General features: G+C 41.2%; 3 protein-coding genes across 3 annotated transcripts; 2 read left to right on the top strand and 1 right to left on the bottom strand.

The window, feature by feature from the left end:
* Window positions 1-49,228: 49,228 nt before the first annotated feature.
* On the top strand, window positions 49,229-66,060 carry LOC138193458 (EMILIN-3). The gene is made up of 6 exons (XM_069141531.1): window positions 49,229-49,895; window positions 61,214-61,336; window positions 62,315-62,637; window positions 62,817-63,163; window positions 63,284-63,634; window positions 64,207-66,060. The coding sequence occupies exons 1-6, from the start codon at window positions 49,711-49,713 to the stop codon at window positions 65,350-65,352; spliced, it is 2,475 nt and encodes an 824-aa protein (XP_068997632.1). The 5' UTR covers window positions 49,229-49,710; the 3' UTR covers window positions 65,353-66,060.
* A 4,521-nt stretch (window positions 66,061-70,581) lies between these two features.
* On the bottom strand, window positions 70,582-102,605 carry b4galt5 (UDP-Gal:betaGlcNAc beta 1,4- galactosyltransferase, polypeptide 5). The gene is made up of 9 exons (XM_069140700.1): window positions 102,000-102,605; window positions 79,081-79,200; window positions 78,781-78,894; window positions 78,272-78,399; window positions 76,514-76,630; window positions 76,221-76,408; window positions 76,011-76,133; window positions 75,400-75,501; window positions 70,582-74,790 (listed from the first exon to the last, which is right to left on the bottom strand). The coding sequence occupies exons 1-9, from the start codon at window positions 102,103-102,105 to the stop codon at window positions 74,643-74,645; spliced, it is 1,146 nt and encodes a 381-aa protein (XP_068996801.1). The 5' UTR covers window positions 102,106-102,605; the 3' UTR covers window positions 70,582-74,642.
* A 1,007-nt stretch (window positions 102,606-103,612) lies between these two features.
* slc9a8 (solute carrier family 9 member 8) lies at window positions 103,613-127,063 on the top strand. The gene is made up of 16 exons (XM_069140804.1): window positions 103,613-103,947; window positions 104,362-104,543; window positions 106,703-106,783; window positions 107,884-107,942; window positions 114,812-114,895; window positions 115,628-115,729; window positions 115,938-115,972; window positions 116,960-117,103; window positions 120,016-120,157; window positions 120,243-120,348; window positions 120,457-120,573; window positions 120,660-120,742; window positions 120,847-120,958; window positions 122,475-122,695; window positions 123,522-123,668; window positions 124,557-127,063. Exons 1-16 carry the CDS (start codon window positions 103,706-103,708, stop codon window positions 124,668-124,670), a joined length of 1,971 nt encoding a protein of 656 aa, XP_068996905.1. The 5' UTR covers window positions 103,613-103,705; the 3' UTR covers window positions 124,671-127,063.
* Window positions 127,064-131,327: the final 4,264 nt, after the last annotated feature.

The raw sequence follows: 131,327 nt of genomic DNA, 5'->3' as shown, positions 1-131,327 counted from the left end.
ATCAACCAAGTGCCATAAGTTAATTTATAAGGCGTACGCAATATCTGTCAGCAGAATTTATCTCCTGCTCCTCCACTAGATGGTGTTCATCAGCTTTTTTTTTTTTTTTAAAGGCGTACAACCTCAATTATGTTCCCTAAAGTCTTCTTTGGGGCTCTTCAGCTGTCCATTCACACAATGAAAAGCTGCTGTTTCTGGTGCTGGGAAGCGCTCGGTTCGGGCTTGGCAGTTGGTTCTGGCTCAACGTTTTCAGAGTGAAAGACATCTCAAAACTTTCTCTGATCTGAACTTAAGAAAATTTGTGAGGAAAATAAGGAAGTGTGGGGTGCACCAACCGCAACTGGCTAACATTACGTGCAATTTGTTATCAGTGTACGAGTGTGCGTGTCCCTCCTTTGACCATGGTGGATGGGACAGGCCTCGTGTTTTCCTGTTGGTTCACTCTTTAATTTCGCTGCTACCCCTTTTGAACCATTTCCCCCTCCAGCTGGACGTCTCTGCTTTGACTGCTCCGCCCCCTTAAACCAATCTATGAGCATAAATCTGCTGTGAAAAGGACAAAAGCTGTTGAATGCAGTTATGTGAATCAATAGAGTCTGGGCTGTTGATGGGGATCCAATTGCCTATACAAAAATTCCATTCTCTTCCCAGAAGACAGATGGTATTGTGAAATTGATGGTAATGCTAGGCTTTATGATGAAAACTCCCCTTTTGAAAATGTATGCACAACTTAAAAGAAGATCTACTCAGCATTTGTGGTCCACTGTGAGGCCACTGGGGCCCTGCGCTGGTTGTTATTTTCCTTTAGAATGCAATTAGACGGAGAAAACGGCTTGGAACACATGGTGGAAACATATCAGCACAACATGGAAGGAAATGCACGGCAGTGGTTTGTAGATTCACTTTCCTCTCTGTACGTTGTCAACGAAGACGGTCACATAAACGACTCTGCTGGGATGTCCTTGGCATTCCGGCCCCTCCATTAGTGCTGGAATTACAGTGTAGAGAAAGTCAGCGTACAACTCATTAAGTGTCCGGCTTTTCTGTGCCGCACGCACCCCTTCGCCCTCAGTGAACGCTCTCCTGCCATGTTCCTGGTACGGCGACCATTTTCCTTCCAATCTCCCTCATTTGCTTTGTTTGGTGCGGCCACCCCGGGGAGTGGAGCACTCCGGGAAACAGGCCGGGTTGACTGTGCAGAACCTCAAAGCCGAGCAGGCCCTGTCAGTCATGGTGGAGCTTTCTCTCCATTAGATGTGAGCTGGCCATTTCCACGGGGCTCTCAGTGCTGCTCACCCTGCCAGTGTAAACACAGGCCCCTCTGTTTCTTTCTCGGTCACTCAGCCGCTCTCCACCCCTCATCACAGCACCCAGGAGGATGGAGGCCGGCGTGTGTGAGCGCGCGTGCATGTGTGCGACTTCTTGGCCGAGCAACGACTGCTTTTGATGGTAAATATTGACTGAACAAATCAGGTGTTTGATCATGTGTGTTAGTGATTACTCGATGGTTTCTGATCACCCGAGCATTTGCAGTGAATGAGTAAATTAGATACATTTCACTGTCCACAATGGCGGAGAATAACTGCAGGGTTATTAGCACTCACAGATTCAGCGCCATTTAGCGGCTGTTTTTGCATCACCCCACGCCTCTACGTTTCTTGAAATAGTGGATTCTCACAGTTTTAAAACCCTTTTTCTAACCCTAACCCTACAGATTAATTGTCGCCATTTCTATTCCTTCTCTCTGTCTTGCACTCGCTCAAGTGAAGTCTGTTTCTTTCCACGCCTACTTTGATGTATAGCTAGATGTGTAGATTGAATAAATAGCTTGTCAAAAAGTTGGCTTTTGGTAATTGTTTGTAGCCTCAGATTACATAAGGAAAGACGTTTGTCCAGAAGTGGTAAGAGTGTTTACTTTGTAACCTTTTTCTCTCTTCTGTTTTCTGTTTCAAACCTTTGGCAGTGTGGTTTTGTTGACAGTTTGTACCATTGCTCTTACAGATGAAACAATGAAAACAATTCCAGATGAAGGTTGGAAGAGTTGCTCTCATAAACTAAATATGACGTCAGAAAAAGTTTGTAGTTGTGCATCTGTTGTGTTGATTTGTTTCCGACTGGTTTCCAGCTGCTACTTTTTCCTCACCTTAGTGTCTTGGACTTTGGTGTATGTTGATGAGCAGGCTGTGATTCCTCTGTAATCTCTCTCTGCTGCAGTACCAACGCGGTGTCACATGTCTGACTCGCATGACCCAAATGTGAGTAAGGCACGTGTACATTTTCCCAGGATGCGTATACGAGTGTGCGTTGTGGGCGCGCGCACATTTCGAGCTCGGGTGCCCAGACATATGGACGGGGCGGGTGGAGGGGTGCTAAAAGCAGGGATGAACGAGGTTTAAAATCCCTCCTGGAAATTTCATACACATCAGGGGAGAGAGAGAGAGGGAGAGAGTTTGTTTGTGTGTGTGTGTGTGTGTGTGTGTGTGTGTGTGTGTGTGTGTGTGTGTGTGTGTGAACAATATGTTCTGTTATAGTGATCAGCTGAAGTGATTAAAGGCAGGAGCTAAAAACAAGGCAGTAGCCCTTTGAGGTCTAGTAGTCAGCACGCATGTGTGTCTCTTTCTGATCGTGTACAACGTACGGACACAACAGCTGGCCAATAAATTTCCCAGGCTAAGTAACTAAATTTGTCGAGGTGAAACAAGTACAGGCTGTGATTAGCACGTGCAGACATCGCAGCACAACAGAGGCACAGATCACCTCCACTGTCATGTCTCAATGTTGTCACAGGGCTCATAAAAGTGTCCGCGCCTGTACTGTATATCATCCTTGAGAGCTTAACTAAACATCGGACGGTCATTCAGAATCATGCTCGGCTTAGGCAACCCACAGTAAAGCCCTTTCTTGGTCCCTATTCCCCATTCACAGTCCATCAGATATCTTTCATTCTCCCCCACCTGCTCATCAGATGACTGATCTCTGACTTCCATTTTTAGTGAGGCGGTGTTGTCTTTGGCTGTGGCGGCGAGAGCATGAACTTTCGCAGACGTCGTCGCAGCAGAAAGGATCTGAATACCCCGGCACCCCACACACAACCTCTCTCTATTGCTCACTCTCTCTTCCGAACCCATATTTTTCTTGAACAGTTGTGTGTCTGTGCGTGAGCGGGTTCTGAGGTGGAAGCAGACCCCTCCTGGTAGTCCCACACCCAGGGGAAAACCCGCTGAATGGCTGCAGAGAGGAGAGGAAGGGCAGGAGGGAAACCCTGAGCAGACCGGGCCTTTCAGATTGCGCTCTGAAGAGGATGAAAAAAATTCATCCCTCACTGTTTTCCACTGGGTATTAAAATCAGTCCTGTTTTCTTCTGTCCTTTTTCTGCTCTGTATCAATTTTCTGTACTTTGTCTTTGCCTTGTTTCTCCTCACCCTCTGCCGCTTGCACTAACACCCTCCACCTTGTGAATAATTCAGACATGTCTCATGTATTATTCAGACTTTTCTCTCTCACACACACTGCTTTTGTCTGTTTTGATTTTATTCCCTCTTAATGTTGAAATATTAAAAAATTCCCCCTTGTCAGTGTCCTCTGTAAAACTCCCCCCCCCCCCCCCCCCCCCCCCCCTCACCCCTACCAACCTTGTCCGTTGCACATCGGGTCTGAGATATGACATCAGCTGGGGTAGTATTTCCACCATAAAAGATTTAGCAAACAGTAGGTTTTTTTTAATAGCTTTTGATCCAAATTGAAAGCAAGCGATGCAGGGGATGCAAAGGTGCGCAGGGGTTTCTGTTCTGTTTAAATTACAGCTAAATGTCGGGCTGCTGTAGCTCAGGCAGCAGAGCAAGACGGCTATTTTAAGTTTGGTCGTTTGATCTCCAGCTGCTCCTGTCAACATGTTGAAGTGTCTTTGAGCGAGGCGCTAATTGTCTCTGATGTGGGTGTGTCAAGAAAATGCTGTTGGCTTTGGAAAAAAATGAATGTAATGTCATGCTCAGTGACTTTGGATTCCATCTAGGTGTTAAATTTGGCTTCACTGTGCAGTAACGGTAAAGCGATGACTGCTTTGTCTGAACTGGCATGTGCTGGTTATTTGTTTCTCATGAGGATTAATTAATTAGCAAGACACAAAGAGTGCCCAGTACAGTTGTGTTTAGTGCTTCTTTGTTAATCATGCTCTGGCTCATTCTTAAAGGATTTTTTATTTGTGTCACATGGAGGTTTTTAAAAGTTGCAGAAAAATCCCCACCTCCCGTTTTATTCCCGCATCTCTTTAATGCGACAGTAAATCTCCCTCATCCTGTCTCCTTTTTGTGCTTTTTTCCCATCTCACTCTTTCCTACCGTATTCCATTTCCTCCATCCCTCTGCTTCTCCCCGTCTCGGCTCAAGTTGAGTTATGGGACCATCATCCAGAGCAGCAGAGCAGGGACAATCCGGTGTGATCTGCTGTCAGTGGTTTCTAGCTTGTTGTTCCATGTCTGCTTTGTGTGCTCTGAATTCTCAACTCCTCAAACTCATAATTATTAGCAGACACAAAAGAAACATCACTTCTCTTCAGGATGTTTATTAAGTAAATAACTCTTTGTATAATTGCCATTCTCTTTAGATGATTTCCATCTGGCCTGCCAGCTCTAACTCTTCTTCAGTGTTATTGGCCAGAATCCTAGACCCATCTCAGCTGATTGTCCCTAATCTAAGCTCTCGCTGTCTCCAGTCCCATCCTGCTGCTGTCACCACTGCTATTAAGTCTATCTAATTGAACACGCTTCTGTCAGTGTGTGGGAGTGCATGCGTGTGTGCATTCGTGTTGTGGCCAGGCTCACTGGAGCCAGGTGGCCACGTGTTTGACTCACAGGAGGCCATTTTTCTTTTCGATGTTAAATCACAGGCAATAAACACAGCCATGTGATGCAAACTCTGCAAGATTTCATACAACCCCAACGACTTGGCAACTGATTCATGGGAAGACATTAGATATAACCAGGAATGGGACATTTGGCTGATAAGTTTAAATATTTGGCAGATATGTCTAAAGTGGTTTGAGTTTATTCCAAGATGTGAACTGCAAAGAGATAATGACTGTGAATCTGAGATACAGTGTGTGGCCTAGTGGCGAAACACTGATAAATTGTAGATTAGAATTCAACGGGTCTCTGATGAGTAGGCTGGGTCTTGAAGCTGAAATGGGAGAGGTTTGAAGAGTCTGAGGTCACAGAGTGCATTAACACAAACAAAACTGAAATACAACTGCAAGTATTAAATCATCTAGATTAAAAAGAAAAGAATTTCTGACTTCAGCAACAATCCAGCAACATGTTAGGTGTGGTATGATTGTGATATGTCAGCTTAGGATAATTAAGGGGCTTAGGTTACTCAACCCAAACACAAACAACTTGCAGGAGCTGCTCATCTGGCTCATCTGCTCATCTGGTTAAAAACTACAGAGCATTTTTTTTTCCACCAACACTTCAGAAAACATCTCCTTTTCTCTGCAGCAAACCCAGAAGGAGTATCACTCACATGTTTCCACAAACACTCTTTTTTCTGTGCTGCCCCTCCCTCCTCTCCTTGTGTCACTATCTTCCTGCTGTGTGGCCTTGTCTGGTGCTGCTGGTGATGTTTACCTCTCCGACCTGGGCCGTCTGGCTAGTAAACACATATTGGCAAGGGTCCTGGTCTGGACCGGCTCCATGTGGCTGCTCTGGGCCTTTTCCATGTCCACATTACCACAGTCCCACAGCTGGCTAATGAAAGTCAGGCCCTGACTGCCCACAGGATGTCTTCTCAAAGACTATTGAAGTGCCCTTACAGGGTTAGAGCACTACTACTGTGGACATGCTGGTGATTTTTTTTAAATCACAGTGTAAACATTTAAGGCTGGATTGGAACACAGGGACATCAGAAAGTGATTTTTCTCATAATATCAAAATATTTTCTTACAGTATAATAGTGAATCCATTTGTTAACATGCTGTATTTATGCAAAAACATCAGTATGGAATTATGTCTTACTCCACTTCAACCTCAGTCCTGTTCTTTGGGTGAAATTGAACTGCAATGCAACTGAAGCATTGGAGCCCACAGAATATATTATATTACATTAAAAATGTGTACGTATGTCTGTGTTGAGGGATTTTATATATGTGTTTGTGTGTGTGTGTGTGTGTGTGTGTGTGTGTGTGTGTGTGTGTGTGTGTGTGTGTGTGTGTGTGTGTGTGTGTTTGGGACACACTCACACTCACAGATACACACACCAAAACCATTTCCTCTGTTTTGCCAGGTGGGGTGTCAGAACCTGACGGGAGTATCCACCTCTCTGTTTGGACTCAGGGGGTCTTGTTCTTGTAGTTTCTTGAGGGAGGATGTCCAGTTCAAAGTCAACATTTGATCTGAGAGCTCACTCAGTCACATATGCAGCTGGCTCCACAGAAAAGACGGCCATGGCCATATGTTGAGTTTATAAACAGGGATGCAGAGTGAAGATCTACTTTATGGCTAATGATATTCTACTCCCACAGCTTCCAGTCTGAATCCCTTCCTGCACCCCCAACACCAGGGCCGCCGGGATTCATGGGTAGACAAACAAAGGCCGGTGTTCAGACAGAAACGCATGCAGTGATCTGGTCACATCTAATGGTCAGAGGGGAAAGGAAGTTTTTTTTTTTTCATACATACCTGGACTTTACTGTTACAAGTCTCAAGTTGACAAGACTAAATAACTAGTGTCATGTTTTTAATCAAAATAAGAATCGGACAGAATAAGACATTATTCTGCTTTAATTAAAAGGGAAATTACATTTCACATCATGCAGTTTAGAGGGGGAGAGTGCAACCCAGATTACTTTCTGTGGGTAAAATTAACATATGTCCCCCATGTGCCTCAGATCTTTTCTTTGTTGATAAAGGCTATTTTTCAGACAGTTTTTTCTGCTTGGGTGTTTCTGTATGCAGGTATTTGTTTCTTTGTCTTGTTTAATTTGAAAGGCAGTGTTTCACTCTCCTTTTCTTTTGGCAGTGCTGTCAGTCACATAAAAGCCATGGAATTATTGGCAAATCGGTGGCCGTCACACCCAACCAATTTGAAGTGCAGCTTTTCACACAATCATTTCACACGCCCGAGAGAGACCTCAGGTTCATAGGAGCACATTGTGAAAGAGTGTTTGTTGGAGTTTTAATGTTGAGAAGAAAGGATCGCAACTTTTTATGAGTCAAGGGGTTTGGTGACTGTGTACTGTGAAGATATCCATCAAACATTGACATGCCATACAAAGCCACAAAACTCCTTTTCCTTTGGGGATGCACTGCTGACGCCTATATGCTTTAGGGGGATTCAGGGATAATCTAACAGAATTCCTGACTGGTCCAATTAGGAATTGTTTCCATCGTAGCCATGCATCAGTTCCAGCAGTAGGGCTGCCTTGCTAAGTGGATACAATCTGCCTTAATTTAGATATCTGGGTCACCAAAGCACAAATTCTTGCCTTAATAACCAATAGCCTGAGAAAACACAAGGCAGTCTGTAGATCGGCACGTTGGGGGTTCTTAATCCAAACCACACAAATGTACTTACATGTGCATGCATGCACTCCCGCTCGCTTTCTCACATAAATACGCACACACACACACACACACACACACACACACACACACACACACACACACACACACACACACACACACACACACACACACACACACACACCCCTCTACACTCCTACACGTGTTTGACTGGCACATGTTCTGTGATTGCTGTGGCAGATATCCTTCATATCCTGTCCACCAAAGAGTGGAGATTTGTTTGTCTTTGAGATTCCTGCATGAGTGGCTAGATCCATACTGTCAACGCTCTGGGAAGCTTTTTTTCATAAAAACAAAATCATCTTCAGGGCAGGCGAAGTGACCCTTCCTTAAAACCAAATCAAACACTGCTGTCATTACAAACATCTGTGTCAGAGGTGAACAGAACTCGGAGCAAAGAACGATATTTTATGACTAAATGCGTGCATATTATCAAAAATACTTTGACACCTACCAGGCTTCTCCTAAGAAGGAAAATAAAGTTCATTAGTACGAATGCCTCTAGTTAAAAACCTTCAGAGTCCAATAGGCATGATGGTATTTTGCATGATTAGTGAGTTTGGTAGATAAGGGGCTTTGGGTCATAGGGTCAGAGTTGGGGTCAAGGAACAAGGTCATGGGGATCATAAGAGTTTCCACATTCACACTGCAAGAGTTTGATCAATTGTACCTAATCAAAAACTACTATATACTGATTTGTGGTAAACCACGACCATTGGACTACTGCCCTCCACCAGTATTGGAAATGGCAATACCATTAAAAATACATTCTTGATCTGGTAACTTAACAGCTAATTAAAGATTGCAATAATGAAGTCCCCTGTTTACCTTATGTGTTGGTAAAGACTGTATAGAACCAAGAATGTACTATAATTGATTAGACTACAGAATATTTCTTCCTTTTTGGTGTGATTGTTTGTGATTTTCTTTCTGTTTTATTAGTAATTGTTTGTTTCATGATCTTTTTTTTGGCTGAAATTAACCATTTAATACATGCTAAGAGCTTACATCATTAAACCTGCTGATTGCAGAGAAAGTAAAATGTTCAATCATGGCTTGTTACTATGCACACAGCGGTCAGACTTTCCTCAACATTTATTACTATAGAAAGCTAGTAAACCTTTGATTAAGTTTCTCAGGGTCTGCCTGCATAGAGGTAGTAGGGGCACATCATGAAGAGGGAGACAATTATGGCCCCCCCCATGATCCATTTCAAATCCACACAATAGGCCTTCATTGGTAAATGCAATACATTTACAATATGTATTACCTCCAGCATTACACTGAAACCAGATTTGGTCCTCTTGCAGTCCAGATAGGAATTCCTGTCTTTATTAAAATGTGAGATTTGTTTGGCTAGTACTGTGTCATATTAAGGATTACACCGCCAGACAAAAGAGTCTGTTTAAACCTCCCTGGGCCTATACTGTAGCTGGTCTTTAAACCAACATGCTCCAGCCCACTAGCTTAGCCCACACATTTCATTATTGATTTATTGATACTGATCCACCAATCAAGCATAATTACATTCCAAACTGTATTGTGGCAACTGCCCCTCTACACATCATCAAAGCCAACTGTGAGACTTGTGGGCTCCCCTGAAAGTAATGTATGCACATGCGTGCTTAAGATATTTCAAGGCCATGGTGAAGTCCTAGACAGTAGTGTATGTAGAGTAGAGGCACTGGCAGCAGCTGCTGTGTGTTTGGTATGTGCTCTATCCATTACAATTGTATGTATAACCTTTGGCATGTCATTAAAACATTTTTTAGGGGTGACAACAGGAGATCCACAAGAGATATGATGGTGGTAATCACTATTTGAGAAATTTGTGTTGTTCTGTGACTTTGGTGGTCTTTTAACAACTTAATTCAGATCTAAACTAACACCAAAGCCACACAATTACACAAACAATTTAACTATCCGATTGAGGCAGCAGTAGATTAGCAACTCCTGTGTTCTGAGGGGTACAAGAACTGTTTGTGTCATGCGCGTCTGGTTTCTTGGAAAAGAGTCATAAGAAGGCACAGTTCCCGATTGGAAAGGGCTGTCTGAAAGCAAGGTCATGTTGTGAAAATATTCTAGATTAGTTTACACTTAAACAGATATTGAGTGGCCCTTTTGTTTGGTCACTAAAACATGTTTTATTTCTGACCCCAATGACAGCTGTACATAACTTAACTTCTGTGCCGTTACAGCTGGCTGCTTCTTCAAATTGGGGATATGCCGACCCTCTACTGCAGTAATACACTGAGTACGATTAATTACCTCATATGAGCCCACCTCAAATAATCCAAACTTTATTTTTTGCCCTGTGAAAAAACAGAGCACAGCCAGAGTACTCACGTGTGCCTCATTAGATTATCAGCCAATCTGGTTTATTTAGCCTGGCCTTTCTTCTCCTCAGTTGCCAGTTTATTTTGTTGTTCCTAATGATGACTTCGAAGACTTTTTTTTTTTCCCTGTTCCTGTTTCTTTGCCCTTTTGCTGGCACCTTGGATTTTCATGTGTTCCTTACCTTCAGTTTTCAAGAAAAAGTTGCCTTTTTTGTTTGACCTCCTGCGTCATGCGTTTGGGTCCTCCTCATTTAGCTGTTACCACATTGTGTGCAGCTTGGGGGTTCTGGCTTGCACATATGCATATTGTATCAAATAGTTTTGAATGCTACCCTAATTTTTATTGCAGGGAAACTTGAATATCCTACTGCCTCAAAGGCGAAGAGCCTCAAAATACACAGACACGTACAAACACACACACACACGTACAAACACACACACACACACACACACACACACACACACACACACACACACACACACACACACACACACATACACACACACACACACACACACACACACACACAATAGCATTTGATTGGACGTCCAGCTTTCAGAACTCTGTGCTACTCCTCTGTTCTGACCCTGTGCCAGAGGCTGTGAAATGAGATTATTATGTGTGAAATGATAAGCCCTCTCACTTCTTCCTATGATCCAGACAGGATAAATCGGGGTTAAAGACAGACGATAGACGGTGCTGAGAGATAGCTGCAGGCTAATGCTGCACCGCAGGGGGTTACAAAGCTGGGATAAATTCTTCCACATCATTACATACAACTTTCTTTGTATCCTGTAGCTTGAGGGGGAAAAAAGGTTTATACAGTCAGAGATAGAGATGATGGAGGTTTAACCATCTCCTCCAACTTGGGCTCCTTTCATAAATGATCCCAGGTTGAACAAACATCCATCTGGGTGTGAAGTGCAGTCCTCACCTCCTAACCTGCGATTCCTCTTGCTTGCAGCCCGCAACAGCATTTGTCTGGCTCTACTGCGGTGGCATTCCCTGCATACCTGTGCTCTCAACTGACAGGAGCACATGCACAGGTCACAGGGCCACAACGGGGAGCGGATGTATGTGTATTAGCTCAAATCTCCAATGACAACCCAATTTTCCCATTATTGCAGATTAATCTCTCCCAGGCTGTGAAGGTATAGGACATATGGATAAGGCTGCAGAGTGAGTGGAAGGTGATTGGGTGAGGCAGAGTGGGGGTGAAGGTGGGTATTTGAGTGAGAAGTTTCAACCCTAGTTGACTGTGACCTCTGACTTCCTGATGTGAACTTGAGGCGAGCTCAGTAGGGACCGACCTCCTCTGATGGAGTAATTAGCGTGAACAATAACGCACAATTGGTTACAGTTGGATTAACTTGAACTCATCTAATAAGGCATGCAATGCATCAAGTGGCTCACTGAAGCGCTCAGTTTGGGGAATGATACACATTCTTTGATGTTTTAATGAAAGACATCTCTATTCCCAGTTCACTGGCTGTCTGATGGCCATATGCACTATAGCTAATGATAGTGGTATGAGGTTTCTGGAGGAGAAGAGCAGCAATAAATGACCAGAATAATGCAAGAAGACTTCACAATATATTTTGAATTTCTCAGCCCTATAGTCTGGACTTTCTTTTAATTTTGGTCCTTTTTCTGTTGTTTCAAAGTTTCTGCCTTCTTTTAAACACACATTGGGTTTACACAATCTTATCCATCTGCAGGTACTTAATTTCTTTTTTGTTCTTTGAGGTCAATTCCTCCTTCAGATGATGCAATACAATCAATGATGCCCATCGTAGGCTTACAATGTATTTCATTGTAATAGCCTTTAGATGTCTTGATAAGTGTTTTCATGTCCAAAGTCCCCAAAGGAAAACACATTCTTAAACAGATTCGCATGTCACGAAACACAGACCCTGCGGGAGAGTTTGGTATCTCATTATATTTGAGTAGTTCATTTGCTATATTAAACTTTCTATCGGCGTAATGTATTCTATTTATTCAGTTTAATTGATAAAGGCTTGGAGAACAGTTGCATTCTGTAAAAATATCTATTTGTCGTTTAAAACAAATTCAGCAAAATCTTCGAAAAGTCAACCTCTTAATTTTAAGGTCCATGTGCAAAGTTTGGACAGCACTGTTAACTTTTAAGAAATTATCAGGTGTTTTTTCCTTTGCAATGACAATTACCGCTTTGCATTTTTTCTTATTGACCACAGCATAGTCTGAACATCCAGATGCAGTAATGACAAGTATTAGTGTGGTGAACAAAAATTAGGGTTTCAAGCACATGCAGGTTTAGAAGCAGGTTCTGAATCAACAACTATAGTAAACACACTCATCTGCGTTGGGTGTCTACACCTGGTTGATGAAGTTTGTACACGTAATTATCTTGTTGTAAAGCACTTTGAGCTGCATTTCTTGTATGAAAGGTGCTATACAAATACAGTTTATTATTATTATTGTAAAGCACACCTCACCAAATTGGTTCGTCAAAGGGAATCTGGGGTTAAAGAGATCAGAGTTTGACTATACAAAAACATAGGTTAGTGTTTCATAGCAAAAGCGCAAGTGACCATTTCAAAATACTTTTTGCCACCTAGTTGAATCAGCTTATGCATGTTTTGATTTAGTTTATGATTCACTACAAATCTCTACTAATTGCTAACTCCTGCTGTTGGCTATGGGAAGGTGTTTGCCCTCAGTACACATGTTGACACCACCCGCTGCCTTTCACCTGCTAGGGGGCAGCTTCAACAGGAGAGTACAGCACGCAAGGATGTTGATGTAATCTGCCACAGACCCTGTTCCCTTCGCCCCCTCTGGCACCCTGCTAGTGCAGTAAACAGTTGCATTTGGTTGTGGCCAAAACAAAAGCAGTACCGCCCTGAACTGAACCCAAGTCTCTGCAGTGGTGAGGTAGTGCTTGTTTCCCATGGCTCAACAGGCGCCCCAGTATCTCTGCTATTTGATATAAAAGGGCTGACTGCAAGACCGCGAGTGAAAAAATTTAACTTAACTATTCATTCAACTTTTTCAAGAAACCGCCTGAAATCCCAACAAAGACTTCTGGATCCTCTCCATCCATATAGAAAGCTGTATAATTTATTTGTTCTCTGCTGTGTACCATCATGCCATTCCAGGGCACTGCGGTCTATTCTGGACTACGAATAAGGAGATGATCACATTGACTATACACTGACAGTCTCTTCCACAATGCCTCCAGTGGCAATTTGGTCTGTTTACTGCCTGAAGTGAGGATTGATTGCAGCTCTCTCAGTGTTTACTGTAGTGAAGCTGGTTCCAACAATATTAACAGAACCAAGTGGACTCCAGACTTCAGCAAACCAGACTCTGGTGAGCTCTCAGTTTGTTGCTGTCTTCAGCTCTTGACCAGCATCCAACAGGCTGAGCCGTCCTTTCCTCCAGTCGCAAGTCTCTTCTTCAGTCCCCCTCCGCAGGCAAAACGAATGCCTGAACGGAATGCACTTGATTCATTTCAAATGTTTTGTATTTCCATCTTTGTATCTCCATATTCTCTCTCCCTGTATTGTATTAGCATGTAAAGCAGTAGATGCTGCAAGCTTTTTAACAGGATTTCAGATGTCCTGAATAGTTTTAATTTAATTAACCATTGCAGCCAAGAAATGCTCAACAAAGGAAATGTGACATTCAAAAGAAGAGAAAGCATCCCTGTTAAATGTGCAGAAGTTTAATTCCTTGCAGTGGTGGAATGTCAAGGGGCAAAGCATGCCAATGTGGTCTGTGCAGGCTGGTTCCTGAGGAAATGACGAACCAGACGCTCTGGCTTTCTTTCTGAGTGGATCAGGAGCATGTATCACCACGAACATATGCCGGTTTTGTTCTTGTATATGAGCATACGGGTTAAAAAGTAAATGAGAATGGGATTGAAACCCTTCATTTGTAAAGTGAGACCGTGATCTTACAGAAATGCAGAACGTACTTATCTTTATAACTCCGACCTAGTGGAAAAAACATACAATAATTGAATGTACAATTACAGCTTGCTCTGTACAATTATAGGGTCAGGTCATGTGGTACGATGCAAAGGCAAGTCAATGTCGAAAAGTTTCAACTCACAGCAGAAATAATCGACCTGGGATTTATAGTCTACTCCGCCAGTACTATTTAATTAGAACAGGGGTGTCAGGGGAGGACTAGCCTCTATTACCTCTGATTGGTGAGGCTAAAATTATTTCCATTCCTCCATCAATTAAGTTCAGTGGTAGAGGACCCATCTGTTTGTGGTTACAGTGCCTGGCTCTCAAATATATTCTATCCTTTGCTATTCTTTTATTTTAATACTGAATGAGTGTTTTTTTTATGATCAGAAATCTTTGCTTTGGGTTATATAAAAAAAAAGCTTCAGTAAAGTAAGCATAGTATGAGTGAGCATGTGTGCTCACAACTAAAAGCTGACCCCTATTCTTTTGCAGTTTGAAGGGAAATGAATCCAACAGCACAGCATGATATTTCATCAGTGATTATTTTGTTTACCATGCTTGACTTCCATACAGTGTATTCAACAGTGTGGGTTTGGACAGTGGACAGTCAAACTCTCTTGTAAATCAAGTTTATGACAGCAGGATTGTTTTAATGAGACCATCCCTGGCTGTGAATAGAGGTTATGGTTTTATTGTGGGAAAGAAAAATGTTGGTAGAGCTGTTTTAATTTGAGTATGCATGGGTAATAAAACAGACAAAAAGAAACTTATTCTGCAAATTGTAAATTTGAACTGAAACCATGTCTTAACAGTGAAAACAAGATGGAAACAAATTATCCATCTTTGCCCCTGCCATTTCTCGCTCATTGTTGTGGGTGTGTCACCACTCACAAGCCAGTAAGCAGCTTGCTCCTTAGCAAACATTTTCTAAATATGCAACCTAAGATTCTCCAACAATTTCACTTTGTGACATGACTTATTTTCGACAGAGGCCACAAACAAACGATACAACCTAAGACCAAAACACCAAACCCATTCTTGTTTTTTGTTGTCAGTTTTTCAGCAAATTAATCACAAGTCACTGTCCTCATGAAGTTTCATCTCCTCCCTTGTTTCACATCACGGGTCAGTCCTGGGAAGTCTCCAGTGTGAAATCCCACAATGCCTTGCAATTCATTTGTGTACCATAGAAAATAAATTGGGACAAACTCTTGCATTGGGCTGTGCTCAGTGGGACCTCACTGTAATCAATGACCTTCTGAGAGGACATTTCCCATACTAGTCGTTGAGTGACAACTGAAAACCACTTTAAACCGTGATTTAACCCATCTGTTCTTTTACATTGAACATTTTGGAAATCCCAGTATCCTGTATGTATTCTGCCTGAGGGGTGTAAACTGTTAACCGAGCTTGCTTGCATTTCCACTAAATCCTTCTGAACATTACGTTTTCAGCATGTTACTTTAAATTCTGCTGAGTTATGGGCACAGATCCTACACACTCATTGTTGTAGGCTATTATTCCCTTGTAATGGAAAGCTGTTGGTCTAGTTAGCATTCGCAGTCGGTCCTTTAAATGAGCACAGTGTCGAGCTCATGTTAACAAGTAGGTCTGTAACTTTAGCACAACTACACATCACACTCTCTCTCACACCATACATTACTGTTCACTGAATTGCAGCAACACATAGAGTAGCATAGTGCTAACATCACCAGTAGGGCCTGACAAAAGGTAACAACAGAGCACAGAAACCTGGTTAGTTGCCTGTTAGGCTGTTGTGATTTAAGTGACATCAACTATTTTCATTGCCTTCACACAGATTCTGCACCAGGTAATCACACATGGCTCTTTGTCCCGTTTCACGTGTCCCGGAAGCCACATCAAGTCAGCTCGAAAGCTCCTGTATCTCACCGTCTGGAGAGAAACAGGGTTGAATGAGTGCATGAGCACGCTGACTCACTGGATCAAACATGTTTGGAATTCCTGGCTGTTCTCCAGAAGAGATGGCTTTCATTTTTATGATCACAATCACACCACATATTGTCTTGTGTCATCAACTTGGCCCACAAAGAGGGATACTTTAAATTGGAAGTAGTTTGTGGTGCACTCGCGTATCGAAGGAGGATTTCAACAATGCAACTTGATCTCAGTTTGTGTCATCACATGTTGAAGATTTCTTTGTATGTTTTTTATTTGCAAAGAAATAAAGAACAGTCAGTTTAAGCCTGATTTCAGCATCTCTAAACCCACACAACACAAAGCAACACATTACATGTGGCAGTTTGGTGCTCACACATGCATCTACTCAGCAGATATCACACATTAATATGTTAACAATTTGAACACACACGCATCCTTTTTTTTTTTTTTTTTAATTTGTGGTTCCTCCATGTGGCAATCACAGCGAGTGAGAGTGAAAGAGGGATCGTGCAGAGCTGCCGTGATGAGCTTGGCCAGTAGCTTGTGTAAGGAGGAGTTGTATGGTCCTACAGAAGTGACCAAAGAGACTTTCAGTGATTTTCATTTCTAATTTGGCTTTTCATGTGGCTTCAGAGTTTATGTAACAGCCTGGCCAGCAGCTGCTGTTACATCTGCATCAACAGGACAGCGATGTCCTTGGAGTTGCAAGCACAGCTGAAGTCACTCTGATCAGCACATGTTAAGGCATTACAGAGGCTAAATGGCGCTTGACTGTTTTGTAGGACCCTTTGGACTCATCACTTAAAGGTGGGATTTGTTTGAATAGGGTTCCATCTTCATTAGATAGGCCCAGAGGTTGAAAAAGCTAAGATGATGGGTTGGCGTCTGGCTGATGATGCATTGGATGCAGCACACTTAGTCAAATTTCTGGGAATCCTTGGCATGGACCGTGAGTTAAGTTAATAAGTAATATGGGGAATAATATGGAAAGCCATGATAGCATCTGGCTTTTGTTTGACCAGCAGGCCACAGAGGCAGCCTGTCTCCAAGACCTCAAGTATCTCAGTTTATCTGTAATGTTAGCCTCTCTGTTGCCCTCATAAACAGCCAGTTGTGTCAACAGAGTTTTTATGTTTGGCTATCACCAGCAATGTGTCACTCAGACTGGCGCAAGCCAAACTTCTTGATTTCACGAATCAAAATGAAATGGAGTAAACCTAAAGTTTAACTAAAATACAAGTGTACAGTGCTGGAATTAAATGTATCAGCGGGGAGTTTATGTTCATTTCTTGACACGTCCTGTTCCACATTATAAATTATTTTTATGTTTTTTGCATAAGACAAGGTAAAACTGGAAAAACCGACTCGCGGTTGTATGACTCCAACCACCAGTCAAGTTGGAGTTCACATCCATATCTGTCCAACATACTGTATGTAGTGAAGACTTTGAAGGAATTTGGCCAATAATGTTGATACTGATAGAACAAAAAGTTGTTGCCATGACATACGGTGCTTCAAACATGCACATTGCAGCAAAGACAATACAATATTGTAATGTTGACCTTTGACCTTTTGGATATAAAATTGCCTCATTTCATAATATAATACTATTAGACATTTGAGTAAAATTTTGTCTTAATTGGAGCATGAATTCTTGAATTATGGCCTCAAACATGTTTTGGCAATGTTACAGTGCCCCTGAGCTTTGACCTTTGACCACCAGAATCAAATTAGTGAATTCTTGAGTCCAATTGAACATTTGTGCCAGACATAATGAAACTCCTTCATGGTTTTCCTGATATATCGTGTTCATGACAACCTGAAAACATCATGAAAAAAACATTACAATTCAGCAGAGTAGACCCATAATCTCTGATTCTGAACTACGTCAGCTCCAAGAGATCATTATGTTTATTCAAATCGTGCAAAACTACAAATATGCTTTCATCTTTCACTGTTTTTGATGTTTAATTTTAATTGACAATCTAGCAGTTTTTTTTAGGATGTAATCCACGAGTCTATCTTTGTGGATCATCTCTGATAGCATGTCAAAGAACATAATTCTATCACTAATCTTTTCATTACAAATAATTTGACCATTGTGGTCATCTCACACAATGATGAAATGGGGCTCAAGCAGGACAAAAGCCCTCAGCAACTATTGCATTTTGTTGCCATTATATCTGAATCTATGTCACTGTTGCCCTGAAACACAACAAAACACTGAAAAACAGCCTCACCTTAATACAGAGACAAATGACCAGTTTTAATGTAACCCCGCCAATGCGCTCTCACTCTCCTTTGTGACACCAGATTTACAGTGTGTGTGCACTCTGTAAGACCTCTATTATTTGTAACTATGACTCTGCAGCCTTTCCATCTAGTCGCACATACTGCCTTCCTCTATCTTGCACACACATGCTGAAGCATTTCCCAATCGCACGGAGATCTTAGGAATACCTGCCTGGATAATTAGACATTCTTCTTGGCGAGAGGCCACGTAGTAGTAGGAGCACTAGTTCATTATTTTGTCATTTCGGTGACCCCACCTTAATGGATCGGCTTAACCTCAGACCTCTGAAAGATATGGCAGTGAGCTGTGCAGACCCAGGAGGTCACTGTTACACCATAGCAACTGCAGGTGCTCCGGAGAACACAACAGAGGAGTGGCACTCAGTCGTACTGCAAGGCAACAAAGATGTTGCAATAGATGGACAGTTAAAAAAATTATGACGGAGAAAAAAGGTGAAAAAAAAAGTGGAGATGAAAGCTGCAAAATAAAGGTTAATAGAAGAATCTCAGAGGAAAGTCAAAATTGAAAAGTAGCAGCACTGAAGGTGAGGAAGGACACAAAGGATAGAAGACTCTTGGATGAAGTGAGTCAGAGTAAGAAAGACGTAGTGCACATACAGCAGTTGCTAAACTAACAGTCAACAGTCAGGTCAGAGGTCAAACTGGCGATGGGACAATGGTGGTCTAAAACACAGAGGGGGGTCTCTGATGTCTTAAAAGGTCAACTCTATTTGTGAGGGAATCCGACTTGTCAATTTGCACCAGTGAATAATTAGAAAAAATGCCTTTACATGTATACGGTTGCATCGATGAAGAAAGAAGTCTCTGGCAGGTGAAAAAAAAAAAACAGGTCACGGGTTGTTTGTGAGTCAGTGAGCTGTGTAACAGTGAGTCTAACAGCAGCTCTGCAGGACAGCTCTCCACCTGTGACTTTGATATTAGAGAATTGCTGAACTGCACGGCCTTAAAATATAGTCCTCTGACCTTGGAGACACAAAGGGGAAGATATTATATGTAGAAAAACACTGAAGTGGAGATATTTCCTGGAAGGAAGGTAAACCAATTTGGAATTCTTGAATTCCAGGTTTCCCAGGCTCATCACAGCAGCACGGACGCTGCAGGAATCAGATTGGCTCAAAGAGACAGGATGGTGCAAAGTTGGCTTCCTGAGAGGATGTGCATCCATGTAAATGAGGGGAATGTGATTATTTTCTAGAAAGTCCAGCAACTGAGCCATTTTGTCCCCCTGCACAGTTTATATGTACGGTATAACCTGCATTATACTGCAGTTATTGTGTATGTTTTAATGTCTTTAAAATGACAATATATTAGTAGAAAAAGCATCTAAGGTTCGGGCATCTTTTTGGATGGTTTCCATGGCAGTCCTGAAACCTCAGCATCCCGAACAGTGAAATGATTCAAATAATGAGTGTCGTGCAAAGTTACTGGTGAATGTAAGGAGTGCTCATATCACACGTGTACAGAGCAACTCCACATAGTAAAAAAAAAGTATTTACAAATACAGATTCACATATTCACATTTACTGGAGAACACAGAATTTAGGGGACACTATTGTTGAACAAAAGGAATGACAAAAGTCAAATAAAACACAAAGAACTTTTGTTGTGCTGGCAGGAAATAATTTGAGTGTAATTTCAGTTATATGTGCTCTGTGGTAAATGGCTTTAGGCATTGTTTCTGTCCCCTCTTAAATCCAAATGAGTATTTGATCTTTGTCTGTCAAGTCACTCAGGCCTTCTCTGTGGAACTGACATTGAGTTAAGACATCTTGTTGTTATGACACTTACACATAAAAAGAAAACAACATCAGAAAGACTAAACACACAAAACCACGGCTTCAGCTTTGTCATTGTCACAAGTGATTAATATAAGCTTCTAGTGGGTTGTTTGCACTGTGAAAACAATGAGTCACTGCACTGGACAGAATCTTGCCTGAATTAATTTTGATTATTTGGAATCATACTACAACAGAAACTGCAGTTTGAGGATGATATAATATATCAATGTACTGTGATTGAGGGAAAACTGGAAGATGCTTTAAAGCACAAAGCAGCCTGGAAACCATGCAGAGTTACAGACCAACACACAAAAAAACAAAGACAACTGTTTCCAAGTTTTTCTGGGATCAAAGCTTATTCTGATTGTGAGTCTGTGCTCTCACTTACCTCATGCTACTAACAAATCATCCTCCCCTAAAACACGTCCGTAAAGGTCATCTGTGCAAGCCACAGACTGTATATAAAAGTGGATGTAGCTTCAGGGTCTGAAAAATGCAGAAGTGCCTTAAGCTGCAATATCACAGAGTGCCGCTAGAGGTTGGCTCCAAAAATCCTCCAGCTCCAGAGACTCCCATTCAACTAGTGTCATCAAATTCTAAGTCAGTACATTTTTTCACAAGTTATTTTGATTTTGATAACTAAAATCGCTCATTATTAGGTTTCTGGGGGAGGGGGGACACTCTGTTGCTGGCACTCTCCAATGGTCATCTGTCGTTTTAATCAACTTCGCTATTCTGTCGCTTAGGTAGAAATATTTGTTCTATAGAGGGCGCTGAAAACCCTCATGTATTGTTTTGGGTCTCTGGAAGTGGACCTATTTTGTTTTTTTGGTGTGAGGACATATTAATCTAATCCTAAATGAGGAAGAACAACTTTTTTGTTAAAGATCTGGTCGTACTGTTGAAACATACAGTAGCCTAGTCCCTGTAGGTACTTGCCTGCAGAGCAAATAGTGAATCTGTATATATTCTGTTGCCTGATTTTAGCCCATGTTACCAATTGCTCAGGGCACTTATCAAGCATATGGAAGCAGTGTGTGAATAAAAGGCTTTTGGTGTGTTGGCCAGACATGAGAGAAAAAATACAATGGGAGGGATGAAATCCGAAACACTAATCTTGCTGTAAATTCCGAGTGTGGATCATGGTTGTGAAAGGTCACACAGTTGAGCATGGACACCTTTATGTGGAATTGCTGTCAGATTTCTCACATGGCTCTTGTGTTGGGCACCAGCAAGGATTCTTACAGATGAGATTTGTGAGAACATACTCCATTTCAAATAAACAGCAAAAAAGGCGTATCACATGCCATAAATCTAGGTTCAACTCTCTGTGCGTGTATGCATGTGTGGTTGTGGCAGAGGAGGGGTTGTGAGTTTAAATGTATGTGTGCGTACTCAAGAATCATTGTATTTTGCTCCATTATCCATGGGTGGATCCTGATTTATGGCAGTGATGATGAATATTGTTATCTTAAAAACACTGAAAGCCAACACCACTGACATTGACTGCCCACAACTCAAACCCATAAGGATGAGTACTGTCCACATAAAGCCACATGGAGCCTCACTCTTCTTTTTGTGCTGTGCTGTTCACAGTGGGACATGCTTGCAAGGAATTTCTTATAGGTGCCAAAACAAAATGATATTGTCTGCAAATAGAAAAACCACTAATCAAATTACTGCCACAGTGGACTTTGACATTTGGTGTCAGTCTGTCATCTCAGCCATAGCAGGTGCCAGGAGCCATGAAACAGGTGTGTTTAGGGTTTCACAGCAAAAACACAGCCAGAGGGGAGAGATAAAAAAAAAAAAAAAAAAAAGACTTGTCAGGTGATTTTCTGACACATTTCTACGCTCATTTCACCTCCCATCTGAAAAGGCAGCTCATAAAAAGGGTACAGACATGTCCAAATACCACCATCATCACCGTAGGCTCCAGGTGTCAGGCCACGTTAGTATCAACGACCCCCACCAAACACATCTGTCCTCCCGCATTAGGCTCCAACTTTAACCCAGAGCTTCCCAGGCCCAGGATAGGCTACACCTGGTTTAACCAGTCCATAAATGTTTGTGTAAAGAATGAGGGGAGAACTGCTGAAAAGTGTGATTGGACTGATTCATTTGTCAACGTTTGATTCCACGGTCTAGTATCCTTGAGCTACTGACTGAAGGGATTATAGTGTTGAGTGACTGTTCTTTAGTTCTCTTTACCCTGAGGAGCCTATGTCTATGTTGAAACCAGTGATTGAATTGGAGACCAGCAGTAGAAACTGCAGGATCTCTTTCTTATTACCATAGAAGAAGTCACACACTCACAGAGCTTAGCTGGTATAGCTAAGTAGCTCACATGCCTACTTTGGTCATTTTAAAAACCCGCTCGATCTTGACGCACATTTCAAATAGTTTACAAAAGGTTTATGAGGATTACAGCAGACGAGGAAACCCAACATCATTGTAATCCATCAAAAAGCATATTTTTCCCACAATCGCACTTTAGGGTATAAATCAAGGGTCTCCAACCAGCGACCTAACCGGTAGCTTGCGCGCTACTGGTTGAGTGTGTGTGAGTTGAAATTGTTATTGTTCCCCTAAAATAAGCTTATTTAGCTGGTTTGGTGGAGCTCAGCTATGTGTCCGAGAGCTACTCTCGTAGCTTGAAGAAAAAGGATTGGAGACCCCTGGTATACATAAATTTGCCATGAGGATGAAATAATTCTGGTTGACTCTTTCATTTTGCACTAATTTTGCTTTTCCAATTTCTCTACAAACAATATACAAACAACCTACTACAATAGGACACTGCAAGCGTCCAACAAAAAAAGATATAGTGTTGGACAAATCCTTTTTTAAGACTGACCAAAAAAAGGGAAATTAACTGAAGCTCATATCTGCATTATCCCTCACAAACGTGTGGTGTACATAAACCTTAACCACACAAGTAACCCTACAATAGATCAATTTCTCAACACTTTCATCACCACCTCTCCTCCTAACCTTGTCATCATTTCTGTATGGGACAGTGGATGAGTTTCGGTCACATCTCATACACACAGAAAAGATCTACTGGTCTCCTGGGCTCTGATAGGTTCCAGCTGCCCCTTCTCTGCTCTCTCACGAGTCCAATGCATCCCAGATGTCTCACGCTGACTGGCTGGACAGACTCACAGCTGGCTAGGAGCACAGCACCAGAGAGAGAAAAAAAAATAGAGAAAGAGGAATAAAAGAAAGAATTGAGAGTACCTGCCAAACCTGGATAGTTCTGTTGGTCTGTCACACTTTATGGTTTATGTTTCATCTCAGTAAAAATGAAACACAAAACATAAAATGGCAGATAAGAAGCAGTCCTTGACATATACTTTTTCTGCCAACCATTTTTTTTTAATGAACAAAGAATATAGTGCACACATTGTATTTATAGAACAATGGTGTATTTTGAGATAACAATTTGTCATGGATATCACACAGACAGGCCCACGTGGGTACACGTCAACAGCGAAAACACAAACACACTTTTGTTTCTTCTCCTGTCCATCAAAAATGCTTTCCTTTATCTTTAATTAACTACGTATTGCCTTTGTGTTTACTATTGGCTCTGCCCATACAGAAAGTGAAGGTATCACTATCGTTGTCCTTGGGAAAACATTTCATTAGTGGTCTCCAGAAAGCAGAGCGGAGATGGACCCAAGAGACGAGAGACTGCCTGCATCCACAGTCCCTTCACACCAACACTCCCTCTTTAACCGAGATCTGCCTCTCCTCTGTGTCACATAAACCGTGTGCATATGCACACACACACACACACATACACACACACACACACACACACACACACACACACACACACACACACACACACACACACACACACGCGCGCGCGCGCGCTCACACACACACACACACATGCAGGTGGGCAGGCTTTCAGTCAGCCTCCATCCAAGTGCTTTTGTCTGGAACAATCTATTAAATTGTGGAACACACCTTTAAATTGGTCTTTTGGGAATGATTCCTAATGCACGTTTCATTAAATGCTTTGACATGGTTTTATTTAATTTATTACAGCAGTCATAAGAAAGTGTTTCTCTGACAACTTTTTCCATTAGTGGAGGCAGTTGTGTGCATGTGTGTGTGTGTGTGTGTGTGTGTGTGTGCGTTCATGCGTGTGTGTAGGAGAAGGTACATCAAGTCAAAATTAATTAATATAATTTTCCTTGTAAATAGCTGCTCACAGATGTGCAAGAAGCCATGAGAACAAAATACAGGTTTCCCCCTTTTTGCTTCAATCTTTTCCTGTTTGTAGTCTAAAAAAATTGAATATTAGATAGAACTGAGATTTGATGAGTAGTAAAACTTTGATCCAGTGTAGGTAAGGAAACCTGCAAACCTAAAGAGAGCACTTCCTCATAGTTATCCACACTACAGGTTTAAGGGTTCCCCTGTGGTTTTCTCATCACCACCGTTTTACAACACTGCATACTTCACTCACTAAATCATGTGTTAGGCTTCAATGAGATAGTTGTATTCTGTATGAGTTGTACCATGTCGTTCCACCCTGGGACCTTTTCTGGTCTTTTAACAGAAGACACTCGACGTCAGAGGCCCTGTCAAACCAGATGGCCCTTATATTACTTATCCAAAATCAGCTTCAGGGACAGACATGGTAACATATGGAAGCTGCTAATGACCTGTTGACATAAATGAAACAAGTATTATTATTTCATATCTAAAACAGATTTGTTTATGGGAACCATTTGGCATCTTTTAGACTGAAGTTTCCAAGAATCTGAACTCTTAGTTTGTTTTTAAATAATAAGAAAAGTTGAAGCATTTCTAACATCAAAGGAAACTCATAACTTCTCATATGATCAGTTGAAGAGGTTTATCTTATATCAACACCTGTGTACTTTAAGAGGCAGATGGAAGAAGCGTTGACTGACAGACCTCTCTCCTGAACAGCAGTCAAACCTTTAAAACATTAACCACACATTTGAGACATGCAGATGACAGCTGGACCTCCCAGACACGAATATCCTGCATGTTTACGTTGCACACTGTTAGTTTTTATACGTACTTAACCCAAGTGTTCTAAGCAAGCCAACAGCTTGTAATTCCCTGTGAGAGTTGTGTCCCTGCATTCTGCCAGCAACTGTTTGTGGGCATTTCAGTCGCTGTTTTCTATTGTCTTTAACCCTTATTCACTAATGTTTGCACTAAAAACAAAAGTTTGATATTACAGTGGGATTGTTTGGATTGATAGATAATTTGAAGAGCTATGCTGGGTAATTTCCTTGTCAGTTTAGCCGCAAACCTACAGTCCTATTTTTGGTCAGTAGTTTTACTCCATTGAGTTTTGGATGCTGTTTGTGTGCCTGCATAATATTTGCTTGAAGACGTGTATATCATGTTTGCTTGTTCTAGCTGTGACAGAAATATCCACTTCCACCTCGTATGAGGCTGGGACCAAGCGACAACCAACAGTTATCTCACCCATTGGTTTGTGAACAGCTGTTAAGCCTTGAGTTCAGATATTGCCATCGTCACCATCTTACTATTTTGGAGCAATTTGAAGCCAGGGAATCTGACTCGATCTAACTGGGAACCTGAGGACACAACACCACGCCCATCTATAGTGGAAACCTGACTGCATCACAAGCCTGTCAATCAAACAGACACGCCCCCCAAACACACCTATTTTTCTAATTAATGATGGGATTATCTTGGGAGTCTAAGGAGCCGAAGGCTTTTTGTAGCCAACCCTTTGTGGCACTCAGTGGTATTGCAGCTTAAGGCACTTTGCCCTCATTTTCAGACCTGGAAGCAACGTCCACTTTTATATACGGTCAATAGCTGGGATGTCCACCTTGCTCAGTTATTAGTGTCGTTGCCTTGACAATGCACATACATTAATTTTTTTTTTTGGGAGGAGGGGGAGGGGCAGAGCTTTTGAAGCAGTACTGAAGGAAGGAATGCATTTTCTGGATTGTTGAGTGCAAATATTAACAATCTTTCTCCAGAATGAATAAATTGTTCAGCCATCGATATGTTTAGTTATCCATTTTTTGACCCGTTGTTTACTCATAGCAAATAATTACTGAAGAGTCATTTTTGTGTTGACTAACAGGTATTGATTTAGTCAGAAGAGAAATAACTTTTCAACAAGCTTGAAATCCTTAAAGTACACAATGATCTATGCCGATATATCCTATAAAGATAGAAATACTTGAGTTTCCTTATCATTTGAGGCAAGAGGAAACACACAGCAAGGAGAAGGGAGGTGGGATTCAGAGGAATGTTTTGTGATGTAAAGATTCCTGAGATCACATGTAGCTGTAAGCAGCGGTTGCATGTGTGAAAGAGCTCTTTGTCTGCAGCCCAGGTTCTTGGGTTCAGCTAATCAAATGGATTAGAGACGGCTTTGAAAGTCCGCCCATTGGAACTGGCCATCCGCACAAAAACAAACACGCTGTAGTGGCTGTAGCCGTCCACTTTCACGTCTGTTTGTGTTTGTGCATGTGTGGGTGCATACGTGCGTCTGCATACCAGTGCACTGGACTGTATGACTCTTTGTTTTCTGCTTCTTGTGTGTGGGCTATAAATGGGCACATGTCTAATCTTATGAGAGCAAATAAAGCAAAAGCATCCTTCGAATGTAGCAGCTGCATGACCACTTGTCACGAGAAAGAAGACAGCACAAGCTGCTAATTACAGTGCAATGTTGTTTTTCTGACCTGACACACCACTTCAATATGTTGTCTGTTTCAGTTTCTGGCGTTTTAATAGGACCCAGATTCCATTATTGCGAGTCCCTTCTGATGCTTTCAAGTGCATCTGTTTGCATTGGGACATCAGACCTAATCATTGGGTATGATGCACAGCTAAATGACGTAGAATTATATGGTTTGGAGACAGCTTCTGCTTCAATTTATATCTGACCAAAAAAAAAAAAAAAAAAACATATTGCTGCAGAGAGCCTGTTTAGCTGCTCCACCCATCCTGTATCCTTTTCATTATCTTAAATGTCAACTGTAAGTCCAGCATGTAGGCACCTGTTGTTAAAGGAAAAAAAAAACATCCTCTGCTTTATTTTAATCTGTCAAACAAAGACGAAGATGATTTATCGTACCAACATGTTCTTTATTTCACAACCTGCTTTCACGCTCCAGCAACTTCTCTCCTTTACCAAAATGGAGCCAGATTAGTTGTCTCTCTTAGAAGACAAAGTGCCATCCACTGCTGAATGTTACAATGTGGTTTCAAGTCACTAATGACCGACCCACACACCTGTGTCTCCAGGTAAAAGGTTACAGAGGTGACATCTAGCAAGCTCCAACAATCATTGATCAATTGGCTCTGCCCTCATGGTGATTGGTTACATGCTCAGGTGTTTCTGATCTGTGATTAGTGGTTGGCCCTGCCTCATCTATTTAAGGGAGGTTGACGGGGAAAGACTCATTGTTCTTCCAGACAAAGCAGCTTGCTGACTGTTTGCTTTTGTTTCTGTTGTGGATTTTTTTTATTTACTTTTTGGTGAGGATGGAGGCCTGTTCACTCTGTTTTTCAGTTTTTTTTTTTAATTCAGTTTAGTTTCTCTGTCTTGTTTAGTTTATGGGGGGAAGCTCTTGGTCCGACAGCCCATTGTGTGGCTGGCCCAGACTCCCACCATCCTTTTTGTTGTTTTTGGCAAGCCTCTAGACTCATAATTTTGGTTAAGTTTTTGATATTGTTTCCGAATAAAATTACTTTTGCCTTACTGGTTCTCCAGTAGGGCCTCCCCTTTACATGTTGGTGGTCACAAGGGTTAGCCAAATGTGGCTGCAGTGGAAACACAAAATGACACACCATCATTCAACCATGACTTGAAATCAACAGCTACATCTGTCTAATCCAATGCCCGCACATGGGAGGGAGTTTGGACATTACAGTTACCTCTTTTAGCTTGCATTCGTGGCTGCAAAGTGTTTTCACTACATAAAGTATTAGTTTCATGTATTATTATTTTTGGAAAAGGTCTGGACTATTTAAAAGACTGCATTCATCCTAATCCCAAGAGAATGAAGTTTCCGCCTGACAATATTATTTGGTTTGAAATTATGTGGCAAAACCTCCCCATCTCCCACTTTCTGCTCCTTGTGACAACATTTATTTCAAAAACACATTTCTGTGATTGATGTATTGATCCTCTTGGAGCCACTGTGCAGCCTGAAATCATCAGAGGGGCTCCTAGCTGTTCCAACCACTCTCTTAGTTGGGCACAGACCTGTAGTTTCTTGTAAATCACTTCTTAAAATGCATTTCATCAGTTTTAAACAGTATTTCTGGGTTTGGGCCAAGGTGCTGTAGTGCTGTGTGTGTGTTTCTTGTTTTTCTTCTCCTCCCCTATGATCCTGCAAGTACCGCCCCCCCTGTAGCAGGTGGAGTGCACCGGTTTTCACTTTAATCATCAGTACAAAGACCAAGAGCAGAGTTGCAGCCTGAGTTTCTAAGCTCTATGTGTGTATTGTTGTTAGCTTGAGTACCCATATACTATATATTTAGTCTTACCTTCTTTTTGGAGGGAGGGTGTTTGTTAGATCAGCTTCTTTTTTTTACAGAGATGCTCTGTTTCTATTTTTAGTCGATATAAGTATCCTACCTTTTTTCTGTTTAATGACAGCATTATTTTCAGATGGACCGCCAGTAAATTAAAGAGCAGTGTCTTTAGCTAACAAAACCGAAATAACTCATGGGAAAAATGTATTGACATAGAGTTTTATGAGACTAGTTGAAGAGGAGTTTATGGAGCCGGAGGCTTTTTGGAGCTAACATCTAGCGGCACTATGTGGTATTGCAGTTTAAGGCGTTTCCTAATCTGGCTCATTTTTCAGACCTGGAAGCTACGTCCACTTTTATATACGGTCTATGCTTGTTACAAAGCTCGAATCTGTACATTTTAGCTGTTCATGTTTGTCTCTCAAGTGGACTGTTAGCATTTGTCTTGAATTTGTGGCTCATCCAAATCTGAGTCAGTTTGATACATGTAGGGACAAAAATGACTTGTTTTAGATTGCAGAGTATTATGGTGCTCCTATCTTGAGGACACTTGCTGAAAGAAGACTGAAAGTGGTTCCTTTTTAACTGCCTTTGCTAGTAGTATTTGGGTCTCTATTTTGTCATTTGGTTTTCTGTGTATTTTATTTGAATTTAACTCCGTTTAGAAAAGTAGACATACTTATATAAATGTAACATCAACCATTGTTTGAACAAGATTTCTGTTGCTTTCAGAATGTGTTTCTTTGGAAAAGCTGCAACAAAAGCCACCCAAAATCTGGGAGGATCACTGAAGCGCTCTGTGAACCAAAAGGTCAGAGCATGATTGAAGGGCTGTGTCTTATCAGTAAGGATACAGACTTGTTACACTTCTCCTGATCCACAGGCTTCATTACTTAGCTCCCCCAAACTGGGAAACACTAGGAGTTTCCACTTGATCTACCCCACGTGCATGTGTGTGCTTTTGTATTTTCCTTCCACTGTGTTGAGGAGTTTCCACTGAGTGTTTGCTTAAGCGAAGAAAAAGGTCAAAGTGTGCAGGACTCAACTTACCCCCATGTTTCAGTTGTGGAATCGCAGATGTTTTTGTCTCTTTGCTGCTCGCATTAAACTCTGTTGTGCTGTTGCATGCTGGACACACACAAGTGTGCAAGCATACAAGCACGTGGACATGTAATTGCCTGGAAGTGATCAAATTGGGAGGCCCCATGAGACACTGAGAGTGAGGAAAACAAGCTTTTTCTTCCAAGAGATGGACTGATACAGAACCACACCATCAAGTTCTCAGTGGAAATCAAACAAAAACAAATCACACAGAAACAAATCAGCCCACTGGGAGGAGACATGTTGGGCTATATTTACTAACACAGAACTCGCATGGATACAGGTTTGATTAAAATGAAGATAGATGCATCGAAGTGAGCATGTATTTAGCTGTGTGATTTAATAATAATAAGCTAAAAGTGATATATTCCCTCCACTTGTCATCACCACCAATAACTGCAAAATGCCCTGTCTTTACATTTGAGGGTTTTTATTTCATGAGTAAGTGACTACTGTGTCTGTGTCTAATCAACCACAATGTTGATGCTCTGAGCTTTGCGCAATGGGATGAATTATGGTTGATTGTAACAGGTTTTTCTTTTTTTGTTTATTTCCAGTATATGATGTAAGATTATTGCCATAATGAAACCCAGCAGGCACCACCAGAAACAGCTTTCACATACGTGTTCTCACTTTCACTTTCTCTCCCTCTCTCCCTATTATTGCATTAGGAAATGTAAACGCGTCGCGCTGCCTTTCTCCATGGTATTTTTTGTGTTTACTTGTATGTATCTCTGGTCTACAGATGTGAATATTTGATGTGGAAAATTTTTCTTCACAGCTTTCTGATGTGTCAGAAGGCAGAAGCGAAGTCAGAACAAACCAGATCCAAACCGGATGCAAAACTATTGCCTTGTTCTTGTGTCCTTGTTTGACCACAGTGACCTTTCTGGAAAGCATGTAAATCCTCTAGAAGGATGCTGAAATGCTTTATGATTGTTTCAAGTCTTGTCTTAAGGAGTGGACAGGACTTTAAATATGATAAGAGGAAGAAAATGAATAAATATGTCATCTAAAGTCCTCTAATTTGGAAAATGGATCTCTCTCCGTCCAGATGTTTTGTAATGAAGAACTAGAATAAATTTAAGATATGACATCTGCCTGCTGGTTCGGCTCTGTCCTCTCTGAGGCAGTAATGATATCTGATCACTTAAGCTCCTGTTCTTGGCTTATATGGACCCTTTAGTCTTAACAGAGACAATCCTCCCAATTATTCAAACAGATACACATTGTGGAGGAACTCTTAAGTTTACAGAGCACTGTCACACAAGTTGTGAACAAATAAGCAGGAGAAATATGTGACACAGCCAGACGGCTCAAATTAGATATGTAAAACCTGACAAACACACACCAGCGTGCTTGAACACGACCAACAAGTGCCAAAGGCTTCAGTTACCACTGGCTTTGTCCTTGGTCACTGCTATCAAAGATGTCACTAATCCAGTGAATGTTCTGATCTATGGCTCTTATGCTCCTAATTCAACCAATTATACCAGTAAATCTGTTCCCTGTCCCCCTGGCTTGTGTCCCTGCGGTCCCAGTGGCTCCCAGGGCCTTGCTGCGTCCAGCTGGCATGGCTGAGGGAACTGGGACAGCTGGGATCTTTGACCACCCGGATTACAGTGACCCAGTCATCATCATCATCATCATCATCATCATCATCAGCCCATCAAGACAAGGACTTTTCCACTTCAAACACCATGAAAATCTCTCCAATTTCCCAGCCATCACTCCAATTGTTGTTTCATACTTGGACGTAAAACAGAGCTTTTCTCAAATCCTTTACTTTCTATAACTACTTCCTCCAGTAAGTAAGTGAGTGGTTTGGCTATATCACTGATTTGACTGTTAAACCTCATACCTGGCTATTGAGAGTTGAGAGAAGTGTCCTTCTTGGGACCCAGAATGACAATGTTTAGACTGAGAGCAGGTTTTGGCATGCGGACTATGTATCCTCTGTGGATGCGGTTCCCTCATCAGCCAGTGTGATCACAGTGCGGCTGTGGATCAGAGAGTCAAAAACAGGAAAAGGCTTTCAGCAGTAACACGTCAAGTCCAAATCTGTAAAGCATTGGGAAAGAAAAAAAAAAAGAAAGTGTTGTCCATTGACCAGGATAACTTCCAAAAGTTTGATCTGGGATGTAGCACTCTCCCAGTTAACCATTTGTGTGTGAGTTGTGTTGGTATAAAAGTGTTGAATCAGACTGTAGAAATGGAAATCTGTCAAAATATTTACAGCATTTCAAACATAGGTCTCTGTTACATGAATGTCGGGATTTTGCAATTAAAGCTAAAATATCTGTGATCTAATGCATAAGAATTAGTTGAGAAATAATAATATGAAGGATGAAGAGAGTTCTTCGTTCTCATTCAGACTGCGACAGGAATACATTTTGAATGTTTTACAGAGTAAAACCTAAATCAATGACCGTCTTTTTACCCTGCATGTCGATGGTGAAAAAAAAAAAATCAATAAATAAAAACATATTTATAGATTGCTGCAAAGTAAATTTTTTTCAACTTAATGCTGCTAATGATATAATATATAATGATATAATAACACTAAGCTTATAGTGCAAGTTAAACAAGGAAGACGTGTTGTTTGTTGTATTTAGTAATTTAATTCAAAGCTCCAGTTCTTATTATCCAATGATTTCACTGGGGTTTGGCAGTGGGCTCTCCAATAATTCAGTCATCATCATCATAGCTGAAGAATATTTAAACCAACTTACCTTTTTTTTTTTTTTTTTTTTTTTTTTTATCTCTGTTGCCACAGCTCTCTGCTGCTTTGCAGCTTCATGTACACATAGACCCACTACATTAATGCTAAAGTCTTATCTATAAGGCCAACAGACCACATCATCAGCAAACAGCAGAGAAGCGATTGCGAAACCCTCAAACCTGACGTTCTCCTCCCCCCCAGCTGTGCCTAGATATCCGGTCCGTGAAGATCACAAACAGGATCGGTGACAAAGAACAGCCCTGGTGGAGGCCAAAACCCACCGTAAACGTGTGACTTGTTGCCGAGAATACGAACACAGTTCCTACTACAGTTGTATAGAGATCGGATGGCCCGTTGCAATGGCCCCGGCACCCCATACTCCAACAGCACCCTCCACAAAAACTCCAGAGGGACACGGTCATGGGCCTTCTTCAGGTCCACAAAGCACATTTAGACTGGATGGGCAAAGTCCCAAGATCCCTCCAGTAGTCTTGCCAGGGTAAAGAGCTGGTCCACTGTTCCACCACCGGGACGGAATCCGCACTGTTCCTCTTTAATCTGAGGTTTGACAATCGGTCGGAGCCTCCTTTCCAGCACCCTGGCAAAAGCTTTACCCACCCACCCCACCCAGTCTTCAGACTCTGCTGCCTCTCCAGGGGGCATGCTGGTCAGATTTAGGAGTTCCTCAATGTGTTCTTTCCACCGCCTGACCGAGCCAGGAGTCAGAAGCCAGAATATAAACGCGTCCGTAAGTAAACAACAAAAATTTATCTAAGCACCTATCTTGCTTAGCCTAATAGCAATAGCTCATAATGTGTGATGCTCATGATTAGTTACCATCCTTACCATTCAGTCTGTCACACGTGTGGTGGTACAATGTGTGCAATGTTTTTTTGAAATTTTATTTTAAATAAGAGTTTATACTTAAATATTTAATGCTATTAAGAATTTTTGAATGTTTGTGAAGTGACATCCCTTGTATACATACATTCATGAGGTTTGCATAATTCCCCTGATTCGTCATTATGATCACACATAGGCAGAGGTTACAGATGAATCAACCTCGGGCCCCTGTTTGGCGTTGCTAGGGGCCTCCCTGTGCAGACTAACAGACTCCTGTCATTGTTGTGTGCTGCCATGTGAGAAAGCCTAACAGCCAGGGTCTGAATGTTGACCCTCCCTGCTACTGGTAAACACCAGCCAAATGCCAAACAAACAAACAAAAGCACAACCAGCAAAGAACGTCCGCGCTATCCCTATGATGAGCCTCTTTTACTCCATCTCTCCTTCTTTCTCCTTCCCTCCATCTCCTCGTGTCCCCTGGAAAGCCTCAGCGGCTAGTGTGCTAATTTAACATCGGAACATGAAGTGAGAGGCCAGTACCAGCAGCAGCCCAGAGTTCATTCAGATGTCTGATGGAAATCCAGCTCAGCTTTGTTTACATATTCATTCAGGATCATTTGGCTCAGAACCATTTGATTTCTTGTCCATGTTGGGTTTCGCTCACCCTTTCCCCTTCATTTATTGTATTTCGGAAAGCTTTGGGAGTGATTTGGAGTTGAGCTCATGCCGCTACTCTTTGCCCATTTATACCCTCTCAGGACTCCCATGCACACACTTACACAATGTACAGGAGCATAATTTAATACAGTCACACAGTGATGAATGTGTGGGTCCACAAGGGCCAGCGCAGCTGCTGTGGTGGTTAATAGTCCATGGCTTCGCCTTGTATCCTTGCTCTCTCTTTCATTCTCTTACATACACAACATTTAATTCAGTGCCAGTGTAGCTATGCCAAACTCTGGTTATGAGGTAGTCTATGGCAGGACTCCATTAGCGTTGGCCCAAACGTGGCCACTTTGTTCCAGCCTTGACCAGCAGCACTGGTTCACAAACCTCTGGATCTGTGTGCAGACTAATGCCTGGTAGATTTGCACTGATTGACTGGAGTAACCACACTCTCTCTACATTCCACAGTCCCCCTGTAACCGAGACTAATCCTCTAAGCCCTAATAGATATTATCACTTTACTCTGAAAACCACACACCATTTAATTAAACCCGACTGCTCTGATCCTGCAGCCAAGTAGCAGTGTGTTGAGCAGTGCCAGTCAGTTTGTAAGGACGACTCTACAGGTGTTAACCGACTAATTCTTCATTATCAATGATGATTTAATAACATTGCAGGATTTTCTGGGTCTCTCTGGTTCTCATTTTCTCTGCCTGTTGTTGTCCATTCAGAACTTTTTACTGGCTCTTGTCTTTTCTCCTCCCAGTGTTTGCCTTCGTACGGATACGCCTGCTGTTTTAGAGTTCTGCTTTTCATTGGCTTTGTGAGACCAACTGTAAATTCCTGAGTGTGTTGTGTCTCACTGTGGACTCCATCCAGTTTTTCCTTCGCTCCACCGAACTCTGTCTTCCCCCCAACTTCACTGACTGGCAAGCACTTGCCCTGGCACACCTCTCACACTTTCTGTTTGGCTTGTGAAAACTTGGGTTTCTAATTATGAGGTGATAATCATTTAATACAGCTGATGAAGGACGTACTGGGAGCAGGGGAATGATGCACGACACACTTGCTGTTCATTTCCTTCAGAAGGTGTGAGGCTTAATGAACTAAGAGAGACTCAATTTGTTTAACAGACACAATGTAGAGAAAACAGAAGAGACGTTTTGAGTCATAAATATGTTACTTCCAATAACAAGATAAAAGATTTGCCACGAGTAAGTGAATCCTGCAGAAGAAGACGAGAGAAACGTTACATGTGTTTCTTATGATCATTGTTTTGTTGGACTGGTATTAGCCTCTCATAGGTGTCAGACCCTGAGCGCAGGAGAGAGAATGAGTGAGTTAGCAACCTTTTCTGCAAGTTTAAGTTTTTCTCTGCATGAGTTTGTGGCCCGCGTGCTTCAGCACGTGAGCAGAGGAGTTGGAGAGGAACGGAGCCAGACATGGTGACTGAGAAAACGGAATAATATAGTGAGGTAGAGTGTGTGTGTGTGTTTGCGATATGCTAGCCGAAGGAGGCTCTTTAGACATCTGTTAATGATTTTGCAGATGTGTGTTGGGGACAGAGAGGGGCGAGTTTCACTATAACAACAGAAGCTGCATTGTGCTTTGTTTCGTTAAGGTGCATTACACTCTCTTTTGTGACCCAGGAGCTCAAAGTGTGCTCTCAGTACTTACTCAATGGTTACCCTCATTCACAGTGAAATGTCAGTTCACTGTCAGCCTGCAAGGTAGCTGGCATGTGTGCAAAAAGTGCTTCGTGAACACACAATTCCACAGGGACTCACACAGCAAAAAGTAATCCTTCATATAGTGGTAATGCCAGTAATGCCTCAGGTATATCCTGTAACCCTTTGAACTTGCTGCCACAGCTTCTGTCTAATAGAAATAAGTCAATGGTTGAGGCTGAAGTCTCTTAACAAGAGGATATGACATTTGAACTGCATTTTGAAAATCTGCAGCAGACGTGGGACATATTTGACTTGTAAAAAGGTTTGACCTAAAGCTGATGGATCTGAGTCGAAGCCATGCATCTCAGGCTGGGTTTTACAATGAAATGGATCCCTGAGAGGAACATGTTGTAAAGGGCATTCTGTTATCAATGAATTGAAATCAGCCTCGCTCTTTACCATCAGATCCAGAGAGGAGGAGAAAGGGGAAAGCGTGAATGAAAGAGGTATAGAAAGTGAGGGGTGGGAGGTGAAAGAATGTCATAGACAGGGATGGTGGTGGGAGGGGATGAGAGGCTTTGCAGAGCAATGGGACTGAGTGGTTGACGGGTTGAAGGGTTTGGGCCTGATAGCTTGATGTGCATCACTGATCCCTCTCCGCTCTCAGCCCATACATACTCGTCCCCCTATTCTAACTCTGGCATTCAGAAGCACTTTCCCACTGGGAAGGTCAAAGCCCCATTAGGAGAGCATTTTGTTGCTATTTTGTGTTTGTTGTGGGGAGAGTTTATTGAAAGGTCAGCCTGGTAATAGAAAGAGTTTCGCCTCTGCAGCCCCTCTCTACACCAATTTAGACCCCACTAGTTCACAAATGGGTTGTCCCTGCTCCCACACACTCAGGCTTCAAAACCTGTCCAGACAGAAACAGTTTGTGTCCATATGAAACAAATAATTTACCAGAATCTATTACATTGCAACTTTTTTTTTCAATAACAATACTTATAATACTACAAAACAAAAATATTGAATGCTTCAAATAAAGTAAAGTACCCTTGGCTGAATATTTCAGTCTAAGTGTGTTTATCACGTGTGCTGGCATGTGCGTACATATGTGCTGATTTTATGCTTATGTTTATTGGCACAGGTGCATGCTGCAGTGTAGTCCTTGACTTTGAAGATGCCAGATCAGGAAGTCAGGAGAAATAGAAAGGGTTCTGATGAAAGAGAAGTTGTGGAGCAGTGAATGTTTTGCTTTCACCAGCTGGAATCTACAAGGACTTTTAGTATCTGTGGTCTCACTTATTCTAACACACTTATTTAAACGCTAGCGTATGACTCGGTCTGACTTGTGTCCTGTACTGTCTACAGTCATTAGTGTGTTTTACTAGATTTTCTGTTGGGACAGTAGCTCTGCTGACCCCGACACTGTGAAACTGCCTATTTGCGGTTAAATTCTGACGGGTAACAGATGCAGCAATTGGGTTCAGGTTGACGAAGAGCTGTAGAGTTTGTTTTTTTTGTTTTTTTGGTTGAGGGCGAGAATCTCCTGACATCTTGAAAAGTCCCGTCAGAATGTGCAGCAAGTTGGTAATTAAAATCACATAACAGTCTGAGAGATCCAGTTTTCCTTCCTGTATGTCAGTATTTATAACACACAGACTGTGTTAAAAATTTTGATATTGGAGCTCGAAACCTCTCAGGTAGGTCTGTTGCACCATGGTGACTGGCACCAGGAAGTGATTGGGCGTGACGCAGGAAGCTACTATTTTAGTTTTTGGTTTGTGCTCAATGGTGCTGTTTGAGTGGACAGAAATAAATCAAGCTCCAAAGACTACAGACAGGAAACGCTGCACAATGACACCATAAATTAACCATTTTTATCAACCAATGTCTGATATTGGATTGCACACTCATGCATGCACCACTTGAATTTATAATTGTGTGTGTCTGCCTGTAATTACACCATGTCTCATTGTTTGTTTGAGGGTGCAGATTTAAGGATAACCTCCCCAGATTATGAGAGCTAAGGACTTTGATTGCAATCATGATGTCATTTCCGAGAGCCTTTACTCTGTTTTTTTTTAGTCATTTTTCTGCTTTCTCTCGTGCCCCACTGGAGTCTCGGGATGGAGGTTTCTTTGTGGTGAAGTTTAACATAGCAATGGCTGCTGGCACCAGCCAGTGTGGCCTCTGCTGGGCTTCCTGGTTTTCTTTTATACCTAATTGCTCACCACATATGTGACAAATGACGCCAGATGCCACAATGGAGAGAAATCCAGCTCTCTCAGATTTATGAGCTCCAGAGAAACAGTTGGCCTTATTTATAGAAGGCTTTTTACTAGACCTGGCCCCGGGGAGCAGAGAGTGCCTGGACCAAGTGCCAATATAGACCATGGCACGTGTGATCCATTAAGTATACGGGGATAATTCAGTCAGGTATGTGGAGTGGCAGGTTGTGCTGTGCGACGGTATTTGTGTGTGTTAATAGAGAGGAGAAGAGGAACAAATGTGTATATTTAAAAATCAGAACAACTAAAAATATGTAATGGTTACAATTAAATTATAGATTATTGCAGTAATTTTAATTGATCAGACAATTGAGTACTCGTATAGCTATCATGATCAGTCGGTGTGATGTGAATCACACCGCTGTGCAGATGCGGAGAGTATAATTTGGGGTTTTCTGGTATTGCTTAATGGGGCATTGAAATGGAACCAAATCACTTTTACAAGACCATCTCGTAAAAAAAAAAAAAAAAAGATATCGTACTTACCCCTTGTGGTGTTTATGCTTGCAGACAGTTTAAAAAAAAAGTGTTTTGAGATAACCGCCTCTGAGGTTCCTACCCTGCTATTAGTTACAATTCTGCTTTTCCTAATGAGTCTAAATGTCTGACTCACAAAGCCCTATTGCATCACTCAACATAGATACACAAATAGAAGTGTCAGTGTCATATGTTCCCAAATTATCTATCTGAAAAGTGTCTAGTAGTTGGATTGTTAGAGTCAACAAGTGGACAGCTTTCCATGTTTCTTTTATCCTTTCATTGGTGCTTCATAGTTTACTGTAAATGTCCTCCAAATATACCCTATTAGTGTCCAAAAAAAGAAGGCACCACATAATCCCTGGCTGAACACACAACAAAATATTTCTGATTGTAACATAGAGGCTGGTGAGGACCCTCAGCTCAGTGCAGTATTCAAACTGATTGGCGGTGTGTTTGATGCTGCTCCTCTGACTCCTCCGCCCTGTCTCAGCTCCCTTAGGTATGCATGCAGGCCAGGGGTTCTTGGCAGCTTCAGACTGCAGCCCAGATGAGCCCTTCTTTACTTCATGTCTGCTGTGCTCAGCTCACAGGAAATTAGGGAAGAAAAAAAGCAAGGCTTAAACTGAAGAATACAATTTGACCGTGTCAGAGTTTCACCATATTTCAGTTCAGTTGACTGCGTTCTCTAGTTTAACTTGAATAACAGATAGGTGATGAAGTGTTGTCATTGTTGCACTCATTTTCTACTTACCTGATGAGGATTGTACTAAACTCGACTTATGGCACAGAAAATAAACACAATAAGCCTTTCATTTCTCTTCTGAATACTAAGAAAGTAATTTATGAAACTCATAAATGTTATTGAAAGCAGGCTGCTGTATTCTCTGTTGAGCAATGCTCGCAAATGTTTGTATGTGTGTGTTCTGCAAGTGCAGTGTGGGTGGTGATGGTCAAAATAGACAAACTGTTTACAAACCATGCCAATTCCACAAGGGTGATAGAAGCCTTCATCACGGTCCTAGATCACAGCACGGTAAATCGTCTCTCTTGGCCTGCAGCTCTTGCCAAATGCTCTTCTTTTCTTCTTTCCTTTTCTCTGTCAGTGGGGTTTATAAATCATAAACTCAACACACAGAGAAGCAGGACTGATGAGCTCTATGAACAAGTATCCATTTTGCTCCCTAAGCGCCTACACGTGGAAGTTACAAATTTACTGTCCTGAAAGATACAGAAAAGATCACTGATGCAAGCTTTTCATCCTGAGAGCCTTAAGTAGTGTGGTGAAAATAATGCGTCTATTTCTAAGTGAACATTTGTACCAGATTTCAAGACATTGTCCCTCTAGGCATTCCCCAAATATCATGACCTTGACCTTTGACATCCAAATCTAATCTGTTTACCATTGAGTCCAAGTGAATGTATTTGCCACAGTTGAAGAGATTCCCTTTAGGTGATACTGAGATATCGCGATCACAGTGGGAAATGGATATGAGCTCACCTTGACCTTTACCTTCAGAAAAATACAATTTTTAACAGTTCATCTTTGAGTCCAAGTGAATGCTTCTTCCATATTTGAAGAAATTCCCTGAAGGCATTCCTGAGATAATGTGTCCATAAGAAAGGAATGGGCTGATAGAATGGATGTAAGGTCACAGTGACCTTGTCCTTTGACCTGCAATCACCAAAATCCATTCAGTACATCCATAAATCCAAGTTGAAAGTTTGTGCCAAATTTGATGACGGTCCCTCAAAGTACTCCTGAGATATTGGGTTCACAAGACTGAAAAAGCAGTAAGGTCATAGTGGCCTTGACCTTTGACCACTAAAATATAATGCGTTCATTGCTGAGGCATAGTGTACATTTGTGACAAATTTAAAGAAATTCCCTCCAGGCATTCCTGAAATATTGTGCTGTTGATCATTGGTCAATGTGAGGTGACAACGACCTTAACCTCTGACCACCAAAATGTCGTTTGAACCAGGCTATGGCTGTTGATGGCCCGGAGGCATAAATTAAATAACCATGGATTGTCATGAAGTTTTATACAGACTTTCATGTCTGTATTTAGTGTTAACAATGGATGGAGATCATTAGATTACAATATTTTTTAACCATGCATCGTACATTGTGCTCGCATTATATGCCTTTCAATTTACAAAAGTGGATTTGGACACGACCTAAATGCAGTTTAGTTGTGTGATTTAGACTGTACGTGCAGATCATCCAAATACTGCAATTGGTCATCTTAACTTTAGTTTTTCTGTGCTTTTTTTCCGTGTGTATGTTTTAACTTTAACCGCATGAGGCTCATTGTGCTCTTTTTTTGCAATAAATGTGCTATAAATTCTGATGTAACCTTACTAAATACTGTTACTCTGCACTGAGGGACCGTTTGCCATCGACCCATTTATTATGGTTGGAAGTAAGTGGTTGGTTGTTGGAGTTTTTCTCATGTGAATGACACTCCAAAGGGCTTTTTCAGTTTATGCCTTTTTACACAGACGGGCCAGGAGAAACCAGCTGGCACCAGTCAGGGATACTGTGAAAAAGCTAAAGCTTATTGTGACTGCTGGTGCATGGTCTCATTGTAAAGGGTATTTTTTGGACTGTGTCTGAGTGTTTGAGAGGGTGGTGACACCGGTACCGATCACAGTTAACACACTACAGAATCAGCTTAGGAAGGGAGCCAAGCTGCGCCTGGAGAACTACACTGGTCGGCCTAAAGCATTAAATTCCTTCATTATGGTGGAGTGATGAAGGAGGAAGGGGTGGGGAGTCAGCAGGTATCTGCAGACAGGAACAGAGAGATTACAGTGTGTAAACTGTGTGTTGTTGGGGGTCGGAGGAGAGGGAAGGGTTGAATAATGAGGCCCGACAGGATTTTCAGACAGATGAGTGATATTCAAGGATATGGGCACGGAAAGGCAATGATGGCTTTAGTATTGTGAGTTTATGACCCTTTTAAGCGTTGACCTCACGTGAACTATTAATAACCCCCCAGTGTGTGTGGGAAAAACACACACCAACTTACAGAATGAGGACGCACACAAGCACATACCTTCACACACACACTACACAACGCTGTAAGAGTGATTGGCCCACTTCTGTTGTTTTTACCACAAGCCGCAGGAAAGAGTACAAACACACAAACACAAAGCTGCTATTGTGTGCTCCAGCCTGCACCACAGACAAGAAACGGATAACAGGAGCAGTTATCAGGAGAAAGCAACTAAAGCCTATTCATTTGATTGGATTATTTTGTTTGTGTGATAATCCAATCTAAAGTGATATGACGGACTTGTATCAGGACTTCTCATACCCTACTATTAACATAAAACTAATTATGGACAACACTACTTCCACCCAATCACCCACTTAAAACACAGCAAAAATCCTAAACCCGTTGACCCTGAGTGAGCCAAATACTGTGGAGCCCTGTTTCAAGTCTCTCCAAATAACAATAATCCTTCTTCATCATGTGTGTCTGTTTTGCTGTTGGAAAGATTTCAGATGGAGTGAAAAAAAAGGTAAAGACCACGTCTTGCACAAATGGAGACAGTTATGCCTGTTCACATACCCTGCAGTACCCCGGGGTACAGTCTCTCTGTGAAAACACACAACCTGTACAGTACATATCAGCCTGAGCCGCGGATACCGCCCGACTGAGATCCAATAATATTTAACCTCACAACATACTCACACTCAATGATTTGCTTTTGTTGTAACAGCGAGCACTCTTTAACATTTTTGTTGTTTAAAGCAAATGAATAAAATCATCGCAAATTTGTATTTTGCTGAAACTGTATGCAAGACAAATTTTGAAGGATGTTGGTACAGAGCCAATTAAAATTGATAAGGAAGGCAAAAAAAAAAAACCTTCATGTTCACAGCACACACATATGTCTTTTTAGACCACATAAAGAGTGAATGACAGTAACAGTCTTTATCTCATTGTGGAGTGTGATAAAAAAAAAAAAAGGAACAAACCCAGTTCTTTTGTCTTTTTCCTTTATCTATAGAAAAGTTTGAACAGGTGGAAGCTGACATCACAAATGTACTCCACCCTCACATTATTACTGTTGCTGCGTAAACAAAGATTTAACATAGGATCTGTGTTCAAAAAACCCTATGTTGAGTCAACACATTAATGACTGTGACTTGACTATAAAGTTTCTGTCACTCATCTGGATTTATCGTCATTGTAGGGTTGGTCAAATAAGAGCCTCATACAGCCGCTTACAGGGCATGCCTTGTGCTGCAATAATGTGGACTGTTTTCCTTCTGCCAACGTTGGCGAGGCTTAAATGATGTGTGTATGTGTAGGACCATGTGTGCCTGTTTATGTCTCCCCTCTGCGTGCACATACACGTGTCTGGGTTTGTGCTCGCCGGTGTGTGTGTGTGTGTGTGTGTGTGTGTGTGTGTGTGTGTGTGCCCATCACTCAGGCTTCAGCTGGCCAAACCTGGAGGGTTGCGTCACATGCAGAGAAAACTCCTGGCCAGTAAACTAGTCTTTAATTGCTTTGCAACTGAGAACACATTGCCGAGGAAACAAGGGGCTCATTGTGACTGCGTGTTCATCTCAACACACCTCATATTTTGTGCAGACCACTGACCCCCACCAGCATTTACAATAAAAAACAAAACCAGCAATTAAAGTACTGAGTGTGTGCATGCACGCTCACATGCATGCACTTTTAACATGTGTGTCTGCACTCCTATATGCTGATGTATTCCAACAGTAGGTCAAGACGCAGTACGTTATAGCATTTAAACACCAGGGATTAATGTGAAGTCAGTTTGCTTACTGGAGGATGTACAACACTGAGCTTCTGTGTTTCACTCTGAAAGCTGTGCATGATGTAGTATTAAAAATGAGTGATATTGAAGTGTATGTCTGTATATGTGTGTGTGTGTTTCACGATAGATCTGCACTGGGTGGCGGTGGTGGTCTTGCTATGATGTAAACCAGATGTGGACTGGATGCATACTATCGTACCCACTGGAGGGAGATTGAACCGTGTGTATATGTGTGTGTGTGTGTGTGTGTGTGTGTGTGTACGTTGGTGCATGCAGAGCGCCAGCATTGATTACAAATCCAATGTAATTTTGCATTGCACCAACCACATTTGGCAGCTAACTGGAATGAGCTCATGCTTCATACGAATGACCCATAAATCACATAGACTTCATGCAGCCACTGCTGTCACAGATCTCAGCAGTTGGAGAATACTGGTATTGTTGCAGTAATTTAAAAGCTGTGTTAGATAAACTAAATGTCAATACTTGGTGATTCTGTTTAACCTGTAAACATATAGGTCTACATGTACTGTATTATGTTTCTGTGGATGTAGAGATTAAGATGAAGGGATGATCACAAGATTTATTTTAAAACCAATTTTCTCAGAGAGGCCACCTGAGAAATGGCTCTTTAATCCTCTACAAGAACACACCAAGTAAATATCCTCTGTTGGACTGGACACTGTCCATTCCCCTTCGGGCACCCACTGAAGAAAACAGAATTAATATGTGTGAATTCAAAATCGACTGAAATGCTAAAACTGGACTATATACACCGGATATAGAGCAGTTAATTATTAACTAATATCTGTTGGAGCGAACACTCTCTTCTTTGTCGTCTTTTGCATTGTTGATAATCACTATATGACCATCAGTGCATGGAAATTGGCTTCAGGTCACACAAACAGAACTTGTTTCTGTAATGCTTCACTGCAGATGGAGAATGTGAAGAAAACAATCTCTACCTGAATGTGTGACAACGATATTGGTGAGCACAATTTTACAGTGTAATATTTATTTGTATGGGCTGAGTGCAACAGTCACGTTTACATTGTGAATTGGACTCTAGAGTCAATATTTGCATTGAGACGATAGCAAACCCCCAACATCATTATGGGTAAGTAAATATTCCCATGACCAATTTATTCTGTAAGCATAAATATTAGCATTCATATCTCACCAGTTCAGAAACAAGCAGTGTGAAAGTGTGACAATAGATCATGAGGCACCTGTCAAACAAAATCCAAAAGAAAAATGACCTCATCTACCACCAGGGACAGACTGGGAATATAAAATGTCCTGGACCTCAGGCTCAGTATCCAACCAAATGTTCCTGAGTTATGGCGCTGAATAATGGCTAGAAAAGTGTTTTTACAGAACATTTTAACATCACATTGATTCTGACCTTTGACTTTTTTGGATTTTAAATGTCATCACCTAATCATGTTATCCTACCAGACATTTCTGGGAAATTTTGTCATAATTACTGAATTTGTGAAATCATGATGACCATTGACCATCAAAACCCAGTTAGTTTGTTGTTGAGTCAAAATGAATTATCGTGCCAAGTTTGAAGAAACTAATCAAGATGTTCCTGTGATGTCACCCACAAAATAATGGGACAAATGTAAGGTCACAGTGACCTTGACCTTTCACATTTGACCTAATCAATTCATCCTGAGGACCAAGTAAACATTTGTGCCAAATTTGACAAAAGTCTCTCTTGGTGTTCCAGACATATTGTTTTCACAAGCATGGAAGAGACAGACAGACAGACAGACAGACAGACCGACATATGATTGGATGACCCGTGATTATTGTCAGACTGGAGTTTTCATCTTGTCACAGACCTGCAATGAAAACGCATCTTTTTAACTCTAATTAGGATCTTTGCCAAACTGTCTTAATTCACTTGTTGTTGTTTTTGTGTTGTTGTCTTGCAAGGTTCATTTTAACAGTGGTGTAAGAACTGTTGATTAACAAGAAGCACCGGCCTTAATTTCAGTCCATTAATATATTGTACTCTACCCAGTGTCACAATCTAAAAATTAAGTTCAAACAAAGAGCGACAGACAGCAGCAGACAATGACTGTCTTTCTCATCTCATTGGGATGAAACCTCCAGGAAGTGTATTGGTCATCTCCAGCTCACACTGACCTTCTGTCTCAGCAGCAACAGTTGTCACATTCTCACAGACAAGATGCTGCTGCCACCACAGTCTCAATGAGGTGCCACTCTGTTTCAAACACACAAAGCCTCCCTCTGTGCCCCATTCACCCCTGTCTCTCTATATTTGAAGACCTGGACTGAGAGTAAACACTGGTGCATACCTGACATGGCGTGACAACGACAATAAAAAATTGCTGTGGGACTTTCTGGATGCAAAGGGAAGAGGAAAACGTGACTATTGTCCGTTCATGTGTACACTCTGAAATGCCATTCCCTTCCTACACCTACATCTTTATGACTTCATATCCTCCTGGTCCTATTGTGGGAAAAGAAGCTGTTTCCATCACAGGAAGGCCCTTTGACCCCTGTGAAAACATTGAGTTTGTCCCCCTTATTTGAGGGCTTTCAATGGTTCAGTCCTCATTGGCTGCTTTTTGGCATTTTCGAAGAAATACACACAAACTGGCAACTCTTGAAAATGCTGTTTGTTGTTTTAAACCCAAAATACACTTTCATCCTGTATCTAAGTCTTTGTAATGGGTATCACTAAAATAGAATACATTCTGGTCTCTCTTTTTAAAATCCTCTTTAAACCAGTGACAAGATCAAATAATTTTTTTTTGTAAGTCTCGCAGTAAATTTGCCACAACATATAGGAAGCCATCAGCCATCATACAGTAAGAGGCTGATTGACAAAATGGAATAAGTTTTCGCAGCCTTTCAAGTGAAACTAACATTTCCTTGTTTTTTTTTCATGTGATAGTGAACTTCTTGTAGAGAACATTTCTCATACACTCCATGTGAACTCTTACCATACCCAAGATAATTCCGAATATTTCCTCTCTTTAGTTAGAAAAACCACTTGTGGCTCTTTAATGCCTGTGGAGTATTTAATTTATCACCGTCCATCTTGAACTGTGGTAGATGGAGGTCTGATTTTATTGCTGGTGTCACATGTTAACGAGCACATTTTATGGTGAAAATGATGGAGGGTCACACCACCTAGGAATTAATACACTAAGTGGCTTGATAGCAAGTACATTTCTGGTAGTAGAAGTAGTTTTGTTTTGGGTGGTTCAAAATGAAATACAATGACCAATACACTTAGAACTGAATTGCTCTCTCTCTGGAAGAAGTTCTAACACTTTGACCCATTGGTTTGGTTTTGTGTATGCATGTGCAAGCTTGGGAATAGGGAAATAAATGACTGCCACTCCCCTGGCGTTCATGTCTTCAGGAAGATTGGGTTGCTTCCCAGGTTACTACTGTAAGAAAGGATCAAGTGTCCTCACTACTAAGAAGCTGATGTCACTGAAATGGAATCCATCCATTTTCTGTACCTCTTCCTCACCATGTCTGTCCCGCTGTGTCTAAATCTAATAAAAGTGTGTCCTGTAAAAATCTTGGAGAAGACTGATAGCAAATGATGGGGATGGTTCATGGAGGGGTTAGGGAAATGAAGCTAATTGAGTGGTGTCCTGTTTCACTAAAGTGGATTCATTAACTTAGTCTCTCATCAGTGCAGGACTGTACACAGAGACTCTAAATGCTGATGGCTCCTTTCTGAAACTCTGGGCCAAAGGAAAAAGTGGACACATGCTGTATGTCACTTGGAACATACATTATCCTGAGTCCAAACCGTATAAAGATGAGGAAATAGCGCAGGACAATATCACTGTCATTGACTTGTATTCACTATAAAGTCCACAGTATTCTATTAGCCGGTGCTGATGAGGCTACAGACTTTTAAAAAGTTGGAGGAATTTCCTCTCAGATTTCCATACAGTGTATGGAATCAGTCAAGTGGAGCGGCTAAGAATACTTATCTAAAACTGCTCACAGATGTAGCGCAGAACACATATATCCAGGGTTGGCAGAATGACCATTTATACTGCATAATAAACAAAGAAATTAAGAAAAGACTCATAAGACTTACAGTCAACAGAAACTGTTTTGGTTCAGTAAGTACTCATTCAAGCAGAAAATTCTGTTTTTGGCTCCTACAAAGTACACTGCAATTATTCAATTAATTCTAAGTTAGAATTTTTAATTTGACATTTATTGGTTGGATTGTTTGTTTGCTAACAAACTAACTAACATAAGTCAGATTCACAGATATTACTCATATTTCCCTGACATCTGGACAATGGGCTCGGACAGACATCTGTTTAAGATTGTGCCAGTCATTTCTGTGAAAAATTGTATTTCAGCACCGAGCTGTCTGCCAGAGCGGACAGAGATTTAGAACGGTTTCCTTTTCACCGTCTCCCTGCTTTCCTGAGGTGACAGTTTCTGAAGGGATGAGATGAATCTTCAGCAGGAGCCAAAACACTTCAGCTTCACAGGCTGTCGATCTTTGAATCTGTGCAGCACAAACTGACAAAAGAAAACTGCAAGAGTCTGCCTGATTCCACACTATGTTGTACATACCATGGAATAAGATGAAAGGACATAAAGAACCATAACTCAAAGATGCTTTTTAAGGGTTTTGTTCCTCCACGTATCAACTGGAGCTCACATTGCTCGACAGATCCACCCTCTTTAAGGCTGTTCTAATCCTCTTGGGTCTGGAATATATTTAGGAACTCTTCCACTTATGTGATGTGTCTCTTTGCATGCCATGAAGCTGTGTGTTTTCCTTTCACATTGACCTGCAAATGAAGAGTAAATAAAGCAGGGTAAATGGTGTGTAGTCTGCACACAGGTGAGAAGGACACCGCAGACCAACCATCCAAACAAAGAGGCCAATTGAGACACTGGTCTCTTCCGCCAAGTCTTTCTTCTCAGTGTATTTTTGAAAATGAGTTGCACATTCTTATACGTTTGCTCCACATCTAGTCAACGTCCTCTTACCAATAATTTGAGATAAAATTGTGATCTTCTAGCAAATATTTTGGCAGTAAATTATAAAAAAAAAATGTAGAATTCTCTGGAACTCTGTACTGTGTTATGTTAATTGTCTTTGTCCCTTGTGGAACATAAAACGACAATCATCTCTGTAGCTCATTGCCTATTTTTGGCAAGCCTCCTCACGTTAGGTTTATCTTGTCTGTCACAGCTCTGTGCTAGGTTTGGTCTTTTAATCTTTCTAATGTCATCAGGAATGCCAAAAAATACCCATATTTTACTCAACTGTGATTATATTTTGTTTCATTTTGGTTTCTTCTACAAATGTGTCTGGAACAAGTCAAGGAGAGACATTAAAAATTTAACACACCAGCCTCCAAACTGAATAAAATGACTGACTGGTACAAAGAAAGTGACAGCAATCTAGTCTCCCTTAAAGTAAAGGTTTATAGAAATCTCTTCGGTCCGAACAAATGTTCATTCATACACTCATTAAACAGTGACACTCACTTATTATAGAAACTGAACTGATTTCAGTAATTCCCGGGGAAATCCTACTGAAAGGCAAAGGAGGCAGTTATGCATGAATTCAAGAAGCACATGGAAGTGCAGTAAGACATAAGCGGGGGGTCGGGGTGTGGATCGCCACTGAAGCTGTGGTTGGGATATTTAATGACTGACCGCAGTGAAGCAAGGAGGAGGTCCATTGTGTCCAGACCTGCAGTGTCTTAGCTGGCTGCAGCCGCAGCCATGCACATGGCACCGCATACTGGGGCTGTGCTTTGATGTACAGCTGCTCCAGAGCAGATGGAGAAAGAAAAGGAGAGGGTAAAGAAATAAAATGTTTAAGGGATTTAACAGACAAAAACTTAAATTGTTTGACACTGGACAGAAGACAAAGAGAGGGGAATAATGAAAAGAGTTAAGAGAGAATTAAACAACAGAGCTTTTCTGTTTTGAATCTGATTTGAAGCTGTGTCTTTATGTTCAAGTTTGCATTTATCTGAGTGTGTAATAGAGAGAGAGAGAAAGGAAGAATGAGCCATGGAATGAAATTAGTAGTCAGTCCCCCCCCCCTCCCCCCCCCCCTTTTACTGCAGAGCAGCCAGGCTGGAGTTGGGGTGGGATATGCAAATACGGCCTGTCTGTCTGCCTGCCCCTTCAGAGGCAGCAGAGCAGCACCCGGCTTCTTGCACACACACTCTCACTCATGCAGAGGGCAGATAACTTGGAGGGTCGAGCCTTGTCAGCAGGTCTCGTACACACTTGCATGTGTGTATATGGAGCTGAAACTTTCCTAGACACACTCACACTGTCTTCCCTCCTTCTTTCCTCTGTCCTGCTCTCCTCTTTCTTCTTTCCCCTCCTCCAGCACACCTTTGTGTTGTTTTCCTTGCCCTCTTCCTCTCCCCTCCCTCTTCAGCCTCACTAGTTTTCCCTCTGCTCTCTCCTAAGTGCTCAGATTTTGGTTAGTGTGCAAGCTGAAGGTGTAGAGGACGAGATGCTGCTGATGCTACAGCTGTTTGGGCTCCCTGTGTCCTTCAGGGCAGACTGAAGAAAACAAGACTTCACGTGTGACGGCGAACAAAACAACACTCTGAGGAACTTAAATCTACAACTTTAACTGGTTTCCCTCACCAGGCAGTTGCATTTTTGAGACTCTGGAATTATCTGAGTTTTTGAAGACTTAGGAAAAACAAAACAAAAAAACAACAATGAGGACCAAGTTGTCTCAACTTATTGCACAGTCCTTTCTCTTAGGAGTTTTGCTCTCTGTGGTGGACAGTAAAGGAACTTTCTATGGAGGCCATGTCAACCCTTTCTATGGAAACAGATACAACCTCTACAAGGCTGGACTCAACCCTCACCACTCACCAAACAAGCCCATGACCCGGCACAAGTAAGTGCTCCGTTTTGGACACACCACAGGCGCTAAAGCACGTTTTATTTCTCTCTCCAAGGTGCAGGGTATTGATTTCTAAAAGCATTCCAAGTAGAGTTCAAGCCGGATCCACCTCATACTGCATTTCCCCTAGGAAACCCATGTTACCAGCGAGTTGCAGGAATATGGTTTTAGTTAGGGAATCAGCTTGGTAACCGATCCCTGAATTGACACTCTGTTTCTGTTTTACTCAAAATCAGCCCTTTTCGGTGGTTCACACCTAAAACCATCTGTGGCTAGGGATAAACATTATAGCAACAATGACATGTTGCGCTACGAAAACAAAGCCGTCATTATGGTCTTTATGGTGCAGTGAGGGGACTCTGAGTTGATGACAAGGGTACTGATCCCTCAGTCACTGTGTGTGTTCGGGAGGGGAGGGAGGGGGTCTCAATTAGAGGCAGACGTACAGTACAGCTGGGCACCCGCTGCCTGAAGGGAGTGGCACAATTCTTCTCCAATCAATACTGAAGCAATAACACTGTGGTCTCAACTGGATTCACATAAAGATGTTTTTTTCTTTACTTCTCCAGAATCAAAACAGACAAGTCTTCTTCTGTTTTCAATCAGTGACATGTGATGAAAAATATGTTGGACACATACTGTCAGGGTGGTTAAACCATATACACAGAGGAAGAATAACAGTACCAAGCTGTATGCATGACATTGAACGTGATAAAGTAGTGAGATAAAACAGAACTCGAAGTTATACTTTGCCTGGATAGAGATGGTTGATATTTGGCCTGCAGGGTCCTTTTGGTTTTTCCTCCATTTTCCTCCTCCCCTTTTTCTTTTGCTTGGCTTCCCATGAGAGCTGTTATGTCTTTGGACAGCTCCCCAGCTACCTGCTGCTTCACTCAAACTGCTACAGAAGACGGCTGATTGCCCTGCCCTGCTCAGTCTGCCATGTACACTCACCTCCACTGAACAGGCTGTCTAGCATCCCTCACCCTGAATCCAATGTCCACATCGTTTAACTTTCTCACTGAACAATGTAATTTCATCCATTCCTATTCCTTACCTTAATTTCCAGTCAACTCATTATCATATGTTTAAACATGTCACAGCATTTATTCCTCATGTAACTTTTCCTACTTGTAAACTGCAATCAATTACTCAGCAATTAACCACACTCATTATTTATTTTCATTATTAGGCGCAGCTCTGTTAAAGGTGACTTTACCACAGTCACACATTCACATAATTAGCTGATGTTTTAGAGTTATTTACTGATCAACTTTACTATTCACTTATCCAGAAATCAGGTGAAGCTTTAGTGAAGCATCAGGGATCACAGACCCTACAGCTCTGAATATAACCAGGGGATTCCTGAATGTTGACTACAGTCAGCAACTCAGCTAAGAAGAAAGACGCTTTGTGTCACATCGTGTATTTACGTACTTACGCCTATCATTTTGAGTGCACATGTACATTCACTCTGTCAGGTATGGAAACATGCAGTGCTCTCAGTAATTACTCGAGACAACACTACTCTGTCGAAGTTCTTGTACTACACAAGTAAGTATACTAAATATGAGTGTACTAACTCGAGCATGTGATTTAAGGCACGGCTAGAATGTACAAATATGACCATTTTGGAGCTGAAATTTTAACTCCCAGAATGTTAAACGTCGCTGGGAGAGGAATCTGTGATGCAATTACTGAAATTATGGATTGTAAAATTGCAATCCTCAGCACTACTTGAAACTGAATAGAGAAAGGTATGAAGTGCATCAGGTCATACATTTATCGTCACTGTTAATACCTCCAGCATAGTGGGAGCAGATGACAGTAGCCCCAATTTACTTTTTGACAGTGGTGCCAAAGAAGTTTATTTATATTCATGAAAGCTGATTTATACCAGACACATTTCCAGGTCTGAATCCCCAAGATTAATAGATTAACCAGACGTTGTAAAGACAGAGTCAGTAATTGCTTGTTGCTGGTAGCTGGTAATATTTCCCAACATGTGAGTCCAACTATAGTGTTTATGCAAGAGCTGCTGACCCATCTTGGACACAGCGGGCCCCGGGGACGTGTCAGTGTCGGGCCACCACTACAGATATATGAGCTCAGTTGTTGTCAGCCTGACTGGTCAGTGGAAATAGAGACTTAAAAATAACAGGTGCTATGACGTGTGTATGAAAGTTTGAATCTAAGTGTGTACAAACGTATGTGGATTTTGTGAAGGATTTCAGTCAAGCACTTTTACAGCTTGTAAATTTTAACCCTTGTTTTTTACTGACCATGCAGTCACATGTACAAAACAGGCTGTATTTTAGTGAGATATTTAAGCATTCTCAGCTGTTGGGGCACCACAGACTTTTTGTCTTCATGTTGAATTATCATCTATGTTTTGGCAGCAAAGCAAGTGATTTGATTTCACAGTCATTCCTTTCATTCAGTCCAACCACTTGCTGCTGTGAGAAAATATATGGCCCTATAGTTGTGGACTGTGATATCTTAGACAGTTACAAAACTGCACTTGTCACAACTTTATTGCAGAGAGGCTTATATTTCTTCATGGGTACAATTGTTTAGGGAGTTCAGATGTCCTAAAGTATGTTTTCATCCAAGGCTTGGCAAAGAGGCAAAAGTAATTCAAAGCAATTGCATTTCAACATTTTGTAATGTTGCCATTTTTGCTTTCACATGTTCTCCCAGACGAAATTATTTGAAAAGATTTAAGAAATATGTACAGTGGCACTGAGGTGCAAAACACAACAACAGAAAGAAAAAGAAAAAACTCCCCAAAAACCTGTGGTCCTGAGGTGCACAACACACACACAAAAAAAGAAAACACAACCACAAAAATGAGTAGCTTTGAAGTGCAAAACACAAATACAAAAAGAAAAACTGCAACGACAAAAACGTATAGTCCTGAAGTGTAAAGCGCAAAAAGAAAATGAAAAAGCACAACATTAGGGAGCAGTCCTGAAGTGCAACTTGCAGCCCAAAAATTACGGAAATAGAGTCATTAGCTGTTCCATCAACTTTAGCTGCGTTTCCGGAGGATTTCAGGCAGCAGCACCGAGATGGGAAAGCGGCTGTTCTATCAGTTTAACAATCTCTTCAGCAGTACATCACCGCTATGTACTGATCCCTAGTAGTATGCCACGCCTTTACCTCCGATAGATGTGCCGAAAGCAAAAATTAAAGCTGGCCATAGTTAATGGAGAAAATGTTAGCTTAGCCACCATAGCGAGTTGGACTAATCAATAAAACAAATTCGGTCACCAAAAAGGCAAAAATTCGCATTGATTTTGACATGTTGACTTTATTAATGAACATGATCACACATCACATCAGATAAAACTCCATGTTGCAGAACATTAACCAGGCATGACATCATATTCATTATTAATCACAGATTTGAGAACGGATGAATAATTTCCAACTGCTGCTCGCTGGAGCAGGAGAAAGGCCTAACCCTAATGAGTAACTGGTTCAGGTTCCGTCGCTTGATCATCATCAGTTCTTGAGTTCCACACTTTTTGTGAGCAGCAATCCAAATGCATCGGTGATGTTTTACGCACCTGAAACTGAAGCAGTGAACGCACATCAAAGTTTGTGACAAATTATTGGGGAACAGAGAGAAGCAGCAGGGAGTCATATCCACTGAGTAGGGGTGATGGGGAGTTACAATTGTGATGTTGTGGGTGAGAAACAATGCGTTATCATGGCGCTGTGAGTGGGCGCATTAGAGAACCCAAGTGCCATCGCACACACACCTTCCTCAGACGCCTCAGATCGTCACAGTAAAGGTTGGGGTTGACGGCCTGACATAGGAGATGAATTAATGCCGCACAGCCCCAGGAATGTAATAGAAAGCCCACCTGGTTGTGCACCTGACCTGGTGCGCCTTTCTTTGGTCTTGGGCAGTGACGTTCCACCCCTCTAAAGCGTGAATGTTTTTTTCTTTTTGTTTTGTGTTTTGCACCTCAGCGCCACTGTAAATATGGTAAATTGTTAGACAATTCTGTACATATAACTGTTGTACACCACCTTTATTCTGTGTCACACATTCCTGTGTCCCAAAAGAGAAGGGCAGACTTAAAAACGGTATCCTCCATCTCACAAGCATCTCTCATGTTGCACTTTGCCACTACAAAGCAGGTGAAACATAATCCAACAGCCATATATTTATTACTGGGAAATGGGTTTGTGTAAATCAATTAGGATCCTAGAAGATGCCACATGTCTTCACTGATCAGATTAGAGACATATTTGAAGGTTGAAACCAGTCTCATATCTATCCATTAAGGCCAATCACCTGCTTAGCTTACCATTAAAAAAAAAATAGAAGTCCCTCTCCTAACATTAATTAAACCTTTAAAAACCAAATAATTTTTTCCAGGAGAAAAAAATAAAAAATCCTCTAACGCCCTTAAGTGGTTTAGGTGTATACCTAAACCACTTCATTCAGTATCATATAATTTCTATACAAATTTACACAATATCTATTCATGAAAAGCTAAACCTTTGTTGAAGAGCCTCAAAATGCAATACCAGTGAGGGCCACAAGGGGCTGGCTCCAAAAAACATCTTGCTCCATAGACTCCCATTCAACTTGAAATATATAAATATTTTGTTCATATCATTATAGTGTCAAGCTAAAGTCACTCCTTCTGATCAGTGCTCTGGTGGTGCTTCAGAAAGTAATTTTGTGTTTAATTAGAAATTAGGCTCTAAACAGAGGTATGTTCGATAGCATGTCTGGTTCAAATGACATGCCAGGGGTGCAGTCAGATTTCCAGTTTAGGTAGGCAGGCTTAGTGTCCTCCAGTTCTTAGTCAAGTGAGATCCACCCTTTGCATCTCCCCAGTTCATCCAAAACACCATCACTTCTGGCTCAAACAAAACAAGATGGCGATTGCCAAAATGCCAGATTCGAGGCTTCAAAACAGCACTTCCACACTGGTTTTACTTTTCAGGCCTGGCAGCTACTTCCACTTTTATACTGTCTATAATTCAGCAGTGTATTTACACCCAAATTAAGCATTGTACATGTTGCTTACGCTTATGGCACATACGGTACAGTGAGTCTAGCAAATCTAATAATTCTTTTACTTCAAAAGCTCAGAGTTTAGTCAAAGAAGATTATGTGCTTTGGTAAAAAAAAAAAATTTCACTACTGGTGACTACTATTTGAGCCTCTCCGTACAACATAACAGAAATACTACTGTTAAAGAAAACAACTTATGAGAAATAATGTTGATCTCAAATTTTACTGACTAAAGGTTGCAGAAGATGACAATAGCCACATGATTTCATTGCTTTAACAATGATTAGAGGTGATTCGAGAAACATATGAGTAATGGTCTGGCTACAATAATTGGAGGTGACTTGCTTCTGAATGACAGAGAGATAATCTTGGTCTTAGAGTTGGTAGTATCACGTATTTCCTGTCACCCAAATCATTAGCCACAATAGCAGTCGCAATCCTCAAGACAATTTGCAAGAAATGGGCATTGTTAAAAGCATATATGAAACTAGATGGACCCTGGAGGAAACCTGCTAGCCTATAGACACAGTTGTTATAAGTCCTATTCAAGATTGCATGGTTCTCTATCTGGCCCTCTTCAGTCATAAATCTGTCAGAGCCAACAGCAGTGGCCGGGGTTCAAACAGTCAGGAACCCCTGCAGGTGAGAGTGTGGTTAGTAATGAGGAAGGTGAGCCCTTCACTGCCACAGTGTCAAAACAAGTGAGGCAGTGGAGGGAGAAGTGGCGAGGTAGAGGGCCAGGCAAGTTGGGCATTATGAGGTAACATAGACGAGATGTATGAAAAAAAATCAAGTCATAATAGTGTTAGAAACACAGGGAAGACCAAAACCTGGTATAATTAAACAGGGATAACCTGCAGTTTTTATATTTCAATGAAAAAAAAGGTTATGAGGAAGAAGGGGGGGACTGAAAGGTGAGCTGATTTGGGTCCAGCACAGGGTGGAGGTGTAGCAGCAATAATATTTGCCGACAACGCTCCACATGAGAATCTGAGACGGGAATTCTGCTTTCCCCCTGGGAGGCTGTGAAGTGATTTAGGAACTGCAATGCTATACTGGAAATATTCACTCTGGGAGCAGAAAAGCAGTCAGAAAATGCCATGCTCCAATGACAGAAAAAAGACAATATTTAGGAGTCAGGAGAGTGAGAGAAAGCCAAGAGAAATAGTACGTGTGGCTTACCTGTCACAGTGAAAAGAGGTGAAGACTATTTTGATATTAACTGGGGAGGACAGATTAAAGGCAGGTGAAGCAGGGATACACAGCGTTTAACACATGCATGATACTGAATTAGTTAAATCACTTGGGATTGGGTGGTTCAGTGAGGGTGTGGATCAGCTGGATACTTAGTTTTTCATATTTGGGTGTTTTCTTGCTGTTGTCAGTGACACAAAATAGAAGTGTTTAGAATCAAATATATGGAAGATTAGACATACAGTATCAATTGACAGCATTTATGGAGCATTGTGCAGACAAGTCACACTTTTCATTTGTGATACGTCACATTATGTAATCCTTGTTTTACACTTGCAGTCTACAACTTTTTGCGACCCCTTCTGGCGGTCAGAAAAATGATAAAAACATATAATAGCTCCATAACCCTCAGAAATGATTCTACAAATACTAACCTGTCCAGGAGCAGTAATGCACTATCTGTATCTGCCCTTAGTACCTTCTCTTCAGCACTCCAACGAGGAAAAGCCACATCGATGACTATCCGTGGTGGTTGGGTGCTCATCGTCAATAGCTTTCTTTTTCCACCTAAATCTTTTTTCTAATTGCAGAGGTTCTCTCTTGGTTTGTTGTCGCTTTTGACTTAGATGGTAGAGCGCGTCGCTTACTAATTGTAAGATTGGTGGTTCAATCCCCGCTTCCTCCTGTTTGCATGCCGATGTGTCCTTGGCCCTTGTTTGCACCTGTTGCTCCCCCCCCCTCCCCCCTTCAGATTTGACAAAATGTGGGAATGTTTTACCAGACACCAGATTTAAAAACTCAGTGAACTGTGAAATACAAAGAGATTTACCTGGTGGTGATTGCGTGAACTACTTTGGCAACGGCTTAAATGTAAAGGGTGTTCATTTATACATAAAAGTCTCGCACTATAGCGGTGTAATTAACGGTAGCGGCCAATGACATATCTACGTGTAAACATGTACGGAAAGCACCACAAGGCCAAAGTGCAGCTTCACGAAGCAGCTAGCATGACGACAGTCTTGTTTGGATTCATTAGCATTGAGAGCAAACTTCGTGGTCCTGTGACCTACTTCCCTCGTCCATTTCTAGATCACTCAGGTACTCTGACCAGATGCTTATCCTGTTCCATGGGCAAAGTTTAAGGCACCTCATACCCTGTTGTTGCCCCAAACGAACAGATGGTTTATTTGTCTCATTCATTTGACCTCTTAAACTCTTCACTTTCAAACTTCATTTCTCTTTGACGAATCATATTAAGCTATGCAATATCTTGTCTGGCATATTTAACAAATGGAAGATGTCTGATGTATTTTACTGCCACTGTTAATTATGATAATCTATTGCGGTTGTGCATGTTTGCCAGTGCCTGTTGTTTTTAAATGTGAGCCATAAATAAAGTTGACTTGACCTAGGTGGCTTTTACTGTCTGAGCACTTAGGGGGTTATCCTGTGTGGCCAACCCTTCCCCTCTGTTGCCCATGAGTGCTAAAACAAACAGCAGAAAGTATTTAACACCAGTCTCCTTGTGCCACATTGGTTAAGAGATGAGGTGTGGAAAAAGCTCAGAATAGGCTATCACTCTCTTCTCTTCTCCTCTTCATGCTCTTCATATTCCCCTGATCTCAAATCAGGACTTCTGATTTCCCTTAAAGTGTCCCAGCTGGAGATCCTCCCCCACACGCAAGCAGCCCAAACAAAGTTCTCACCTCCCGTGCAGCTGCTGGACATGGCTGAGACTATTACAAAAATCAATGCACTTTTCATCTCACATATGACCACTTACACATCACGGGTTTGTATTTCTGGTGTTAAGCTTCTGCAGGCATTTTCCTGCAGAGCAGTGTGGTCTCTCTGGGTGTGAGATTAAAGGGCCAAGCAGTTCATTGTTCTGTTTTGTGTCTATAAAATGTGCAGGTGTGTGTGTCATTGTCAGCTTACACACATTATCACTATCTTTCAAGTTGAAACTCAAGTCTTACAGAGCAGGGGAGGTGACCTCCTCTTGCCCTCACCGACACTGCAGCGCAGAGGGACAGGATTTATCTCAACATTCAACTTTGAGTCTCACAAAGCCAGATTCCGCCTACCCCCCCATGTCTGTGAGACACTGAGGATAAAATATCACTCAAATGACATTGACAGATCTGTGAAAACAGGCAAAGGCAATGGGAGAGAGAGTGAAAGGCAGAAACAGAAACCTATGCACAGGAGAAATGTTTCCCCCCCCCCCCTTCTTCTCATGTACATCTGGATTCCTGCACTTTTCAGACATTGTGTGTGAATCTGAAGGTCACTGCCCCCCCCCCCCCCGAGATGTGCACCTGACAAACAAACCGGTGAACACGATCACTTTTCACTTCACTGACTGGCCCTGCCTGTAAGTGTGTAAGAAGGGGGTCACACATTTAACTGACATCCACTGGGGCTGCTCTCCATCAGCTGTCACAAATCCTTGTATGCCTTTAAGAGCTTTTACACCATCTCTCTCATACATTAAAAAAAACATGTCATAATTCTCCTTGATCCAGTCAGTAAATCTTTAATTTCATGAGGAGTAAACCATAGCCATTAAATCGGAGTATATTATACAATGTAAACCACTTGCTATAATGCTGATATTCTCTGGATGACAGTATTGGTTTTTTTTTTTCCCCAAACTCCAGGAATCTATAACAACTTCTACAAATATGTTTGTGCCAAATACCTCACATGTTAAAATTTGTTTTAATTTATTTTGGCACCAAAGGCTCCGTGTGTTCTCTGCAAAGCATTCTGAGCAGCAGATGACAGCACAGGGAGTGATCAGTGTTAAACTCAGAGACTGCAGGTGGGGTGTTAGAACAAAAACAGCATGAAAGCAAATTATTAGCAGCATTGCCACATTACAGGAGTCCTCCTATTTGTTTGGTTTTCACGAGAGGGAAACAGTACCAGAAACAATGAAGCAGCCCTGTTTGTTTAAGCTTGCAGCCTTCATTTTATGAACCTAAGCACCATGCGATACATCCTTCCAGCCAGAATTCCCTTGTTTTTGTTACGGTGAGAAAATCATCTGCAGCAACCAAATTGCACGTATGAGTTTAAAGTGCTTTGAGAGCTCCCATCATACCACATCAGTTAAGGTCGTAACTGCCACTTCCTTAACAACGCATGACCTGGCAGCAGATTGTCAGGCTGGTATGAAAGGAGCTCTGTCATTCTGACTCCTGCCCTTTTCCTTCTACTGCTATTAACATATGTCAACACAGGGAGAGCGGACACACACACACACACACACACACACACACACACTCACACACACACACATACACACACATAAAAAACACTGTCAACATGGTCAGCAATTTGCAGAAAGCTGCAGCAGTGCATTGGTTTCTCACAGATTCTAACAGGCTGTCCTGTCTGTTAGCCCTCTGAACCTGTTAACTTGGCGCATAGAACCTCCTCAGCCCCCGAGTCTCTCCCTGCTGCTCCAAACACTTCTATTTGTCCTGAAACAGCTGTGGAGCAACGTTAAGTACTGCATGTGTTATTAAATGCTCCCCTCTGAATGTAAGAAATGCTTCACATGTGGGCCTAAAGAGCACAGATCATCATTTCCTGTGTTGCGCAGAGGCCAGGGGAACATTTAGCAGTTGCTATAGCTGCACTGGCAATAAAGAGTGGGAGAGGGACAGAGAAGGTCCAGGTCCAGCTCCAGCTCCAGTTCCAGTGTGATGCAACAACTGCTCAAAAGTAGCTACAGTGAAGTTAACCTCTGCCAAGCAGGTTCTGTTTTTGGTGTGGTTTGCATGTTTGTCAGGTGGATTGTGGGAAATCTACGAGCCCGATTTACATGAAATTTGGTGGAAAGGTGAAGCATGGGCTAAGGAAGAACCAATTAAATTTTGAAGTGGATTCAAATTAATTTTCACTTTCATTTAGATTGCAAGATTACTAAATGCCAAACATCTTAAAATCCAGTAGATGGCAGCAACGTTCAGTAGTGACAAAACATAGGCCATGTTAGAAATGCAGTGACTCAAACCAGATAGAACAAGCAGTCAGTATGGAGAAACATAAGCAGTACAATTGTTACATAACTACAATTGTAAATATATTCAGACACATAAAGTGGTTGCGGATGCAGATTTGCATGTCAGAGAAGAGTGAACTGTTAGCCTTGGCAAAGGTCTGCACTCTCTGTGTGCTCTTCTAGTTATGTGTTTGATTGTAGATGCATCAGAGCATCCTCCAGGATTGAAAACAGCCTATGTGATATTTCTTGACAATGAATTCCCATGTTTATCTCAATGGAAACAAAAGACAAACGAAGAAGCTCTCTGCAAACCCTTTGTCATCACTATGACTGATGTCAGCAGTTTTATGGTTTGGATTAAACAATGAATTGCTACTTAATATAATTCATCCATATGCAACATATACTGTAGCTCTTCTGTAAAAGGTCTTCAAAGCTTCTATTATTTTATAAAGCATACAAGATGCATCATCTATCATGAACATACATCATATTGGTTTAAGAAAGCATCAATCATAAAAAAAGAAAAAACAGCAACAAGGGAACAATCAAAATGCAGACTCAGAATGAGAAGAAAAAATTTATTAAATGAAGCACTATACAACAGAATAGAGGACATTCACTATAAACCACGAGATAAATAATACAGTAAAGCTTTAACGGAGTCTGAACTCAAGGGAGGCTTCATTTTTGAACAGCATATTTGTCAGGAAGAAGTAATCTAATGATGCAGAGGTAGGTGGAGTAGCAGCATGCTTTGAACTATTACTTACTGTGAAAGATTTGATTTTTCAGCAATCATGTCTCTACTCAGAGCGAGACATTTTTTGAGAAAAGAAATAGCAATAAAATGGACCCTTGCCAAATTTAAAACACTCAAGGATTTTGTTTATTTGGTCTCATCCCTCAAGGTGACGCGTGTGTTTGGTATCTACATGTACAGTATATTGCTGTGCTTCTTTACTTGTCCTACTGTTGCACCACATTTTGCCATTACAACGATATTTACTTCAGTGCTTCTACTTGTTTGAGTCCAACCTCCCTCTGCTGTCCCCACAGAAACCACTGTGCCTACGTGGTCCAGAAGAACATCACATGCACCATGCAGGATGGTGTGGCAACCTATGTGAAGGCTGAGTATACAACCAAGTGCATCTGGGGTCAGAAATGTCCTGTTGTCATGTAAGTTATTCAAAGGAAATAACAACATGTAAACATTGCAAAATGCTATAAATCAGTTTACAGCCCAGTGTGAGTGCACTGAGGTTTTACATTTTTAAAAAAATTTTTTATGGGGTTTATAGTGTGTAATTATTACTCTCCATTCAACAAACTGCAGCACAGAGCACTGTGGAATATACTGCAGATCAACATTGACATACCACATGTCAATGCTGCCCTCTAGTGTTCAGAAGTTTGTTGCTCAAATACTGATTTAGACTCAGCTGTGTGCAAATCCATTGGTAGTCAGAGTCCTTTGACAAAGAAATGCAGTAAAAAATGGATTGTTTATTCAAGTGAATATTGTACAACTAAGGAACACTAGCAGAACCATTTGCATATGCATAAAAAATGATGATGAGCTCTTTATTTCTCGATTATTCTGGTTTAGACGTTGTACTTGTTCCTTACCTGAACCCTATCTTTTTTAAATATTCAGCATTGTATTATTTTGCAGTATGAAGTAATACTTTAAAACTTTACTTGAATGTTATCTGCCCTTGAAACCACTATGTGTTCCCCACACAGGGGAAATTAGGGTGGATTTTATCCTTAAAAAGATTAATCAATGCGTGTGTGTGTGTGTGTGTGTGTGTGTGTGTGTGTGTGTGTGTGTATGTTTGTGTGTTTGTGTGTTAGTAGAGAGAGTTTGAAATTCAGCTTGAACGAGATAACATTGAAGTTGGGTGCTGACTCAGGTCCGATCCTCTGATGCCACATCATTTACACCACACTTTATTTAATCTCCTAATATTCCTCTAATCCATATTTAATCCCGTAGAGAACAACTTCATCCCTTTATCTCTGCTGGAGCTCTGTGCTCTTAATGAGTTAAAACAAAAGCAGTTCAGATAGAACCTGGTATACTGTATGTCAGCTATTAATAAGATACTCTTATCGTCTGATAGTAAACACATTTGTTTATCATATTTACTTCAGGTACAGGACATTCTACAAACCAAAGTACAAAGTGGGTTTTAAAACAGTGACCGAGCTCGAGTGGAGATGTTGTCCCAGCTACTCCGGAGAAAACTGCCACGATGGACCCACATCACTGCCTGACGTCATGATGCCACCCTTTAAGGGTGCAGGTTTTCCCCATCGCCCGGGTTTGAAGGGCTTCCCCCATGGTGCTACACCCCCTGTGGACCAGAGGCCTGGAGGAGGGCAGGTGGAGCCAGGCAGACCCTTCCCCAGTGGGCCCAACAACAGACCAATACCTACAGGGCAACTGCCTGCTGGGAATGGCAAACCAAACTTTGGTGAGAGCTGAACTCCAACTGGTCGATTGTTAAATCACCGAGCCTAGTTTTCTGCCATTCAATTTATTGTGTCTTTTGGTATTTGTGCATGTGTGCATTAAAGCAGCCACTTTGGATATTACACATTTAAAAAAGGTTCTAAAACATTCTCCTTTCTCTTATTACGCTTGAAAATACAGGAAACAAATTTGGCATTTCAGGGGTGACGGGTGAGCGTCTGGATCGGGTAGAAGAGGATCTGCGTCGACTCACCCAGGGTCTCGACACTCTCAATGGAGTAGTAGTTGGCCTCGAGGAGCGCCTGCGCACATCCCTCCGGGAAGACACCAATAAACTCCTGGTGTCTCTGCTGCCCAACACTCCCCGTGTGCCCGACTCCACAGTGGAATTTGGGGTGATCCCAGATGGCAACCCCGGTGGACTGGACGGAGGAGAAAGCTTCAATGGGTTCGGAGACTTAGCAGGGAGAGTGACAGAAGTGAAGGATGAGCTGAGAGCCAAGACTCACATTCTAGAGGAAATTCAGGTATCAATATGATGGATTAGTTGACACACAGTTTCTGTACAGTTTGAAAGGAATCATTTATCTTACTCCTGCCTTTATACATGCTAGTTGTGTCTCCTTCTCTCCTCTGTGTGTATTTAGGGGATGGTCCTGGGTCATGACGGTCAGTTAAAGAGATTGCTGGAAGGAGCCAGAGGCAAGCCCATCCCTGTCCCTGGCTCCACCCTTTATCTAGAGGAGATCTTAGATGCCAAGCTGGCTGGGGTGAGAGCTGAGATCCTGGATGGATTTGAGCGCCGGCTGACCGGCCTGGAGAACCTCTGTGATGAGAAGATCGGTGAGGTGCAGAGGCTGTGCCACAGGGAGCACATGGATGGCCAGGAGCAGATGCAGCAGTCTCTGGATGGCAGAGAAACTGGGCTCAGGGAGGAGTTGGGCACTTTGCAGGCTCAGATTCAGGGTCTAACTCTGACCGAGAGCTGCTGCGGACAGGTATGGCATGAATGCGATGGTAATATAATCAACGTGCTATCAAATGTGATCTGAACAAAGAGAAACCAAATGAAGAAACCAAAATGTAGGTTTTAAAGAATAGTTTGCATTTGGGGGCAGTGGGCTACTTTACTTTTTTTTTTTTTAACAAGATTTAGATGTCTGGATAATAAAGAGGAAGTCCAGAGGAAGAAGGAATACAGTAGCCAGTCTTTGTCTAAGATAATTCATTTACAAATTATATGTCTGTGGTTTTATAAAAACAAAACAAACAAAAAAACATATAAATGAACATTGTTATGTTGGGAACCTGGAAGCTGTTTCCGCTTGTTTTCAGTAATGCTTAACTACATTGTATCTCCGGGCTGTAGTTTCAGCTTTTTTGCACAAACATGACACCATTAATCTTCTCCTCTAATCCTCAAAGAGAAAGCAAATCAGATTTCAGAAAATACAAAACTATTCATTTAATACATTTGAGTCTATGATACTAAAAGGGGAACATCACAAAATAGTTAAAATGTACGTGGGATATTTGGGAAAAATAACTAAAAATAATTTGATTATTGCAGGTGAACAGCTTGTCTGAGCGCGTGCTGCTTCTGGAGGAGTCTGTTAAAGGTTTGACAGAATCTCAGAGACAGATGCAGACGGCCCTCACTGAACAGAGCATCCACGTAGAAACTCTGATCGAGACCCGCCTGGTGGACATAGAGGGCCGACTCAATGCCACCAGTGGTGGACCTGATGGAGTAGACGGGCTTCCTGGTGGTATAGACGGCTTCAAGACCCTGCTGGAAGACAAGCTGAAGACTCTAGAGGAGAGAGTGTTTGTGGCTGTGGAGGAGCTGAGTAATGCCACTGCCCCGGCTCTTCTGGAGGGTCAAGTGGTCCCTGCACTGGAGACGGAGATCGAGTCTGTGAGGAGGAGAGTGGAGGGAGACCTGAGTGGAATTCAGAAACAGTTAATAGACCTGGAGCTCCTCTGCACCTCCTCTTGCTCACCTTCCACCCCACCAGGAGGGGGTGTCAGTGATTCTGGAATAGAGGAGGAGTGTGAGGGGATGGGAAAGGAGATGACAGACCGTCTGGACTCCCACTCGAACCAGCTGCACCGCCTAAACAACACTCTGCAGAACCTGCTCTTCCGGATCGCCCAGGAGGATGCAGAGGGCTTGGTCCAGGGAGAGATCACACTACTAAAGGTCAACATCAACTCTGTGAACCGCACTCTGAAGGGCCTAAAGGACTCCATCAGCTTCATTACCACTGAAGTGGGACACGCTAATGCATCATGGGAACAGAGGGAGCACCAGATAGTCAATCAGGTGCAGGGAATCACCAAACTAATGGGCCACCAAGCCTCCCTGCTTGGGTCCGGGGAGAGGCGGCTGGCCCAGCTGAAGGGAGAGCTGGTGGCCTTGAAGAGACAGTTAGCCGGAGAGCTGCAGGGCTGTCGCAGCACAGCAAAAGAGGTGCAGAAGGAGGTGAAGGACGTGGACAGCAGGGTGAGCCATGTAGAGGGCCAGTGCAGCAGCCTGGGGGAGCTGGCAGAGCACCTGGAGAGGATCAGGGCAGAACTTGAGAGACACTCTGACTCCTACCTGGCGCAGGTGAATGGCACCTTGGCCAACCATTCAGAACAGCTATCCAAGCTGAAACGGGAGGTCAAAGACTGCGCGGCCAAGGAAGCAGCCAACCAAAAAGAAGACCAGTAGCATTGAACTACAGAATTTTTTGAAGACTCATGTGTGCTTCTTATCTAGGCTCAAGAGACTTCCTTTGCTTTCTCCTCTCTCGTCCAATCCCATCTGCACAGATGTAAATTAACTGAACTGATGAAAGTCATTTCCCTGAAGCTCCTCACCCCAGTGCCTCCAGATGTCCTGTGGGTATTTAGTTTAGTGATGTGAGGAGAGGCAGACGCAGAACACAAAGACACGCCTAAGGTTGTATAACTGGGCAATATTTTCCCTTGAGATTTTACTTTATAGGGCATTTGTTTTTCTGATCATGATTGTTTTGTTTAGACATTGTACCTTTTTTTTTTTTTTTTAACTTATATGAAGTGACTGCATTATTATGATGTTAAACTGTTTGTATTAGAGAAATAACAAAACAAACAAAACGCTGCTACGGGTTTCTGCTGACTAGCACACTCGACATCCTCTGTGTGGACATTGTCTGGTCTTTTTAAAGAATACTGTATGTCATCTTGGTGCTATTTACGTTGCTATTTACGTTTTTGTAAACGTTTGTTTTACGCGTTTGAGAATGGCTGATATATTTCTGCTTTTGGCCGTTGTGTTTATTTCCTGCCGCATTGCTCCAAGTTGCAGAGAAGTTCCAGAATTCACCAGTGGAGGACAGTGAGAACACATTACATGGCATGGTAGATGGAAGAGAAATAAAATCTGAAACACTCGAGAACTGTGCTGAGAGTGGAAGTGTCTTTGTGTTTTGGATGGAATTTTTGGTAATGAAGGCCTATTATTCAAAATACATGTGAAAAATTTTACCCTGAAAAAGAAACGTCATTCAATTAACATCCAAGTTTATGAAGTCAGTCTGGATTTCAGTTTGGAGTTATTATGGTTGGGTAGTGAGCATCTCTCTGTATTTGCAATAGAAAATACTCTCCAACCATTCATCGTTGGTCAATAAATACACACAATAAAAGAAAAACTAAACTTAAACAATCCAAGACTGTTATCTTTTCGAATTGGCAACACATTAATTAATCAATAAGTGCAAACTTCTTAAAACATCCAAAGAAGAAAGCTGTGCAAAAGCATACCAAATATATATGTGAATATGATAATGATTGGGGCGTCATAGCAAATTCTCTGACCTTTCAGATTCTGCGCTGCATTTAAGATTTGAGCAAAAGTATACTAAAGCATATCACACATTTTGAAAGAAGAAGCAGCAATGTCTTAGTCTCACCATCAATATCCTGTCAACTTTTGAATGCTGTTATTGTTGTTAACACAATAATATTTTTTTGCAAGCAGATAGAACAGCATTATAAATTACCTTGCCAAGATGTGGTGTTTTTCACCCCAATAATCTTTGAACAGATCTAAAAAAAATACTACCATTGTCCTTCACTGAAAAGGTGTTGAACCAGCAAATAATAGACTCCAGATAAAAGGCTGAAAAATGACCGAAATAAAAGACTGAACTGCACCCCAATTAAGGTCCTCATGTTGACGTCTTCATTACAAATGAAAAGTCACAGTGTTAAACTGAAAATAATAAACTATACGGAAAGGGAAAAGAGTTCAGTGTCTGTTACAGCAGAATTAGGACAGTAAACACATTTTGAATTATGACTAAGCCTGTAGCCAGGCTGCACGGTCTGCAGATTTCACAGAATATCAGCACATAGTTTAGGACAGCAACATCTCTCACATATTAACTGTCTGCCAGCATGTAATGGGAACCAGAAATACATCATTAATATATGCTGTGCAGCATATAGGCGGCAGGAGTCTGAGGTGTGACTGCACAGACTAAGCTCTTTTATGAGAGAAATCCATTTTTGTTCAAACCCTCTGACTTTCCCAAAGTGCTGCATAAAGGAAACTCTGCTCATTTGATAGAAATGTAGCACCACGAGTACATCTTACCAAAGCTGAAAAGCACACCCACTTACAAGATTGTGGTCACATGCAGCAGTCAGATGATAAAGTAAGGCCATTAGGTGAAAGTGTGGGGGGTATTAAAGTGTTTGTAGAGTCAAAGGTTAGGTGAGACTTAATGACAATGAATGAAGCCGGGTGAAACGAGCTGTAAAAATTAGATGACCTTGCTACATCGAAGCTCCATCAGCAGGTCCTCTGTACAGCATCAGCACATAGTTTTTAAAGACAACATCTCACAGTAACCAGAACACGATGAAGCAATCACAGCATAATGAAAGCCAGAGGCAAGACATAAAAATAAAAATGCTTGAGGGGCAATACAGAACGGATGGAGAGGGTGGAGGTCACAGGAAAAGGCAAATATGAATAGCATATTCGTATGGGGAGACAGAAGTAGTTGAGGGATAAGAGGAATAGTCTAAGATGGTCATGAGCGTGAGACAGTAGAAATCCAGGAGAAATAGTAGAGAAAGACAGAGTCAGAGTAAAAACGTGAGGCGAGAAGGGAATAATATGGTTGTGACAGTCAGTCTAGGGAGGAGGAGACCTGAGAGAATGAGCCATGCTCGCTGAAGAGAAATACCCGAGCTGATAGACAGGGATGTGACAAGGGCATGGCAGCCAGGAGTGCAAAGGATGGACATCTGAAACAGAAAGCACAACAGTGTCAAGGGGGAGGAATAATGTGAGAAGTGGTAGCAGATGTGTTTACATCCCTCTCGTCCCTCCGCTGTGTGCCTTGTATCCTGACTGGAAAGCCACAACAGGAGCTGGAGGAGAAAAAAAAAATGACGCAAACAGTGAGCTAAAACAGGGCAAACAGCAGTGGTGTAAGTTAAAACCCCAGGGCCCGACAGCAGCTGGATTCTGTGGCCTCCCTTAGGAAGCAGCGCTACACGAAGAACTGTCCTATCAGTGACCTGGAGGAGACACAGCAGAAGGGATGAAGATGAGAGGAAAGGAGGAGTGGCAGCAGGTCGCTCTAATGCCGGGTAATGCTCATACCTGAGACCATGACAAATAGTTATGTCACACCAAGGAATGTTACAAATTCATGTGACCTTCACAAATGGGTAGTGTTCCTTTCTCGCCTCCTATGCTTCTTGTTTTCACACATGCATGATGTTTCACATTCCCTCACACACACACACACACACACGCAGTCACATGCACGTAGGCCACATCCCGTAAGGCACTGTTGTTCTCTATTACTCAAACATCTGATTTAACCAGATATGATAGCCCTGGCGCTTGAATGCATGATGTCAGCACATATATCATATAGAAGGTACACAGGGAGCTTAAAAAATGTGGAAAGCTAAAGGGCATGTCTCTGTGGTTGTTTCCCTTTGTTGGGCCTGCGTTCAGAGGAGGCACACACACACACACACACACACACACACAGGCAGGCAGGAGGAAGTGTGGATGAAAAGTGTGACACCATTCTGCACCACTGAAAGCTACGAATTCAGTTATTCAGCTATTTCCTGATGCAGATTCCAGTTTAAGACACTCTGCGGGGAGAAGTGCACTGAAACAGACACACAAGGAGCACACAAAGGCAAGAGGCGCCACAGTTGACATCAAAGCCTCTGAGTGGCACAACACTCAAGGAGTGCGTGTGAATGCATTAATAACGGACGTGTATGTGTGTGCGTGTGTATGCTGGCATGTGTGGTATACACATGCCAAGACAACCCTTGAGATCTTAAGAGCTGCCCTCTGTGTGTGTCTGACAGCTAAGTGACACTGGTGTTAGCATACCAAAGCCTTGTGTTTCCCAGACTCCATTAAGATGTGGCTGCTCCAGCCGGGCTCTTGTGCCTCTGCCAAACCGCTCTCTCGCTCACACACTCTCTCTCTCTCTCTCTCTTTTACACTCACACTCACACTCACAAACACTGCAACCACTGTTACACAGCAGGAAAAGGAACAGGTGCACTTTTGGTCAAGTTAAATGTGGGTGTTTTTGCACATTTTCAAGCACAATACTTAATATTAATTAGTCCTCTTTTTCCTTTCCAATAGATGAATAAACCAGTGTGGCAAATAATGGTGCACAAATTCTGTGGAACACATTTAAAGTCCCATGTAGATATCTCATCCCTGCCACTTAGCATTTCCTTTTCTGAGAGCATAATTCAATTATCAGCTGTCACTTCTGTTATCCAGCAGAGATGCGCAGCTAATGTGCTAAATGCCACAAGGCTGGAACTGCTCTGATTCAATGAATCTTAAGTGACCTCTCGTCAAAGCATCTCATTCTGTGTTTTATTTTCTTCTCTGGGTGACAGGCTATCGAGGCTCTGAACAAGCATGGTCTTTGTCTCAGGATCCGGATGCGTACTGTACAAACTGCCAGCAGAGCAGTCACACTGACAAGAGTGGAAAATGGGACAATTAAAAGGAGTGCACTAAAACGGAGGAATCTGGTCCCAAGATACTGGAATTTTGTTGCTAACTGTGAATCACAAGAGCCAACGGCCTGGTGTCTGAGCCAAAAACACAGACAATAAACCTCTGTTCGGGAAAGAGTGTTTAAGAGGCGACGTGATGCTGTCTATAATCCTGCTCACCGTGTACAGCCCCCTCTATGGTCATGCAAGCAGTTAATCTTTTAAGTAAAATCAATTAAGGATCCTCACATAGATATTTTTAGATGACTGCAAAACAGTCCGAAAATGCTTTGCATTTTTGCATTTCCCCCCCCCGCTATTATTCCATATTATACATACATACAGTACAATATTCCCAGTTGAGCTCTGTCACTGGCAGCCTATGCTCTTAACTGTGGCCAGTTTGTGCTCTGCGTTTTGTTCAACTAATGAGGTGTAAACTAAATGTCTCTTAACAGGAAACATGCCAAAGTCTGCATATTTACGTTCTGTGGAGCAGTGATAGTATGCACTATAAACACAATATTATTCATAACATTTCTAAGAGTCACTGACCACGCTTCGTAGAGGCAGCGGCTCCAGGCGGCTCACTGAAAGTGTATGGACCTCAATGCAAAGAACAAACACATGGGCAGCAAGACATTTATCTTTACAAGTTTCATTTTATTGGTGTATTTTGACAATAACAATGATGGTATAAAAGAAAATCTCCATCATACAAATTTCAATAATCAAAAGATAATATGCCAATACACAAACAGATCCACATAAGGCTGACATCAAGTTTTGACAAGTGGCTTCAAATGGCTTCAATTCAAGGAGAATTTCTCTCCTTACAATCAGAGAAGATATATTTTAAATTTAGCAATCTGTATCCTTTTTCTGTTTTTTTTTTATTTATTAGTTAGCTTTCATACAAAAAAATAATTTGTGTGGATTTTGGAGTGGATTGTGTCGCTGGTTTGGGTGCCTGTGTTTCATTGCATCGTAAGCATGAGGTGTTTTTGGCTGACACATCGCCATCCTGCAGTACTCTCCTGTGACCCACACCTTACTCCAACTGCTGTCACCATCAAAGAGACAGGGCACGCAGAAACAAAGACACTGAACTTCACATGAAGACTGATGCCTACATCTGCCGTGACGTGTCTCTCCTACTGCCACAGCATGGTAAGCACAGGGAGGCCTGCGGAGTGCAGAACACCTTTGAGATCGTGAGAGGAATCGAAAATTTATGGGATGAGAATCTTTTTCATTGAGGAAAGGAAGTCCGTGCTGGGAAGCAGTGATGTAAAACAATTGATGTCACTGTGTGAGCTTCTCTAGCACTTAAATGGCACCAGATAAACCGCCAGCCAAACCCCCCTGAAGCCTTGTTCTTTATGCTAGCATCTGTAGTGATTTAAGACCTTATAGAATTTCTAAAACACTACACACAACAATATTTACAATGATCAGTGTCTTGATATGCACTTTTTTCAATTTAAATATTTTTGCTTATAAAAAAAATAAAAACTTGAGTGAAAAAAAACACTGCAATAAATTAAGAAGCTTTAAGGCTGCCAGTCTTGTCAGAGGCCCAAAGAATGGTCCCTTCATTTAAACTGACACAGAATGGATCAGAACAGGTGAGATTATGGTACAATGAAGCCTCTTTAGTGAGCAGCAGTCTTGGTCTTGGTCTGGACTGAGACCACATACATTATAAATAACAGGACTAGCCAGCATGCTCTTATCACCAACTGAAATCAATCCATTTCCCATTTTAGAAAAAAGCGAGAGTGCTGACCGATTCGGGCCCTGTTACTAAGTCATCAATCTAGTGGACAAAGCTGTCTCGTAGTCACAAAAATAACATCTTAAATATGCTGTTAGCTGATGAAGCTGCTTGTTCTACACTGTTGAGCATAGAGCCTAATACTGACTCTAAGAGTATCTAGGTCGTCCAGAGTGTCTCTTCATATCGAGACGTACCTCACGGTCCAAATCTTCACCTGAACACTCATATTCAAACCATTTGGCTTTAACTATATGTCCATCTAGCTTTTAATTTAAAGCAATGAAATGTTGAAAAAACAAATATACAGTGTGTGATGTGTCAAGAACTACAAAGAGAACCAGCTAGTTGTTCACAACCAGGTCATCAAAAATAATTTTCGTATCAGTGCCGAAAAAACAAAACTGAAAATCAAAAAACTTCAAAATCTAGATGGAGGACAGTTAGACCTCAGAGAGGTTTAGCCATTTCACTCAAACACACATGGAAAAGAAAACTTAACACAAATGCTGCTACTGTCCATGACTTCCACTGGGCACCTCCTGAGTGATTGGCGAGGAGGTAAACACGTGCATCTGCTTATGGCAATGAACCAGAACAATACGTGGATTAGCTTTACCTGGCATGATGAAAAGGCAACAGGCTTATGAATGTACGGATGTAAATGCATTAAATATCTACTCCACTTATATGCAGGTTGGAATCAAATGCAGGAGCCATATAAATTTGAAGGATGCTTTGCCAGTCGATACCAGCCTCAATGACGTCAGTATTGGTTCCAGTAAGCATGTAGAGAGAGTCCCTCAAAGGGAGCTCTGGAAGGTCAGCACCATTGATTATCAATTAGTATAATGGAGGTGATCAGTGAAAGACGGTGACCATTAGCATTTTCTGATTCTGTGTCTCTTCCTGTGGTTGTCACACAAAATGGCCTCCTCCTCCAACGTGTCTGTTCAGAGGATGAATAACACCAGGCTACGGGTCCCATTCCATTTCATTACTACCAGCTGTTTATGTCATTTCTGTAGAGGAAATCTGGGCCTGGATGAAATGGAACTGACCCGTTTACACAGACCTGAACCTCATAATCCCACACAAATACACATAACTAAGTTTCAGTGCATCTAACAAAGTCTGTCATACGTCACCTAACAAATCATCACATCAACCCCAAGAAAAATAAAAACTGAACAATTAAGGAAAATAATCAATCAAATAAATAAAACGAGGTCCAGCCTCTTTACTTCTTATTTTGTTGTGGGAACACAACAGTTTGTCGACCACCCACATTTTCCCCAATAGATACATCTCAAGAAATGCATACAAGGCGATTTGTGTGAAATGAAGTAGCTGCATGACTAGAGGACAGACAGTGAGGACAGTATGTCTGTATTATATTTTAAAAAGGAACTACATTTACAGTATTGGGATATTTTACTCAAAATCAACACTGTCAAACACAAATCAGAGGCGCATTACACTGCTGTGTATTGCCAGAGGGCTGTGAGTCTGTGTCAATGCACAGTGTTAGGCTGCATGCCACTGAACAAATACTCTACTAAGATCAACACCCCGAAGTCTGATTTACGAAACTCACGAGCCAATGCCTGCACACAAGTTAACAAAACGAATCAGTGGTCATCGCCTGACGTCTAAGATAAGCATTCAGATCAGCTTTTCCCTCGCCAAGTCTAGATACTTGTCACAGTTAAAAAAATAAAGGCAGCCATAGATTGGTTGTTGAAGAGAGACGATTTTCACAGCACCCAATGTGGAGCAGGGCTGGCAAACAGTATTACAAACGCTAGACAATCTGAAAAATAACAAAGCAAAAGCTTCTGTAAACACCACTGACAGTGACAGCAATCAAGTATTCTCTACCTCCAATTCTCTTCGATAAAAAATTGTGGTGAGTAAACATTAAGGATGCGGGATCTAAAACGGCAACAGCAACGGTTTGTCTCTCCCCGGCCTGGACTTACACACCACACGCAAAGTGAGGTCTAAAGTCAGTCTGTCAGAGTTTCAGAGACCAAGTCTCCTGGAGGTCACCCCGATAACCCTGCACTGACAACAAGATAAATGCAGCCATTTGCATAGCTCCCCCTCACTTATACAAACACACACGCAAACAACGACATGCACGAGTTCCGAAAAGGGTGGCATGTTTGCTTAGGCAAAGTTGAGTTGAATGTGAAGTTTGCATACACAGTCACTCCTCTCTGTCGTCCAATAAGGGTATGCTAGCACCCGTGCTATTGCATTTGTATAGTGAGGAAGTCAGGGCTAAGTTCTGCTGTCTGATATCACAGCTTATTGCTAACAGGATGAGCATCGCACTCCAACAAACAGACACTTGTAGGCAGACAGAACATTCAATGCAACTATGCAAACACAAACATCACAGCCTTTAAATGGTATTTTCAAAAGACAAAATGTAGTTGGTACAAGATGATTCAAGAATTAATATTCTCTGAACTTATAACAAACTATTTCACACACAATATATATGATGGAAAACACTCACTCTTTATATCATCTTCTCTTGCTCTCTTCACTTGTAGATTTGGCATACCTTATGCAGAACCAGCTGCAAGAGTCCACTTGGTCAAAGTTGCTGTGTGGTGGTTGTGTGTGTGCATGCAAATGTTCTCACAGGCTTACTGCATTTATGAAATCAGAAGTGCAAAAGAAAAGAAAAGAAAAAAATCAAAGCCTTAGGACCGCGTCGTCAGCACATATAAGTCAAATTCCTGCGTGCGTGCATGTGTGGCGTGTGCGTACACTTGATTGTGCGTGTATATCATAGCCTATTTTTTTATAATCAAGCACAGTAGTGCAGGGCGGAGCTCATCATGGACAGAATATGAAAATGAATCAATGAATGGATGCTGAAGGCCAAAATGGTGCAAAAGGCATGTGGAGACTGAAGTCTAGAGAAGCCCAGATGAGAGGAGTGATGGACTGTGGCACAAACAAGTGCAGCATTTATCCCTATTTTCTTATATGATTTATCAAACATACTTATTCGAGTCTCCATTTTTTTTTTTTTTTGCATACAAACAAAAGAAACAAAGCAAAAAACTAAAAAACTAAAAAGTCCTAAGCAGTGCTGCAACTGGTGAGATATGGCTGATGTCCCAGAGGACTTTGATTCCCAGGTGTTTTGCAGTCCAGCTCTGCCTACGTCAGTAGTCGGATATGGGTGCAAGCTTTCTGCTCAAGCTGACTGTGATGTTGGTGTAGAGAGGCCTCCGGGACATGAGTGGGGAGTAGTTTAGGTTGTTAAGACCATCCACTTTCTGTCTCTCCTTCGAGTGACGTAATAGACTATACCTGCAAGTACAAACACTCAATCAAGAAGAGTAAACACTGAGAGAATACAGTACAAAGTACAAACATATTTAATGCTCATGTTCAGTGGAAGTAAGTGACACTTGAGCATTAGAAAACATTGAGATAAAATGTAGATAAACAAGTTTCATCAGCTTCCATGGTATGGTAACATGTGGCTGATCTTAAGAGTATTAGTCTGTGGTTTAGACAGAATTAGCTCGGCCGCGTATTCATTTTCATGACAATGGATTATCATACGATTACTGCTGCAAAAATCTATCATGGCAAATATAGGGTAGATTTATCTATTATTTTCTAAAGGACAATTTGTATTAATTATTATTCTACCTGTTATATATTCTTTGAAATTTCTAACAAATGAAAGAAACATTTCTTCCTCGGGCTGTTTCAAGTAATAATACAAGCACATCACATGCAAAGTCTTTAAAAGAGTTGAAATTCTCTCAAAGTCACTGCTCTGGCTTTTCATGTGACTGGCTTACATCACATGAGTCTAAGCCTCATTGCAATTATCAGCTTCCACTTTTAACCAAAGGGTGTGTGTGTATGTTTTGTGTGTGAATGAACTGTGCATACACAGACACTAACCTTCCCAGGAACTGGACTTCTCCACGATGGTGATGTGGAATAGACATGTAGCGTCCCTGCTCGCCATGTGGTCGACTTACTGTGTAATTGGCAAACCGCACCCTAGACAAACATATTTGATGCCTTGTTAATCAAGAATGTACACAGTGTGCATCATAATAATGAGCGGTCTGGTAGCTATGCTATCGTATTACACACTATCAATAACATGGTATAGATATACAAATATAGAGAAGAAAAAAAAGATTTCACAGTTACTGCACACAAATGAGAATGTGTAATGGAGGCGGAAACAAACACAAGTCAAACAGTTAGAGTTGGCAGTGTATATTGAGAGCCCTGTGTGTGTACAGCTGCCTGTGAGCTGTGTAGGTGGGGGAAATGTTGTGAGGCAAAGGCAAACGGAGGAAAAAAAAAAAAAACTAATACAAAAGCCTGCTATGTGCCAACAAGCCTAACTCATCTCTTGAGTACGCCTAAAGTCAACAATACCGTCAGCCTCATGCTGCAGCTCTGTCACATAGGCCAGTGCCTCTGTGTGTGTGTGTGTGTGTGTGTGTGTGTGTGTGTGTGTGTGTGTGTGCGCGCGCGTGTCTGTGTGTTTCCCCCACCTGTTCCAGAGGTCATCGTCCTCTCCTCCCCAGCCCCAGAATGCATTAGGAAATCCATTCATCTTTTTGAACTGCTTCACCGTCAGGCCACTGACACCACCAAAGAACTCATTATATGGAAGCCTTGGAGGGACAATTACACATATTAGATTCATTTTAAGTAAGAATAGATTTACTGTGTATTCCCACCTAGGCAGAATCAGGACTCACATGTAGGAGTACTTGTCAAGTTTGACAGCAAAGTGTCTGGGCATGTCTGTGCAGCCGTAATAATTTCTGTCATTCTCCATGAGGTGGTCCACATCGTGGAAGATTAGACAGTCCCAGTCCAGGTCCTTCATAGCCTCCTTGTAGCCCACATTGAACAACATGGCTCGGTTAAATGGCTCTGTACCCGCCTAGAGAAAAAAAGGATATCCGGTGATATCATAACCTTCTGTAAAGCAGTGAGAGTATTTCTGCCACACGAAACTGTTAATCTCTGTAAATGACAATGTGAATACCTGCTCTATGACATAAAAGGCAAACTGAAGTTTCTGTTTCCGCAGCACTGGCACCAGGTGTCTCAGGAGGATGGGCAAGTGTTCATGTCGGTTCCTGAATGGAACTAGGATTGCCACCTGGGGACACAAAATGGAGGAAAATACAACAGGCATGAAATAAAATGGACAAGCAGACAAATAGAGATACGTCGTGTATAAATATACAGGAACACATAAAGCCACGAGCAGTTGAATGTGTGCAGATGAGAGTTGTGATCTATTAGCAGTGGGTGAATGGGAACGTGTGGGTGAAGACAGGACCAAAACTTACTAATTACAATGAAGACTTCTGACAAAAGAGTGTCAGGTATGTGAAATCTCATTTCCAAAAGGAGATCTGACAGGCATCAATCAGAGAAGCACCAAGGCACCAAAGATCTGAGAGGTGTTTATTTTTCCCCACGGAGCGGTAACTGTGACAGTGCCTGTTTTTAAGTTTCTTTTGAAGCTCAATATAAAACAGTGACGCTGTAACAGGAAGGAATAAAAAGCAAGGGAAACTGGGAAAAGTGAGAGAATACTGTAATAAATAAGAGCGACAGAAAAAAAATGTGCTCATCAGAACATACACAAATGAATGTAAGAGATAAGACACAGATGGCACACAAGACTGCAATGCTAGAAAAAAAACAGGAAGCGACAAAAAAAAAGACATAGTAATCTCCTAATATGTATCTTTTTGTCACTTCCTGTTTTTAGCTGGTTTAAAAATGTAGCAGTACTGTAAAGTGCAAAGAAAGATGCTTTGCTTGCTTCTCGTACTTTGTAATTGTAAATTTTTTTTGCATTTTTGCTATCAGACAGACCAGCCTCATCATTCTGATTCACAGAGCGAGCCACGGAATGAGAAAAAGCATGAGGATGAGAAATTCTTAGGTGGATTATTCTCCCAAATATTAACTTTACATTGTAACAGTAAAGGGAGATCTCAGAACTCAGAAACACGCCTCTCATAAACTGTGTTGCCGTCTATAAAAAAGGTGTTTCTGTTATTTTGCCTATTCTCACAGATATAAAAGCGGCTGGCAAAACAATGGGAACACCTGCCACTATAATGCAATTCAGTTCAACTGCACCACAAACTGCAGTCTCCAAGGTGATCATACATTTGAGTCAAAACCCCTATAAAGCATTATAACCCTCAAAGTAGAATTTATTGCGGGCTGTTGTATTAGACTACATTACTTTTAGCTATGTGTACCTAATAAACTGGCTTCTTACCGTGTATTGCTGTAATTTTTGGAAAGAGACACTTTTTTTTTTAGCAGGTTGAGAACCCCAAATCAAATGTCGCTGACAACAATGCAGTGAGGCGAATGGCAGCTTGCATCTACAAAATGCAGTAAATCATATGGAAACAGTTGAATAGGCATCAGGTAATGTACAGATGTGGGGTGTGGGACACAATGAGGTGCTGAAAGAGCTTCAAAGCCCTGCATAGATTCTCTGTGGACTCAATGGAAGGGCTGAATGTCATTCATTCATTGGAGCACATTCATTATTCCATTTGGTGCTCTGATGGTGGGGAGAGACAATTAAAAGACACTTCCAAAATCTGCCAGAGGAATACAGTTGGCTTAAGGTCTATACTATAACAATACAGTAGCCTCTTCTGCCTTATATGGCTGAATCATGCATTTGTGTTTCCACTGGCCGGTCAGTAGATTTGGCTGTGCTTCTCATTGAGCTTTCTTTTAACAATGCCACATCCGCACTCACCTTCCAGCGCGGCAAACAGTCTTTGGGCTTCCAGTAGCCTCCAGGTACCATGCTAGTCTCTCCCTCCAGCAAGGATCTTTCCACCTCCTCCAGAGATATCTCACTCATATTCACCTCCAATCGGCCCTCTGTGCGTGGGGGAGAAAAAAGACGGCCATGAGTAAAGATAGAAATGATGGGGGGAAAAAAAAAATCAATTGGAGTAGGATGAAGAAAATGCTGAGAAAGCCTGTAACGGTTGAGCAGCCCAGAACATAAATTGCTAGATTGTGCTATTACGACGTATTTGCATGCATCATCAATCAAAGCTGAAATAAAACATGTTCGCTCAACCATTTCTCTAATATTACTAGAACAAATGTGTACAAGGGCACAATGAGAACTGTAACGGAGAGACATTTCCTCATCTGGTGCCTAATATTCTGAATATATTATAAAATCATGAGTCAGGATATGAGCGAAAGAATTCCAAATAAAATCAATCAAATTAACTTTAACAGTGCACTTACTCATGGAGGGCAGCCTCTCAGGGCAAACTTGTGAGGGGAGATAGGTGAAGCCCTCAGGGAGGTATGCGGTGGGAGGAGCATCGCTCTCGCTGAAGTTGAAGTCATAGGAATAATCTGGAATCACACACAAGCACGTCAAAAGGAGTCTGGCTGCAAGTTACATTGTTTTGTGTACTAGTATCTTTTCACTGGTCCCTGAACTACACACTTTTTTTTTTTTGGGGGGGGGGGGGGGCTCATGCACTTAAATAAAAGACGAGCTGTGAGCTAAGCCTTCCACGTGGATGTGCACGTCTTTACCTGTGCCATTGATGTTGTAAGCCCCTCTCACCACCTGCTCCAGAACCTGAGCCCCAATGTTCTTCACGTTCTCTTTGATCTGGATCCCTCTGGCTTGGACCATGAACACATACTCATTCACTGTGGACAAAGAAAAGAAAAAAGAAAGTTTTAGGCCATTTTATTATTGTGCTCAGACTTCTCGGCATCTTAATACCATACCGTATAAAATTTAAAAAAAAAAAAAAATCAGTCATGCATAAGCAACTACTTACAAAAACACATAAGTTCTTCAACATTCTTTAACTCAGGACCAAAATCGTACTCCTTTCACTTCAAACAATATGGAACCATGAATGTTTAAGAAAGTATGGTGTAATGTAGGCCCATCCTTCCACCCAATGTGGCACAAACTGATTATCTGCATTGGTGACTTAATGGGGGGGATTTCCTAACCACACATCAAGGGGCTTTCAGTCTAAAGAAAACCAACTGTGAACTGTAATGTTAATCTATGATGATGGAAGAGGAAGATGGAGAGCTCCAATTTATTCAAGAACGAGCGAGAGACTGAGTTAATGAATTTAAAATAATGTACCATTGGTTACTGCCTTCTGTGCATGATAATTGCAATGTCTTGCCTTATTATGTTGTACCATTTTCAGTCATTTTCGACTTAATGGGTTGTACGTTTTTGATGCATTTTATTTGTCGCGGTGGGAATAAATGAAAGGGCACAAATAGAATGAGTGTGCACCAGGCAGCAGAGGAAGAGTCACACAAAGAGGAAGTAATGAATGTTTCACAGTAACCACCTGTCATGCATAAGAATGTGCCATACTGTACATATCAAACAATGACCAGCATCATCTCATCAACCTGACTGCACCTTAATATCATGTAGGAAATCCATTTGTTCAGTATAATTGCAGAACAGTTATTACTGGGAACTTCACCAGAGAAGGTTAGTGGAAATTCTTCTCAGTGTCGGTTGACCTGAATAACACCACCACAGAGGTTAACCTGCCAAAGAAGACCAATGCACTGGAACAAAGTGATGGTATGTGGTCCAAAAGTGAGTCACCCAAAACCCTGAACTCCCCCTCACACATCTATATTCTGATGTGGGCTTGCATGAGAATGTGTTTGCACAGTAAAAAGTTGTGTTTCTAATTTGCTGCACCAGTGACTCACTATCTTCTGATGTCAACAAATGACAGAGGGAAAAACAATTTCTGGGATAACTCCCAGGACCACTGACCACTATGCCTGTTGGCTTTTTTTGGAGCAGCACTCCGACACACAGTCTGTCACACTGATGGATCTCTGCCTTCGTCAATCTGTATCCAACTACACAATCACTGGCCATTAACCCAGTCAGTGTTTATCTTAAAGCAGCCTCAACATGATGCAGACTCTTTTGTAGATATGTGTCTGTGTACATGGTGTGTGTGAGTGTCTGTGTGTATAATGCTGCTGAACTAGAAATCCACGGGATGTGATTTGTCATTAGTAATTGTATTACAGTTTCCATCACATTCATCTTATTTTATATAAACTGCCAGGCTTGCAGGACTACAGACTAGTGGCTAAGCGGTAACTGAAATCAATGTTCTCATTTTACCTCTGCAACATGCAAATACTACAGAGCAGCTGCATGGAGCACAAATCTGCAAGAGATAATAATGACAATAAAAAGGGGGAAATAAGAACGCTGAAGAGATCCTGATCACTCGCACTGTAACACGCAGAGGAAGATCAACGAACACGTTCACACGTCCATGCACAAATGCACGCGCACACACACACACACACACACACACACACACACACACACACACACACACACACACACACATGCGCGCTGATGCCCTTCTGAGGCGCCATATGATGGAAAAACACTAAGAGGCTTCTGGAGTGTGACCAGTGCAGGCACCGACATATTTTGACATGTCTCGTTCTCATGCCTGCCAAGCGTATCGAGATATATTATCTGTGTCACCCTGCCAGGACAAATCCAAGGTACTGTATGTATAGTACCTCTGCAAACCTCTTTAACCTCTGCAAAGTCAGAATCTTAGTTTGGCATTTACTGTAAAATAATTATCGTTCCTGGTTCACAAAGTCACTATTGGTTCTTTGAAGAGTAAAGCTGGCTGGAATTACACCATGTAGACAAAGTAGTCAAGCACAGATGTGGAGAATGATGACACTTGATCTACTGAATACAAAGCAGCGGATATACAATTCCTCTAACATCAGACATGTTCTGAAGATACAGGAGTAATGGTTAATGATGAGATATTAAAGGCTTCAGACTGTGACAATAGAAGTGAGACATGCAAAACCTGGGCTTTATAGAGGAAACTAACATATATCAGGCTAAACACAAGGCCATCAGTGCTGGACATAAGTGAAGGGGAGGCATGCACAAACAAACACACACACACACACACACACACACACACACACACACACACACACACACACACACACACACACACACACACACACACACACACACACAGCACTCTGATGCGTCATGGCATGAATATACAAGTACATTATAGATATGTAGACTGGAAGGACCCACTCCCAAGTCCCACTCTTACTGCTCCTCATCCCCTCAGAAACCCCCACTGCAACACATCAGGCGTGACAGGGGACCTTGAACGACCTTGTCGTCCATAGCTCTCGCGGAACATACTGTCCTGCCAAGCCCAGCCCACCTATCCTCGTCTCCCTCTCCCCATCACTCTCTCTGTCCACTTTATCTCTCCTTCCCTCTATCTTCCTCTTCATCTCTCTGTGAAGCTGTCTCTGTGTAATGTGGTTTGTATCACTTTTCCGTCGAGTCCGTTTGTTCGTATCATTTAAGTAAACAATCTCAATGATGAATCGCAGGTTTATGGGGACAATTCCAGGCACAGGTCCTGCAGAATTTTGTAATGCAACAGAGGTCAATTGAATAAGAAAAAGCCTACAAACAAGCAAAAAAACGAAACACACACATACACCCCCCCCCCCCCCCCTCTCCCGCTTTTCCTGTGAAAGGCAATTAACTCCACATTGATAGCTCAGCAGTGGGAGGTGATCGCTCCCGTTCTGCTAGCTCCGCGATAACAGCTGAAAGGCAGTTTTTTTTTTTTCCTCCCAGCAGAAATGGTTCCTGTATGCACACACACCATACTTACATTCATAGCTGTCAGGGTTTAAAGCTGCCATTCTCAGAAAGGGTCATTTTTTTTTAATGCCGTTGCATATCAGTGAAGCCCATGGACCCACACATTCATAAAGATACCCAGGAATTAGGGCACTACGGGTGCAAATTCATCATATCACACTGAATGCTGAAAGTGTCTTATGTTGGTCAGTTGAATTAATTGGCGATGTAACATATTAAATTGCCCACACATGACTAAGCAGGTCCAGTTCAAGACCTTATCGGAAAGCAAACAGGCGATTACTCAAAGCATTAACACTAAATCCCTCACAATTAACTGGAACAACCAGCGTAATTTGAGTGTATTGATCTATTGAGGTTGTTTGAAGTTGGCACGGGATGGTGATTTCAGTTGACTTTTTTTGTATACACATGAAATATGTGTGTTGTTTTTGATTGGATCTCAACTGAAGGGACAAGCATTTTATTACTTCTTTCGACCCTTCTGTTAGTGATGCCGAGAAATCTGGGCTGGAGCGGTTCAATACTCAGCCGTAGCAGCCTCTCAGTCAATGCACCAACACATACACACTATGGACAAAACTGTGTGTTACCATAGAACGATATAATATATTTTTTTTATTGGTTAAACCACAAATAACTTTGAAGCTTAAAAAAAACCCTTCAATTATTTACTTCCATTTTATTTTAATCAAAGCAAATGAACACCAGTCTTGTTGGTAATCTGAGTTTCACCCTGCATTTATCCCTGTGAAAACATGCCACAGTTTACCCCCCCCCCCCCCCCCCCCCCCCCCCCACACACACACAAAGTGTTTCCTTGTGATCTTCCGCAGAAACACGGAGAAAGTTGTTTGCTATTTGTACAGTGTGGTTTCCTGCTGCAGGACAGATAGTGATGTCAGTTAGCTTGTAACCGACTCACAGAGATAACTAAAGTGACATCCTGTTTGCTTTCCATCAGTCACTTAAAACCATTCTCACTTTTCCACACACACACACACACACACACACACACACACACACACACACACACACACACTGACATGTTACCATGTATTTGTGTGACTCAATTTGTTGTGTTATTACCAGAGAAGGTCAGATTTGAAGAAAAACCCATAATACCTGGCTGAGTTCATTTGAGTACTTTTGAATATTACAAAAATAAAAAATGTTACCACCACATTGAGGAAGTTTTCTCTTTGGTTACATCCTCTTGTGAAAAAAAAAAATCTTAGTTCATCGGTATTTAAAAACAAAAAAAGGTACTGTTTGGTGTAAATCGTAACAGATTCCTCTGAAGTGACAGTTAAAATAGTGAACCATCAGGAAGCCTGCACAGCTCTGGTATTTATAAAAGTTTGACTTGCTGATTAGATGCCATTTCTACTACAGTTTTGGTAACATTAGCATTCATGTTGTCATGGGCAATTTCAGGTTACGTAAGAAGCAATTTTCAGTGCTTTCCCAAGAGCCCATCCCGGGCTCACATTGTGAGACACATACGGTACATGTGAAGTAAAGTTAATGCTTCTTATTTGGTAACACAAAAAAAACTGCGAGGGAGATAACTGTGCGGCATCTGGGCACAGAGCAATAACCGAAAGAGTTCAACATCTAAAAAAAACTCAGTATGACAGTGGACTCACTTTGAAATAAGTGTTGAGTAATAATCACGTAATGCTAATAAAAAAATCAAAATCATTTTATTTTATTTTTTGGCATCTTCTCCTCTATATGCGCTGTATCTTAATAGGATGACAACTATCTTTTATTTTTTACTAAAAATGAATTTATAATTTTTTGCCAATTCATTTACCAGTTAATTTGTTAATTAATCATTTAGCCAAGAAATATCATTGGCACAATTTTGGATTTGGAATCTAACGGTATAAAATTGCATTCTGAAGAAAAGCAATCGAATGTGTACATTTTTAACTTAACAAATTAACTTAAAATTAGCTGATTATTATTTGTATCTAAATCCTCAGTTATTAAAATTGCTATCCACTATCAATTATTTTCTGATGTGTAGTAACTTCGGGGCTAATTGTAATTAAGTAACCAGCAGCATTCAAATGTTTTGAAAGAGTTAAAGATTGTCTGTCATTAGTAGTCGCGGTACACATAGTAGTCTGTTACTGATGGATTTTTTTTTTTAATGTTTTGCAAAAACAACTTTAGTCTCTCAAGTCTGTATTTTCTTTCCTTCCTTCTTTCTGTCTGTCATTTCATTTCCCAATTAGTTCATGGGAACATTATTCTAATGCACGTATGGATTAGCTCAAGAATCAGTTTGGTTGTCGAGACCTGGACATACTCCTGCATTCACCACAGGAAGGCAGGAAGAGGTTAGACGCAAGCCAAAGACGAAGGACGGATGTATTAGTAGTTACGTACTGACACTGATGAAGAGGAGTTTGGGACTTTTTGTCAGCCATGACAAAGACCATCTGTGCAAATTAAAATACCATTTTGTACAAAGAATCTGCTTTCTGAAATAAACACGAGCACAAGCAGTTGCAGCTGATAATGAGTACAGTACAAGTCCAGTACTGGTGGTTATGGTCACATGACACCCGGTCATAAGTGGATCATGAGACTTCCTCCAAACCCACAGCTGCATTGAAGGCGCACACACGCACAGGCACACGCATACACTCCCTTTCACATCAGACTAAAACTGCCTGAAAATAACGGAACTACAATGACAGGAAACCATCATGCCTGCATGTGTACAGGAATTAAAAAACGTTCCCAAGAGCTACAATGTCTCATATGGATGGGAAGGCATGAACAGACAGGCTGGACAGCATACAAGCGATAGCAAGAATCCATGACAGTATAAAAATACTTTAAAAAAAAGAATCCCTGTTTGAGAAGCAGAGTGCTCATCATTTATTGTAGCAGAAATGACGTCAGCACTAATCACACTTACTGGCTGGCTGTCCACTTCCTGAGAATCCCCAAACCACTAGTACTCCAATTCATTCTTCACTGCCTCCCGCTTCCTCTTTAACAATTTATTGTATGCATTTAGTCATTATTATCAGTCTCCCCAATGTTGCTCTTCTTTGATTTGTCCCCACTCTGAACTGGGGTTAAACACCTTCCTGTGAAGGATATACAAGTAAATTAAAACTGCAAGCAGTGATGTACGGTCCCTCACACTCCCGCACGCCGCCTCCCCGAAGCCGTCTCCCCGACGTGCAGCGCGTGAGGGACCGCATATCCCCGCTTCTCGCAAAACAGGTAGATAATTTATCGTCTCACAACGCAGGATGTATGTGACACATTTCATGAGGTTTCAAGCATCCGTTGACCTTAAACATCAACTTCCTGTGTCACGGCGAGACATCCAACTTTGCCGCATCGTCACGGCGACGCCCATTGACAAAGTTTAACGAATGTCTCAATATATCATCAACTCCATGTTCAGGTTATTGTGACCCGACTTTAGGTTCATGTGATCAACCAGCTCGACGTAGAATGTGAAAGTATGAAAAGTGTAATTTCCAGTGGCCAACAGGGGGCGCCCTGACTATGAACGAATATTACCCCACAGGGGTCTTCAGGGCGGGGCTGTTATCATACCTGTGATGTTTGGAGAAGGTCGGTCCATGTACATAAGATTTAAAGCAACTCGTGGTTTCATAGCGAGGAGCTCAAAATGGCCGCCTCTCACGGGCACAGGCATCGGCGAAAACGAATTATTTTAAGAAGATTTAATCCCAAACATGTTTTCTATCCATAGAACCTAAATTCAAGTCGGTCCGACAAAATCCCTCGGAGGAGTTCGACAAAGTACGTGTCAGAATCGCCCAAAATGGCGACTAAATTCAAAATGGTAGACTTCCTGTCGAGTTGAGGTAACGGTGCAATGTCACTTTTTTGTGCGTCTAGGTGTGATACACGTGTCCACCGGATTTCGTGAATTTAGTTAAATGTGGCCGCCGGGGCATCTCTGTAGGGGGCGCTCTCGAGCCATTTGGCCGCGCCCACTCGCGACTCCACTAGAATACGAAATTTTTCGTGCTCGGGCCCTAAAAATGTTTTTTTTTTTTTTTTTTTCAAATTAACTTTTAATAAAAACATCAGGTTCATGTAGTGCTCATCCTATTTCTTTGATTCACATATTTTTTTCGAAAACAGTTAAATCATCTAGTTGAAACTTTCACACTAGCTCTGGCTCTTTAAGTTTATATTGACTTTCTGTGTGTGACTTGCAATGTAAATGCAATGTAAGAGTGCTTTAACTAAAATTATGGCGACAGAAGAGGAACAAATTCACCTCGAGAAATTGTATTTCTCTTTACTAGATGTCACACTGTGGTGTTGCCTCCAACCACAAACACAAACCCAGTTGTGCATGCAGCAGCACACATACCCACAGCCATATTGCTCAAACTAATTTCTGCCAACTGCTTTTTTGTATATTTTGCCTACATGCAAGGGTGGGACTTCAGATACTGGAAGGATTATATAAACTAGGATCACAATCTTCAACTACTCTGCTGTCACAGGTCAGCATGAGCCTGCAGGAGTAACATTGAGAGAAGTCTGGTGGATGTATAAAAACAAACCTGAGTTTAGGTTCATTGTGTCACAATAAAATGGCAGCCACTAAACCTGCATATTGTTCTGTGAACATTTGAGTAAGATAAGAATATTTGTCAATGTGCACAGTATAAGAAATTGAATGCATTGACATTTTTTTTAATAAGTATTGATGTTTTTTTTTTGTTGTTTTTGTTTTTGTTTTTTTTAAAGCTTAAAAAGACAAAGGTATTAGTTTATAATTTTTACCCAGCCTTCATTCCACAATTTCTTTAATGGGAGTAAACAAATATTCATAATTGCTTTAGTATGACTTGACATTCTTGTGACAATTTTATATGGGCCAACTGAGATTGACCCACATGTAAAAACCTAACCTAAACATTTGGTTTTTTTCCTCCAATGTACGATTTAATCGGACTCAATTGCACAACAAAAATAAAATAACTTGCAATGCTGTTGTTCCTAAGTAACAGATATACGTGAGAATACTGACGTACTTTTGAATAACCACCAGTAAAAAAAAATGATTGTGGTCGAAATATGGAAGTGAATACATGTACTTATTTCGACCAGCTCAACTGCTTCACAATGCGAATACTCAAAAGACAAGTCAAAGTAAAATATTTAACAATAAAAACCTAGTTTTAAGAATAAACTCCCTTCCTCACTGCTGCAATGCATTAATAGTTAACTGGTAGCAGCACGCTACTTGACTGCTTGATTATTCACTGTTATCGGCTAAACCACTTCTGTTTCAAAGGAGGAAGAGGAGCTCACAACACAACAGTTTTCACAATTCTCTCCAGTGTACTGTTGCTGTTAAGTGGTTTCCTAATTTCTTAACCTCTGAGCTTTAAGTCTGTTTGAACAGCCCTGTTAATCAATGACTCAGATTAATTTACAGACAGTGAAAACACTTACTATATTTGCCGAGCAGTCATTTTGAGTTGTTATTGTAGGGAAAGGACAGGTGTAATATTGATGGCTGTATTTTACTTGGGTGAGGTCCTGCTTTTGTGCAACTCAAGCAACAATCAACAATGATGTCACCCATTGATTTGTGAACTGCCTTTCTGAAGCCCTGTGTATAGCATTTTGCTCGTTGGGATGCAGGAATAACCGTATTTGGAGGAGCTCGGGAGGAGCAAATGGTGAATATGACTCGATTTTCTAGGACACTATAGCAGAAACCTGACTTCACCACAGGCCTGTAAATTAAAAAGACACACCCCCAAACATACCGCTTTTTGGGGCCTCATATCTAATTAAAGATGTAATTATTTTCAGATTGACTGCCAGAAAACTAATAAGAATGAGTGACTTTAGCAGGTGACTCCATATTAATTTTGTATTTCATGTGAATGCGTGTCTATGGAGCCAGAGCCTTTTTGGAGCTAACCCCGAGTGGCCCTCGGTGGTATTCCACGTTGAGGCACTTCCGCACTGGCCTTGTTTTTTAGATCTCAAAGCTGAATCTGTTTTTTTTTTGTTTTTTTTAACAGCCTATGATGCAACTTGGTTCACCGTCATGGCTTACTGGGACACTGACCTCTCATTTATAGACTTGTGCTTTCCCTACAATGACAAGTCCAAATGTCTGCCGTGAAAAAGGTCTATGCCCTAAGAAGTGCCAGCAGGGACAACATGAGGTCTAGTTTGAGTTCATTATTAGTCTTGCACTAGTCATTCTGCCCCTCCATCTGCTCTGCTGTCCCAAATGTGTGTCTGCGTGTGTGTACGTCCGTATCTGCGTGGCCATATTAGCCTTTTTGTGTGCATATATGCCACTCCCCTGAATCACTATTTCTGCTGAGCCACTACATGGCAGAGAAACACAGGGACCAGAAGCGGTGCTGAGAATTACATAAATGACACAGTGGTGCCAGGACCACTTGTTTTCACTCTGCTGCAAGCAAATACTGGAAAACAGATCTGAGGGAATGAAAGTGAGAGATGAAGAGAGGGAGATAGACAGATTGTGTGTATGTATGTGTGTGAGCTCGACAGAGAGACTTTCTTTTCATAGTACACACTCAAATTCTCTCTTATCTTTTGCTCTATTCTACTGCTGTATGCTTTTCTGGGTGGATAAGAGAAGGCAGGCACAAATACTGGGGTTATTTCTGACAATGGCGACTCATTTGTAGTAATGGTAATGCTGGTTTATAATAAGTCCTAACTTTGGTCTGAAAAGGGTATTAGTCCATACATGGGAATAGAGCATACAAAGGAGAGATGTCTCGTCATTGTGGAGTGAATTATTGCAGGGAGGCAATGTGAGAAGAAGGAAGAGATTATCAAGAATAAGACGCTAAGGGATAGCAATGTTCCCTTTGCACCAAGTTAAAAAAAAAAAAAAAAAAACAGCTGAAATTGAAGCATTTGGAAACCAGAAGGACACTTGGAGACCGCAGTGCTCCACTAAGACCAGTAGTCCACTCCATACTCTGTAACTGAAACAATGATATATGTCTGGAAAAATTTACAAAACTATTAGAATGATGTCAAAATACACGTCCCTCACTGAAGCATCATATCTCAGCTGGGTAGCGGTTCCGGTTTTCCCCAATGACACCACTGTCCCAGAGTGCTCCATAACGACGGCTTCCTCTAAAAGTTTGAGCAACTGCATGTGTATCCCAGAGGATTAACAGCACCTACGAATGTGGATTGGGATATGGAGTCATGTTATTTCTATATTATATTTGTCACTACAGAACTTTACCGCCATATACAGAATTTTAGGATGTATGGCTTTTAGAAGGCTGAATGCCCAATCGCAATGTTAACAAGGGTAAAAAAAAAATTGTATAGATCTGCTCCGTGATTTCGATCCCCTTTACAAAGTTGAGTGGTTTCTTCTTTGGTCCATGCAACAAAAGCTTCCAACAAATATCATGAAAATCGGGCTGTTTTTTTTTGTAATCATGCTAAAAAAAACAGTCAAATAAACAAACCGCATAATAAACGTAACCGTTTTGGCGAAGGTAAAAACATCATTATTTTGTCTGAGCTGCAAACTGGATATCAGGGTGTCATCTGCTGCAGTAGATGATAGTACTATGAGCTGCATCCATTGATACATGCAACTGTTGCAGTTGGTAAATACAAATTCTAATTATTAGAATAAATCAGCTATTATCAATATTTAATTATAATGTATAAAATGACAGTGAGAAAACAATGAGACAATGTGAACATGGTGACAGAATCATGACTTCAAATAAATGATAATGTTGCTCAGTAACTGCTAAATGTCTAAATAAGCGTATTCTTAGCAGCACAACAGTAGACCTTGGTGGCCTTGGTGAAAAATGTAAAAACAAAGAAGGTCATAGCTTTCAGGTTTTCCTTTGGCATTATCACCAGCTGCTGGAGGAAACTATGAAATAAAAATTCAAATTTTAAGCATTCAAATTTGTCAAAGCAGACAGACATGTGTGCATACAAGAATGCTAATGAGGAACAATGAGGATATAACTTTTAGACCTTGGCTTCTGTAATAAACCAGCCTGCAGGTGGTGGTGATAACATTTTGCAATCTTTCATCTCCCCTGCTTTTTCTGCCTGTGCTGGACTGCTACTCTCCATGCCCATATGACTGCATTTTCTTTAACTAGTGCAGTAGAAGGCCCAAAACTGCAGGTATCACCACCTATGAGCAGCTCTGGCCGAATACAACTAAACAGCAGGTCATTCAATCAGCTCAATATTAATTTTAGTCTCTTCCCGCAATCTGTCCTCTATACCTTTCTCTTTCCTAAGAATACATCTACCCACACAGCCTGTGGCATCCTTCCCCAACTTCTCCTTTCGCAATCTCGGATTTCAACACATCAAGAGTTTCTTGGTGAATTTGTTCGTGTCGAGACTTGCTAAAACCAGTTACACATGCTACTTGTAACCATAACTAGTAATTGTATTGCACAAATCTTTCCCCATGAGTTCATGGGAATTACAGTTAACAAGACAACTGTGATGTTGGTAGGACCGGGGCAGCACAGTACTGGTTCAATCCTGCAGCACTGCCGTCGCGCCCCTCTGCCGTTTTCCGCCGGCTTTTATATTTGGCAGCGGTACAGAACATTCTTGTGTTATTGCAGTGGCCCAGTGTCCGTGGTGTAAAGAGGACATACACACAGGTACACAATAACTTATAACTACATAAGAACCCTCCCGTGCCCGTTACACACACACACACACACACACACACACACACACACACACACACACACACACACACACACACACACACACACACACACACACAGAGCCTATTTTCTCCTGCTTGGTCTATTTTCCTATTCCCCCCAGCAGAAAGACGAGGTCTCTCCACAGCTGGAGGTTATACTCCTGTTGACTGAACAAATGGGCCAGAGCAGGCAGCGAGTATGCCACACTGCCACAGTAGCTACATACGTACAGTGGAGCAAGACGCAGAAAAAACACACATGGCCTTCCCTATGGATTTCCAGATTTAACTCTCAGCAAGGACATATAGAACCTCGCACCTAAAAGCTTGAGATATTCTGGGAAATACATAAATTGCGCATGGCACTGTGGTTTGAGTAAACACCTTAAATCCCTTTCAGACACTATTCTAAAATCTGACCAATCTCATCAATGCAAAATGAAAATCTGTTTAACTAAAGCATAAACTGTGAAGTAAATGACTATACTATAGTATATTATTCTGCATGTATGAGATATTTGTGTGTGTATTCATTAGAAAACATTAGGAAATTGCTCAGGCTTAGTAGCTCCGGCTGATGCACTTAATATTTCAAGGGGATGCTTTTTTTTGTTTTTGTTTCAATGTTATGTAAACAACTCAAAGTGGTACTAAATTGATTAATTAATTTCATATTGACCAAGAAAGCAATTCATTTCTGTCAACAAGAATCCATATAATGACACTGATTCCGTACTTGTAAAAAAACAGGTTTAGGAGAGGCTGTTCTCAGTTGAATAAAATTTGCTGTACACAAGAATAGAGTTGATGGCGGGTTTTAATGCACAGTGGTTGACTTTGAGATGAACCAGTATATATGTATAATGCAGTAGAGGAACACTGGAAACAGGAAGATTATTGTGGTGGCGGGGTGTGGTTAGCTCAGCTGCAGGGGGTAGAGAGTGGGAGGGGAGTGGCTCAGGGAACGGGGCCAGGAGAAGGATAAGGGTCCCAGCTGAACTAAATCAGGATGATTTTGTCTCTCCTATATAAGTGAGCAGGACCTGGAGAGGCGAGGCGAGGCCAGAGACGGGATGGACGCTCGGCGGCAGGGCAGGAGAGCGTCGGCACAGAGACATTGGTGTGGGGTCAGGGGTGAATAAAAAGCATTTATACACGAACGGTGTGACTCAGCGAGTCATCTGTGTCCAGGAGGAACCCCGGTAGCACACACCTGCTACAATGATCTCTCCTAGTGAGACAATTATAAGAATCTTAGCACTCATCTGGTTACTTTACCATTAATCTTAGTGGCCGCACTGAAGAACAAAAAAGGTTGTGGTAATTAGTACTCATTGAACTTGCGCTAATATCATACAGCACTGTGGCTGTAAATCAGCTGTTGCCACAGCTCCGCTTTGTTAATCAACTAAGTTGCTCCCCTAAGGTTTTATTAGAGGAGCCTTATACTAAAGCTCCAACAGAGGTTTTGTCTGTGCTGATTCTTGTATTTGCTGCCATGGCCAACCGAAGCTGCTGATCTGGATACCTGAGAATCAGTCAGGTGATAGTGGGCAGCTTTGGGATAGCCACAGTGTCACTTAGGTTGCGTTCACACAGACAGTGGATCAAATATATTACAAAAACTTCAGTGTTTTGCCACTGTGTGGAAAACTGTGTTTTACCACAAAGGATGGGCTCATCTTTTTTAAAGTTTATTGAGATGAGAGAGCCAAAGAGTTGGCTATCACTATAATCAATCCTCATTTACACACTGAAAAGACTCCTTGGGATTCCAATGACACAGGAGGACAACATCCAAAACCTTTTTGCGATGCCAAAATATATTAAAAAGGTTCAACTGGAGCTAATATAAAGCTTCAGCAAATTGAGATAGGCAAAATCATTTTTTTTTTTTTTTTTTTTTTTTTTTTTTTTTTAGTTCATAGTGTTTTGAGTTGGGAATTACCTCTTTGTGCTACTCCATTGTGGCCCGACAAAGAAAGGCTGTCCAGGAAGAATAATTTTAATACTAAAAAGACAGTAACTGTGAAAGATCCTCACTTGATTTGTCCACGTCAGACTAAAGCTTCATGTTACCTTTTACTGATATTAAGAATGTTTTTTTGCAGGTGATGAAGTTCACAGATTTTGTTGCTCATGTTAAAATTGTATTCAGAGGGGGTTGTCTCCACTATCAGTTTGAACCGGAAGAGCAATTACAGCAACCAGTAACTGTTTCAATGATTATAGGGGAATCAAATTGCTTCAAGGCAGAGAAAATGTGAACCATTTCTTTACATATTGCACAACCTTAGATTTGTTTTTAGCACCTTTAGAAATTATGGAAGCAAATGCAGATACAAATTTGTATTCATTTACTCATGCACATACCTTTCTAAAGGTCACAATCAACATTAAAAATGAAACCAATATCATGGTAACACTATAGAAAGTGTGAAAGTAGAAAAAAAATTTCCCCTCAGGGATTAATAAAGTAAATACCTACCTACCTAGAAAACGTTACCTGCACAGTAATTCAGTTATACTGTGGCAATTGTAAGGTCTTGGTATTTCAGATTGTTTGAAAACAACATTCTTTTTTCACTATTGCAATATGACTAACTTAGCAGGATAATTTTTTTACCCCTTACCTTTAGTAAATACAATACTTGGCTGTGGGCAAGGTGTTGAACTACTTTTTAAGGATGGGCCTGGCTAGTTTCCAGGGGTCTATTGCTGTGCTACTAAGAAATATTACCTTATTTAAGGGTGATCAAAAACTGCTTCAAAAGGAGTTTATAGTGCAATTTAACCAGATAATGGAAGACATGCAAAAGTCTGCATGGAAAACAACAGTTTTCCTGTGCCTATTCAGAAGTAAAGATGAGATAGCGTATACTTGCTTGCAGTAAACACTTATTGTGGGCAAAGTATAAACCAGTGCTGTCCTCACAGTAATGATCTTCTAACATCAGCAGTACTCCACCCATCATCAACACTGTGTGTGTTTGGATTATACCTCACTGGCAACATCGCTGTTATACACCGGCTCCTCACAAGTTATAGTTTGACTGCCCTCAAACATGTGACCAAAGTAACCACGGTAACCGTCTCAATAACAAAGGGGAGCTCAGACCAGGTCAACAAAGACTGGGATTCTCCTCAGGATGATTAGGTTACATAAATGATTAGAGTGTCAACACAAGACCCTCAGTCGGCCTCTGAAGTGACTCGCAGCTCTCCATCTGAGCACTGGTACACCTTCACGCCCTCACCTCGACAACACACAGCTCCACCATCTGTCAGTGGTCAAATATCCAGACTACCAGGACTGGATAGGGATCATCTTATAGACAACAGTACACGACTAAGTGTATGATTACTATAGGGATCACCTCAGGATCAGCTATGCTTGCTATGTCTTCACATGCCTGAAGCAGACTACAATTACAACAACAGGAACAGGATTTTACAGTGATGTAATCTGGGTAGCTCCAATACACAACGTGATCATGACATCTTTTGAAATCTATGAAACTACTGCAACATAGTGTACTACGGGAAGTGGACTAACTGCACAAAACTTTCTATATATCCACACCCAAGAGTTAGCACTTTACTGGAACTCGTGAAGTAAGGTCACAAGATTGTACCATTTAACCTTTAACAGATTGAGAGAGAATGTCTGTGGTTGACTGTCCAAAAAATAATGCAGGAAAGCATGTGAAACACACACCTTTGTCAAACATTGGGACATGAATACTTTTTCTTCCACGTGGGAGTGGATGTCATTGAAAGTGTGAATCAGAGCAATAAATAAATATATTAGATGTGTCAAACCAAGCTAGGTGTGACATGAAATATCCACCGACACACAAATTCATGGAGGGTAATCTTTTAAGTAATTCCACAGCTGCTTGTGATTTTATGACTCTATAAACCCAGGAAGCTCTATTCTGACATACAACTGGAATGCAAATCTATTTACTTTGAACAAGCGACTACGACAGAATATAATCACACTAAATCATAGTCCCAAAAACAAATTTCCCATACATTGGCTCTTTGGCAATCTGTCCCGGTAGACCAAGAACTGCCCAGGTAGATGAAATCACTCAGATTCAACTGAGCAAAATTTTACATTTAGTCACATTTTCATCCTCCCTTCAAACTAATTTTTAACCACACATCTGTCTGAGATGTGAGTGCTGCATTAGCTGAGTGGAGACTAGCGATGCAGTGGCCATATTTTCAGTACACGGTGTGCATATGAGTTGTTGGAGGACACCATCCATGGATAGTTTGCATATGAGGCATTTAGGGGGCATCTGTAAATTGTTCCTATAGAAAATAACTTGGGTTACACTCTCCCCCTCTAAACTACATGGAGATGCATTGAATCATTGACAGATGAATCATAAATGAATCAAATCATGAGGCAGGTGAAGATGTACACCCGATGCCTACTTGATTATACCCAAATAAATATTACAATGAATCAACATCAACATGTTTAAACCATTTGTTCAATGCAACTGTCCATGGTATGTTATTACAATTTAGATCAAAGTATTCTCTTGTTTCTTGCTGATGGCAATGGGAATTTATTTATTTATCCACAAATATAAACGGTCTCAAAAATACTGGATAAAGTGGTTTCCTATATCAGCCAGGTGTACAGAAAAAGGGAAACAATTAGTGTCTCTTGTCTGCAGCAACAATACAGGGAAGAATGCTTTAAGTTTTGCAGTGTCAAAATCAAAACAGTTATGCAATCCAAGCCCTTTCAGGGTGGCGCTCAGTGTTCCTGCACAAACCCTATTTGGAGTGTACTTTAGAGGTAGGTGTGTGTGTGTGTGTGTGTGTGTGTGTGTGTGTGTGTGTGTGTGTGTGTGTGTGTGTGTGTGTGTGTGTGTGTGCATGCATGTGTCTGATGTGGGATAGCAAGTGGAGTTTCATGTGGTCAATGGGAGGCTTTAAGAGGACTGCTCATGGCTCTGACTGACTCTCAAGGTGCAATGAACTCCCACTCTATTGATGTTTAACTAATACTAAAGTATTTATAGTCACATGTCTTTGGCCTGTGTGCATGCATTTACAATGCAGGGACGTAACAGACCATCTCAGCAGGCCGATTTACACAAGTAAAAAATATCTAGATGGAAGCAAAAATAACAAAAGTGCTGTTTGAACAGATCTTGCATTACTTAAAAGTATGTATACTAGTTGTAATGGCTGTTCCTGAGAGGTCAGAATTTTAGTGTACAAATGTCCCAGACAAAGATATGTGCCGCCGTCCCAAATGGCGGGACTGTATCCCTGGGGATTTGTTGTCACCCAGATCATTATGGGAACAAGGATGGCATGTTTTTTTGGTTGCCCTGACAATAAAAGGAGTCAGTCCTGGATGGGAAGAAGTCCTCAGGGAACCATAGCAACCGCAGTGCAAATGTCAAATGCTAGATCTTAAGTGGTAAAGCCAGAGAAATTTCAGTGGCTGAACTACTCGGCCCAGAACTTTCTATATATTTACTTTTGATTGATTGATTGATTTTCGACAGATTTATATTCATTATTAATCAATCACTGATGTTAACATTTTAAATAGCTGAACAACATTACAAAAGTTAAAGCTGCATAACTTCTTAATCTTATTCTTGTCTATTCACAACAAAATCTATCGTAGGCAGCTTGGAACAAAGTTAATATTTCACCCTGGCTATTCCTCGCCTCTGGAAATTAGCCTGAGGAGGCTGGTTGAATTGAGCTGAATGGATGGATCAATTAAGCAGCAGTAGGACGGTGGGAGGTGTGAGGGTCGTACTCACTCGCCTTTAGGCCCAGAGATGGATGGCTTTAGGAGTGTCAGAGAATCTCAGGCTTTAACACAAGCAACACATCTGCAGGGTAGCCGTATGCCCAAGCATAAATGGGCATACCTATTACCATAGACACATCTCTACTTACTTGCACATAAATACAAACACTCACTCGCCACTGCAGTACACAAAGACAGACACCACTATTACCAAAGCAAGTGGTGCTGTGTTGGCTCCATGGTTCCCACCAACAATGCTATCACTTTTGATGCCTATAAACTTGCGAAGGGCACCGACTTTACAAGATTTAAGAGAGGCAGTTTAACTACAGCTTGGAGTGATTTGGAATTAAAGTCCTATAGTTGTGTAAAAAGTAGAGAACTATTATCCATTCATTAAATGTGCAAACTTAACTAATCTATCTGGAACGTATAAAAGCTTTATGTGCAGTAAACACCTTATCCTCCTCCTCAACAAAGTTAACGAGTTACCCCCCCCATTAAGCTGGTCAGAGCAACAGGTGGGCATCTAAATTCCGTTGTCACAAACACATGCTAATCTCCATTATGGTTGGCTTCAAGGAGACTTTTTTATTTCCGTTTACAGCACTTGTCAGAAACCGTCTGACTTCACAAGTTTCTCTCTTCTTTAATGCCTCCTCACCTCAACTATAATACTTTACCCAAATTAGGATTCAAATTTCCCTGAGGTAAGGCAGGTCATTGTTACGTTGGAAAGTTGGCTTTGCAGGAAGTGGCTGCACAAACAAATCGACACAGAAGTGAATAGAGCATCATCTATGTGAACACTCTTGCAGCCTTGTGGGTGCGACCAGAGGAAATGTAATAACTGCTCTGGAAAAACAGCTTTCTCAGATATGCACTGGGGAGAGAAGCAGCATGATAGCTCTGAGATCTCTGCTATAAGTGATGTCAGGGAACAAGGCCAAGCACAAATCAAGCCACGGTGTTTCTGCTATATCTCTACAAATTAATCCCATAGGACAAGGTGGGAAGAGTGAGAGAGCATTAAACATTCAATTATCAAACTACATTATACAAAGTTTGAATGGAAAACTCATACAATAGGACCAGACGGTACAGATAAAGCCATGACATGATGACAGTACACTGTTTAGTTGCCCATAATAATGACAGTATGACTATAAAGGCAGATTCTGCAATTGGTGACATATTACAAGAAAGTAGAATACATTGAAATGTCTTTGTAACTCAACAAATAAAACAAAATGCCCCCACTTTTCAAAGGATGTGGCACTGCATTAATAAATACTCTATGTTATACAGAATTTTAAAGAAAGCTGCCAAGGAAAGCCAAAGAATTTAGCCAATGAAGGCTATACCTCTGCCTCACTATCACAAGAGAACACACTGCTATACAGGCACAGGTATTGATACTGTATTGCAAGAGACTACAGTATATCCGGATAGACTTCATTATAAACTATTTGTCCCATATCTAATAATTAACAAGTATATTTTACCGTTTGAAGCAAAACGCAAAAGACTGTAGAGGCTGCTTATCACTCTGTATTTACACATTCTCAAAAGTCTGAACATTGAAAGTATGTGTATCATATTGTATTTTAGTTACTGGTAAAGCAGACCTGCCTCAAGCCACAACACCTGCAGATCTACAATTATTTCTCAGTGGATGTTTCTGAGTCATGTACTTAACGGCCTTCTCTGCTGTCACCATGGTTCTTAGGTGAGGATGACAAGTAGATGAGGCATGGTTAGGTGTGAAGGCGATGGAAGAGGAGCTGTAAAGATACTGTCAAGCTGCTTCAAAAGCAAACAAACAATTACTGAGCATATCAAAACAATGTCTATACTGCTGTTTGCAAGTGATATTGTTTCATCTCGAGTCAAGATGACAACTCTGTCTCTGTGGTTTTTCATCTCATGTTTGTGTTTTTTAATACTACTGTAATAACCTGCTGGGTTTCTACGGAACTGGCTATCTATGTATCTTCATTGCTACACTTGCTGTGAAGGAACTTGGAAAAACACTGGAGAGACTTTGCACCATCAGTAGGCCACACCTAGAAATGAATCAAGTAAACGGTAAGATATGCCCAGTACTACAGACAGATACACACCCACACACAGCCACTGAGACAGGGGGATGAACTTGGTCTCTAGAGACAAAAGAGAAGCACCTGGTTTCTTGTTTTCTTCGCTCTCCCTGGATGTGGAGGTGTGTGTGTGTGTGTGTGTGTGTATATCTGTGTTCAAATCTATAAATAGAGGCTGCGTCTTCCCTAGCACTTGCTCCAGTGGGATCCTCTCATGTTTTAATTAAATAAACTGCTGCAATCAGGCCCAGCTGTGCCCTGCATCCCTGGCCTGCATCAGTCAGCATCCATGCTCAGGGGCGTCATAGAGGCTGCGGTGTCAGTGCATACGAGTACATGGAGATTGAGAAACTGGACGAGAGACAGAGAGAGAGAGAGAGAGAGAGAGAGAGAGAGAGAGAGAGAGAGAGAGAGAGAGAGAGATGGACTAAGCGGTGAAACTGGGGCAATCTACTCTGAAGCCACCTGGGTATCATAGGAAGCCCTGTTCAGGTGTTCTGGATGGGTTCCCCAATGTGCAAACCAGCAGACGGAAAGGAGCTCGGCTCATCTCTTTCATCCTTTCCCTCACCGTTCCCCCCTCCTCCACCTCTTAGCCTTTTCCATTTTACTATTATACTGCTGAATTATACTGCTAATTTTCTTCAGTGCCCCCACCCATATGATCACTTTCAGCAAATGCACATGCTAACAATAACATATTTAACACATGTACAGCCAAAACTACCCATGTGATCTGGTGTATCGCCTCATGTTACAGGATTTTGTTGCTGACGTATACAACTTACATTAAATGCTGGAAGAAAATAATAGGAAACTAGAATGATCTTTCTAGACTATTATTATCATTTGTGGAAAATGTGGCATAATTATCGTGAAATGTCGTGAAGGATCCAGTGGTATCTCTGAAGCCCACTCTGAACTTTGCGCTCCCCTGCTCTTGAAGAGATAGAGCAGATTGGTTGAGGTTAATTCCTGGTAGTGGCACAGATTACAATGTGGATGATGTTCCAGCAGTACGATAGAGAATTAAAAGTAGCTGATCAACCAACACAATTCTCCAAACTTCCAAAGCATTCACAACACAAAATAGTATTTTGTGTCTGAAGCTTGATTTATCTTTCAAACCTCTCAGTATCATGAACTCATTTCAAATAGGTCCATGATACTGAGGACGATGAAAAAAAATTGGCTCCATTTCGTTTTCCCCACACCCCTAAATGACTTCCTTTTTTCAGCCCTACTGTGAAAGATTAAACAGCTTTTAGTAACAGCAGAAAAAGCTGCCTAGTTCCTGGTTACCATCTATAATTGATGGACTGGATCTGCTGGTCTTTGTTATGTTTCTAAACTAACCCCCAGTAAGCCATGTGGCCATTACAGCCCTACAATAGTCAACACCCAGTATTAACACCAAAACGGCCAAGTGCGGCTCTCAGGCGGCATCGATACTTGAGCTGGAAGAATAGTGAACAACTGGATGAAGTATTATTTTTATCTCAGCAACTCAATGATTTTCTTGTTTATTTGTTTCACATTTAGAGTAATAATTGCTTTCTGTCAATGGGACTTACACAGGCTATTCCTGTCAGTAATGTGCCCTCCATATGAGAATTGATTCAATTATTGATTAAGTTGTCCACAGCTGACAAAAAGTGTGGCTGGATCAATACTCATTTTGATGAGTAAGAAGGAGCAGTTTCCCTCTGATGTTTTAGAAAGGCTACACATGTATGACATGACCTCTATTTCACTCATTAGTCACTCCTCATGCCAACAATAACAGACTCGTAATTTAGTTGTGCAAAGTCTTTACTGTTCTCGCTATTTTTTTTTTTTTTTTTAGCAAGAACAGTACATTTTTACGTTTTAAATCTGCTCTTCTTTCAGCTGGACAATGGTCTGTCCAGTGTTTTGACTGAGATTGATGATTTGTGCCCTCTGTGTATGGATTGTTTGACAATGTTTCACGAAAGACCAACCTCAATGAGCATGTGCAGCAAGTACAAGAGGATATCCAACCAATGGTCACAGCAAACAGGAAAAAAGTTCCAGGCGCCATATTCTAACTGTACCTTGTGTTTCATAAGAAAAACATTTCCTTGTAAACTTCTCCTTCTTGGTTCCCAAAATGGAAGAAAATAGTCAATCATGTTGCTGATTATTGTCACGTTCATCAGTGTTCCTTAATCCAGTTAGTGAAAAGTTCAACCAGATCAGAGTCAAGGACGGGGCCAGACAAAAGTTCCACTTTTACAACCACTATGCATCAAGATAAGCTTTATTCAATTAGCTACACTAAGGACATTATGTTTGGGCATCACATGGGTGATAACGAACACAACAGCTTGCATGATTGGCCCTATATATCAACGATGATAAAAATTAATGGGCTATGGCCTAAGCTAGAAGGCCACCGGAAAAAAAAGATGTAAGAGATACTAAAGAAGACTGAGGTGACACGCATGTCCACACTTTCAATGAGAGAGACAAAGACTGACAAGAACAAGAGAAGGGAGAAGATGATGAAGCACATTAATTAATTAATGATAGGAGGGATTTAGGACATGTGATATTACACAACTGCATGTGACTTACAGGCAGCAAATGATGTAAGGAATGACTTGTTTGTAAGTGATATCTATGTTAACATCACAAATGCTGTTTAGGGCAGTGAAACCATGGCTCATAAGGTTCCCTTTAGTCAGTGTAAGACTTGTGAAACACACGAGTACACTTCACTGTCAGTGAAGGCCAACAATGTACCCCAAATCATGGCCAAAATACCACATTTTTTTACCAGCATTATAATCATAGCTCTTAGGCCTACTAACATCATCATCATCATCATTATAATAATGGCCATGCTCATCAGTATAACTGTTATTATCATGGACAGGTACGTGGATATTATAGGATTGAGCTCCAGCATCCAAATGAGTCTCATCGTCGATTGGGAGAGATCAAAAGCTGAGCAGAGGCGCATGGCCCCATCTCTTCTCAGCCGAGCTGTCACACATGACCTAACAGCCCCGCACAAACAGCCTCATTTCATCCATTCGTCTGAGAATTCAAAATAAAGACCACCGATTTGATTTGACTTACCGATTCCGGGGGCGGAGTAGATGAAATACAATGCCGAGGTGGACAGTGAAAAAAGGAATAATAGCCCAAGGAATGACCTTCTCCGGAACCGCAAATGTGTCGGCATTATACAGGCAGCAAAAGCACACACAGGCACGTTTTTGCGTTATCTACAACGACGACAGACCAGTTCCGATGTGTCCAGATGCCTGAGCTAGTAGTCCGCGAACAGTCTGGGTTAAATGAGCCGAATGGAGTGGTCGGTCTGCGGCAGCAGTGAGCCAGGAGTAGGCGACGAGGAAGTCAGTCTATTTCCGCGGCAGGTCGAGAATAGGATGGGACCTCCAGCTTTCAGCCAGTCCACTCAATTTCCATTCCTGAGGGGATGCTTTGGTTTTAGTAGAGCGTATGTCCGGTGTCGAAACGGCTGACGATGACAGCGCGGTAAAAACCTGGCCTGGTATTGTCAGTGAGAGACCATCATTTGGGTTCCGCTGTACGTCGCTGATGGTGTTTTGCCGCTCCCCCTGCGCTTCTCCTGCCTGCCTGCCTGCCTGCCTGCTTGCCTGCCGCCTGCCGCCTGCCTGCCCAGCCCTATGAATGGAGCTGTCCCTCCGCAAAAAACACGAGCGACACCTAAAGTGGGCGTTAACTTCCCCCCAAAAAACGTGCATAACGTTAAAACCACGTAACCTAGCGACCAACAATTCGAATAACGTTCGCAGCTTCGATAACCGTCGCGACGTGGTCATAACAGTAGTTTATCAGTAATCCGACCTAATCTAGGTCTAATTAACGATTAATCCTAGCGCCAAATTAACTGCTGGTGGCTAATTTAGCAATATTTCAGTAAAGAAAGCCATACAATGTTTTTTTTATTTATTTTTTATTTTTTTATTTTTTTTTATTATGATAATCTCTGTTGCAACTACAACCATTAACCATTAAAAAAAAAACTGTTTAAACAAAAACTCGGCGTTTTTGTAGCATACTTATCGGTGGGTTGTTTTCGCCTATTTGACGCATAATTTTCATAAAGTGTACCAAATATATTTTTTTTTTTTTATTTTTTTTTTTACATTTAAAAATCAATGTGAAAAGGTTAAGTATATCTATCCGGGCTCTACAGGATACAGTATGTAAATGAGCACACACACACGAATAAAAATCAAGATTTACAGATTATATATTTTCTCATATTCAGAAAAATATTAATATTGATATATTTAATTTTTTTTTTATTTTTTTTTATTTTACAGGCATTTATTTCTCATTATTTGCATTGAAGGTAGAGGGTGTTTATTTTACGAGGCTATATTTGCAGGTCCTTTCCGGACAGCGCCGCCTACAATAAACTACCAAATCCGGGAAATGCTAAACGAGAGAGTGACGTTACGCCGTAATGACTTATGGGAAATTGAGTACATATTAAAATATTGTAACGGTTCTAATTTTACACGTACAGCCGAAAGTAGTACTGTCCGCTGTGACAAGAACAAATACAGATGTTTTAATAACAAAAGCCGCATCAGCCGCCACGGTTTGTTTCTTTGTCCTTCTTTAACGCCGTCAACGCAAAGTCGCTAAAGACTACAACTCCCAACAAGGGCTTCACCAGGAAGCGGTGATCGCGATGTCCACAGAAACATGGAGCTGTTTGACGAGAGCCTGCCACTCTGACTTTATTACAAAACGTTGCTTTCGGGTTTAAACTCGGTGGCTTGAGAATGAGAGGCGTCAGTCTTAAAGTGTTGTTGCTGTCCTCTGTGCTGCTGTTCGTGAATACGTGTCTGTCGGAGCGAGCTGCGAGGGAAAACTCGTTGGACCGGCACGAGAGAGATGACGACGCTGGGGACGTGAAACATAAGGATAATAATACTCCAGCCGCAAACAAGCTGACATCAATAAAGCATGAAAAGGAAAACGAAGTCGATTCCAGCGACCCACCGAAGGATGGGCAGCCTGTCAGGTTTGAGCCTACGCATGTTAAATTTCAGTACTCAAGCATTGTGTAGTTGCAGTCGTCTTAATCCTTATTGTTAGCACAGACGTCTTTTACCAAATTAAACAGTGTGATTTTCTTCCACGTCATTACGGACATGTCGCCCGACAAGTGTAAACACACAATCATAACCCAGACAAAACCAAATCTACTGTCATGTAGGTTTCAGAGATCGTAGATAAATGGCCTGCGAGGCATCTAATGTATGATTTGATGTGCTCTATGTTATTTCTCTCACCTTCCATTCTGTGTTTTATAAATATATTCGTTTTTGCCTAACCTCGGAGCTTAAATTGAAAACTATAATGATGTAGCTTAAGGTAGTCACTTCTAAATCGACTTCACACCAACATGCCTTTGCTCCTGATTGTGTCCTTGCAGCAAGTCCAATGACACCACTGATAACTACAGCAATGAAACCTCCCACTCCACAACTGCTGTTAAGCCCACCACCCCGGCACCTCCGACCCTCAAACCCATTCTGCCTGTGCAGACGGGGGTCAAGGCCCAAGAAGAAGAGCAGTCCAGTGGGATGACCATATTCTTCAGCCTGCTTGTTATTGGTTGGTGTTTTTTCCACAGGATTTCAGTCTGACTCAGTCTTTTCTGTTATATCTTCTGTTGCGATCTGTTTTTGTATAAACTGTATGAACTCCACACACACTGAGAATTGCTTTCCAGGAGACACGTTGGATAGTGTTCTTCTGAGCAGGAAAGGTGGAAAGGAAATTTACCCACGACAGGAAATATGCTCATTGTGGTTAACACTGTGCACAACTTATATCTCATCCAGCTAATAATGGAGGAGAGCTGTGCAGCCACTTTAGCGTTTCATTAAATCAAGTTTGCGGATGGTGATTCTGGATGATGGAAGTATATAAAGGGGAGGATGTGGTTTTACATTTGAGGGACATAAAAAGCTTCTTCAGACGCATTACGTGCCCATTACCATACACATTAGTTCACTTTACCAGTGCCATATTATAGACCAAGGAAACAGCATAAATCATGCATAAGATTGCTAATAAAACAACATACACGTTGTTGAAACAGAATTTGGTTTTAAAAGCATGTATGAACTCCACACACACTGAGAATTGCTTTCCAGGAAACATGTTGGATAGTATTCTTCTGAGCAGGAAAGGTGGAAAGGAAATTTACCCACAACAGGAAAAAAGCATTGTTTGTTTGGTAAACTTGATATCAACTCATCAGTGGTTTTACAGATGTTAGAGTGATGGTCAATAAATGAGAAGCAATCTGAAACCACACATTAGGCGTAGCTGGTATTTCCAGGAATCCAAATTGAAATTATCTACCATATCTTTCCACAATTGTGTATTCTTTAATTGAGCCATAATTTAATTTTTTTTCCAGTGACAAAACTACATATTTGTTGAACTAAAATCTGCTGCCTTCAGTGTTGTGTACACTTGTCTCCTAATTTTCTAATTTACAGCATATTTAATTCATGTACACTCAACACAAATATAAGCGCATCACATTTATTTTTGCTCCAATTTTTTATGAGCTGAAATAACAGATCTAAGACTTCTCTTATGCTTAAAAAAAACAACATTTATTTCTCTCAAATTGTGTTGGTAATTTTGTTAAAATCCGTCTTAGTGAGCCTTTTACCTGTGCCAAGATAATCCATCCACTTGACAGGTGTGGCACCTCCAGATGCTGATTAAACTGCATGAATATTGCACATGTGTGCCTTGGACTGATCACAATAAAAGGCACCTCTAAAATGTGCAGTTTCATTATGCATTATTATTCAATACCATAAGCCGTCTCCAAATTGGCAATACATCCAAAAGGCCTCACAACCGCAGGACCTTGTGTAACCCCGCCAGCATACAACAGCATGTTTCAACTCCTGCCAATATCCTGAAGCTTCACACAGCCAATCGAAGAGAAGTGGACCAGCATTACACATTCAACACCCGGGTCACCTTTCTGCCAAGGAGGTGTGTGGCACCGCATGTTTTCTGACCACCTTTAAGAAAAATGCACATCTGTAGCCATATGTGAAATTGAACTTAATACTGTAAAAAAAAAATATTCAGGAAAAAACTGCACACTTCATAGTGGCCTTTTATTGTGACCAGCTCACCTACCTGTGCAATAGACATGCGGCTAAGTCTGCATCCTGATGTGTTAATAAACATAAGTCTTAGATCTTTTACTTGTGAAAAACGAGCGTAAACAGAAGTGTTGTGTTCATATTTTTTGGATTACTCTTTATTTCATTGTGGCTTTGGTTTTTGTCTTGACAATTAAGCAATAATTTGCACACATTGATTTAGCACATTGACACACATGGTTGCCTCTGGTCCCGTGGCATTTTCTGTTTTAATTGGGCGCAATTATCTTTTACTGTATAATAACCATGATTTCATGTCAAGCTGCTGCTGTGTAGTCATTTATTTGTTTGTATAAAATATTTTTTTAGTAAGATGAATGTGAATTCAACTGTGAGCTGTACTCCAATTTGTCATGACAGGAAATTAAATTAGAGCCTCATGACATGTCGTCCATTTTCATCTCTATCCAGTCTACAGTTGGTTATGTGACGTAGAGAAGCCAGACAAAAGATCTTAACCCTGTATGATGTGGGAGCTATTCTTGGTCTGATCTGAGTTGGTGCGACATGATTTTGTGAATGTGGATGTATTTGTCCTAAATATTCATTGTGGTCTTTGCCCCCCCCCCTCAGGTACCTGCATCATATTGGTGCACCTGCTTATCAAGTTCAAGCTGCATTTTCTTCCAGAGAGTGTGGCTGTTGTGTCCCTTGGTGAGTACTTGTAGTGCCTCATGTCGCTCTGCACAGGAATGTGTCCTGAAATCTGCTAAGGTTTTGTGCTTAAGAGCTCTCTAGGAAGTGTTTAAAGACATGAACCGTTTTAGTACAGAAAATTGTCTCACGTTCTCATGCTTTCTATCTCTGACTGCAGCCTCTCTTTTTTGTGTGTTTTCTTTCTCAAACATGTTGTGTGTCTTGGCAAAGCGACTGCCTGTCCGTGTGAGCGAGTGTAATTAAACATGTAGACCTATCAGAATTACAGTATCAGAATGATTTTCCACTAAATCAAATATATGTCTTGGAAGATAAGTGAAGGCTAACCCAGTGATTTCATTGGCAGCCTTACCCCAGATTTAGGACAGGTTTTGTCATTTAAAAAAAAAAAAAATTCCTGGGACACAGCTTTGCCTCTTTGGTGAGGTCCCTTAAGGTTAATTCTCCTTCCTCTAATTCCCTGCGTCGCCCCACTCTTTACATGTTTGTGCAGTAACACTCACTTAAACTCAGTGACGCACATCTGTACTAACCCTGAAGGCCTTTTCCTCTTCCACAGCCTGCATGCTGCATACGAGACAGAGATTGTCTTGGTGTTCGAAGCAGGGCACTCTGCTGAAGAGAGATAACAGTCTGCTTACAAATCAGGAAGTGATGCTTTTCCTTCCTCATCACTTCCTCTCTCCAATCAATTCTGTTTATGTCTTCATCTTCACTGTCCCTCTCCATCCAACTATATATCTGGGTCCAGCACAATACCTTGAGGTGTATATATTTAGTTTCTTTTTCCATTTTATCTGTCTCCTTTCCGCTGCCCTTTACGCAGCTTTGTGTTTTTCCTCGCCCTTTTAATGAATGTTCTGCTGGGCTCTGTAACAAGGAAGCTGAAGGCCCAAGGGGACTTTCTCGAAGACAAAACTAAGACAATAGACCTTTTATACTCTTTATCCCTGGACTATGGGGGACATTGACCAGGCATCCTTTTATGTTAAACACCTAATTTGCCTGAGATTTGCATTTCATTTGTACTTTGGTTGTATTGAAATTTCCAATAGGTAAAATATTTAATCAGTCGTATTGTTTTTCACTCTTTCCAGGCATCCTAATGGGAGGTTTCATAAAGATCATTGAGTTCCAGGAACTGGCCAACTGGAAGGTATAGTTTGACTCACTGTTTACAACACGTCATTTGCCCCAGATTCCCAATTCAAGGTGATTAGATTAGATTTGTCCGGCATGAAGTAGAATAACCTCATTCCTACACACACACACACACACACACACACACACACACACACACACACACACACACACAACAAATATACAAATGCAGTGCATGAGCGTTTTGCACAGGTCTGCTCTGTGTAGCTAATGCATCTCATTTAGTTTAAACACCTTAAATTAGACAACGAATCTGTTCCAAAACTATAAACAAAAGAGCTACACCCAGTTCTTCTTGATATTAACTGTAATTTAGGGGGCAGGGACAGCGTAGCTCAAGCTGACAGTATAAAACCACTTTTCCAAGTTCTTGTATGATGCAAGTCATCCGACTGAAAATACCCCAGGAAATCCCCAACCCTTCCCGATCCGATCCACTAAACATCTGTTGTCCTTATGCTGTAGATTTTCAATCTTTCCTTCTGTGTCTGTGTCGTTTCTCATTCATTCATTTCCTGGTAGCTGGATTTATTTTCACAAATCTTCTCTCACTATCTCCACTTGCTTATCGACTCGTAGTAATACACACCACTCTCTGTTTGCTATCTTTTCGTTCCATGTCCCTATCAGCCCTCCTTTTTTCCTCCTGGTTCTCACAGCCTCTAATTAACATTCCTTGTTCTCTGCCAGTCAATGAGAGAACGAATGAACAACAGAGATAGAGGTAGAGCTAGGGAGAGTTGCAGAGTGAGGGGGGAGGGAAGAAAAGAGGACAGGTTGTGTCAATGTTTCTTGCACACAGGGTCCCATTGTTTTGTAGGTTGGGGGCCCCAGGGTGTTGCTGAGTCATCGACACTAGTAACAAGAGCCCCCGGAACCCCTTTTCCCAACGTTGCCCCTGTCCTGTGAATCTCTAGACGGTTATCTCTGTGTTTAACTTGCAGCGAGCTGGCATGTTCACCTGTCCATGTATAGTAGGAAGTAGCTTTATGACCAGTTATCACGATACAGCTTGATAAAAAAATAGAGCAAATAGGTCATCATGAAGTTACACTATGATATGCAGAAGCTTTTTTTTGCAGGAGCATGGATATGATGAGAAGTTTGTAGGACATTGGAGTCTTAATAAAGTAAAGTAAATGGAAGGCATCTGTCCTCCCTGATCAGCTGGAAAATCGAATTTAAGACGCTGTTTTAACACCTGCAGCAACACTGGAACAAGTGCAGTGTACTTGTTTTGTAAAACAAACTGACGCAGTTGTCATTTTCCCTTTGAGTGTCAAGGTTTTTTCACTGGAAAATCCACAATGTGCGCCCATAGGCGTGTTGTTCTTAAAATAAGGTGTGTACAGTATGAAGGTACTTTTGTGTCTTTTATATGCAAGCATAAAAACAGTCTTGTTTGCATATTTCTTACACTGCAATCAAATGCAACTGTCCTTTACAGTTTTGTTGGTTGCGATTACAAATCAGACCTCTACGGTTGTGAGTCAAAAACGGTTGGTTGCAAGTCGAGTTGGACGTAAAGGGCGAGGCCTACACTAACAGCTGAGACAGGAGTTGAGACAGACTTCCTTGTAGTTCAACACGCAGTCCTCTCCTGTCGGGTGTTTATAGAGAGAGTGAGGTGTGTGACTCTCGCAATACCGTGGATCCAAGTCAAAGTGAACAGCGTGCATACAATCTGTTTGTTACACGCACAGAGACAGACAGCAGCTGACAAACATGCTCAAGATTAAGAATATAAAGATTGCAGTGTGAAAGATTATTATTGTGAACATCAATCTGTCACAAGCAGATCCATTTCCTCTGCAGAGACCCATTCTTTCCGACTACTTAGAATCCGCCGTTGTAATATCAGCATAGCTGGCCTGTAAAGGGAGTGAGACATGACACTCTGATATTTCACGTTACACCCAAAACACACCTGTGATTAGTTGAGAGACTGCGTACAACCCTTTTAAACCATGCTCCTTACTTTGCACTCAAGATTATCCACTTTTACGTTTATGCATTTGTGCTCCACGCTTCAGACCGCACCGTCAGACCATTAAAATATAGCCCTTAGTCTTAATCTGTCTATTTTTTTTTGTCAGTCACGAGCTAAGAAATCATCATGTTTGTAGCTACTTTTAAGACTGCCGTCATCTCCTCCAGCGAAAAATATTTCCAAAACTGGCCCACTTGGCTAATCTAGCAAGCCTTCGGGAATGCCCTGAAACCCACCGAGGGTGTCCAGACCCTTCAGGCGGCAGCATCTTGTCATTGCTGGATTTGCCCTCTCCTTTTTACCCCCGATCTGCCGCGTTCGCTTTCGGCGAGCAACCCCTCGCTCTCCCTCTTCGGTCCTCTCCCAACACTCCAGCATATGAAGAGAGGCTTTTCCCTCATGTGCTTTTATGGTACTCTTCACTGCTTTTCCCTCCCTTGTGCTCTGACACAGATTGAAGAAGAAATATCACGCTGGTATGAAATAAAACGGCAGCATCACTTTGTCTTCTAGGCACAGCACAGAGAGCTAAACAGGTGAATATATTTACACACCAGATGATCATTTCTCTCTGTTTAAGCGTTCTAGTCCGTACTGCATTATCGGGGCTCATCATTTTTTCCTTAGTGGCTGCAGTGGTGTGTTTTAAGCCCCAAAGGGCAGCACATACTTTTAATAAGCTCTCTCCCATGCCACAGAGAGAGCCACAGGGAGAGAAGTTTGAATTAATTGTGGTTTCAGGGGCCTATTTCTCCATGGGGTGATGTCACTGGTTGTCAAAGCCGAGCCTCCAGGGAGCCTATACTCTGAACGAAGGTCTCTCCAGCGTTCCCACTCATATTTATGCTGTTATCTCTCAACCCTCTTTTAACTGTGCTCCCTTCATCTTTGGCATTCATCTTTTCTCATTTAGATCAAGCTCTGTCTCAGTATATTCATCCTCTGCTCTCTGGTTTCAGCCATGTCATCGTTCCTTCTCTTACAACATTTATTTCTCTGCTGTCTATAAAAATCTGTTTCTGAAATCTCTTGTCCCCTGTTTTCAGTCCACAACTTTCCTTACGGTGTCAGGAGGTCTGTGTAGTGCATCCTGACCTAAAGGCTAATGCTGCAGGAATGCAATCACCAACACGTTTCATTATTTCTAATTGCAAAAGTAAATTTAAAAAAGTGTGCCTTTTAACTTCTTAAATGTGATGATTTCGGACGATTACGTTGTTTTATGTCATTTTGATTTGAAAATCTTAATGCAGCCTGACACGAAAAACCTACATTTCTCTTTGGGCTCTGTGAGATTATGTACATCTTTTATGACATATAAAAGGAACAATTAATTGTTCAATGTAAAAAGCAATTATCAGATTAATTGATAATTGGTCTAACACATCATCTAAAACAATTCTTTTATCAACAATGTAATGAGAAATAGTTGCTTTTACAGTGGTGTGAAAAAGTGTTTGCCCCCTTCCTGATTTCCAATTTTTTTGCATGTCTGTCACACTTAAATGTTTCAGATCATCAAACAAATTTAAATATTAGTCAAAGATAACACAAGTAAACACAAAATGCCGTTTTTAAATGAAGGTTTTTATTATTAAGGGAGAAAAAAAAAAATCCAAACCCGCATGGCCCTGTGTGGAAAAAGTGTTTGCCCCTAAACCTAATAATTGGTTGGGCCACCCTTAGCAGCAACAACTGCAATCAAGTGTTTGCGATAACTTGCAATGAGTCTTTTACAGCTGTGGAGGAATGTTGGCCCACTCATCTTTGCAGAGTTGTTGTAATTCAGCCACATTGGAGGGTTTTCCAGCACCAACTGCCTTTTTAAGGTCATGCCACAGCATCTCAATAGGATTCAGGTCAGGACTTTGACTAGGCCACTCCAAAGTCTTCATTTTATTTTTCTTCAGCCATTCAGAGGTGGACTTGCTGGTGTGTTTTGGATCATTGTCCTGCTGCAGAACCCAAGTTGGCTTCAGCTTGAGGTCACGAACAGATGGCCAGACATTCTCCTTCAGGATTTTTTTGGTGTTCATGGTTCCATTTATCACAGCAAGTCTTCCAGGTCCTGAAGCAGCAAAACAGCCCCAGACCATCACACTACCACCACCATATTTTACTGTTGGTATGATGTTCTTTTTCTGAAATGCGGTGTTACTTTTACGCCAGATGTAATGGGACACACACCTTCCAAAAAGTTCAACTTTTGTCTCGTCAGTCCACAGAGTATTTTTCCAAAAGTCTTGGGGATCATCAAGATGTTTTCTGGCAAAAATGAGACAAGCCTTAAATGTTCTTTTTGCTCAGCAGTGGTTTTGGTCTTGGAACTCTGCCATGCGGGCCATTTTTGGCCAGTCTCTTTCTTATGGTGGAGTCATGAACACTGACCTTAACTGAGGCAAGTGAGGCCTGCAGTTCTTTGGATGTTGTTGTGGGGTCTAGCTTTTGAGGATCTTTTGGTCTACTTCACTTTGTCAGGCAGGTCCTATTTAAGTGATTTCTTGATTGAGAACAGGTGTGGCAGTAATCAGGCCTGGGTGTGGCTAGAGAAATTGAACTCAGGTGTGATAAACCACAGTTAAGTTATGTTTTAACAGGAGGGGGCAAACACTTTTTCCACACAGGGCCATGTGGGTTTGCATTGTTTTTCTCCCTTAATAATAAAAACCTTCATTTAAAAACTGCATTTTGTGTTTACTTGTGTTATCTTTGACTAATATTTAAATTTGTTTGATGATCTGAAACATTTAAGTGTGACAGACATGCAAAGAAATTGGAAATCAGGAAGGGGGCAAACACTTTTTCACACCACTGTATATTTCTGCTTATGTGAACATGTGTAGATGGGCAGATGCTTTTGTCAGCCACTCCATTATACATTCTTATGTGTTGCCGTTAAACATGTGCATGCATGCATCAGGAGCGCAGTAGTAGAGGTCGGGTTGTCGTGCATACCTTCTTGTGTCACAGATGTTAATATTCATTCATGAACCACTTGGCTCGAAGCGTAGAAACCTGCCGGAGATAAATGTCAAGAAAAACTAGTAACCTGGAAGCGATAGTTGGCCTACTTTTCTTGAAATTTTAATGCATGATAAGACAAAGAATGCGAGAGCATACCCTTTATTTACAGCATACATCCTCCATGGGCTGACCTCTTTGCTCGACCTATTTTTAGAAGCATGCAACCATATTGCTGTTGGTTGTTACTGACATATGTATTGTTAGAGCTAAACTTACTGCCTTAAAAGCCAAAAGACTCCATATATTCTTTAAGTAAACAACTTTCTGTGGTGTTGTCATCTTGTCTCTGAACAATCATGACCAGATCTTTTGGGTCTTAGCCTTAAGTTCAATAGATAAACAAAATTCAGAAGAGTATGTCATTTTTTTGTGTGGATCGACAGCTCTGTCCTTTTTGAACTTTTAACTTTACCAGTAACACTGTGTTCACATTTAGCAAATCAAGCAATCGATAATTACAGATTTAAGTTTTGTTTGTGAGAACAAACTAAATCCCGTTCTTATGTGGCTCCGCTCTCTTCATTGTTAAATGTCCATGTGCTTGTGGGCTTGTTGGGGTTGAGATTCAGGCTTTCAAAACTGGCTTTCATAATACAAAGAGCGAGCTTGTTGACTGGGTGGAGTAAATATGGCCCTGTCTTCTTTCATCTTTCATCTTTCTGGCCGAAACGACTGCAGTGTCAGCCACAGCCCAGAAATACAACTTCAACATTCACTAATGCATACAGTGTGGTGACGTTTACATTCCTGATATAGATTACACAGAATAGAACACACACACACACACACACACACACACACACACACACACACACACACACACACACACACACACACACACACACACATTTTCAATGCAAGACCACATGGTGCATCATGCACAGATGCATCGGCAGCCAGAGCGTAATGCATGGGCACATGATGCCTGTGCCAGATCCGGGAGGCCAGCCCGTTCAGCTGAGAAACAACAATGATTTCATTATATTGCTGAAATAATCAGAGAGCTAAGGTCACTGAGAGAGAGAGAGAGTGTGTGTGTGTGTGTGTGTGTGTGTGTGTGTGTGTGTGTGTGTGTGTGTGTGTGTGTGTGTGTGTGTGTGTGTGTGTGTGTTTGTGTGTTAGTAAAGCATATTTCAGCATTCACATGTTAGTTCGCAGCTTGTGTAAGAGAGCAAGTCGGTAGTAGAATTTGAATGCTTCCATGAATTGGTGAAGTGGCTGGCAGGCGGACAGGAATTCCCCCTGACCAGCACCTGACGTGTGTGTGTGTTTGTCATCCTGGAGAACTACATTTAAATTTGTTTTTGTCAGATGAGAGAGCTGTCACTAACAGCTCAGTAACACCCCCCCCCCCCCCCCCCCCCACACACACACACACACCTGATGGTCACTGAGCCGACTTTCCTCAGTCAGATGAATAGTGGTGAATATTTGCTGACGATTGCATAATAACCACAGGCACGGCATGTTTTATGAGTGACACACACATCATTTGCTCAGAGATTTAATGATCCTGATAAGGCTGCGTGTTTAGATTAAAGAACATTTGTATGCTTATTAAACATGACAGAATGTGTAACAATTTTTTTTTTTTTTTCACTGAAATTGTTTCCTTTTCTCTGTATTGAATCGATTACATTTCCCTTTTTATTTGCTGTTTATTTGATCTGAAAGGATTTTTGAATGCTTATGTCACTTTAAGCCTCGTGCTAGTGGGCATTTTCTTTGCACCTCATTAATTTACTATCAGCCAACCATGTTTACAGTTGGTAATCTGTCGCCTGTCTACTGCAGCTTATTTCCTGTTGAAATGTGCATTCTATGTAACTGTCTTTGTCCTTCTCTAACAGGAGGAGGAAATGTTCCGCCCCAACATGTTCTTCCTATTGCTTCTGCCACCCATCATTTTTGAATCTGGTTACTCTTTACATAAGGTACGGTAGGATGTGTGCATGACGCTTTACACGCCCCTCCACGTGAAAGGTCTCCATGAACAGGATGAATTTCACAATACAAACCATCGTGCAAATTTAAACATCATGAAATTGGCATTATCTTTCACATACACAATTAATGTCCCCAAATGAATGGAAAATATTGATTTATTGTTTTAATTCTGTTTAATGTTGTGAAACACTTTGGTCAACTTCAGTTGCATTTCAATACGCCTTATTAATTAAACTGACTTAATATGACTTAATATGCGCAATTTTTTTTTTGTACTTTTATTGTACATTCAAAATGCAACCCAATACAACAGACAGTAATTTATCATTTCCTGTGTTCATATTTTTTTTTATTTGTCTACTAGCCTGTTATGTATATGCACTATCTTCATATATTATCATAACTAATGTTTCAAATGAATCCAATTAAAAAAAAAAAAAAAGGGGGGGGGCTTATAACCTTTTAATTGTGTATTTTTTTATGTTATGCTGCGCTTCTGTTTTTTCAGGGTTAAAAAGGTCAATAGTCTATTTCAGTCTTTTACATTACTCACATTGAAATTGTGATTTTTCACTCTACCTATACTGTGCCCTACTTTTTATTTTAATGCTGGGAAAATGTTATGTAACACTATGTTATTTCAAATGGCATTTTGAAATGACATTTCAAATTGCTACCAAGCCCATGAATACTAAAGCAGTGTGTCCATGTTTGTTCAGGGGAACTTCTTCCAAAACATTGGCTCCATTACGCTCTTTGCTGTGATCGGCACAGCAATCTCTGCCTTCATAGTTGGAGGAGGGATCTATTTTCTTGGCCAGGTGAGTCATGAGGACTTGTTCAGACAAAGATTGTGAATTTGTTCATGTGCCTGGGTAAATACTTTCAGTGTTCAGTGCCCTGTAACGGCTGTTTAATCCCACACTGTCAGAAAACTATTCATAAATGTGCTGCTGTTATTACTTCCTTTACATCTCCTTGTTGTAACTCTTTACAATGTGTATCTGTGTTTTGTGTGTTTTTTCTCAGGCTGACGTGATTTATAAGATGTCCATGACTGATAGGTGAGTGTTGGTCTTCCAATAATTCCTGTTAGAAGAATGGGTTTTCCCCAAACCTCCAGGGATTCAACTTTAGTACTCAAAGGCCTAAAAACCTCTCTTCTTGTCCAACATTCTCACTTCCAGAGAAATTAGATAGTCATATTCCATAGTTGCATCTACAGTCTACTGTAAAGTTGGAAGAAATCAAGCCCTCTGTAACTAAAGAGTTTATCTTTTAGCGAGTTCCACACAGTAGGATAATCCGGATGCCAGAGATAGCAGCTGACACAAACACAGCGTGTTACTCCACACCCGTGTGTGTGTGTGTGTGTGTGTGTGTGTGTGTGTGTGTGTGTGTGTGTGTGTGTGTTTTTTAGGAGGAATTTGGGGTTATGTGTTATCCTCGGTGCACAGTCAGCATGGAGTATGACTGCAGGTCCTGCTTTCAAGCACGGCTTTTGCCTATTCATTTCCTTCAACAACAAGAATGTGTTTTTAGTCCCATTTGTCTGCCTTTCTCTGTGTTTGTTAGCAGCCTTTCTCAGAAACTACTTAACAGATTGTAACGACATTTGGGGGGGGGGGGGGGGGGATTCAGGACATGGGCTAAGAAAGAACTGATTAGATTTTTGTAGGGATAGTCCCAAAATAGTCCTCGCTCAAAATGCACCGCATCTGTGCACCCAATTTTACCCACACAGATTTCTGCCATTTTTCATCGCATGTTAAGACTCCTTTTATTTGTCCATTTTAACCCCTTCTGCTCTGAAAGTCTCCTGATATCAACTTAAACACATTTTCTTCTCATGTTTTACAAGGTTTGTTTTCTTAAAAATGAATCATAACTTATGTTTAACACATTTCCTGTCTCTGTTGGCTTTGTTAAAGATTTATCCATTTGCTGCCCATATATGTTTTTTTTCTTAGTTCATGACTATAAAATGATCTTTTAATCACTGTTTAACTGTTATCTTCCTCTCTTCCTCACTCCCTTCTGGCTTGCTGTAGTTTTGCCTTTGGCTCGCTGATCTCAGCTGTGGACCCTGTAGCTACCATCGCCATATTTAACGCTCTCAACGTGGACCCGGTCCTCAACATGCTGGTGTTTGGTGAGAGCATCCTCAACGACGCCGTCTCCATTGTCCTCACAAAGTAAGAGTCTCTAGCCTCCGCCTTGGCTTGTTTACTCACCACATTTACATTTCTCCATGCACGATGTTGACACAGTCTTTCAGCACCAGCAACCCTAAGGACGACATGCAAAGAGCGCTATATGAAAGGATCATAATCACTGTCAAAATACTGCACACACAGACACACATCTCAAAGTCATGTGTCGTGCCTATTAGAAATCAGTAAAGACAGATGCTCGTGTCATTGATTTAAATCCATATCATGCAGCTACAAGTGAGCGGCTGAGGGTTAATTGGAGACAGAAGCGATAATAATGTGTATATTCATAGATCAGCATGTGCTAAATCAAGGCAAAGGTGTACAGTTGCATCTAAGCCACTTTAAGGCCTTAGTGGATTTTTTTTTTTTTGGGGGGGGGGAATAAAACTTCTCATTATGTAATTTTGATGAACATAGATGAGTTTTAGTGGTTTAATTATTGCCATGAGAGGAACTTTAAAGTACACACAAATTGCTCCAGACGGGATTAAAATTAGAGGCGGACCAGTGACCTCAATGAAAAACAGCGGGTAATTTCTGTTATAATTATTAAAGGGGAGGGGGTGAAAAAAATTACTTGCATACGCATTTCAGATTGGATTAAAATCACCGACCGCAGCAGGTAGTATTAAAAATACCCCACTTTCTCTTGAGAAATAAAACTTGTTCAAAGGGCCTCGGTTCTCCTTTGGTGAAAGAAGGCTAAGAGGCATCTCTATGGTAACCAACATACATGAGTTGGCTTTGTTCTGAGTCAGGCTGACTAGTAAACTCCAATGTGATTGTACAGCTATAGTATTTTTATTCCAGTTAACGTCTCTAAACCTCATTAAAACAAATTACTTCTGCATTACCAGTAGCCAAAATACATTCTTAAACCGCACAATGAAGACACTGTACAGTTTTTAATGTTGTTATAATATATATACAATATATATTGTGGGATTAATAAAGTAACTATCTATCTATCTATAGTATATTTGATTTTATCATCTGCTACTGCGAGCTCATATATTCTCCTCCTTTTATCTGTTAGAGTGCAGTGGACTTCTCACACATGAACACATAAACATTGACACACCAGTGCTCAGAATAGCAAATATCAGCTGGGGTGTAGTCAGTCATCTCCCAACCTTTGAACCCCACCTGCTTTCTGTGGATTACACATTGAAACTGGCAGGAAGAGAGAAGGAGAATAGAAACTTGTGACCTACTTTGTCTTCTCACACCATGCACAAAAGGTTGTTATCTTCTTTGTGCAATTTCTCACAAAGCTATTGTTTCATACACATGAAACTAGTTTAAATTATCATCAGAATCTTCTAAATGGTAAGCAGTCATGAATTCATGACATTCAACGATGAGTATCTGTGACAAACCGGAAAATCTGCTTTTAGTAATGGAAGATAAGAGTGTCTCTGACGTGTTTATATTTCCAAACTGTTGTCTCTAAACTAATAAGGTACAGTCTGTTCAGGGTAGCTCTCTCTTTGAATTGTTGATCCAAGTCTGGAAAAGCAAACCGTTGAAGTTGCTCAACCAACGCTCAGACTTGATAGACAAGTTTGACAGAGGATTTGGAAGATTCACTAGTTTGTATGCAACCCTGTGAATCCCCGTCTGACTCGGTACTTACTGTGTTGTTGCTTAATCTCTCCGACTCACTACCAGCTAAATGTGCAAAGTGATCTCAAGTGTCTGCGTGCCCCTGTAGAGTAAATGAGTACATGAATAATAGATAATGAACAGCCCTGGCAGTCTGCTTGTTGTTAGCACCTCACAGAGTGGCTTTCTTTGAAAGCTACTTTAAAATTGGGCCTTGTCGTTTAAAACACAGCTAGTGAGCCTTTGAATAAGCATTACAATCAGATTATTAATTATAATGTGCTGTCAGGCTGTTTGCGTGAATAATATGACTTAAACTGTACAAGGAAATAGACTGTGTTCCTATTACATCAATAATTATAAAACATCCAAAATGCTATTTCTGTGGGTGCAAACAAGATAATACATTTTCAAGAAAACACATATTTCCATGTAAAATAAAGGCATTTTAATTTTACACAAACCGTACAGTGGGTCATGGGCCGTTTTGAAGGAGGCTTTAATTTAACATTTTTCATTACGACTATATTCTTAAAACCAAATTAAAAAAAAAAAATCCAGTAATAGTTCACTGCAGACAGATACGTTTGTTAATGACACATTATAGAGTAAATGCTTCAGTAATTGTGTCACTATAGTTTACTGTCAGCTTTTTTGGGGTTCTAAATGTGCCAAAAAGACACAGTACTTTTAAAGACGTAATGAAATGTACATTTAACAATCAATAATGCATTACTTCTGTTCAGATTATATCAAAATATAGTGTGTGAGGTACAATTTTTTTTGATTGTGATATGCTACAACCAATCTCAGTTGAGCAAACAGCATTTTGATGGCAGGATTGTACACTGTGAATACTCTCTAATAAACACACTCACATACAAATTTGTTTCACTGTCCACATGAGGATTTTAAATTGACGTAATGTATTTACTAAATCACTTACCCTAACCTTAACCTACATAATGAAATGCCTAACCTTAACCTTCCTAAACGTAATTCTAACTCTAACCCTAAAACAAAGTCTTCACCCTCAAAAACCAGCATCTGCTCCTGGGGACCTCAATTTTTTTGTCCCCGCTGTGACACATGTCCCCGTGTCCCCAATATTCGGGTTTAAGTCGACACCTGAAAGTAAGAACATGTACACACACACATGCTGGCCATGATACTTTCAGTGATGGAGCGTGTCCGCCCTCTAGAGTCAGATGTAGGCATTACGACACGGAAAGTGTAGTTAGGGCTTCATTTGTCATTGTTCTCTTTTTTTTTTCTGTGTCTTTCAGCACAGCAGAAGGTTTCTTTTCCCGCTCCGACAACTCCATGGTAACGGGCTGGGAGACTTTTTTGCAAGCGCTGGGTTATTTCCTTCAGATGTTTTTCGGCTCTGCCGCCCTGGGAACCCTCACTGGACTCATCTCAGCGCTCGTATCCAGACTCGTTCTCTGTGTGCTGGTGTTTCCTTCATATCGCCGTGTGTATTTTTACTTGTTTGGTCTTAACTCACTGAAAGTTTCTGAAACACTTTGACCTGAGGAAGACGCCATCGCTGGAGTTTGGCATGATGATAATCTTTGCCTACCTCCCCTACGGGCTGTCAGAGGGAATCAAACTGTCTGGTGGGTGCAGACACACACAGCCACATACGTTTATACATGATTAATGAAAGTTGCGCATGTTCGACATTTCCCACTGACCTCCACCCCCCCCCTCCTGATTCTCTCCAGGAATAATGTCGATCCTGTTTGCTGGAATCGTGATGTCTCACTACACCCATCACAACCTGTCTCCTGTCACCCAGATCCTTATGCAGCAGACACTGCGCACAGTGGCCTTCATGTGTGGTCAGTGAATTCACGCCGAGCCTCGAGTGTTCCCTGTTGTTTTCATTTAATAGAGCGTTTTTAAATGTCTTAACTTCTCTCCGCAGAGACGTGTGTGTTTGCCTTCCTCGGCCTCTCCATCTTCAGCTTCCCGCACAACTTTGAAATATCTTTCGTAATCTGGTGCATAGTAAGTGCTTTGCAATTTCAATGTAATCTCGCTGTTGATGTCACTGTCTCTCCGTTCACTCCCACGATCCTCAGGAGTCAACAGCCGTTTGTTTTTCCCTGCAGGTGCTGGTTCTTCTCGGCCGAGCAGTGAACATCTTCCCGCTCTCGTTCCTGCTGAACTTTTTCAGAGACCACAAGATCACTCCCAAAATGATGTTCATCATGTGGTTTAGCGGTGAGAAGACACAATACACCGTTTGACTAATGTGTTGCTGGAATGACGGACAGTCAGCTCTTTGTCAAAGCCGTGATTGTTTCCCGAACACATTGGGCATGCCTCCAGGGACAAATGAAACCTGTAACAGTTACAGCTGAAACAAGAAGCCATTTAGGTTATAAGTGAAGGGAGAGGAAATTATTCTGCAACTATTTTGACAAGTGGATAATTGTTTTTTTTTTAAAAAAAGAAGAAGTAAACATAATTGGTAAACATTGTTTGATTTTAGCTTCTCAGAAGTGAGGATTTGCCGCTTTTCTCCGCATAAATATTTTGGAAATTAATTTAATTTTTACTTTTAGTCAGACAAAAGAAATAATTTAAAGATGCCATTTCTCTGGCTCTGCAGAATGTTTTGATTATTTTGAGACATTTTATAGCGGAGTTTCCCAAGAAAACCCACGTAGGCACAAGAAGAACAGAAAGGTGGCAGCCAAAGTTCGAACCCAGAACCTTCTTGCTGTGAGGCAAGATCTGATGAAAAATAATAATAACAATTATTACTGCCCTGGTGACATCTTTTGGCTGCAGCAGCTGTCTTGCTTGAACAAAGCCCCAACAAGTTATACCCAAAATAGTCTCTTCAAGATTTCTTACAATTCAAAATAACAAAACAAAAACATTTGTCGGTCGTTAGGAGTTACCAACAAATAGGCAAGCCAACAGTCACAGGACCTTTCTCTCAGTCCAACAGCAGCACAACAAAAATCGGCCCAAAAAGCTGCCACCTCATATGAACTCTATCCTGTCTTGAGTTTCATAAACCCCCACGTAACACGAGACGGAAAACAATAAGGAATAATAAATAAATGGCGTGCACTTATTCAGCACCTTTTATTATGAACCTGCTATTTAACTAAACATCACCATTCTTCAAGTAGTTTCAATAAGAGAAGGATTTCTGCCATTTTAGATGTTTTGATTAAATTGCAAGCAAGTGCACTGTTTCACCCAGGGAACCAATCAATGCTGTTTTTCAGGTGGTGCACATGTGAAGAGATGAAACGGTCATCCTGAAACCTCTTTGATCAAAGATAAATTGTTTTTAGTAATTTTTTTTTTGCAAAACTATCAAACATTCTCTGGTTCCAGCTCCTCAAATGTTCTCTGTCATGTGATAGTTAACTAAGATTTCAAAAATGGTATTTGAACCTCACCTGCCCCTTGGGTTCTTTAAAAGTATAAAGTATAAAAGTAAAATATGCCTCTTTTTTTTTTGTTTGTTGATATTTTATGGACGAAATTGTGAATCATTGATAGAAATAATGAATAGTCTTTGTCCTACATAAGATGACAAGAAATCAAACAAACAAAGTGTCCAGGTTTTAGTTTACAATATCTATATGAGTATATAAGAATGAGTGTCTGTATTAATATCTGTGATGCATGTTTTTTTTTTTTTAAATACACATTTAGCTTTTTAAGTATATGTTTTGCCATTTGACCTTTCCCCTTCCTTCTTCTTTCTTGCCAGGTTTGCGAGGTGCGATCCCCTATGCATTGAGCCTTCATTTGGGCCTGGAACCCATCGAAAAGCGTCAGCTAATCGGCACCACCACCATCATCATCGTGCTCTTCACCATCCTCCTCCTCGGTGGCGGGACCATGCCGCTCATCCGCCTCATGGACATCGAGGAAAGCCAGTCGCGGCGCAAGAGCAAGAAAGACATCAATCTCAGCAAGACAGAGAAAATGGTAATGGGGGAACCCTCTGGGTTTCACACACACACACACACACACACACACACACACACACACACACACACACACACACACACACACACACACAAACACACACACGCGCGCGCAGACAGTTTGTTGTCTGCATTGATAGTAGATGTGCCATTCTCTCAACGGCCATCGGGCTCTTACTGTTCTCTTCAGAGGGAAAAACATCAAAGGCTTGATTGTTGTTCGTATGAAGGACACTGAACCAGCGGGGAGCCAACCACTCTCATCACACTTGGAACCTCAAAACTCGGACAGGCACACGTAAACCCAACAACTGGCATTGATACAATTTCTCAGACACTACGATACAAGCTGCTGCGATTCATATTTCAATGAAATATGTTCACACACAAAGTGGAGTTAATGGGTCATTCTTTTGAAGTACATCCTGTCATTGAGGTCACGGGCAGCTCGGGGTGTTGTTGTTTTTTGCACGACTCATGTACAGTATTTACATGTTTGATGTCTTCCAAAGCTAAGTGTTACCCCCTGAGGCAGCACCAGCCAGATCTATCAAACCTCCATTTTTCCTTACGGCTCTCATGCCCTCTTTGATATAATTCCCTCTCTTCGGTCTCTTTGCTCTTTCTCCCTCATCTTTGATCCGCCTCTATGTGATCTTGACTCCACCACCCTCATCACTGTCCTGTCATTTTACACTTCTCCCTGCATTCACCTCCCCCTCCTTTGCGTCTTTCACCTCTTCCTCGTTTGTTGGCCCCCTCCCCGTTCACCGTGTTCTGTCTGTTTACCCGACTACCCCCTCTCCCTCCTCGTCTTTTCTCTCCAGGGAAATACCATCGAGGCAGAGCACCTATCGGAGCTGACGGAGGAGGAGTACGAGGCTCAGATCTACCACAGACAAGATCTGAAGGGCTTCATGTGGCTTGATGCTAAGTACCTGAACCCCTTCTTCACTCGCAGGCTTACCCAAGAGGTGAGAGAGACAAATAAATCCTCAAGCAAGACACAAGCAAGGCCACATAACAATGCTCACAATCCCTTAAACACATTTCATTGGCTCTTAGTCCTTGTGCGTAATGTCCAATGACAGTGCAGACCTCAGAATACAACTACTACACATTTTTGTCGTCATTTGTTATTGGTTTTGCAAGAAAATATCCGAGGTTTTACGTCAGAAAATGACTTCATTGGGCTCATGCAATATGTATTCTTAGCTGCGACTGCAAAATATGTGACGGAATAGAAATTTATACAATTGTCTGCTGCACCTAATTTGTTCCTGCTCATTGACCACTTATGCAGAAGACACTGTTTGAGATTTGATGTCTGCAGCACTGTGTTATTGGGAACGCTTTGGGTGCAGAGAGAGATGAGCTACTGTAGGTCAAAAGAGAGGGAGATAATGAAGCAGCAATGTTCGGTGGCAGCGCGAATGACTGTTGCAGCAAAAGACACTTTGTGAAGTCACTTTAGATGATCTGGTTATTAGCAGCTATTACAGTCGTTTATAATCAACTGTAATAGCAGCCAATAAAATCATAACGTATCATTTCAAAAAGTCACCTGTTAAATGGGTTTGCTGAATTAGACATAACATTTGCTCCTTTTCAGTAGTCGATTTAATATCATTTCTTTATGTTGGACCCGTTGTGATTATGATTTCTAGCTAAATTAGTGGTGCAGAAATCACAAGAAATGCTAAATTATGCACGAGGGTGGGCAAGCTCTGCCAGACAGGGTCCGATTTTGTACTGGAGGATCTACTGTTTCGTCCACCCCTCTGCATGTTCGTGGGATTGTTTCTGCATGTTCATGTTTACTGTTGCACGTGTGCTGACGTGCCGATGCGCGTGTTTGACAGGACCTGTTACACGGCCGGATCCAGATGAAGACCCTGACCAACAAGTGGTACGAAGAAGTTCGTCAGGGACCGTCGGGCTCTGAGAATGATGAGGACGAAGCAGAACTTCTGTGAACACTTTCAGCTTAACAGCAAAACATTGAATGGGCATTGTGTTATGGGCTGTTGGTGAATGTGTGTGTGTGTGTGTGTGTGTGTCTCTCTCTCTTTTTGTGTGTAAGAGATAAGCACTCTTTACAGTTTCAATCACATGCACTTGTCATTTGCTCACCTGACACCAGGATTCTGTTACAGCAGCATCTCAGTCAGCGCCCACGCACACCGTTGGAATGTGTCAAGTCCTTGTGAAAAAAAAACAAAAAAACATTTCAACACTGAAGGAAGAAAGAAAATCTTTGAAAAAGGATGCTTGTTCTGAATGCCGTATTGTTAGCAGCCTGAGAAACTAACAGGAAACGTGACCGTGAGCTCCGCTGGCGTTTTCCAGCGCGTTTCTTTTATGAAGGTTTTGGTCCGAAGGGAAAGCAGCAAGGGAGCTGTGAAGTCAATTTTTTTTTATATATATATATATATAAAGCAATACTAGAGCACCTTTTCTACTCACAGTTGTATCGTTCATTGCAATTTGTCACCGGCTTATTTAAGGTCTGCTGGAAGTTTCACTGTGCGAAGGGAGGGATGCAAACGCATCGCTTCAAGGCTTCGTTTTTAAAGTGGGACTTGTAAGACACCGCATGTTTGCATAGCCCTCTGTTGAACTAGATTTAATTTGTATGCATTAATGATTCTGAGTTCATTTACTTAAAAACACGTTCATACATGTGTAATGAAGATAAAATACAAGTGACGAATGAGCTCCCGCTAAAGCCCTCCAGCAAAGAGGCAACACAGAGAAACGCAGGCGAGCGTTAAAACTAGTGAAACGTTGTCGGGTAAAACGAATAATTTTCAAAACATTCAGAAGCTACGTTTTAGGAGAATAATTATGCTCCAGAAAATTGGAAATTGCTTTCATTATCAAGTGTGTTTCCAGTTTTGGTTTAAATACACTTTTCTGTGTTTATTTACTTTCTATGGTGAAGCTTCTGCCACCACACCGTGTACAGAGTGAAACCTTCCTTATGGGATTTTCACTTTGAATTTGAAATGAATGTGGGATAACTGGAAATGTGCATTTTATGTGTTTTTTTTTTTTTTTTTTTCTATTTATTTCTAAAATGTGCCGTTTGTGGGATAATGGCTTTTATAGAAGCTCTGTGGGTACCAGAGAATTATTAAAAAAAAATACATCTATAATAAATCATACTGACATCCCATCTGCACTGAATGCTTCTCTAATGAAGGAAGAGCGTCACTTACACAAAGAAATGCAGTTGCAATTTCTTAGTTCTTTGTAATATAAATATAAAGTGCAGGAAGTACAATATATTTTTGTTCAGCATCTTAAAACAGTACATTATTGACACATTTCCTACACATTATCGTACATTTGTGATAAACCTAATTACTCTTAAATGTGTGCTGGGTTTGGATTATAAAAAAAAGCAGAATGTGCTATAAATGTTTAGCACAGTAAGGCAAGGTATTTGGTCATATGGGTTAAAAAAAAAAAAATCCTAGTAGAAAAGAATGAAACTGTAAAAGTCCTGTCTGAGAATCTTAAATGTAATTTGGATGAGTTGAGAATTTTCTTTTTAAGACTTTTCCATATTTCATCGTGAGTTTCAGTGATAATTATTCAGTGATCGTTATTTCTAGTGGGCTTCCCTTTCACTTTCCATTTCAAGCACTACATGAACTAATTAGTTCACAGATTATGGAACGTGGGAGAGGGAGGTTATAATGTGTCTGGCTACGACAGCAAGCCGGACCAGTCGTCAGAGTAATTGGAATACATAAAAAGGTTAACGCATGGTCCTGCTGGGGAAAACACCCTCTAACCTACAGTCAAGGGTCTGATGTCCAACCCTGAGGACCACCGAACTGTCATACCCTTGAAATGTCTCTTAGGATCTCATTAGGCATATTGATGAGAAGGTGACTGTTGAACTGGAGGAAGAAATCACAATACATCTCCAAGCAAGTAGTATAATTCATGTTGGTAGTGGGTGCACATATATCTCAGGGCAGAACATGTCTGTAAAGTGGGACGACGTGAGGGAACGATTGAAATTTCCACGTAGTACATTTGATATTTATAAACACTGTTTGCTCCCACAAGAGAAAACGTGTTTTCACACAAAAACTGGGTTCACTGATTGGACATCAGGTCCTAAAAGCAATAAGGCGTGCTGATAACTGAACACCTGCAAAAACTGCACTTGGTCGCCTATTCCGAGTTATGTAACAATAATTAACAACCAGTAGGGGGAGTCTAAATCCACTGCATTGTTTTATGAAAAATGTATAACGCCAGATACCAGTGAATGATGGTGCTCCAATTATTTGCTATTCATCACCTAATTAGACCTCATAACTCAGAAATATTATACCAAGGGAAATGGGAGTAAATTGCTTCCATTACATTTTCGAACCGTATACATGTAAAGACTGTTTATTCTTTTTAAGTATATAATAAGATGGACTGGGAGTAATAAATATTCAAAAGATACATTCCTTCATTTGTAGTTCACGGTGATTTATTACGAGGAATAAACATATTTCCACAGTCCTCCAAAGTTTGCATTTATGAGCTGTATTGCAATATTATTTCACTGTACTGGGTGATACGAGTTCAACTTTTTAATTTGAATATCACCCTCATTTATTTTGAATTAATCATCTTTTCTGCGCTTCAGTGTTTATCCTCTGTTTAAACACAGACACAACAGGGTCAAGAGCCTCTCATCAATAAGGACATTTTTATCGTGTTCTTGTGATTCTTCCACTCCCCACATCCTCGACTGTGCTCTATTCATCTGTTCTTTGCTTAAGCCAAATGTCCTTTCTGGGGGGGGAACGAATATTATCACAAGATACAGAGTACTTCATAATTTACAATTCTAGAGATTAGATGAAAGGGTAAGAAGGTGCACAGTGAGTAGATGAAGCCAGATCCTCTGCCAAATAAGAAATTAAAATACGTTGGTAAATGAGAGTGTAAATACCATCGCGGTTTGCACAGGTGATGAAGTAATATCTCATCCTGGCACACTGACAGTTTCTGATTATGCACACGTACATGTACTTGGATATGCATGTAAACATTCATGTGATGGATTTTATATTCTAAGCCTGAGGACTGCAGCGGGGCAGTTCACTGAGTAACATGCCCTGATTCACAGCTACAAACTTCCACTCTGAAATCAAAAGCCACAGATCAAAAAGAACGTCTGCGGACCTTCATCAGTCTAAGGGGCGAGAATTAATTTCATCATACGTGAACTATGGAGGGTAACTGAAGTAATTCAATATTATGAAATCTGTGTCCAAGTTGTAGCATGCAGACGGGTGAAAGAACAAACAGGAGAGCTGAGTGGGTCGGCAGATTCATATATTTTAACTGCAGGGGAGAACACAGACACTCACAGTGGAAAGATTTATTTTTGTAGAGAATGTTCTTATTGTTCCAAATATAATATCTCTGCAGTGATAAGTTATAATTAACTATAAGAGACCAAGGCAAAAGTATATGCTTACGAAAGTTTGAGAATATGATTGGTGGTTCCTGAGGCTCGATATGGGATTCAAATTTAGATTGAAAGGAAATTTACTTTATTTACACTGGGAACTCTTTTAATATACTGAATGACTGTATTGTAAAGAGAGGTTCCACTGTAACAGTCCTGTATAACACGAAGACACATCAATGTTTTTTCCCTTGAGACTGAGAGCTGGCAGTCTTTTTTGAAAACAAAAATATAATTTAATTTAGTCAGTTAGTTCAATTTTGTAGTTTAGATCCATATCTGTCAAAACTCAGATGTTGCTGCAAAGAATCGCAAAATCCTAAAATGTGGATGTTTCACAAGGAATCACAATCCTGACAGCACAGAATACTATACAATCACCACAATTTCTAGATGGAACCCCGGTGGCAATGTCACCGATTCAGTATGTCATAAATGTGAAATATGGTCACAATCCTCCCTTCTCCTCAGTTATGATGTTTAATAATGTACAGAAAAGAAGAAGAATAATTTTATCCTATAAGATATTAGTGTGAAATGTTGCCATAATTAACATATACGTTTTTGAGTTATGGTCAAAAATGCATTTTGAAAGGTCAACGTTATCTGTGACCACCAAATTCTAATCAATTAATCATCCAAGAGTCCAAGTAAATGTGACTGCTGAATTTTAAGAAATTCCCTTCAGGCGTTCCTGAGATATCACATTGACAACAACAGTCACCGTGACCTCTCACATGTCCCATACATACATACAAACATTTACTTTGAGTCGAGGATGAACTGAAAAAGATTTTGGAGGTCAATGGTCGCTGTGAAATCTTTTTCCATCCCATTTTGTGAATGTGATGTCATCACTCAGGAACATAAGGGGGGATTGTGAGCACATTTCACAGAACATACACATTGGAAGCATTATTTACTGTCACAGCGACAACTTTTTATTCCATGAAACTCAGATTTATTGGCCAAACATGTGAGCACATAAAGATTCTTTCGAAGTCTTCCCTACATATATTATAATATACACAGACATGGAAATAAACTGTATCTTACAACAACCGCAAGGCAGTAATTGTAGTTATTTTTTATGTTGCCTCATGGGATTTCACAATTTACAATGCTGTCTCTCTCGTCCACACTCACCACTAACTCTATGTCCCAACTGTCGCTCCGCTCAGCAGCTTGTTAGTTGACCTGTGCTGCAGCAGAGGCCCGTTCAAGTGGAACCGCTGGTCTTAGGTTGGTGCAGCCACTGAAATGAAAGAAAAAGTTTTTATCTTTGTAAACCGAATATTTTTGATACAACTGTTGCGGGAAAAAAAAAAAAAAAAAAAAAAAGACATTTCTTGTATTTTTCCCACACTGGTTAGAGTTGGTAACAGCAGGGACATGGCAGCGTTTTAATGTATGCTTTGTTGGGCAAAGCCACACTGTTGTCCATAATATTCTCAAATGAAAGCACTGGGCACACGCACAAGTAACCATTACACAGCACTGTATAATCGCAGTTGTAGGGGGCTGAATGTTTGCAGAGAAGTGCTGTGTGAATGTCTTGACAGGATCTGCAGGAGGCTTCACAGCCAGAGAGCTGTGATGACCAAAGCAGAACCACTGTGTTATTCGATTGGCTGTGGAGCTGCGGGAGATTTGGAGCTGCAGATTTGGATTTAAACACCGGATACACAATGCACATATGTAAGGGGCCCAATTTTCAATGAACTTACTTGAAAAGTATATATTGTACAGACAGCAGCAAGGTCAACACTTTTCAGAGGCATATTTAGCAAATTAAATAAGTAGGTTCATTTAAATCTAAACTTGACTTGCAAATCCTTCCTTTTTTGGTGTCTGATCTTTTAGCTTAATGCTCCCCCAGGTAAGATATTGTGGAAAACTGAAAGGATCTTCTGGTATTAAGGTGCCTTGTAACTTTGCTTTGAAAAATATTTTATGAAAATATTTTAATAATTTTATTCTCCTGGAACCATTTCAATGCATTTTGTTGATAATTCAAATAACTGACTGTACTGGCAGTTTAACCTAAGTTATCATCTTTCCCCAAATAAAACACGGTTTTGGCAACCAGAGACTAACCAGGGAAATGGGCGAATCTTCTAGCTCGTGCTTTTCATTTGCACCAATGATGATGGTACATGGCTGTAAATGCCGCGTTAACACGACTAACATCTTTAGCTGTCAAAAGTGTGAACGATAGGTATCACATGTCACTCTGAGAAGGCTGCTCAGTGAGTCTAATTGTCCTCACCCGTGAGGCGATACATTTGTGATGTGTGAATGTGTCTCTGTTTTGTCAGTCAACCACTTGTCCAATGCATCTTGCACTCTGAAATGTGTGTAACTGTGCACATGTTTGCACATGTTCATGTTTATGTGCAAACTAGCTGGTGCACACTGGAGAGCGAGAACATGGAGTGTATATTCACAGGGTGAATTTGACCACTCAGCAGAAAGAGACATAAACTCAAAGGTGGTAATGAGCGCATTCAATAATGCATAGTACAGACTGACAGCTAACGTTTTGCTGGTAATTAGATAATGGGATTAAGAAGTTTATGGTGACTAGCCATATTGACATCTAATTGGAAACCCATCCAGATGAACTACTATTTATATATTCTGTTTTCATAAGATGAGCCATCAGTTTTCAGGTGAGATCATTGGAGGCCAACTTTATTTTATCAATGGTTTGCAAAGATGGTCTTTGTGTATGTCATTTATATTGCTCTTGTCCCTGTTGTCCCTGTTTTGAAATGTTGAGAAATCTGACCTGTGGCCTAAGTTATGACCAGATTTTTCACAAAGAAATGTAACTAAATATAAAACTTCTTTGTCCTATGTCAATATGGATTGTAGAATTGATCTGACATTGTCCGGACCTATGATTATGTCAACTTGAAAGCCATTAATTATAAATTCTGTGTTGGTTTTTTTCACTAATGTGTTAAATTGTGAATGTGCCTGGTCATCTTCTTGAAGGCTCAGGAAAGTGAAGCCAGGACAAGACAGTGTACATCTTTCGCAGACTTTTTTGCAACCTGGAGCCGTCTTCACACACCTGCTTGGCAACCTAAATGGTAGGACACAATAAATGAACGTATTAATATGAAAAACTAGCTTT

The sequence above is a fragment of the Embiotoca jacksoni genome, unplaced genomic scaffold (assembly GCF_022577435.1).
Source record: "Embiotoca jacksoni isolate LCO1_2020_lvr unplaced genomic scaffold, fEmbJac1.0.p SCAF_9, whole genome shotgun sequence".
NCBI classification, from domain to species: Eukaryota; Metazoa; Chordata; class Actinopteri; family Embiotocidae; genus Embiotoca; species Embiotoca jacksoni.
Note: the sequence above shows the minus strand (reverse complement) of the source record. Positions and strands in the feature narration are given on the sequence as shown.

Bases quoted from the DNA above. Each gene is read 5' to 3' on its own strand.
- LOC138193458 (XM_069141531.1), top strand. From the start codon at position 49,711: ATGAGGACCAAGTTGTCTCAACTTATTGCACAGTCCTTTCTCTTAGGA. The intron at 63,164-63,283 runs GTATCAATATGA...GTGTGTATTTAG, and splicing joins ACATTCTAGAGGAAATTCAG to GGGATGGTCCTGGGTCATGA. The intron at 63,635-64,206 runs GTATGGCATGAA...TGATTATTGCAG, and splicing joins CCGAGAGCTGCTGCGGACAG to GTGAACAGCTTGTCTGAGCG.
- b4galt5 (XM_069140700.1), bottom strand. From the start codon at position 102,105: ATGCCGACACATTTGCGGTTCCGGAGAAGGTCATTCCTTGGGCTATTA. The intron at 79,201-101,999 runs GTAAGTCAAATC...CTTTGTCCACAG, and splicing joins CTACTCCGCCCCCGGAATCG to TGAATGAGTATGTGTTCATG. The intron at 74,791-75,399 runs GTTAGTGTCTGT...TTGTACTTGCAG, and splicing joins GAAGTCCAGTTCCTGGGAAG to GTATAGTCTATTACGTCACT.
- slc9a8 (XM_069140804.1), top strand. From the start codon at position 103,706: ATGAGAGGCGTCAGTCTTAAAGTGTTGTTGCTGTCCTCTGTGCTGCTG. The intron at 115,973-116,959 runs GTGAGTGTTGGT...GGCTTGCTGTAG, and splicing joins AAGATGTCCATGACTGATAG to TTTTGCCTTTGGCTCGCTGA. The intron at 122,696-123,521 runs GTAATGGGGGAA...TTTTCTCTCCAG, and splicing joins TCAGCAAGACAGAGAAAATG to GGAAATACCATCGAGGCAGA.